Genomic DNA, 139,754 nt, shown 5'->3' with positions numbered 1-139,754 from the left:
AGTTTTCCACATGCTATTAAACCGTTGGGTAAAACCAATGGTGGACATGATGGCATCTCGCCTCAACAAAACACTGGACAGGTATTGCGCCAGGTCAAGAGATCCGCAGGCAATAGCTGTGGACGCGCTGGTAACACCTTGGGTGTACCAGTCGGTATATGTGTTTCCTCCTCTGCCTCTCATACCAAAGGTATTGAGGATTATACGGCAAAGAGGAGTAAGACTAGTGGCTCCGGATTGGCCAAGAAGGACTTGGTACCCGGAACTTCAAGAGATGGTCACGGACGATCCGTGGCCTCTACTTCTGAGAAGGGACCTGTTTCAGCAGGGTCCTTGTCTTTTTCAAGACTTACCGCGGCTGCGTTTGACGGCATGGCGTTGAATGCCAGATCCTAAAAGGAAAAGGCATTCCAGAAGAAGTCATTCCTACCTTGATAAAGGCAAGGAAGGAAGTCACCGCGAAGCATTATCGCCGTATTTGGCGAAAATATGTTGCGTGGTGCGAGCAGCGGAGTGCTCCGATGGAGGAATTTCAACTGGGTCGTTTTCCTACATTTCCTGCAATCAGGATTGTCTATGGGTCTCAAATTGGGATCTATTAAGGTTCAAATTTCGGCCCTATCAATATTCTTCCACAAAGAATTGGCCTCAGTCCCTGAGGTCCAGATTTTTATCAAAGGAGTACTGCATATACAGCCTCCTGTGGTGCCTAAGGTGGCACCGTGGGATCTAAATGTAGTTTTAGATTTCCTCAAATCCAATTGGTTTGAACCACTAAAGAATGTGGATTTGAAATATCTCACATGGAAAGTGACTATGTTACTGGCCCTGGCTTCGGCCGGGAGAGTATCTGAACTGGCGGCTTTGTCTTATAAAAGCCCTTATTTAATTTTCCATTCGACATAGGGCAGAGCTGCGGACGCGTCCGCATTTTCTCCCTAAGGTGGTATCAGCGTTTCACCTGAACCAGCCTATTGTAGTGCCTGCGGCTACAGACGACTTGAAGGACTCCAAGTTGTTGGACGTTGTCAGAGCCTTAAAAATATACATTTAAAGGACGGCTGGAGTCAGAAAATCTGACTCGCTGTTTATACTGTATGCACCCAACAAGTTGGGTGCACCTGCTTCTAAGCAGTCGATTGCTCGTTGGTTTTGTAACAAAATTCAACTTGTACATTCTGTGGCAGGCCTGCCACAGCCTAAATCTGTTAAGGCCCATTCCGCAAGGAAGGTGGGCTCATCTTGGGCGGCTGCCCGAGGGGTCTCGGCATTACAACTCTGCCGAGCAGCTACGTGGTCAGGGGAGAACACGTTTGTAAATTTTTACAAATTTGATACCCTGGCAAAGGAGGACCTGGAGTTCTCTCATTCGGTGCTGCAGAGTCATCCGCACTCTCCCGCCCGTTTGGGAGCTTTGGTATAATCCCCATGGTCCTTTCAGGAACCCCAGCATCCACTTAGGACGATAGAGAAAATAAGAATTTACTTACCGATAATTCTATTTCTCGGAGTCCGTAGTGGATGCTGGGCGCCCATCCCAAGTGCGGATTATCTGCAATACTTGTACATAGTTATTGTTAACTAATTCGGGTTATTGTTTAGGAAGCCATCTTTCAGAGGCTCCTCTGTTATCATACTGTTAACTGGGTTTAGATCACAAGTTGTACGGTGTGATTGGTGTGGCTGGTATGAGTCTTACCCGGGATTCAAAATCCTCCCTTATTGTGTACGCTCGTCCGGGCACAGTACCTAACTGGAGTCTGGAGGAGGGTCATAGGGGGAGGAGCCAGTACACACCACCTGACCTGTAAAAGCTTTACTTTTGTGCCCTGTCTCCTGCGGAGCCGCTATTCCCCATGGTCCTTTCAGGAACCCCAGCATCCACTACGGACTCCGAGAAATAGAATTATCGGTAAGTAAATTCTTATTTTTTATTTGTAAGTGTAGATGTAATTGAATTGCGTACATCTCTGCCTCGCCCGTACTTACTTGCAAGCAGTTTCGGAGCGTGAGCAGTGTGCAAACAAGCATAGCATCAACTCTGCACAGGCCCACAGTGAATAAATACTGCTTTCATTGTGTTTTTGTAGTCTGGCATGTGATGAATACTCAGCCAAAATATTGGCGTTTGCTCAGCAGGTCAGAACCAATCCTTTCCTGTAAAAACTGCAGGAACAAGAATGTTTACCCACGTGAACAGAGAATTCCTGGAAAATACACTTTGCAAATTACAGATATCAGTGTTACAACTCTGTACATATAGAAATGTTTGACAGATGTCATCAGTACCATGATCCAGAAAGTCTGCTGCCGTTGGTATTATTACAGGTGCAGTGGTGATATTTTCTTGACATCCTTCAGCACCAGCTGTCGATTGGGGGTCATTCCGAGTTGATCGCTAGCTGCCGTTGTTCGCTGCGTAGCAATCAGTTAAAAAAATGACAAACCTGTGCATGCACCGCAATGCGCACGCGCGTCGTACGCGTACAAAGAACATTGTGGTTTTGCACAGGTTCTAGCGACGATTCCATTTGCACAGCCGAACGCAAGGAGATTGACAGGAAGTGGGAGTTTATGGGTGTCAACTGACCTTTTTCTTGGAGTGTTTGGAAAAACGCAGGCGTGTCCAGGCATTTGCAGGGCGGGTATCTGACATCAATTCTGGGACCTTCGTCGTAGCAATCCTCGCACAGAATAAGTAACTACAGGGCTGGTCTTTTTCTGCACAAAATGTGTTTGTAGCCGCTCGGCTGCACAGGCGTTCGCACTCTTGCAAAGCAAAAATACACTTCCCCGTGGGTGGCGACTATGCGTTTGCACGGCTGCTAAAAGTAGCTAGCTAGCGATCAACTCGGAATGAGGGCCATTATCTTCTAGTAGGTGCTAGAATGATAAGTAGAATGTGATTGATTGGTTGTCAACATCTGCACTTCTGAAAAAAACAAAAACTTACACTTTAGTAAATTTACCCCTAAATGTTGACATTGTGAAAGTCAACATAATACAACACCATCCTACTGACTGTGAAGAAAGTGTCACACTGATGCCTCAATGTCGCCAACCCAATACAAAGTGGTGCAGAATGCCAAAACAGGAGTCTACATATAGCACAAGACAACATGGACATGAGAGAAAGGGACACATACTGCTGTGTCCGCGGCAGTATGCATGGGCAGCAATGTTGCTATTTAGGGAAGGGATAAGGGACTGAGGTTGGCTATCTGCCATCCTCCAATAAGGGAAGCAGCATCAGTGAGTTAGGGACCCTATTCAGGTTGGATTGCAGAGTCTGCTAAAAAGCAGAATCTGCAATCCTTTCTATGGCATGCTGGGGGCCACCCAGCATGCTAACCGTCCTTCACAGCCTGACCAGCCCCCGTTCGTAGCACCCCGCAACGCCGCCCCACAAATGCCTCCGCCTGTCAATCAGGCAGAGGCGTTCACAGCTAATGTGTGGCCGGGCGCGCACACGCAGGAAGGTAACTGCGCATGCGCATTGGCGGCTAATAGGGCAAACGATAGCGATGCGACCTTAATAAGGCTCTAGAGCCACTCAAATATTTTGCCTGTACTTTGGTTCACTTTTCACACCTGTGTAACTCATACTTGCAGATATTACGGCTGCCCCCTCCTGTAGCACACTGGGGGCATGGCCACGGATGCTGCTGGGTAGGGACGGGGACGTATCCGCAAATTCCCATCATCGTGGAACCCGCCCCCACGATTACAGGCATTGTGCATCAAGAGGGTGTGGCCACGATGACGCAAATCACGTCATCACCCCCACTTGGCTGCGGGAGGATGTGCATTGAGGCGGGGGATTGCGAGCATGTGGCGGCGGGCTGGGAGACTTGCCCACCCTTCTATGGGGCTGGAAGCGCCACACGATTTTCAGGAGCTTCCCGGCCATTCCGGGAGTGTAGGCAAGTATGGCGTAACTCCATTCTATGAAGTAGAATTGTATATCAATGGATACTTTCTCGAATGAATGCCTTTGTGTAATATCAGCTGCAGGTTATTGGGCACAAATATATCAGTACAGTATTCTGATATAAGAAAGGCATATTTTTATTTACACCATATATTTTTGTGTAGGTGAGCTTCTATCATCCTCTATAAAACCATTTGTTGCCATCCACTGAATTAAATGTACATAATACCTAATATGTTAGGCTATGCTGTTTGCCAGTTAAAAAAAAAAAAAAAGCAACAAAGTGCCTAAAGATTGGACTATAACCTTTGAGCCATACATCTCATCTGTATTAGCAGATAAAACCCCAGTAAACATAAGTGTCACACTCCAATGTGAAGGTTCTGAGTTTGTGAATGCTAGAATAATCTATCTTTAGGGTTCAATCCAATTACGCACGAAGGGTGAAACTTGCTCTTGCAGCAGCATGTAAACAGCACCCATAAGTGCAGCATACAGCTGCACTTACTCGCACCCACAAAGACATTGTGGGTAATTGGATTGACCCCATAGTGCACAATAAGATCACAATTCAGTGTTGTAAATGCTCTTTCTTGGTAATCATCACAAAGTCTTCCCTGGTGTCTTCATCCATGTTATACAAAGTCTCACTGACCAGGTCCATGTCTCCAGATAGACAAGGAGCCTGGAAGTGATTATCTTCCGGCTGTATATCAGTGATCCTCAAGCATTGCCTCTCTACTACTCCTGGTGGAATATATGTGGAGCTGGGGGGCTCTCTGAGTCTGTGTAAATTCTCGATACATGCACTCCCCTCTGCTGCCTTACCGGTGATGTTTAGGACTGAGGAACCAGATGTAGATGGTGGACTTTTAGTGCCATCCACTATTTCTCTGCTTTTGTGGTGTGTCCACTTTGACTTCCATTGGCACATATCGCTGCTATTGGAAAAGTCTATAGGATCTGGAGGTAAGGTTTCTTCAACGGGGAAAGCCAATGCCTCTTCGTCCACTTTTCCCATCTTAAGTTTATTCACTAAACGCTCCAACGGTCCTTGTTTGTTTGGCATACTGAATTCCACAGGAGACTCACTAAGTATGAGCGGTCTCTTAAGGTCCAAGTTACTCTGCACATCGGCTAATATCCTTGCATCAACAATTCTACATTTTTGGCCACAAAGTGAGTCTGCAGTAAGTTCTGTTCCTTTAGACACGTCCGATTCGGATTCTTTAGTAAAGGAATCAGGGCTATGTGGTTTTACGAAGTTTGGCTCTTCTCTCAACGCTTTGAGTTTAATATTGATTTGTCTGTTATGTAAAGGGAAGATTGGCTGCTGAGCCAGATTGAGGTCACTGTATTTATTAAGGAACTCATCGCTGTCATAGTATTTGTTATAACTGTAGTTTAAGTGCTTGGCAGACGTTTCGCCTTTGCCATCTTGGCTGTTTTTGGGAGAAGCATGCAAGTCAAATTTCTCAGAAGGCTTTTCAGAGTCTTTATTGCCCTTGATGTTCTCAGATATGTTTTTGTCATCATTTAAATTATTTATGCCCTCAATTTCTAGAATGTTAGCAATTTTACAATCACTTTTAACAGCAAGTCCTATATTTTCTCTTTCATTCCTTGGCTCAGTGCTGCTTCCAGTAATAAAGAGATTGACACTGTCTGTTCGATTTTCAGTTATTAGCAAAATCAGCTCTTCACACTGAATTCTAGACAGATATAATTCAAAAGCAGCCTGCTTTGCCTCTTCAATGTTTATGCATCCTCCAATTATATATTCTGTTTCTGTATCTATGGAGTACCCCACTCTTTGCAGAATCTGCCTTATGGTGTCCTTTGAAATTACAGGTTCAACAAAATAGATAAAAGTTCCCGTGAATTTCTGCAATGAAACAATATATTACATTCTGACAATTTTTTTTTTTTTAAATGACCGCAATCAGGACACTGGGAAAATGCATCAGTTTGATATTACTACTTCATCTACAGCAATGTTATAAAGAAAGGGTTGGCTATGTCCAGGCATTGGCCACATCCAGGGCTGCGGAATGTTAGGCAGTCCTCATTTTCCATGACTGTTTGATTAATCTCATGGGAATTTACAACTAAATATACTTAGGGGCATATTTAATAAGAAGTGATATTATTGATATCACTCGTTACCAATCTTAAATGGTGCTCCAACCAATCATCTCCCATCTGTCGTGTGTTTGAAAAATGACAGTTAGGAGTTGATTGGCTGGAGCAGAATTTATGATTATGGAGTCTATGTACTAAGCCTCAGAGAGAGATAAAGTGGACGGAGATAAAGTGCCAGCCAATCAGCTCTTGACTGTCATGTTACAGGCTGTGTTTGAAAAATGACAGGAGCTGGTTGCTTGGTACTTTATCTCTGTGCACTTTATCCCTCTCCAAGGCTTAGTAAATAAACCCCCAAAGCTCCCATACATCTAAACTCTATTTCCCCGACCCCAGTGATTGGCAGCCATCAATTATCAGGAATCGGAAATTTTTCACTTTCAAAATCACCAACTTGTCAAAAATGGTCAGGATTGGGGAATCGGGACTTTTCAATGTGTTTAATATTCCTGATTCCCCAACCCAGCCGTCGGGGGATTAGGAAATAGCGGCAACCTGTCGCTAATGTTTGGGGCCCATTAGTAACGAGTGATAAAGAGGTACTGTGAGGTTTGGTGGAATACATTCTATTTACATTACTCCTTGTGCACTAGGCGTTAACAGAAAAACACAGAAAAAACAAAGAAAAACAGTTCCTCTATGTTCCATCCACCTGTGAGACCATAATATATTAATATACCAGTGCATGCTGTGTGCAATTTGTGGCTTCAAAGTCAGTTTCATTCTGTTTGGAGCCGCTTCCTCCTAAATTAGAGAACAAAGAACCTGTAGGAGGAAGTGATCTGGCAGTGAGCAGGACTCTCGCCTGGAAACCAGGGTACAGAAATTGTACACAGCATACCTGTACAGTCAGTATGCCCTTTCACATTGTTCTCTTTACAGATCAGAGCATAATAATCAGTCATCTTGTCCTCACAAAGTAATAAAATGTGATCAATAGAACTCTGTCTGACAAATAAGCCTTCATTTGAATTTGTCATTATTTAGTCAACAAAAAACTAAGTCAGCAAGAAGTTGTGTATAAAAAGGTAAGTACATCTATAAGGATTGCACTTTAATAACAAAGAAGGTAGGTTGAGCCAGGTGACGCTAATCAAGTGCACTTTTTCTGAGCATTAGGACGTGTTATCACCTCTATATAAAAAGCAGAACGTTTGACAATTCAGTCTGGGACATAAAGGCCCAGATTTATCAAGCCTTGGAGAGTGATAAATTGCACGGTTAAAGTACCAACCGATCAGCTCCTAACTGCCATATTATAGGCTGTGTTTGAAAAAATAAGAATTTACTTACCGATAATTCTATTTCTCGTAGTCCGTAGTGGATGCTGGGAACTCCGTAAGGACCATGGGGAATAGCGGCTCCGCAGGAGACTGGGCACAAAAGTAAAGCTTTAGGACTACCTGGTGTGCACTGGCTCCTCCCCCTATGACCCTCCTCCAAGCCTCAGTTAGGATACTGTGCCCGGACGAGCGTACACAATAAGGAAGGATTTTGAATCCCGGGTAAGACTCATACCAGCCACACCAATCACACCGTACAACCTGTGATCTGAACCCAGTTAACAGCATAACAGAGGAGCTTCTGAAAAGATGGCTCACAACAATAATAACCCGATTTTTGTAACAATAACTATGTACAAGTATTGCAGACAATCCGCACTTGGGATGGGCGCCCAGCATCCACTACGGACTACGAGAAATAGAATTATCGGTAAGTAAATTCTTATTTTCTCTGACGTCCTAGTGGATGCTGGGAACTCCGTAAGGACCATGGGGATTATACCAAAGCTCCCAAACGGGCGGGAGAGTGCGGATGACTCTGCAGCACCGAATGAGAGAACTCCAGGTCCTCCTCAGCCAGGGTATCAAATTTGTAGAATTTAGCAAACGTGTTTGCCCCTGACCAAGTAGCTGCTCGGCAAAGTTGTAAAGCCGAGACCCCTCGGGCAGCCGCCCAAGATGAGCCCACCTTCCTTGTGGAATGGGCTTTTACAGATTTAGGCTGTGGCAGGCCTGCCACAGAATGTGCAAGCTGAATTGTACTACAAATCCAACGAGCAATAGTCTGCTTAGAAGCAGGAGCACCCAGCTTGTTGGGTGCATACAGGATAAACAGCGAGTCAGATTTTCTGACTCCAGCCGTCCTGGAAACATATTTTCCGGGCCCTGACAACGTCCAGCAACTTGGAGTCCTCCAAGTCCCTAGTAGCCGCAGGCACCACAATAGGCTGGTTCAGGTGAAACGCTGACACCACCTTAGGGAGAAACTGAGGACGAGTCTTCAATTCCGCCCTGTCCGAATGGAAAATCAGATAAGGGCTTTTACAGGATAAAGCCGTCAATTCTGACACGCGCCTGGCCGAAGCCAGGGCCAACAGCATGACCACTTTCCATGTGAGATGTTTTAAATCCACAGATTTAAGTGGTTCAAACCAATGTGATTTGAGGAACCCCAAACTACATTGAGATCCCAAGGTGCCACTGGAGGCACAAAAGGAGGCTGTATATGCAGCACTCCCTTGACAAATGTCTGGACTTCAGTAACTGAAGCCAGATCTTTCTGGAAGAAAATCGACAGGGCCGAAATTTGAACCTTAATGGACCCCAATTTGAGGCCCATAGACACTCCTGTTTGCAGGAAATGCAGGAATCGACCCAGTTGAAATTCCTCCGTTGGGGCCTTCCTGGCCTCGCACCACGCAACATATTTTCGCCAAATGCGGTGATAATGTTTTGCGGTCACATCCCTCCTGGCTTTGATCAGGGTAGGGATGACTTCCTCCGGAATGCCTTTTTTCTTTAGGATCCGGCGTTCAACCGCCATGCCGTCAAACGCAGCCGCGGTAAGTCTTGAAACAGACAGGGTCCTTGCTGGAGCAGGTCCCTTCTTAGAGGCAGAGGCCACGGGTCCTCTGTGAGCATCTCTTGAAGTTCCGGGTACCAAGTCCTTCTTGACCCAACCCGGAGCCACGAGTATAGTTCTTACTCCTCTCCGTCTTATAATTCTCAGTACCTTGGGTATGAGAGGCAGAGGAGGGAACACATACACCGACTGGTACACCCACGGTGTTACCAGAGCGTCCACAGCTATTGCCTGAGGGTCCCCTGACCTGGCGCAATACCTGTCCAGTTTTTTGTTGAGGCGGGACGCCATCATGTCCACCATTGGTTTTTCCCAACGGTTCACAATCATGTGGAAGACTTCTGGATGAAGTCCCCACTCTCCCGGTTGGAGGTCGTGTCCACTCCCGGAATGAACACTGCTGACAGTGCTATTACATGATTTTCCGCCCAGCGAAGAATCCTTGCAGCTTCTGCCATTGCCCTCCTGCTTCTTGTGCCGCCCTGTCTGTTTACGTGGGCGACTGCCGTGATGTTGTCCGACTGGAACAGCACCGGCTGACCTTGAAGCAGAGGTCTTGCTTGGCTTAGAGCATTGTAAATGGCCCTTAACTCCAGAATATTTATGTGAAGTGATGTCTCCAGGCTTGACCTCAAGCCCTGGAATTTTCTTCCCGGTGTGACTGCTCCCCAGCCTCGCAGGCTGGCATCTGTGGTCACCAGGACTCTGCGGCCCTCTAGAAGATGAGCACTCTGCAACCACCACAGGAGAGACACCCTTGTCCTTGGGGACAGGGTTATCCGCTGATGCATCTGAAGATGCGATCCGGACCATTTGTCCCGCAGATCCCACTGGAATGTTCTTGCGTGGAATCTGCCAAATGGGATTGCTTCGTAGGAAGCCACCATTTTTCCCAGGACCCTTGTGCATTGATGCATTGAGACTTGGCCTGGTGTTAGGAGGTTTCTGACTAGCTCGGAAAACTCCCCGGCTTTCTCCTCCGGGAGAAACACCTTTTTCTGGACTGTGTCCAGGATCATCCCTAGGAATAGAAGACGTGTCGTCGGGATCAGCTGCGATTTTGGGATATTGAGAATCCAACCGTGCTGCCGCAGCACTACTTGCGATAGTGCTAACCCGACTACCAACTGTTCCCTGGATCTCGCCCTTATCAGGAGATCGTCCAAGTAAGGGATAATTAAAAACTCCTTTTCTTCGGAGGAGTATCAACATTACATTAGTAAAGACCCGGGGTGCCGTGGACAATCCAAACGGCAGCGTCTGAAACTGATAGTGGCAGTTCTGTACCACAAACCTGAGGTACCCTTGATGAGAAGGCTAAATTGGGACATGGAGGTAAGCATCCTTGATGTCCAGAGACACCATATAATCCCCTTCTTCCAGGTTCGCGCTTGAATTTGAACCTCTGTATGTAAGTGTTCAAAGATTTTGGATTTACAATAGGTCTCACCGAGCCGTCCGGCTTCGGTATCACCAACAGCGTGGAATAATACCCCTTTCCCTGTTGCAGGAGGGGTACCTTGATTATCACCTGCTGAGAATACAGCTTGTGAATGGCTTCCAATACCGCCTCCCTGTCGGAGGGAGACGTCGGTAAAGCAGACTTTAAGAAAACGGCGAGGGGGAGACGTCTCGAATTCCAATTTGTACCCCTGAGATACCACCTGAAGGATCCCGGGGTCACTTGTGAGTGAGCCCACTGCGCTCTGAAATTCTTGAGACGGGCCCCCACCGTGCCTGAGTCCGCTTGTAAAGCCCCAGCGTCATGCTGAGGACTTGGCAGAAGCGGGAGAGGGCTTCTGTTCCTGGGAACTGGCTGTCTGCTGCAGCCTTTTTCCTCTTCCTCTGCCACGGGGCAGAAATGAGGAACCTTTTGCCCGCTTGCCCTTATGGGGTCGAAAGGACTGCGCCTGATAATACGGCGTCTTCTTATGTTGAGAGGCTACCTGGGGTAAAAATGTGGATTTCCCAGCCGTTGCCACCAGGTCTGATAGACCTACCCCAAATAACTCCTCCCCTTTATAAGGCAATACTTCCATATGCCTTTTGGAATCCGCATCACCTGACCACTGCCTCGTCCATAACCCTCTTCTGGCAGAAATGGACAGCGCACTTACTCTTGATGCCAGTCGGCAAATATCCCTCTGTGCATCACGCATATATAAAAATGCATCTTTTAAATGCAATATAGTCAGTAATATACTGTCCCTATCCAGGGTATCAATATTTTCAGTCAGGGAATCCAACCAAGCCACCCCAGCACTGCACATCCAGGCTGAGGTGATTGCTGGTCGCAGTATAACACCAGTATGTGTGTATATACATTTTAGGATATTCTCCTGCTTTCTGTCAGCAGGTTCCTTAAGGGCGGCCGTATCAGGAGACGGTAGTGCCACCTGTTTTGACAAGCGTGTGAGCGCTTTATCCACCCTAGGGGGTGTTTCCCAACGTGCCCTAACCTCTGGCGGGAAAGGGTATGATGCCAATAACATTTCAGGAATTATCAGTTTTTTTATCGGGGGAAACCCACGCTTCATCACACACTTCATTTAATTCATCAGATTCAGGAAAAACTACGGGTAGTTTTTTCTCACCAAACATAATACCCTTTTTAGTGGTACTTGTAATATCAGAAACGTGTAAAACATCTTTCATTGCCTCAATCATGTAACGTGTGGCCCTACTGGAAGTCACATTCGTCTCTTCACCGTCGACACTGGAGTCAGTATCCGTGTCGGCATCTGTATCTGCCATCTGAGGTAACGGGCGCTTTAGAGCCCCTGATGGCCTTTGAGACGCCCCGACAGGCCCAAGCTGAGTAGCCGGCTGTCTCATGTCATCAACTGTCTTTTGTAAAGAGCTGACACTGTCTAATTCCTTCCATAAGCTCATCCACTCAGGTGTCGACCCCCTAGGGGGTGACATCACCATTACAGGCAATTGCTCCGCCTCCACATCAGTTTCCTCCTCATACATGTCGACACAAACGTACCGACACACAGCACACACACACAGGGAATGCTCTGATAGAGGACAGGACCCCACTAGCCCTTTGGGGAGACAGAGGGAGAGTATGCCAGCACACACCAGAGCGCTATATATATATATATATATATATATATATATATATATATATATATATATATATATACATATATATATATATATATACACAGGAATACCACTATAAAATGTGCTTTTCCCTTATAGCTGCTGTTATTATTAGAAACTGCGCCAAATTAGTGCCCCCCTCTCTTTTTTACCCTTTTCGGTAGTGCAGGACTGCAGGGGAGAGTCAGGGAGACGTCCTTCCAGCGGAGCTGTGATGAAAAATGGCGCCTGTGTGCTGAGGAGATAGGCTCCGCCCCCTTCTCGGCGGCCTTTTCTCCCGCTTTTTGGTGAGTTCTGGCAGGGGTTAAAATACATCCATATAGCCCTGGGGGTTATATGTGGTGTATTTTTGCCAGCCAAGGTGTTTACATTGCTGCTCAGGGCGCCCCCCCCTAGCGCCCTGCACCCTCAGTGACCGAAGTGTGCCTGAGTAACAATGGCGCACAGCTGCAGTGCTGTGCGTTACCTTGTTGAAGACTGATGTCTTCTGCCGCCGATTTTTCCGGACCTCTTCTTGCTTCTGGCTCTGTAAGGGGGCCGGCGGTGCGGCTCTGGGACCGAGCTCCGAGGCTGGGCCTGTGTTCGGTCCCTCTGGAGCTAATGGTGTCCAGTAGCCTAAGAAGCCCAAGCTGGCTGCAAGCAGGCAGGTTCGCTTCTTCTCCCCTTAGTCCCTCGATGCAATGAGCCTGTTGCCAGCAGGTCTCACTGAAAATAAAAAACCTAAAACTAAACTTTCACTAAGAAGCTCAGGAGAGCCCCTAGTGTGCACCCTTCTCGGCCGGGCACAAAAATCTAACTGAGGCTTGGAGGAGGGTCATAGGGGGAGGAGCCAGTGCACACCAGGTAGTCCTAAAGCTTTACTTTTGTGCCCAGTCTCCTGCGGAGCCGCTATTCCCCATGGTCCTTACGGAGTTCCCAGCATCCACTAGGACGTCAGAGAAATGACAGTTAGGATGGGTTGGTACTTTATCACCGTGCAATTTATCACTCTCCAAGGCTTGATAAATCTGGACCCTCGTTTTCTGTTAACACCATGCCAAGAAGAAACGGCATCTGAGAATTGTTGCTGCTCCCCTATAAGAACCCAGCATGTTACCTCCAGAGGCGCGAGACATCGGCATCTGAGACTGGAAATACCTGGTAAACTCCTAAAGAAAACTTAGTACTTCAAGTCAAAGCTACTAAACTGGGTTCTACAAGCTATGTAAGCACATGCTGCACTTGGCTTTCTCTTCTTTACTGTATATTGCCTGAACTACTTAAAGCCATTGGGGTATATTCAATTGAAGTCGGATCTATTCCGACATTCATTTGTCGGAATGGATCCGACCAGGGCTATTCTTTGCCATCTCAATTCGACTTTTAAAAAAAGTCAAATTGAGATGCGGGAGCGGAGACAGGGGAGAGCAGCGCTACAGCAGCGGCTATAGAAGCGTAGCCGGAGAATCTGTCACAGCCGCCGCTCACGGCAGCATCCACCCGGCTCCAGCGGTGGACGCTGCAGTGAGCAGCGGCAGTGATACATCCTCCGGCTACGCTTCTATAGCCGCTGCTCTCCCCCGTCTGCCCGCGGCTCTCGCCGTCTCTGCTCCCGCATCCCAGTTCAACTTTTTTTAAAGTCGAATTGAGTTGGTCGAAAAGGGCGGATTGGCAGCTATTCCGCCGATCCACGTGCTTTTCGACAAGTCGAATTCCTCGACTTGTCGAATAATTTAGGGTTAGATTGAATAGGTCGGAAACCCCTTCCGACCTAAAAAAGTTGAAAACTGACGTCTTTGCGATAGACGGCAGCTTTCGGCTTCAATTGAATATACCCCATAGTTTACATTTTTATGAAATGCTCATTTAATAGTCTCAGTAGTTTATTTCCAATATAAAATTATTAAGAGCACATACAGGACATCGGTCTGAGCCAGGAAGCCTCTATATGTATTTCTGCTTTTCTATAGACTAGTATATTAATGAGTTGTTTCCGGCTTATGTTTGCAATGTTTGACATTATTTGTAAATGTATCCGCACTACTATATATGCTGTTTTTATTATATCTGCTATATTTTACTAGGTATCTGGTGGATAGGTTGACCCCATATGGTCGACAGGCATTAGGTTGACCTGGTCAACAGGTTCAAACGGTCGACACGTTTTTGGATTTTTTCATACTTTACCATCCACGTGGACTGTGATTGGGAATAAAGTTATGCGAGGGGGCACGGTACACTAATTGGGGTTTCATATTCTTTGACGGAGAAAACGACAATTCTTTTTCAAAATGTTGTGTCAACCTTTTGCCCTGTTGGCCTTTTGACCCAGTCTACCTTTTCCACGGTGACCATATTGGTCGACCTACGGTTGTGTCTATGTTCCCTTCGTGTTCAGGACCAAGAAGTGACAGCACAATAGGGCAGAAGCGAACTTCCGCCCTTACAGCACCTTAATGTTTTATCCATTTGCTCACTTCGGGTTCGGTGTCTCACTCCGCTCGCCACAGATTACTATTCCAAATAGTTGGTGAAATGGTCCCAGGGGCTTATGGGAAAGGTCCTCTCCACGAAGGGTAACTAGATACTACCTTCGACCTATTGACTGTCAATCTAATGATCCATACCCATTTTACTATATGCAATAGAGAAATGTAAAGTACAGTATGCAGCAGCAGCTACAAGCGCATACAAAGCCCAATTAACTTAGGAGCTAATTTGGTGGCAAGAAAGAAGCGTTTTTGTAAATGATACTTTAGTTGGAGAGGTTCTATACATTTCCTTATATAACGGATGCGTGCAGAAACATGCCAGCAGTTGTGCCCACATTTGCCTGGGTGTAATTATTTCTTTTTCTTCTCCACCTCCTTATCTCATTTTCATCTATCTGCACCCATGAAGACATTTCCACATTGGGGCTCATCATCAGTGGCCATGTGCACTGTATGATAGCACCACCAGAATTATGCATTTTCTTGTCTCCCCAAGAGAAATTCTTTATAAATTTACCAAAGTTTCAACAGCTTATTAAACCTGAAGATATTTGAAAAGTGCCCACATATAATGGTTCAATAGATCTACAATGTCTAGTTAGACAGCCAATAGCTTGACACCAAATGGTCATTAGGTCGGCCTATAAAAGGTCAACACATGAAAAGGACAAAATGGAAAATTGTCGACACAAAAAAAGTCAACAGCATTTTTTTATTGTGCCATTTTCACCGTCAGAGCACAGGGAACCGCAATTAGTGTACCACTTTGCTCGCCATGCTTCTGGCAAAGTGCCTCGCTCTGCTACCACTGTGCTCGCCACAGGTTACTATTCCCAATCGTAGTCCACCGGGATGGTAGTTACTAGTCCCAATCGTAGTCCACCTGGATGGTAAAGTATGAAAAAGTTGAGAAAAGTTAATTAAAAAAAATATAAATAAATAAAAAATACCTAAAACGAAAAACGGTGGTGACCCAGAACCTATTCCGCACATGTGCAGTCCTCCTACCGTTGGAGTTGTTCGCAAACCATCGAGCTTGAGAACAATTCTGAATCATGTCCCATAGTGTACTTTTAATGACAGAATTGAGAAGGCATGTGGTAGGCAGGGAAAGGAATTATGGGCAGGTATAACAGCTAACATAACTAAGAAAATAGTATTTTAATTACCTACCGGTAAATCCTTTTCTCGTAGTCCGTAGAGGATACTGGGGTCCACATTAGTACCATGGGTTATAGACGGGACCACCAGGAGCCACGGGCACTTTAAGAAATTGATAGTGTGGGCTGGTTCCTTCCTCTATGCCCCTCTTACCAGACTCAGTCTAGGAAACTGTGTCCGAGGAGACGGACATACTTTGAGAGGATATAAAAAGGATAGTGGTGAGATTCCGAACCAGCACACACAAACCAGAGGAAAGCCAAGCAAACCAAACTTTAAACCAGGAACAGCAACCGCTGAACCAACAATACTAAACCAAGTAACAGTGGAGGATGAAACAAAGCACTGGGTGGGCGCCCAGTATCCTGTACGGATTACGAAAAAAGGGATTTACCGGTAGGTAATTTAAAATCCTATTTTCTCTTACGTCCTACAGGATACTGGGGTTCACATTAGAACCAGTGGGGATGTACCAAAGCTCCCAAACCAGATGGTAGAATGCTGAGGTTCCTGCAGAACTGATTGAAGGTCCTCAGAGGCCAAAGTATCGAACTTGTAGAACTTGGCAAATGTGTTCGAATCTGATCAAGTAGCTGCTCGGCAGAGCTGTAAAGCCGAGAAAACTCGGGCAGCCGCCCAGGAAGAACGCACCGACCTATTAAGAGTGGGCCTGTACAGATTTTGGACATGGTAAACGTGCCGTGGAATAAGCATGCTGGATATTAAGCCTGATCCAGCGTGCAATTGTCTGCTTTGAAGCAGGACACCCAATTTTATTGGGATCATAGAGAACAAACAGCGAGTCAGATTTTCTGTGACGAGCTGTCCGCTTCACATAGATCTTCAAAGCCCTCACAACATCCAAAGACTTTGAAGTAGCAGAGGTGTCGGTAACTGCCGGTACTACAATAGGTTGATATGAAACGCAGACACCACCTTTGGAAGAAATTGCTGACGAGTTCTGAGTTCAGCCCTATCTTCATGGAAAATTAAATAGGGGCTTTTGTGAGACAACGCCCCCAGCTCCGACACACGACTCGCAGAAGCCAAGGCCAACAGCGTGACAATCTTCCATGTAAGAACCTTGACGTCAACGTCCTGTAAAAGGCTCAAACCATTCCGATTGCAGGAACTGCAACACCACGTTCAGATCCCAAGGCACAAAGGGCGGTTGGATGTGCAGAACAACCTTCAAAAATGTATGAACCTCAGGGAGAGAAGCCAATTGTTTCTGGAAGAAAATGGGTAAGGCCGAAATCTGGACTTTTATGGAGCCCAAATGTAGTCCCACATCCACACCTGACTGCAGAAAAAGGAGAAAACGTCCCAGTTTAAATTCCACCGCAGGAAATTTCCTGTACTCACACCACAAGACGTATTTTTTCAAAATACGGTGGTAATGTTTAGACGTTACCCCCTTTCTGGCTTGGATCAGGGTTGGAATAACCCTATCTGGGATCCCTTTCCGGGCTAGAATTTGACGCTCAACCTCCATGTCGTCAAACGTAGCCGTGATAAGTCGATATACGAACGGCCCCTGTTAGAGAAGGTCCTCGCGAAGAGGTAGAGGCCACGTGTCCTCTAGGAGCATCTCCAGTAGATCCACATACCAGGCCCTTCTTGGCCAGTCTGGAGCAATGAGAATGGATTGAACCTTTTCCCTTTTTATTTTTTTTTAATCTTTGGGATCAATGGGAGTGGTGGAAACACGTACACCATCTGGTAGACCCATGGAGTCACCAGAGCGTCCTCCGACACTGCTTGCGGGTCCCTCGACTTGGAACAATACCGCTTTAGCTTCTTGTTGAGACGAGAGGCCATCATGTCGATTTGTGGCATTCCCCACCGACGTGTCAAGCACCCGAACACCTCCGGGTGAAGTCCCCACTCTCCTGGGTGGAGGTCATGTCTGCTGAGGAAGTCTGCTTCCCAGTTGTCTACTCCCGGAATGAAGATCGCGGACAACGCCACAGCGTGTCTTTCTGCCCAGAGGAGAATCCTTGTTACCTCCGACATTGCTGCCCTGCTCTTCGTTCCGCCTTGTCGGTTTATGTACGTTACTGCAGTCACATTGTCCGACTAAACCTGAATGGCTTGATCTTGAAGAAGATGTGATACCTGTAGAAGGGCGTTGTATATGGCCCTTAGTTCCAGAGTGTTGATTGGAAGAATGGCTTCCTGACTTGAGCATTTTCCTTGGAATGGTTTCCCCTGGGTGACTGCTCCCCAACCTCTGAGGCTTGCGTCTCTGGTTAGCAGAATCCAATTTTGAATCCCGAACCTTCAGCCCTCGGTCAGGTGAGAAGACTGAAGCCACCACAGAAGATAAATCCTGGCTTTTGGCAACAGACTCTGGTGCATGTGAAGATGCGATCCGGACCATTTGTCCTGCAGATCCGGCTGGAAGGGCCGTGTGTGAAACCTTCCGTACTGCAGCGCCTCGTAAGCGTCTACCATCTTCCCCAGAAGGCAAATGCAAAGATGCACCGATGTCCGGGTTTGTCTTAGAACATCCCGCACCATTGACTGGATCACCAATGCTTTTTCCAATGGAAGGAATACCTTCTGCTCCTCTGCATCCAATATCATCCCCAGGAAAAGAAGCCCCCGTGTTGGTTCCAGATGAGATTTTGGTAGGTTCGAAATCCACCCGTGATCCTGGAGTAGTCTGGTTGGGAGGGCAACAACCTCTCCTTGGATGGTGCTTTTATCAGCAGATTGTCCAGGTATGGTATTCTGTTCACTCCCTGTTTGTGGAGGAGAAACATCTCTGCCATTACCTTGGTGAACACCCTCAGTGCCGTAGATAGGCCAAATGGCAGGGCCTGAAACTGGTAGTGACAGTCCTGTAATGCAAACCTTAGATAAGCCTGATGAGGCAGCCATATTGGAATATGAAGGTACGCATCCTTGATATCCAGAGACCCCAAGAATTACCCCTCCTCCAGACCTGAGATCACCGCTCTCAGAGACTCCATCTTGAACACCTGTAAGTACGTGTTCAACGACTTGAGATTTAAAATGGGCCTTACCAAACCGTCCGGTTTCGGAACTACAAACAGGTTTGAATAATAACTCTGATTTTGCAGCTGAAGTGGAACTGGAACAATGACCTGAGTCTGTACAAGTTTCTGAATTGCTTCCTGTAAAGTCATACTTGCTTCTGGAGAAGCTGGTAAGCCTGATTTGAAGAATCTGTAAGGTGGGAGTTCCTGAAAGCCCTGTAGCCCTGGGCTATAAGATCTTTGACCAAGGGATCCTGGCATGATGTTGCCCACGTGACTGAAGAATCTCAAACGGGCTCCAACCTGCCTGTCTTCCAGGCAGTGCGGTCCACCATCATGCCGAAGGCTTAGAGGAAGCAGAACCGGGGTTCTGTTCCTGTGAACTAGCAGTTGCTGGTTTTCTGGGTTTACCTCTATTGCCTTTGAAGGCCGTAGAAGAACCTTTGGTTTTTTTGTTTTTAAACTTTGCTGTCCGAAAGGACTGCAGAGTTGGAGCAGTGTAGGATTTTCTAGCTGGGGGAGCTGCAGAAGGAAGGTATGTAGACTTACCCGCCATAGCATTGGATATCCACGTATCTAGTTCATCTCCAAAGAGGGCTTCACCTGTGAAAGGTAGGCTTTCCACGCCCTCCCTGGAATCCGCAGTCCACTGGTGTAGCGACAAGCCCCTGCGTGCCGACACTGCCATGGCAGTGGTGCGCGCATTGAGTAAACCAATTTACTTTATGGCCTTCACCATAAAGTTAGCAGAATCCTGTATATGCTGTAGGAGTAAAATTATCTCCCCCCCTGGATAAGGAATCTAACCCATCAATTAGGTTACCCGACCATTTAGCAATGGCCCTAGAGATCCATGCACATGCTATAGTGGGTCTTTGGGCCACCCCCGCAGCTGTGTACAGAGATTTGAGAGTGGTCTCAATCTTGCGGTCTGCAGCATCCTTCATGGAAGCTGCCCCAGGAACAGGTAAAACTATCTTATGTGACAGCCTAGAAACCATGCGTCAACTCTCTGTAGATTTTCTCATTTTTTCTTATCATCCTGAGGGAACGGGAAGGATGTGAGTAACAGTTTTGGGACCTGAAACAACTTGTCAGGATTTACCCAAGTTGCTTCAAATAGGGAATTTAATTCCTTTAACATAGTGAATGTGAAAGAAAACACACACACACACACACACACACACACACAGGAAAATAAGAATTTACTTACCGATAATTCTATTTCTCATAGTCCGTAGTGGATGCTGGGACTCCGTCAGGACCATGGGGAATAGCGGGCTCCGCAGGAGACAGGGCACATCTAAATAAAGCTTTTAGGATCACATGGTGCGTACTGGCTCCTCCCCCTATGACCCTCCTCCAAGCCTCAGTTAGGTACTGTGCCCGGACGAGCGTACACAATAAGGAAGGATCTTGAATCCCGGGTAAGACTCATACCAGCCACACCAATCACACCGTACAACTTGTGATCTGAACCCAGTTAACAGTATGATAACAACAAATGAAGTAGCCTCTGAAAAGATGGCTCACAACAATAGTAATAACCCGATTTTTGTAACAATAACTATGTACAAACATTGCAGACAATCCGCACTTGGGATGGGCGCCCAGCATCCACTACGGACTATGAGAAATAGAATTATCGGTAAGTAAATTCTTATTTTCTCTAACGTCCTAGTGGATGCTGGGACTCCGTCAGGACCATGGGGATTATACCAAAGCTCCCAAACGGGCGGGAGAGTGCGGATGACTCTGCAGCACCGAATGAGAGAACTCCAGGTCCTCCTTAGCCAGAGTATCAAATTTGTAAAATTTTACAAACGTGTTCTCCCCTGACCACGTAGCTGCTCGGCAAAGTTGTAATGCCGAGACCCCTCGGGCAGCCGCCCAAGATGAGCCCACTTTCCTTGTGGAGTGGGCCTTTACAGATTTAGGCTGTGGCAGGCCTGCCACAGAATGTGCAAATTGGATTGTGCTACAGATCCAACGTGCAATCGTCTGTTTAGACGCAGGAGCACCCATCTTGTTGGGTGCATACAATATAAACAACGAGTCAGATTTTCTGACTTCAGCTGTCCTTGAAATATATATTTTTAATGCTCTGACAACGTCCAGTAACTTGGAGTCCTCCAAGTCGCTAGTAGCCGCAGGCACCACAATAGGCTGGTTCAAGTGAAAAGCCGAAACCACCTTAGGGAGAAAATGAGGACGTGTCCGCAGTTCTGCCCTGTCCGAATGGAAAATCAGATATGGGCTTTTGTACGATAAAGCCGCCAACTCTGAAACTCTCCTGGCTGAAGCCAGGGCCAATAACATGGTTACCTTCCATGTAAGGTATTTTAAATCTACCGATTTTAGAGGCTCAAACCAATGAGATTTGAGAAAATTCAAAACTACGTTCAAATCCCACGGTGCCACTGGAGGCACCATTGGGGGTTGTATATGTAGTACACCTTTGACAAAAGTTTGTACTTCAGGAACTGACGCCAATTCCTTCTGGAAGAAGATTGATAAGGCCGAAATTTGAACTTTAATGGACCCCAATTTTAGGCCCATAGACAATCCTGCTTGCAGGAAATGTAAGAATCGACCCAATTGAAATTCTTCCGTTGGGGCCTTTTTGGCCTCACACCACGCAACATATTTTCGCCAAATGCGGTGATAATGTTGTACAGTCACTTCCTTCCTAGCCTTCATCAAGGTAGGAATAACTTCCTCTGGAATGCCCTTTTCTTTTAGAATCCGGCGTTCAACCGCCATGCCGTCAAACGCAGACGCGGTAAGTCTTGGAACATACAAGGTCCCTGCTGAAGCAGATCCCTTCTTAGAGGTAGAGGCCACGGATCCTCCGTGAGCATCTCTTGAAGTTCCGGATACCAAGTTTTTCTTGGCCAGTCCGGAGCCACTAGTATTGTTCTTACTCCCCTTTTCCGTATAATTCTCAGTACCTTTGGTATGAGAGGCAGAGGAGGGAACACATACACTGACTGGTACACCCACGGTGTTACCAGAGCGTCCACAGCTATTGCCTGAGGGTCTCTTGACCTGGCGCAATATCTGTCCAATTTTTTGTTGAGGCGAGACGCCATCATGTCCACCTTTTGGTTTTTCCCAACGATTCACAATCATGTGGAAGACTTCTGGATGGAGTCCCCACTCTCCCGGGTGAAGGTCGTGTCTGCTGAGGAAATCTGCTTCCCAGTTGTCCACTCCCGGGATGAACACTGCTGACAGTGCTATGACATGATTTTCCGCCCAGCGCAGAATCCTTGCCGCTTCTGTCATTGCTCTTCTGCTTCTCGTGCCGCCTTGTCGGTTTACGTGGGCGACTGCCGTGATGTTGTCCGACTGGATCAACACCGGCTGACCCTGAAGCAGCGGTTTTGCCAGGCTTAGAGCATTGTAGATCGCTCTTAGCTCCAGTATATTTATGTGAAGGGACGTCTCCAGGTTTGACCACACGCCCTGGAAGTTCCTTCCCTGTGTGACTGCTCCCCAGCCTCGTAGGCTGGCATCCGTAGTCACCAGGACCCAGTCCTGTATGCCGAATCTGCGGCCCTCTAACAGATGGGCACTCTGCAACCACCACAGGAGAGACAACCTTGTTCTTGGTGACAGTGTTATCCGCTGATGCATGTGCAGATGCGATCCGGACCATTTGTCCAGCAGATCCCACTGAAATGTTCGTGCATGGAATCTGCCAAATGGAATTGCTTCGTAAGAAGCCACCATCTTTCCCAGGACTCTTGTGCATTGATGTACTGACACAGTTCCTGGTTTTAGGAGGTTCCTGACAAGTTCGGATAACTCCCTTGCTTTCTCCTCCGGGAGAAACACCTTTTTCTGAACCGTGTCCAGAATCATTCCCAGGAACAGCAGACGTGTTGTCGGGGTCAATTGAGATTTTGGAAGATTCAGAATCCACCCGTGTTGCTGAAGCACTACCTGGGTTAGTGCTACACCGACTTCCAGCTGTTCTCTGGACTTTGCCCTTATCAGGAGATCGTCCAAGTAAGGGATAATTAATACGCCTTTTCTTCGTAGAAGAACCATCATTTCGGTCATTACCTTGGTAAAGACCCGAGGAGCCGTGGACAAACCAAACGGCAGCGTTTGAAACTGATAATGACAGTCTTGTATCACGAACCTGAGATACCCTTGGTGTGAGGGGTAAATTGGGACATGCAGATAAGCATCTTTTATGTCCAGGGACACCATGAAGTCCCCTTCCTCCAGATTCGCTATCACTGCTCTGAGTGACTCCATCTTGAACTTGAATTTCTGTATGTACAGGTTCAAGGATTTCAGGTTTAGAATAGGTCTTACCGAACCGTCTGGCTTCGGTACCACAAATAGTGTGGAATAATACCCCTTTCCCTGCTGTAGGAGGGGTACCTTGACTATCACCTGCTGAGAATACAGCTTGTGAATGGCTTCCAATACCGACGTCCTTTCTGAGGGAGACGTTGGTAAAGCAGACTTTAGGAACCGGCGAGGGGGAGACCTTTCGAACTCCAACATGTAACCCTGAGATATTATCTGCAGGATCCACGGGTCCACTTGTGAGCGAGCCCACTGATTGCTGAAAATCTTGAGTCGACCCCCCACCGCTCCTGAGTCCGCTTGTAAAGCCCCAGCGTCATGCTGATGGCTTTGTAGAACCCGGGGCGGGCTTCTGGTCCTGGGCAGGGGCTGCTTGCTGCCCTCTCTTACCCTTTCCTCTGCTTCGCGGCAGATAAGACTGTCCTTTTGGTCGCTTGTTTTTATAGGAGCGAAAGGACTGCGGCTGAAAAGACGGTGTCTTTTTCTGTTGGGAGGGGGTCTGAGGTAAAAAAGTGGATTTGCCGGCAGTTGCCGTGGCCACCAGGTCCGAAAGACCGACCCCAAATAATTCCTCTCCTTTTTATGGCAATACTTCCATATGCCTTTTGGAATCCGCATCACCTGACCACTGTCGCGTCCATAAACTTCTTCTGGCAGATATGGACATCGCGCTTACCCTTGATGCTAGAGTACAAATATCCCTCTGAGCATCTCGCATATAAAGAAACGCATCCTTTAATTGCTCTAGAGTCAATAAAATACTGTCCCTATCCAGGGTATCAATATTTTCAGTCAGGGAATCCAACCACACTACCCCAGCACTGCACATCCAGGCTGAGGCTATTGCCGGTCGCAGTATAACACCAGTATGTGTGTATATACTCTTCAGTGTAGTTTCCAGCCTCCTATCTGCTGGATCCTTGAGGGCGGCCGTATCAGGAGACGGCAACGCCACTTGCTTTGATAAACGTGTGAGCGCCTTATCCACCCTAGGGGGTGTTTCCCAGCGCGCCCTAACCTCTGGTGGGAAAGGGTATAATGCCAATAACTTCTTGGAAATTAGCAGTTTTCTATCTGGGTTAACCCACGCTTCATCACACACGTCATTCAATTCCTCTGATTCTGGAAAAGCTACAGGTAGTTTTTTCACCCCCCACATAATACCCCTTTTTGAGGTACCAGCAGTATCAGAGATCTGCAAAGCCTCCTTCATTGCCGTGATCATATAACGTGTGGCCCTATTGGAAAATACGTTTGTTTCTTCACCGTCGACACTAGATTCATCTGTGTCGGTACCCGTGTCGACTGACTGAGGTAAGGGACGTTTTACAGCCCCTGACGGTGTCTGAGACGCCTGAGCCGGTACTAACTGGTTTTCCGGCCGTCTCATTTCGTCAACTGACTTTTGTAATGTGCTAACATTATCACGTAATTCCATAACTAAAGCCATCCATTCCGGTGTCGACTCCCTAGGGGGTGACATCACCATTACCGGCAATTGCTCTGCCTCCACACCAACATCGTCCTCATACATGTCGACACACACATACCGACACACAGCAGCCACACAGGGAATGCTCTAATCGAAGACAGGACCCTCTTAGCCCTTTGGGGAGACAGAGGGAGAGTTTGCCAGCACACACCAAAAGCGCTATAAATGTATATAAACAACCCTAGAAGGTGTTGTTTTTGATAGAGGCGCTTTTAATATATCAATATCGCCAAATTATGCCCCCCTTCTCTTTGTTACCCTGTTTCTGTAGTGCAGTGCAGGGGAGAATCCTGGGAGCCTTCCTCACTAGCGGAGCTGAGCAGGAAAATGGCGCTGAGTGCTGAGGAGAATAAGCTCCGCCCCTTTTTCGGCGGGCTTTTCTCCCGGGTTTTAAGAAAACTGGCCTGGGTTAAATACATACATATAGCCTTAATGGCTATATGTGATGTATTTTTCGCCACTAAAGGTATTTAATATTGCTGCCCAGGGCGCCCCCAGCAGCGCCCTGCACCCTCCGTGACTGAATCAGTGAGACGTGTAGCAACAATGGCGCACAGCTGCAGTGCTGTGCGCTACCTTCATGAAGACTGAGGAGTCTTCTGCCGCCTGCTTTCCGGACCTCCGATCTTCAGCGTCTGTAAGGGGGGTCGGCGGCGCGGCTCCGGGACGAACCCCAGGATGACCTGTGTTCCGACTCCCTCTGGAGCTAAGTGTCCAGTAGCCTAAGACTCCAATCCATCCTGCACGCAGGTGAGTTGGAAATCTCTCCCCTAAGTCCCTCGATGCAGTGATCCTGTTGCCAGCAGGATTCACTGAGATTTAAACCTAAAAAAACTTTGTCTAAGCAGCTCTTTAGGAGAGCCACCTAGATTGCACCCTTCTCGGACGGGCACAAAAACCTAACTGAGGCTTGGAGGAGGGTCATAGGGGGAGGAGCCAGTACGCACCATGTGATCCTAAAAGCTTTATTTAGATGTGCCCTGTCTCCTGCGGAGCCCGCTATTCCCCATGGTCCTGACGGAGTCCCAGCATCCACTAGGACGTTAGAGAAATTAGGGTAAAATACAATTAACCCACACAGAGCCCTCTAGGGAGACACAGAGAATATTGGAGCCAGCCACACAGCGCCCCTATAGCTAAAGTACAAATTCAGCTGGGTCGCAAACTAAGTACCCTTAATAGGGTTTAGTACACCAAATATTGCTCCCCCCCTTTGCTATGACCACCTGGTACTGCTGAGGTGCTCTGGAGTCCTTGTGGAGGAGCTGCGCTTCCCTGCCAGTCTGTCTGTGATCAGCTGCAGAGGGAAAATGACGCTGGTGAGCTGCTGGATCTGCTCAAAGTGAAGCTCCGCCCCCTTAATGGCGCATGGTCTTCCTGGTTTTTTTCTACTGGCTGAGGTCATTTCTGTCCTACAGTGGGTTAAAACCCCTGTAGAAGCGCTGCTAGTGTGGGTATATGGATACTGTGGCTTCAGCTGGCCCCTCACACCGGAACACACACTATATATGCCTCTGGAGCCGCAGCCTGCTTATCAGCGCTGCGCTCCTACCCTTGTGCCGCCATTACAGCCGGCGACCCGGGACGCTGGCCACCTACTCACCACTCTTCTGGCTCTGTTAGGGGTGGCAGCGTGCTGCGGGTCTGTACGCTCGGTGTGGTGGGGCTTTGGAATAGGACCCTCAGGTGCTCAGTGTCCTGTCAGCGGGGAACGGGACCATTAACCCTAGGGAGGTAAGGCCGGGCCGTGCCCCCCCCCCCCCCCCTAACTCCCACGAAGCAGGCAGTCTGGTGCCAGCCAGATCTGCCTAAAAAAACATCAAAAAAGAAAATAAATGTAGAAAACTCTTCAGGAACTTCCCGAGCGTGACCTGCTCCTCCGGGCACATTTTCTAAACTGAGTCTGGTAGGAGGGGCATAGAGGGAGGTGCCAGCCCACACTATCAATTTCTTAAAGTGCCCATGGCTCCTAGTGGACCCATCTATACCCCATGGTACTAATGTGGACCCCAGTATCCTAAAGGACGTAAGAGAAAGAGGACTGAACGTATCATTTCCATGGATGAAACGCTGTCATTTCCTGATGGAAGGAATAACTTCCCATGAGGCCAGCACAGATGGATGACCAATATCTAGATCACCTCATATAACACGACAAACTGACACGTGAATGTTAAAGGGGAACAACTTCAACTGCAGGTTCCGATGCTCGCTGCTGCGGACACCTGCAAAGCACATGTTGTATGGAGTTCCCCGTTAACATACACACATTTCAATAGGAAACAAGACAAGTTGCTTCTATGAGAAGATGCTGATGTTTGTCACATGTGTTATGTAGTCACAAACAGGAGTCATTACTGATAGCACCCCCAGCAGCTACAGGGAGTTGCTCTGTGTCAGGAGTTGCAACATAAACTGCTCCATGTGTAACAATGGGGAGTGCTGTGCTGTATGTCCTTACCTTCAGTGTCCTGATCTCTTTCCTCCAGGGATACAGAAACAGATTCACACAGATGAGCTCAAGGATGGCGAGACCCCTCGCCGTGCGCCTCAGCACTGCAGCCCTGTGCTGCTCGCTGCTCCGCAATAAATTCTCTCTCAAGACGCAGGAGGAGTAAGAGGGAGTCGCAGCAGAATCGCACGCCGGCAGCAGCAGCAGCTGAGCGTTTGCGTCCAGCTTGTCGCAAAGCGACATGTTCCCCTCATGGCTCCTAGCTTGATAGTAGGAGACGTATGTCTGGCACAGTTCCCGGCTACCTGCGCTCCCCTTCATGTTACTGAAGCTGCTGGAGGGATCCTACTGCGTGCCCACCCCCGGCTCAGCCTGAGGAAGTGCGGCAGTAGCAGCAGCAGGCCAGTCTGCGGCTCCCCGTGTCGGATTGGTTGGGCGTGCACTCAGCCATTGGCCACACTCTCTGTTCATCAAATAGACTCTTTAAACCCGAGGGCAGGAAGTCTGAACAGAAGCAATAGTGAAAGTGAAGTTGTCTCTGACTCCCTGGGGTAATTATATACGCGAAAGTGCATTTCTTTTATATTGCTTCTATTTGTATTTTGTTCCCAAAAAATAAATAAAGATTAGTACTTTTTGTGTACTTTTGTGTGTTTCTATTCGAAATATCTTATATCATTGTTATACTATAGCTTATCATCAAGGGAGGTAAACAGTTTGATGTCACTTTAATGAGGGTTGATTCTATTTCGGAGTGGGAGAAGGGACCTTCTGACGTATCTAGGGGAGGAGACACGTCACCAGGGGGAGGAGCTACGGGCAAACACGGTACCCGAAAAGTACCCTCGCGGGCTCGGTGGCTCGCTCCGCTTCGCTCGCCACCTGATTACTAAATGTAATAGTTGGTGGCGTGGATAGTAGAGGAACTATCCCGCTGGCCTTGCTCCTCCCCCTTGTGTTGTGACTCCTCCCCCAGATGGAAAAGGTCCCTTAGCCCACTTGATTCTAGCATCTACCCTTTTATGAGTGTATTGGGAATAGTATAAAAATTAGTGATGTGCACCGGAAATTTTTCGGGTTTTGGATTCGGTTCCGAGGCCATGTTTTGGATTCGGACGCGTTTTGGCAAAACCTCCCTGAAAATTTTTGGTCGGATTCGGGTGTGTTTTGGATTCGGGTGTTTTTTACAAAAAACCCTCAAAAACAGCTTAAATCATAGAATTTGGGGGTCATTTTGATCCCATAGTATTATTAACCTCAATAACCATAATTTCCACTAATTTTCAGTCTATTCTGAACACCTCACACCTCAAAATATTATTTTTAGTCCTAAAATTTGCACCGAGGTCGCTGGATGACAAAGCTAAGCGACCCAAGTGGCCGACACAAACACCTGACCCATTTAGGAGTGGCACTGCAGTGTCAGACAGGATGGCATATTTAAAAAATAGTCCCCAAACAGCACATGATGCGAAGAAAAAAAGAGATCCACCAAGGTCGCTGGATGGCTAAGCTAAGCGACACAAGTGGCCGACACAAACACCTGGCCCAGGAGTGGCACTGCAGTGTCAGGCAGGATGGCACTTAAAAAAAATAGTCCCCAAACAGCACATGATGCAAAGAAAAATTAAAGAAAAAAGAGGTGCAAGATGGAATTGTCCTTGGGCCCTCCCACCCACCCTTATGTTGTATAAACAGGACATGCACACTTTAACAAACCCATCATTTCAGCGACAGGGTCTGCCACACGACTGTGACTGAAATGACTATTTGGTTTGGGCCCCCACCAAAAAAGAAGCAATCAATCAATCCTTGCACAAACTGGCTCTACAGAGGCAAGATGTCCACCTCCTCCTCATCGTCCGATTCCTCACCCCTTTCACTGTGTACATCCCCCTCCTCACAGATTATTAATTCGTCCCCACTGGAATCCACCATCTCAGGTCCCTGTGTACTTTCTGGAGGCAATTGCTGCTGGTGAATGTCTCCACGGAGGAATTGATTATAATTCATTTTGATGAACATCATCTTCTCCACATTTTCTGGAAGTAACCTCGTACGCCGATTGCTGACAAGGTGAGCGGCTGCACTAAACACTCTTTCGGAGTACACACTGGAGGGGGGGCAACTTAGGTAAAATAAAGCCAGTTTGTGCAAGGGCCTTCAAATTGCCTCTTTTTCCTGCCAGTATACGTACGGACTGTCTGACGTGCCTACTTGGATGCGGTCACTCATATAATCCTCCACCATTCTTTCAATGGTGACAGAATCATATGCAGTGACAGTAGACGACATGTCAGTAATCGTTGGCAGGTCCTTCAGTCTGGGCCAGATGTCAGCACTCGCTCCAGACTGCCCTGCATCACCGCCAGCGGGTGGGCTCGGAATTCTTAGCCTTTTCTTCGCACCCCCAGTTACGGGAGAATGTGAAGGAGGAGCTGTTGACGGGTCACGTTCCGCTTGACTTGACAATTTTCTCACCAACAGGTCTTTGAACCTCTGCAGACTTGTGTCTGCCGGAAAGAGAGATACAACGTAGGTTTTAAATCTAGGATCGAGCACGGTGGCCAAAATGTAGTGCTCTGATTTCAACAGATTGACCACCCGTGAATCCTGGTTAAGCGAATTAAGGGCTCCATCCACAAGTCCCACATGCCTAGCAGAATCGCTCTGTTTTAGCTCCTCCTTCAATGTCTCCAGCTTCTTCTGCAAAAGCCTGATGAGGGGAATGACCTGACTCAGGCTGGCAGTGTCTGAACTGACTTCACGTGTGGCAAGTTCAAAGGGTTGCAGAACCTTGCACAACGTTGAAATCATACTCCACTGCGCTTGAGTCAGGTGCATTCCCCCTCCTTTGCCTGGGTTCACTATGATATGCCGGCGGTCGGGCTCCCGGCGACCAGCATACCGGCGCCGGGAGCCCGACCGCCGGCTTACCGACAGTGTGGCGAGCGCAAATGAGCCCCTTGCGGGCTCGCTGCACTCGCCACGCTACGGGCACGGTGGCGCGCTACCACACTATTTTATTCTCCCTCCAGGGGGTCGTGGACCCCCACGAGGGAGAATAAGTGTCGGTATGCCGGCTGTCGGGATCCCAGCGCCGGTATACTGTGCGCCGGGATCCCGTCAGTCGGCATACTGAAGACCACCCCTTTGCCTATATCGTAGTCACATGTATAGGCTTGAATGGCCTTTTGCTGCTCCTCCATCCTCTGAAGCATATAGAGGGTTGAATTCCACCTCGTTACAACCTCTTGCTTCAGATGATGGCAGGGCAGGTTCAGGACTGTTTGCTGGTGCTCCAGTCTTCGGCACGCGGTGGCTGAATGCCGAAAGTGGCCCACAATTCTTCGGGCCACCGACAGCATCTCTTGCACGCCCCTGTCGTTTTTTAAATAATTCTGCACCACCAAATTCAATGTATGTGCAAAACATGGGACGTGCTGGAATTTGCCCAGATGTAATGCATGTATTGGTGGCGTTGTCCGCTGTCACAAACCCCCAGGAGAGTCCAATTGGGGTAAGCCATTCTGCGATGATGTTCCTCAGTTTCCGTAAGAGGTTGTCATCTGTGTGCCTCTTATGGAAAGCGGTGGTACAAAGCGTAGCCTGCCTAGGAACGAGTTGGCGTTTGCGAGATGCTTCTACTGGTGCCGCCGCTGCTGTTCTTGCTGCGGGAGGCAATACATCTACCCAGTGGGTTGTAACAGTCATATAGTCCTGAGTCTGCCCTGCTCCACTTGTCCACATGTCCGTGGTTAAGTGGACATTGGGTACAACTGCATTTTTTAGGACACTGGTGACTCTTTTTCTGACGTCTGTGTACATTTTCGGTATCGCCTGCCTAGAGAAATGGAACCTAGATGGTATTTGGTACCGGGGACACAGTACCTCAATCAAGTCTCTAGTTCCCTGTGAATTAACGGTGGATACCGGAAACACGTTTCTCACCATCCAGGCTGCCAAGGCCTGAGTTATCCGCTTTGCAGCAGGATGACTGCTGTGATATTTCATCTTCCTCGCAAAGGACTGTTGGACAGTCAATTGCTTACTGGAAGTAGTATAAGTGGTCTTCCGACTTCCCCTCTGGGATGACGATCGACTCCCAGCAGCAACAACAGCAGCGCCAGCAGCAGTAGGCGTTACACTCAAGGATGCATCGGAGGAATCCCAGGCAGGAGAGGACTCGTCAGACTTGACAGTGACATGGCCTGCAGGACTATTGGCTTTCCTGTGTAAGGAGGAAATTGACACTGAGGGAGTTGGTGGTGTGGTTTGCAGGAGCTTGGTTACAAGAGGAAGGGATTTAGTGATCAGTGGACTGCTTCCGCTGTCATCCAAAGTTTTTGAACTTGTCACTGACTTCTGATGAATGCGATCCAGGTGACGTATAAGGGAGGATGTTCCTAGGTGGTTAACGTCCTTACCCCTGCTTATTACAGCTTGACAAAGGCAACACACGGCTTGACACCAGTTGTCCGCATTTCTGTTGAAATAATTCCACACCGAAGAGGTGATTTTTTTTTGTACTGTGGCCAGGCATGTCAATGGCCATATTCGTCCCACGGACAACAGGTGTCTCCCCGGGTGCCTGACTTAAACAAACCACCTCACCATCAGAATCCTCCTTGTCAATTTCCTCCCCAGCGCCAGCAACACCCATATCCTCATCCTGGTGTACTTCAACAATGACATCTTCAATTTGACTATCAGGAACTGGACTGCGGGTTCTCCTTCCAGCACTTGCAGGGGGCGTGCAAATGGTGGAAGGCGCAACCTCTTCCCGTCCAGTGTTGGGAAGGTCAGGCATCGCAACCGACACAAATGGACTCTCCTTGGGGATTTGTGATTTAGAAGAACGCACAGTTCTTTGCTGTGCTTTTGCCATCTTAACTCTCTTAAGTTTTCTAGCAGGAGGATGAGTGCTTCCATCCTCAGGTGAAGCTGAACCACTAGCCTTGAACATAGGCCAGGGCCTCAGCCGTTCCTTGCCACTCCGTGTCGTAAATGGCACATTGGCAAGTTTACGCTTCTCCTCAGACGATTTTGATTTAGATTTTTGGGTAATTTTACTGAGCTTTATTTTTTTGGATTTTACATGCTCTCTACTATGACATTGGGCATCGGCCTTGGCAGACGACGTTGATGGCATTTCATCGTCTCGGCCATGACTAGTGGCAGCAGCTTCAGCACGAGGTGGAAGTGGATCTTGATCTTTCCCTATTTTACCCTCCACATTTTTGTTCTCCATTTTTTAATGTGTGGAATTATATGCCAGTAATATATCAATAGCAATGGCCTACTACTATATATACTGCGCACAACTGAAATGCACCACAGGTATGGATGGATAGTATACTTGACGACACAGAGGTAGGTAGAGCAGTGGCCTACTGTACCGTACTGCTATATATTATATACTGGTGGTCAGCAAACTGTGCAAAACTGAAATGCACCACAGGTATGGATGGATAGTATACTTGACGACACAGAGGTAGGTAGAGCAGTGGCCTACTGTACCGTACTGCTATATATTATATACTGGTGGTCAGCAAACTGTGCAAAACTGAAATGCACCACAGGTATGGATGGATAGTATACTTGACGACACAGAGGTAGGTAGAGCAGTGGCCTACTGTACCGTACTGCTATATATTATATACTGGTGGACAGCAAACTGTGCAAAACTGAAATGCACCAAAGGTATGGATGGATAGTATACTTGACGACACAGAGGTAGGTAGAGCAGTGGCCTTCTGTACCGTACTGCTATATAGTATATACTGGTGGTCAGCTAACTGTGCAAAACTGAAATGCACAACAGGTATGGATGGATAGTATACTTGACGACACAGAGGTAGGTAGAGCAGTGGACTACTGTACCGTACTGCTATATATATAGTTATACTGGTGGTCAGCAAAATTCTGCACTGTCCTCCTACTATATACTACAATGCAGCACAGATATGGAGCGTTTTTCAGGCAGAGAACGTATAATACTGGTGGTCACTGTTCACTGGTCTGCAAAACTCTGCACTGTCCTCCTACTATATAATACTGCTGGTCCCCAGTCCCCACAATAAAGCAATTAGCACACTGAGCACAGATATTTGCAGCACACTAAGCACAGTCAGATATGGAGCGTTTTTCAGGCAGAGAACGTAGATATTTGCACTTGCAGCACACTGAGCACAGATATTTGCAGCCCACTGAACATAGAAACTGAGAGGACGCCAGCCACGTCCTCTCGCGATCATCTCCAATGCACGAGTGAAAAATGGCGGCGACGCGCGGCTCCTTATATAGAATACGAATCTCGCGAGAATCCAACAGCGGGATGATGACGTTCGGGCGCGCTCGGGTTAACCGAGCAAGGCGGGAGGATCCGAGTTGCTCCGACCCGTGAAAAAAAAGATGAAGTTCGGGCGGGTTCGGATCCCGAGGATCCGAACTCGCTCATCACTAATAAAAATAGGATTTTAATTACCTATCAGTAAATCCTTTTCTCGTAGTCCATAGGACAGGGGTGGCCCGACTTTTGGAGTCAGCGATCTACTTTGAAAGCCGAATAGCTTTCGTGATGTACCTAGGTGGGACAATAGCGCATGACACAGGCGCACACCCCAAAAAAGGTCCGTGTCATAACAAAAAAGGGGTGTGGCCTCCTCGCTGCATAGGGTGTCGGGACTGTCTCACCTGAAATCACATCTTGGCCCCCACAGGTAAAAACCTCAAACACTTTGGCCCCAACAGAGGAGTAAAAACATACTGACCTCCACACAGGAGTAAAAACACTTTAGCCCCCACACAATAGTACAAATACATTGCTCCATACAAGTAAAAAAAAATTGTCCCCCCACAGACAAAAAAACATATTCAATTGTCTCAGCTCCCGCTCCTCCTCCCTCCCCCTTCTCCATATAACACTTCAATAACAAATACTAGCTACTAAGCAGGCAGCCAGGAGGAACAGCAGCTCCCCATGACAGCACACCACGACAGGCAGGCCAGGCAGTCGAAGGAAGAGAAGCAGCGGCGGCGGGCTCCTCACAGCGCGCTGCACTACTGGGAGCTGTTTAGTTAGGTTGGTCGCGATCTACCAGCAGATGCTCTGCGCGCTACCGGTAGATCGCGATCTACGTTTTGGCCACCCCTGCTGTAGGGGATACTGGGAATCCATTTAGTACCATAGGGTATAGACGGGTCCACTAGGAGCCATGGGCACTTTAAGAAATTGATAGTGTGCACTGGCTCCTCCCTCTATGCCCCTCCTACCAGACAGTCTAGGAAACTGTGCCAGAGGAGACGGACATACTTTGAGAGAAGGATAGATAAGGAAAGTGGTGAGATTACGAACCAGCACACACAGAACAAGAGTAAAGCCATGCTAACCAATCTTGAAACAGGAACAGCAACAGCTGAGCAAACCAGAATACTTAACCAAGTAACAGTGCAGGAAGAACGAAGCACCTGGCTGGCGCCCAGTATCCCCTACGGACTACGAGAAAAGGGTTTACCGGTAGGTAATTATAATTCTATTTTCCCTTACGTCCTAGGGGATACTGGGAATCCATTTAGTACCATGGGGAAGTACCAAAGCTCCCAAACCGGGTGGGAGAGTGCTGAGGTTCCTGCAGAACTGATTGACCAAACTGAAGGTCCTCAAAGGCCAAAGTATCGAACTTGTAAAATTTAGCAAACGTGTTTGAACCTGACCAAGTAGCTGCTCAGCAGAGCTGTAAAGCTGAGACACCACAGGCAGCCGCCCAGGAAGAACCCACTGACCTAGCAGAGTGGGCTTGCACAGATTTTGGAACCAGCAAGCCTGCCGTGGAATAAGCATGCTGGATAGTGAGCCTGACCCAGCGTTCAATTGACTGCTTTGAAGCAGGACACCCAATATTATTGGGATATCCTGTGATGAGCTGTTCTCTTTACATACACCTTCAAAGCCTTCACAACATCCAAAGATTTTGAAGTAGCAGAGGTGTCTGTAACAACCAGAACCACAATAGGTTGGTTGATGTGAAACGCAGACATTGCTGACGAGTCCTGAGTTCAGCTCTGTCCTCATGGAAAATTAGGTAGGGGCACTTGTAAGACAACGCCCCCAACTCCGACACACATCTTGCTGAAGCCAAGGCCAACAGTGTGACGGTATTCCACGTAAGGTACTTTACATCAACCTCCTGTAATGGTTCAAACCAGTCCAATTGGAGGAACTGCAGCACCAGATTGAGATCCCAAGGTGCCATGGGTGGCACAAAGGGAGGTTGGATGTGCAGAACACCTTTCAAGAATGTCTGGACCTCAGGGAGAGAAGACAATTGTTTCTGAAAGTAAATAGACAAGGCCGAAATCTGGACTTTAATGGAGCCTAGATGTAGGCACACATCCACTCCTGACTGCAGAAAAAGCAGGAAACGTCCCAGATGAAAATCCACCATAGAATATTGTCTGCTCTCACACCAAGAGACATATTTCTTCCAGATACGATGGTAATGTTTAAACGTTACCCCCTTCCTAGCTTGGATCATAGTCGGTATTACCTTGTCAGGAATCACTCTCCTGGCTAGAATCAGCTGTTCAACTTCCATGCCGTTAAACGTAGTCGCAGTAAGTCTTGATAGACGAATGAACCCTGTTGCAGAAGATCCTCGCGAAGAGTTAGAGGCCACGGATCTTTGAGCAGCATCTCAAGAAGATCCACGTACCATGCCCTTCGAGGCCAGCCTGGAGCAAGGAGTATTGCTTGAACCTTTTCCCTTTTTACTCTTTTTAGAATTCTTGGGATCAGTGGAAGTGGAGGAAACACGTACACCAGCTGGTAGACCCACGGAGTTGTCAGGGCGTCTACCGCCGCTGCTTGTGGGTCTCTCGACCTGGAACAATACCACTTGAGCTTCTTGTTGAGCCGAGAGGCCATTATATTGATCTGTGGATATCCCCACCGACGTGTCAACCACCGGAACACGTCCAGGTGAAAGCCCCACTCCCCGGGTATAGGTCGTGTCTGCTGTGGAAGTCTGCTTCCCAGTTGTCTACACCCGGAATGAAGACCGCAGACAATGCCACGGCGTGTTTTTCCACCCAGAGGAGAATTCTTCACACCTCTGACATTGCTGCTCTGCTATTCATTCCGCCCTGTCAGTTTACGTACGTTACCATCGTCACATTGTCCGACTGGACTTGTATGGCCTGATTCCGAAGTAAATATGAGGCCTGCAGAAAGGCATTGTAGATAGCCCTGAGTTCCAGGATGTTTATTGGAAGGACGACTTCATGACTTGACCGTCTTCCCTGAAACTGCACCCCCTGGGTGACTGCGCCCCAACCTCTGAGTCTTGCATCTGTGGTTAGCAGAATCCAATTCTAAATCCCAAACCTCTGACAATCGACTAGGTGAGAAGTCTGTAGCCACCACAGAAGGGAGATCCTGGCTTTTGGCGACAGACGGATACTCTGGTGCATGTGAAGATGCGATCCGGACCATTTGTCCAATAGATCCAGCTCACATAAAACCTTCCATACTGAAGCACCTTGTAAGAGGCCACCATTTTTCCCAGAAGGTGAATGCACAGATGCACCGAGATTCGAGTTGGCTTCAGGACAGCCCGAACCATTGACTTTATCACCATAGCCTTTTCCACGGGAAGAAACACTCTCTGTGACTCTGTGTCCAGTATCATTCCCAGGAAACGAAGCCTCTGTGTCGTTTCTAGGTGAGATTTTGGTAGGTTCAGAATCCACCCGTTATGCAGGAGTAGTCTGGTTGAGAGGCCAATGCTGTCCGACAACCACTCCCTGGATGGTGCCTTTATTAGAATATCATCCAGGTATGGAATAATGTTCACTCCCTGTTTGCGGAGTAGAAACATCATCTCTGCCATCACTTTGGTGAACACCCTCTGTGCTGTGGAGAGACCAAATGGCAGGGCCTGGAACTGGTAGTGACAGTCCTGCAATGCAAACCGTAGATAAGCCTGATAAGGTGGCCAGATCGGAATGTGAAGGTACGCATCCTTGATATCTAGAGACACTAGGAATTCCCCCTCCTCCAGACCTGAGATCACTGCTCTCAGAGACTCTATCTTGAATTTGAACACTCATAAGTATGGGTTCAACGACTTGAGGTTCAGAATCGGCCTCACTGAACCGTCTGGTTTCGGTACTACAAACAAGTTGGAATAGTACCCCTTGTTTTGCAGAAGAGGTGAAACTGGAACAATGACCTGGGTCTGTACCAGTTTTTAAATGGTGTCCTGTAAAGTTATATTTGCCTCTTGTGAAACTGGTAAGCCTGATTTGAAGAATCTATGAAGTGGGAGCTCCTGGAACTCGAGTCTGTAGCCCTGGAAATAAGATCTATGACCCAGGGATCCTGGTACGAATTTGTCCAGATGTGACTGAAGAATTTTAGCTGGGCTCCCACTTGCCAGTCTTCCAGGCATTGCGGTCCACCGTCATGCTTAAGGTTTGGAGGAAGCAGAGCTTGAGCCCTGTTTCTGTGTATCGGCAGTTGCTGGTTTGCATGGTTTACCTCTAGCGCCTCTGGTGGCGGTAGAAGAACCTCTGGGTTTGCCCCTAAACTTGGCAGTCCAAAAGGACTGTAAATTGGGACCTGAGTAGGCCTTCCTAGCTGGGGGAGCTGTCGAAGGTAGGTATGTGGACTTACCCGCAGTAGCCTTGGAGATCCATTTGTCTAGTTCATCTCCAAATAAGGCCTCATCTGTGAAAGGTAGGCCTACCACACCTTTCCTGGAGTCCGCATCTGCAGACCACTGGCGTAGCCATAGACCCCTGCGTGCAGACACTGCCATAGCTGTAGTGTTTGCATTAAGCAAGCCTATTTCTTTTATGGCTTCCACCATAAAATTCACAGAGTCCTGTATATGCTGCAGGAAACAGATAAACTCCTCCTGAGGTAAGGTGCCTAACCCCTCAATTAAATTACCTGACCATTTAGCAATGGCTCTTGTAATCCACCCACATGCTATAGTGGGTCTCTGGGCCACCCCACCAGCTGTATACAAGGATTTGAGCATAGTCTCAGTTTCACGATCAGCCGCATCTTTTCGGGAGGCTGCACCCGGGATAGGCAATACAATTTTTTGTGAAAGCCTGGATACTGATGCATCCATTATCGGTGGATTTTCCCATTTTTTCCTATCCTCAGGAGTAAAAGGAAAGGATGATAACAATTATTTAGGGCAGGCATGTCCAAACTGCGGCCCTCCAGCTGTTGAGAAACTACACATCCCAGCATGCCCTGACACAGCTTTAGCATTCTCTGCCATCAAAACTGTGTCAGGGCATGCTGGGATATGTAGTTTCACAATAGCTGGAGGGCCACAGTTTGGACATGCCTGGTTTAGGGATTTGAAATTTCCTATCAGGATTAACCAACGGTTCTTCAAACAGGGTATTTAGTTCCTTTTGACACAAGAAAAGTGGCTGAGGTTTTCTTCTTTATATTAAAATAAGATTCCTCACTCTCCTCTGTCACCTAATCAGGGATATTCAGAACTTCTATGATAGCTTCTATGAGAGCCTCTATTCCCTACAACAGAGTACCCTCCCCCACCTCTGAGTCACCTCTCCCTCCTCCATTTCTGACCCCTCATCATCCGAGTCAGACTGCAGGATATGGGCCAAAGTGCGTTTTTGCGGACAAATGGCGGGGAACTGAGATGCTGGTTTGGGTACTGAGTCTCTTTTCATAAACTCAGGCATAGATTGTCTTAAGTATTGTGTCTCTTTCTCATTCCGAGATAACTCAGTAGAGATTGTGGAAATCATTCCCCTAATGGAGTCCAGCCATGCTGGTTCTGCCCCACTAGCCTGTGAAGGAACATTACATTGAGTACACACTAGTGAACCCCCTGGGGAAGAGGAACACTGTTCCTTACATGAAGCACACTCTTTGCCTGACAAACTGTAACAGTGACAGCACACTCACACAGGAAAAGGTTAAATGCACAATTAACCTACAAAGAGCCCTTCCAGGGAGACACAGAGGGAGTATGGAACCAGCGCACGGCGCCCTTAACGCTAATGCCAAGCTTAGCTGGGTCGCAGACTAAGTATCTAGATTAGGGACTTAGTACACTAATAATCGCTCCCCCCCTCCTGCTATGACCCCCTGGTACCGCTGAGGTAATCTGGAGTCTCTCCGGAGGAGCTGCGCGTCCCTGTCAGTCAGCTTCTGTGTCAGCTGCAGAGGGAAAATGGCACTGGTGAGCGTCTGGATCCGCTCATAGTGAAGCCCCGCCCCTTCAGTGGCGCGCGGTCTTCCCGCTCTTTTTTATACTGGCTGTATGTGTCTGTACATAAAATGGAGACAGACTCCCTTTTTGGCTTTATTGCCAGTCTGGGTACTGTGTCCGCTGTTCAGCGTCTGTGTCCGTACACAGCGGGAGAGGCAGTCTGCCCCGTTTAGAAGCCGTGCATCTTCGTACCCTCATGCCGCCATAATGGCCGGCGACCCGCTAAGCGGGATGCCGGCTTAGTACTCACCACTCTTCTTTCTTCTGGCTCTGTTAGAGGTGGTGGCGTGCTGCGGGAATGTATGCTCGACGTGGTGGGGCTTGCGAATAGTTCCCTCAGGAGCTAATGTCCTGGCAGGGTGGAACGGGACCGTTAACCCTGAGAGAGGTTGGGCCGTTTCCCCCATCTAAGTCCCATGAAGCAGGCAGGCTGGTGCCAAACACAGAAAATAAATGCAGAAAACTCTTCGGGAGCTTTAAGAGACGTGATCGGCTCCTCCGGGCACATTTTAATTTTCTACCCCATAGTACTAATTGTATTAAATAAAAAGCGCTCATTGGGGCTGACTATAAAAGGCTTCAATAATTCAATGCCTCTTCATGAATCCTGACTCCATGTACAATGTCTATAATTTATTTGATGTTCATCCCTGACTCCGATCAACCAATGCACTACACTTCTGGAATCTATGGGTACTCGTACAGGGCTACAGTACAGGTAGAATTATGCTGCAGACAACCAGGCAAAACTCTGCAGTATTTATTGCAAACATGATCAATAATTAAGACACCCTTGGTTAAAAACAAAAGTGCAGAACATTCCTCATATTAAAGGAGCAATAAACCTAAAACCAAAGTTCCTTTTTTATTATTATTATTATTATTATTATTATTATTATTATCATTATTATTATAAGCTACAAATACTATATAACAAGTGGAAGTGTGAGTAAAGAACATGCACTTATATTTTCTATGCAGCTCTGCTACTGTTCTCTGCTATATGTCCTCATACCAGGCTGCTACTATGCCATCTACTGGTGTCAAGCTTGCCGGGCATAGGAAGAAAATATTCTACTGCCAATCACAGGCGTCACCGGAGCGCACTCTGTATTATCACAACCCCTTCCGCAGGTGCCCGAAAATGGGGTGTGGCCTAATAAAAATGGGGCGTGGCCTCGCAGATCTTTTTATTTTCTTCGCTCTGGGGGCATGTCCAGCTTCCCCAAAGATGCTGCTGCCCCCAGAGACTGCTCAGCGTGCAATGCTGGCTGTTATCTGTGACAGGAGCCGAGTGCTGCAGGGGTTTATCTCACTGCAGCAATCGGCTCCTGTCACTACAGAAGAACTGGCACTTTGGTGTCACCCCTTCCGAGGGGGACACCCGGGTGCGGGCCGCAACCGCCTTCTGACGTCACTGCTGCCAATCACAACTTTATACCAACCTTAGATAAGTGACACCGGTACATTGTAAAGGAACAACATAATTTAGTTTAGTTGCACCACCTCTATGATTTTATATATATATATATATATATATATATATATATATATTCTATGTTTATTCTGATACCTACCCTGTCACCCCCTTCTCAGCATGCCAGTAAAACCACCATGATAACAGCATAGTACAAAGTTGATGGATCAGCAACTTCCAGCCAAGGAGAATGCCATGGCCACCCCAGGCTGGGCTAGGTGACCCACGTAGCCCCTCAGTATGGGCAGTGTGCAGGGTGGCCTCATTTGCATGCATGCTTTAACCCTTGCATTGCCGGTGCGCTCCATGCAGCCCCCTCCCTGCAACAGCAGCAGGTCTGGCAGGCAAGAGCAGGCCTCGCTGATACTCTACCAGGTGCTGGGAGAGGGATGTGGGGTTAGCTGTGCGCGGTGGCAGGTTGGGATGAAAACCAGCCGGTGAAATTTATGGAAGCAGCCCTAATGGGGGTTGCAGTCTGATGAGTGGGTGGGGTCTGAACAGAGTGGCCGTATCCCTCCTCACAAGGCGTGCTTGTACGCAATTGTATGCTCATTGTGTCTTTCTCTAACGTCCTAGTGGATGCTGGGACTCCGTCAGGACCATGGGGAATAGCGGGCTCCGCAGGAGACAGGGCACATCTAAATAAAGCTTTTAGGATCACATGGTGCGTACTGGCTCCTCCCCCTATGACCCTCCTCCAAGCCTCAGTTAGGTTTTTGTGCCCGTCCGAGAAGGGTGCAATCTAGGTGGCTCTCCTAAAGAGCTGCTTAGACAAAGTTTTTTTAGGTTTAAATCTCAGTGAATCCTGCTGGCAACAGGATCACTGCATCGAGGGACTTAGGGGAGAGATTTCCAACTCACCTGCGTGCAGGATGGATTGGAGTCTTAGGCTACTGGACACTTAGCTCCAGAGGGAGTCGGAACACAGGTCATCCTGGGGTTCGTCCCGGAGCCGCGCCGCCGACCCCCCTTACAGACGCTGAAGATCGGAGGTCCGGAAAGCAGGCGGCAGAAGACTCCTCAGTCTTCATGAAGGTAGCGCACAGCACTGCAGCTGTGCGCCATTGTTGCTACACGTCTCACTGATTCAGTCACGGAGGGTGCAGGGCGCTGCTGGGGGCGCCCTGGGCAGCAATATTAAATATTAAATACCTTTAGTGGCGAAAAATACATCACATATAGCCATTAAGGCTATATGTATGTATTTAACCCAGGCCAGTTTTCTTAAAACCCGGGAGAAAAGCCCGCCGAAAAAGGGGCGGAGCTTATTCTCCTCAGCACTCAGCGCCATTTTCCTGCTCAGCTCCGCTGGTGAGGAAGGCTCCCAGGATTCTCCCCTGCACTGCACTACAGAAACAGGGTAACAAAGAGAAGGGGGGCATAATTTGGCGATATTGATATATTAAAAGCGCCTATATCAAAAACAACACCTTCTAGGGTTGTTTATATACATTTATAGCGCTTTTGGTGTGTGCTGGCAAACTCTCCCTCTGTCTCCCCAAAGGGCTAAGAGGGTCCTGTCTTCGATTAGAGCATTCCCTGTGTGGCTGCTGTGTGTCGGTACGTGTGTGTCGACATGTATGAGGAAGATGTTGGTGTGGAGGCAGAGCAATTGCCGGTAATGGTGATGTCACCCCCTAGGGAGTCGACACCGGAATGGATGGCTTTAATTATGGAATTACGTGATAATGTTAGTACATTACAAAAGTCAGTTGACGAAATGAGACGGCCGGAAAACCAGTTAGTACCTGCTCAGGCGTCTCAGACACCGTCAGGGGCTGTAAAACGTCCCTTACCTCAGTCAGTCGACACAGGTACCGACACAGATGAATCTAGTGTCGACGGTGAAGAAACAAACGTATTTTCCAATAGGGCCACACGTTATATGATCACGGCAATGAAGGAGGCTTTGCAGATCTCTGATACTGCAGGTACCTCAAAAAGGGGTATTATGTGGGGGGTGAAAAAACTACCTGTAGCTTTTCCAGAATCAGAGGAATTGAATGACGTGTGTGATGAAGCGTGGGTTAACCCAGATAGAAAACTGCTAATTTCTAAGAAGTTATTGGCATTATACCCTTTCCCACCAGAGGTTAGGGCGCGCTGGGAAACACCCCCTAGGGTGGATAAAGCGCTCACACGTTTATCAAAACAAGTGGCGTTGCCGTCTCCAGATACGGCCGCCCTCAAGGATCCAGCAGATAGGAGGCTGGAAACTACCCTGAAGAGTATATACACGCATACTGGTGTTATACTCCGACCAGCAATAGCCTCAGCCTGGATGTGCAGTGCTGGGGTAGTGTGGTTGGATTACCTGACTGAAAATATTGATACCCTGGATAGGGACAGTATTTTATTGACTCTAGAGCAATTAAAGGATGCGTTTCTTTATATGCGAGATGCTCAGAGGGATATTTGTACTCTAGCATCAAGGGTAAGCGCGATGTCCATATCTGCCAGAAGAAGTTTATGGACGCGACAGTGGTCAGGTGATGCGGATTCCAAAAGGCATATGGAAGTATTGCCATATAAAGGAGAGGAATTATTTGGGGTCGGTCTTTCGGACCTGGTGGCCACGGCAACTGCCGGCAAATCCACTTTTTTACCTCAGACCCCCTCCCAACAGAAAAAGACACCGTCTTTTCAGCCGCAGTCCTTTCGCTCCTATAAAAACAAGCGACCAAAAGGACAGTCTTATCTGCCGCGAAGCAGAGGAAAGGGTAAGAGAGGGCAGCAAGCAGCCCCTGCCCAGGACCAGAAGCCCGCCCCGGGTTCTACAAAGCCATCAGCATGACGCTGGGGCTTTACAAGCGGACTCAGGAGCGGTGGGGGGTCGACTCAAGATTTTCAGCAATCAGTGGGCTCGCTCACAAGTGGACCCGTGGATCCTGCAGATAATATCTCAGGGTTACATGTTGGAGTTCGAAAGGTCTCCCCCTCGCCGGTTCCTAAAGTCTGCTTTACCAACGTCTCCCTCAGAAAGGACGTCGGTATTGGAAGCCATTCACAAGCTGTATTCTCAGCAGGTGATAGTCAAGGTACCCCTCCTACAACAGGGAAAGGGGTGTTATTCCACACTATTTGTGGTACCGAAGCCAGACGGTTCGGTAAGACCTATTCTAAACCTGAAATCCTTGAACCTGTACATACAGAAATTCAAGTTCAAGATGGAGTCACTCAGAGCAGTGATAGCGAATCTGGAGGAAGGGGACTTCATGGTGTCCCTGGACATAAAAGATGCTTATCTGCATGTCCCAATTTACCCCTCACACCAAGGGTATCTCAGGTTCGTGATACAAGACTGTCATTATCAGTTTCAAACGCTGCCGTTTGGTTTGTCCACGGCTCCTCGGGTCTTTACCAAGGTAATGACCGAAATGATGGTTCTTCTACGAAGAAAAGGCGTATTAATTATCCCTTACTTGGACGATCTCCTGATAAGGGCAAAGTCCAGAGAACAGCTGGAAGTCGGTGTAGCACTAACCCAGGTAGTGCTTCAGCAACACGGGTGGATTCTGAATCTTCCAAAATCTCAATTGACCCCGACAACACGTCTGCTGTTCCTGGGAATGATTCTGGACACGATTCAGAAAAAGGTGTTTCTCCCGGAGGAGAAAGCAAGGGAGTTATCCGAACTTGTCAGGAACCTCCTAAAACCAGGAACTGTGTCAGTACATCAATGCACAAGAGTCCTGGGAAAGATGGTGGCTTCTTACGAAGCAATTCCATTTGGCAGATTCCATGCACGAACATTTCAGTGGGATCTGCTGGACAAATGGTCCGGATCGCATCTGCACATGCATCAGCGGATAACACTGTCACCAAGAACAAGGTTGTCTCTCCTGTGGTGGTTGCAGAGTGCCCATCTGTTAGAGGGCCGCAGATTCGGCATACAGGACTGGGTCCTGGTGACTACGGATGCCAGCCTACGAGGCTGGGGAGCAGTCACACAGGGAAGGAACTTCCAGGGCGTGTGGTCAAACCTGGAGACGTCCCTTCACATAAATATACTGGAGCTAAGAGCGATCTACAATGCTCTAAGCCTGGCAAAACCGCTGCTTCAGGGTCAGCCGGTGTTGATCCAGTCGGACAACATCACGGCAGTCGCCCACGTAAACCGACAAGGCGGCACGAGAAGCAGAAGAGCAATGACAGAAGCGGCAAGGATTCTGCGCTGGGCGGAAAATCATGTCATAGCACTGTCAGCAGTGTTCATCCCGGGAGTGGACAACTGGGAAGCAGATTTCCTCAGCAGACACGACCTTCACCCGGGAGAGTGGGGACTCCATCCAGAAGTCTTCCACATGATTGTGAACCGTTGGGAAAAACCAAAGGTGGACATGATGGCGTCTCGCCTCAACAAAAAATTGGACAGATATTGCGCCAGGTCAAGAGACCCTCAGGCAATAGCTGTGGACGCTCTGGTAACACCGTGGGTGTACCAGTCAGTGTATGTGTTCCCTCCTCTGCCTCTCATACCAAAGGTACTGAGAATTATACGGAAAAGGGGAGTAAGAACAATACTAGTGGCTCCGGACTGGCCAAGAAGAACTTGGTATCCGGAACTTCAAGAGATGCTCACGGAGGATCCGTGGCCTCTACCTCTAAGAAGGGATCTGCTTCAGCAGGGACCTTGTATGTTCCAAGACTTACCGCGTCTGCGTTTGACGGCATGGCGGTTGAACGCCGGATTCTAAAAGAAAAGGGCATTCCAGAGGAAGTTATTCCTACCTTGATGAAGGCTAGGAAGGAAGTGACTGTACAACATTATCACCGCATTTGGCGAAAATATGTTGCGTGGTGTGAGGCCAAAAAGGCCCCAACGGAAGAATTTCAATTGGGTCGATTCTTACATTTCCTGCAAGCAGGATTGTCTATGGGCCTAAAATTGGGGTCCATTAAAGTTCAAATTTCGGCCTTATCAATCTTCTTCCAGAAGGAATTGGCGTCAGTTCCTGAAGTACAAACTTTTGTCAAAGGTGTACTACATATACAACCCCCAATGGTGCCTCCAGTGGCACCGTGGGATTTGAACGTAGTTTTGAATTTTCTCAAATCTCATTGGTTTGAGCCTCTAAAATCGGTAGATTTAAAATACCTTACATGGAAGGTAACCATGTTATTGGCCCTGGCTTCAGCCAGGAGAGTTTCAGAGTTGGCGGCTTTATCGTACAAAAGCCCATATCTGATTTTCCATTCGGACAGGGCAGAACTGCGGACACGTCCTCATTTTCTCCCTAAGGTGGTTTCGGCTTTTCACTTGAACCAGCCTATTGTGGTGCCTGCGGCTACTAGCGACTTGGAGGACTCCAAGTTACTGGACGTTGTCAGAGCATTAAAAATATATATTTCAAGGACAGCTGAAGTCAGAAAATCTGACTCGTTGTTTATATTGTATGCACCCAACAAGATGGGTGCTCCTGCGTCTAAACAGACGATTGCACGTTGGATCTGTAGCACAATCCAATTTGCACATTCTGTGGCAGGCCTGCCACAGCCTAAATCTGTAAAGGCCCACTCCACAAGGAAAGTGGGCTCATCTTGGGCGGCTGCCCGAGGGGTCTCGGCATTGCAACTTTGCCGAGCAGCTACGTGGTCAGGGGAGAACACGTTTGTAAAATTTTACAAATTTGATACTCTGGCTAAGGAGGACCTGGAGTTCTCTCATTCGGTGCTGCAGAGTCATCCGCACTCTCCCGCCCGTTTGGGAGCTTTGGTATAATCCCCATGGTCCTGACGGAGTCCCAGCATCCACTAGGACGTTAGAGAAAATAAGAATTTACTTACCGATAATTCTATTTCTCATAGTCCGTAGTGGATGCTGGGCGCCCATCCCAAGTGCGGATTGTCTGCAATGTTTGTACATAGTTATTGTTACAAAAATCGGGTTATTACTATTGTTGTGAGCCATCTTTTCAGAGGCTACTTCATTTGTTGTTATCATACTGTTAACTGGGTTCAGATCACAAGTTGTACGGTGTGATTGGTGTGGCTGGTATGAGTCTTACCCGGGATTCAAGATCCTTCCTTATTGTGTACGCTCGTCCGGGCACAGTACCTAACTGAGGCTTGGAGGAGGGTCATAGGGGGAGGAGCCAGTACGCACCATGTGATCCTAAAAGCTTTATTTAGATGTGCCCTGTCTCCTGCGGAGCCCGCTATTCCCCATGGTCCTGACGGAGTCCCAGCATCCACTACGGACTATGAGAAATAGAATTATCGGTAAGTAAATTCTTATTTTTGCTTTTGTGTCTGAGACCAGGGAGGGACTGGGAACTAAAATTGGCCCTGTAAAACTTAGTAAAATTGGCTAAACATGGGCAGCACAGGAGGCATAACTCAGTGGTGTAACTATAAATTAGGCTTCTCCTCACCCAAAAAGATTTCACCCCACCCACCGGCTGCCGTTGACTCCACTGCGGGTCTGCGATCCTGTCGCGCCTGCCCAATTAAAAATATCCCTCCCAAAATGGCCACAGCCGCCTCTAGCATCCCTAATAACTGTCTCCTCTGAGGCGGCATCCATTTTGGGAGGGATATTTTCAATGAGGGCAGGCGCAACTGGACCACAGAGAAGTTTCTCTAGGTCTAGGCAGACAATGACAATGCAGTGTACTACAGTAAGTGCGGTTGGTTGCCTGTCATGTCGGGGGTGGGACCACATGACAACACACAAAAAAGGCTCAATAGACACGATGGTCTTGGAATCTTCCCAGTGAGCCCTGCCTGTGGCCAGTCCGCCACTGGCTGTGCGGCAGGAGGACACTGGACATGGGTGGGGGTAGACAGAAGGGTATATTCAATTGCTGTTTGGTCCTTTCCAACAGAAAGTACCCGACAGCTCTCTATTCAATACCGGGCCAAACCCGACAGGTTTGGCCCATTCCCGACAGTGTCAATCCAACTTTTGTCGGAAACTGGGCTAAAACCTGTCGGGTTTGGCCCCGCTTCCGACAATACACGCGGCTCGGCGGCTGAAGCCCCCGATCCGCGTCTATTGTGACAGCATTCCAACAAGTCGGATTTCCCGACTTGTCGGAAAAACTGAGCCCGGATTGAATAGGTCAGAACTTCTTCCGACCTATTCCACTCGGAAACTACCGTCTTTCCGACAAGACGGCAGTTTCCGACTCTAAATGAATATATCCCAGAATCCTCATTATGGTGAGGCTCGTCTGCACAGCATTTCTCCAGCTTGTAGCCCTGGTAGAAATCCATGTGTTGGCATAGGTGTACATATAGGCTGAGTGCCACTGTATCTAAGCACACGGAGACACACAGGTGTCTTAAAGTTGGAAAAAAAAACTTTTTCCATTGTTTTTACCGGAGTGGACGTTTCTTAATTTTCATCATTTACCAACAGCTAAACACCGGAGAACTGAAAGCTTTGTGCTATTTCCAGGTTGATGTCATCATGAGCTCAGCAAATAAGGCAGAACCAACCTGTTTTGCTTAAAACAAATTTCAACTTTAATTATACTGTAATTGGACCATACTTCTTAAGGGCCCTACACATTTAACGATCCGCCGCCGAGCTGCCTGATGGCGCATACGGCCGACGAGCAACACGGCGGCGGGGGGGCAGTGACAGGGGGAGTGAAGTTCCTTCATTCCCCCCGTGACCTGGCTCCATAGAAGTGCAGGCAAATATGGACGGGGCCGCGCATCGTTCATCGCTTTTGCCTTCACACTGAAAGATATGAACGGTATCTCGTTCATTAGTGAACGAGATCGTTGATCGTTCATTTCTTTCAGTCAGATCGACCAGTGTGTAGGGCCTATAACTCTCCAGGGAAGGTGCGGGAGACTCTAACTTTTCCGATAGTCCACCCGAAGAGTGGTTTCTTCCAGAGAGGAGACCTTAGATGAAGGCAACTATGATTTGGACCTTGAAGTGGGTTCTCAGGAGAAAGGGAGAGCATAGAAAAATCTATTTATCTTACAACTAGCTTTTGCCCGCGCCTTCACTCACGTGGATGTCTTCTGGAAAAAAAAATTGTCTTGATAGTTCATAAACAGTCCCTAGGAGTATATTTCTCTAACGTCCTAGAGGATGCTGGGGACTCCGTAAGGACCATGGGGAGAGACGGGCTCCGCAGGAGACATGGGCACTTTAAGAAAGAATTTAGTTCCTGGTGTGCACTGGCTCCTCCCTCTCTGCCCCTCCTCCAGACCTCAGTTTGATTCTGTGCCCAGAGGAGCTGGGTGCTTTTCAGTGAGCTCTCCTGAGTTTGCTGATAGAAAGTTTTTTTGTTAGGTTTTTTATTTTCAGGGAGCTCTGCTGGCAACAGACTCCCTGCATCGTGGGACTGAGGGGAGAGAAGCAGCCCTACTCTCTGAAGCTAGGTCCTGCTTCTTAGGCTACTGGACACCATTAGCTCCAGAGGGATCGGTACACAGGATCTCACCCTCGCCGTCCGTCCCAGAGCCGCGCCGCCGTCCCCCTCGCAGAGCCGGGAAGACTGAAGCCGGGTGAGTATGAGAAGCAAGAAGACTTCACAGGCGGCAGAAGACTTCGTGATCTTCACTGGAGGTAACGCACAGCACTGCAGCTGTGCGCCATTGCTCCACACACCTACACATACTCCGGTCACTGTTAGGGTGCAGGGCGCAGGGGGGGGGGGGCGCCCTGGGCAGCATTTGGGACCTCATTCTGGCAAATGAACACATATATACAGCTGGGCACTGTATATATGTAGGAGCCCCCGCCAAAATAAAATTTAAGCGGGACAGAAGCCCGCCGCCGAGGGGGCGGGGCTTCTCCCTCAGCACTCACCAGCGCCATTTTTTCTCCACAGCACGCTGAGAGGAAGCTCCCCAGGCTCTCCCATGCTGATACACGGTAGAAGAGGGTTGAAAAGAGAGGGGGGCGCACATAATTAGGCACAAAAAAAGTATATAAACAGCAGCTACTGGGTTAACATTAAGTTACTGTGTTATTCCTGGGTTATATAGCGCTGGGGTGTGTGCTGGCATACTCTCTCTCTGTCTCTCCAAAGGGCCTCGTGGGGGAACTGTCTTCAGAAAGGACATTCCCTGTGTGTGTGGTGTGTCGGTACGCTTGTGTCGACATGTCTGATGTGGAAGGCTATGTGGGAGAGGAGCGGGAGCAAATGAATGTGGTGTCTCTGCCGACGGCGCCGACACTAGAGATGTGCACCGGAAATTTTTCGGGTTTTGGTTTTGGATTCGGTTCCGCGGCCGTGTTTTGGATTCGGACGCGTTTTGCCAAAACCTCCCTGAAAATTTTTTGTCGGATTCGGGTGTGTTTTGGATTTGGGTGTTTTTTTACAAAAAACCCTCAAAAACAGCTTAAATCATAGAATTTGGGGGTCATTTTGATCCCATAGTTTTAGTAACCTAAATAACCATAATTTCCACTCATTTTCAGTCTATTCTGAACACCTCACACCTCACAATATTATTTTTAGTCCTAAAATGTGCACCAAGGTCGCTGGATGGCTAAGCTAAGCGACACAAGTGGCCGACACAAACACCTGGCCCATCTAGGAGTGGCACTGCAGTGTCAGGCAGGATGGCACTTCAAAAAAATAGTCCCCAAACAGCACATGATGCAAAGAAAAAAAGAGGCGCACCAAGGTCGCTGTGTGACTAAGCTAAGCGACACAAGTGGCCGACACAAACACCTGGCCCATCTAGGAGTGGCACTGCAGTGTCAGACAGGATGGCACTTAAAAAAATAGTCCCCAAACAGCACATGATGCAAAGAAAAATGAAAGGAAAAAGAGGTGCAAGATGGATTTGTCCTTGGGCCCTCCCACCCACCCTTATGTTGTATAAACAGGACATGCACACTTTAATGAACCCATCATTTCAGCGACAGGGTCTGCCACACGACTGTGACTGAAATCACTGGTTGGTTTGGGCCCCCACCAAAAAAGAAGACAGAGGCAAGATGTCCACCTCATCATCATCCTCCGATTCCTCACCCCTTTCACTGTGTACATCCCCCTCCTCACAGATTATTAATTCGTCCCCACTGGAATCCACCCTCAGATCCCTGTGTACTTTCTGGAGGCAATTGCTGCTAGTGAATGTCTCCACGGAGGAATTGATTATAATTCATTTTGATGAACATCAACTTCTGCACATTTTCTGGAAGTAACCTTGTACGCCGATTGCTGACAAGGTGAGCGGCTGCACTAAACACTCTTTCAGAGTACACACTGGAGGGAGGGCAACTTAGGTAGAATAAAGCCAGTTTGTGCAAGGGCCTCCAAATTGCCTCTTTTTCCTGCCAGTATACGTACGGACTGTCTGACGTGCCTACTTGGATGCGGTCACTCATTTAATCCTCCACCATTCTTTCAATGGTGAGAGAATCATATGCAGTGACAGTAGACGACATGTCAGTAATCGTTGGCAGGTCCTTCAGTCCGGACCAGATGTCAGCACTCGCTCCAGACTGCTCTGCATCACTGCCAGCCGGTGGGCTCGGAATTCTTAGCCTTTTCCTCGCACCCCCAGTTGCGGGAGAATGTGAAGGAGGAGCTGTTGACAGGTCACGTTCCGCTTGACTTGACAATTTTCTCACCAGCAGGTCTTTGAACCTCTGCAGACTTGTGTCTGCCGGAAAGAGAGATCCAACGTAGGTTTTAAATCTAGGATCGAGCACGGTGGCCAAAATGTAGTGCTCTGATTTCAACAGATTGACCACCCGTGAATCCTGGTTAAGCGAATTAAGGGCTCCATCCACAAGTCCCACATGCCTAGCGGAATCGCTCTGTTTTAGCTCCTCCTTCAATGTCTCCAGCTTCTTCTGCAAAAGCCTGATGAGGGGAATGACCTGACTCAGGCTGGCAGTGTCTGAACTGACTTCACATGTGGCAAGTTCAAAGGGTTGCAGAACCTTGCACAACGTTGAAATCATTCTCCACTGCGCTTGAGTCAGGTGCATTCCCTCTCCTTTGCCTATATCGTGGGCAGATGTATAGGCTTGAATGGCCTTTTGCTGCTCCTCCATCCTCTGAAGCATATAGAGGGTTGAATTCCACCTCGTTACCACCTCTTGCTTCAGATGATGGCAGGGCAGGTTCAGGACTGTTTGCTGGTGCTCCAGTCTTCGGCACGCAGTGGCTGAATGCCGAAAGTGGCCCGCAATTCTTCGGGCCACCGACAGCATCTCTTGCACGCCCCTGTCATTTTTTTAATAATTCTGCACCACCAAATTCAATGTATGTGCAAAACATGGGACGTGCTGGAATTTGCCCAGATGTAATGCACGCACAATATTGGTGGCGTTGTCCGATGTCACAAATTCCCAGGAGAGTCCAATTGGGGTAAGCCATTCTGCGATGATGTTCCTCAGTAACCGTAAGAGGTTATCAGCTGTGTGCCTCTTATGGAAAGCGGTGATACAAAGCGTAGCATGCCTAGGAACGAGTTGGCGTTTGCGAGATGCTGCTACTGGTGCCGCCGCTGCTGTTCTTGCTGCGGGAGGCAATACATCTACCCAGTGGGCTGTCACAGTCATATAGTCCTGAGTCTGCCCTGCTCCACTTGTCCACATGTCCGTGGTTAAGTGGACATTGGGTACAACTGCATTTTTTAGGACACTGGTGACTCTTTTTCTGACGTCTGTGTACATTTTCGGTATTGCCTGCCTAGAGAAATAATAATAATAATAATAATAATAATAATTTTATTTATATAGCGCTCTTTCTCCAATAGGACTCAAGGCGCTTAACAGATACACAGCATAATATAGTACAGAAAAATAATGAAGTACATTTTTCATAAAATACAGAAGCATGAAGATACTAAAAGAGACACTATGGAAATGCTTGAGTAAACAGGAAAGTCTTGAGTCTACTTTTGAAGGATTCTATAGTTGGGGCCTCTCGCACTGTGCGGGGAAGTGAGTTCCATAGAGTCGGAGCCGCATGACTAAAAGCTCGACCCCCAGATGAATTACGGTAGATTCTGGGTACTGCTAAAAGTCCTTCATCTACAGATCGCAGTAATCGAGTGGGGCAGTATGGGATCAGAAGCTGTTTCAGGTACCTTGGGCCTTGGTCGTGTAATGCTTTGAAACTCAGTAAGCCAATCTTGAAGAGGATTCGCCATCTTACAGGCAGCCAGTGAAGGGAGTAGAGGATGGGTGTTATGTGGCTGGAACGGGGCTGGTTGGTTAACAGCCTGGCAGCTGTGTTTTGCACCAGCTGTAAGCGTTGCAATTCTTTTGCTGGTAGACCAAGGTAGAGGGCATTACAGTAGTCTAATCGAGATGATACAAATGCATGTATGACTTTTGGCATATCATCTGAGGGAATTAAGTGCTTGATTCTGGCTATGTTCCTCAGGTGAAAGAATGAGGATTTGATTGTGGCTGATATCTGATGTTTAAGTGTCAAGCCATCATCCAGGACAACGCCAAGATTCCGCACATGATCACTGGTCTGTAATTCTGAATCCCCGAGTGTAAGTCCAGTTGGTTGGCTATGCTGCAGTCTTGTCCTTTGATGTTGCGGTCGTATTATAAGGACCTCTGTTTTATCCGGGTTCAGTCGCAGCCAACTGGCGCTCATCCACTCCTGTAGTTCAGCTAGACAGCCATTCAGGGTTGCTACTGGGTTATCAGTGCCCGGAGCAAAGGACAAGTACAGTTGTGTATCATCTGCATAGCAGTGGTAGACCAGGCCATGGCGCCTGATTATTTCGCCCAATGGGAGCATGTATACTGCAAAAAGCATGGGGGATAGTATAGAACCTTGTGGGACACCACATGGCAATGGCACTGGTGGTGATGAGTATAATCCAGATGATACTCTCTGTGACCTGCCTGTGAGAAATGATTTGAACCAGTTTAGGACTGTGCCATCCAGACCACAGAAGTGTATCAGTCGCTCAATCAGAAGCCCGTGGTCCACGGTATCAAATGCTGCCGAGAGATCCAGAAGGATTAATATTGAACAGTCACCTCTGTCTTTTGCCATCAGAAGATCATTTAACACACACACCAGGGCTGTTTCAGTGCTATGTCTTCTCCTGAATCCTGATTGAAATGGATCATAAATATCATGGGTTGTCAGGCGAGTTTCCAGTTGATTTGCAACCACTTTCTCAATAACCTTTCCTAGGAAAGGAAGGTTTGACACCGGTCTGTAGTTGGACATGCAGTCGGGATCTAAATTAGGTTTTTTAAGAAGTGGTCTAACAATTGCTTCCTTTAGGGGTCCAGGAAAAATGCCTGTCTGCAAAGAGCATTGAACAATTTTTGCAAAGACAGGACCGATTATATCCGTACAACCTATTAGAAGCTTGGTTGAGGCTGGGTCCAGACCACAGGTGGTGGGACGCAAAATCCGAGCAATTTCAGCAGTGTCCTTTACATCCACTGGGTCAAAGCTGGTCCATGAAGGCAGGTAGCTTATATTGGCAGGCTTTGTAGTTTGGCTCTCCTTTGATGGCACTGTGGATATTCCAGCCCGGATGGTGGATATTTTATCTGCAAAGAAGTTTGCAAACTCGTTGCATCTTGCTTGGGAAAGGGTCTCATCAGTCTGCAGGCATGCTGGCTTGCAAAGCATCTCCACTGTGCGGAAAAGTTGAGCTGGCCTATTGTTTGCTGCTGTGATCTCATTTGACAGGAACTGTGATTTCTTGCGAGTGATTGTCGATTGATATTCTTCGTTATGCTTTATTAGTTTTATTTTGTCATCCACTAGGTTAGTCTTCCTCCATCGTCTTTCCAGTCTACGCCCCCTTTTCTTGAGCTCACTAACACTGTTGTCGTACCATGGAGCTTGACGATGGAACCTAGATGGTATTTGGTACCGGGGACACAATACCTCAATCAAGTTTCTAGTTGCCTGTGAATTAACGGTGGATACCGGACACACGTTTCTCACCACCCAGGCTGACAAGACCTGAGTTATCCGCATTGCAGCAGGATGACTGCTGTGATATTTCATCTTCCTCGCAAAGGACTGTTGGACAGTCAATTGCTTACTGGAAGTAGTACAAGTGGTCTTCCGACTTCCCCTCTGGGATGACGATCGACTCCCAGCAGCAACAACAGCAGTGCCAGCAGCAGTAGGCGTTACACTCAAGGATGCTTCGGAGGAATCCCAGGCAGGAGAGGACTCGTCATACTTGCCAGTGACATGGCCTGCAGGACTATTGGCTTTCCTGTGTAAGGTGGAAATTGACACTGAGGGAGTTGGTGGTGTGGTTTGCAGGAGCTTGGTTACAAGAGGAAGGGATTTAGTGGTCAGTGGACTGCTTCCGCTGTCATCCAAAGTTTTTGAACTTGTCACTGACTTCTGATGAATGCGGTCCAGGTGACGTATAAGGGAGGATGTTCCTAGGTAGTTAACGTCCTTACCCCTACTTATTACAGCTTGACAAAGGCAACACATGGCTTGACACCTGTTGTCAGCATTTGTGTTGAAATAATTCCACACCGAAGAGGTGATTTTTTTTTTGTACTTTGGCCAGGCATGTCAATGGCCATATTCGTCCCACGGACAACAGGTGTCTCCCCGGGTGCCTGACTTAAACAAACCACCTCACCATCAGAATCCTCCTTGTCAATTTCCTCCCCAGCGCCAGCAACACCCATATCCTCATCCTGGTGTACTTCAACAGTGACATCTTCAATTTGACTATCAGGAACTGGACTGCAGGTGCTCCTTCCAGCACTTACAGGGGGCGTGCAAATGGTGGAAGGCGCAAGCTCTTCCCGTCCAGTGTTGGGAAGGTCAGGCATCGCAACCGACACAATTGGACTCTCCTTGGGGATTTGTGATTTAGAAGAACGCACAGTTCTTGGCTGTGCTTTTGCCAGCTTAAGTCTTTTCATTTTTCTAGCAAGAGGATGAGTGCTTCCATCCTCATGTGAATCTGAACCACTAGCCATGAACATAGGCAGGGCCTCAGCCGTTCCTTGCCACTCCGTGTCGTAAATGGCATATTGGCAAGTTTACGCTTCTCATCAGACGCTTTCAGTTTTGATTTTTGGGTAATTTTACTGAACTTTTGTTTTTTGGATTTTACATGCTCTCTACTATGACATTGGGCATCGGCCTTGGCAGACGACGTTGATGGCATTTCATCGTCTCGGCCATGACTAGTGGCAGCAGCTTCAGCACGAGGTGGAAGTGGATCTTGATCTTTCCCTATTTTAACCTCCACATTTTTGTTCTCCATTTTTTAATGTGTGGAATTGTATGTCAGTATCAATAGCAATGGCCTACTACTATATATACTGCGCACAACTGAAATGCACCACAGGTATGGATGGATAGTATACTTGACGACACAGAGGTAGGTAGAGCAGTGGCCTTCCATACCGTACTGCTATATATACTGGTGGTCACTGTCAGCAAACTGCAAATCTAAAATGCACCACAGGTATAGAATCTAGATGGATAGTATACTTGACGACACAGAGGTAGGTAGAGCAGTGGCCTTCCGTACCGTACTGCTATATATACTGGTGGTCACTGTCAGCAAACTGCAAAACTAAAATGCACCACAGGTATAGAATCTAGATCAGAGGTTCTCAAACTTGGTCCTCGTGGGCCCACACAGTGCATGTTTTGCAGGTCTCCTCACAGAATCGCAAGTGAAATAATTAGCTCCATTTGTGGACCTTTTAAAATGTGTCAGTGAGTAATTAATACACCTGTGCACCTGCTGGGTTACCTGCAAAATATGCACTGTGTGGGCCCACGAGGACCGAGTTTGAGAACCTCTGATCTAGATGGATAGTATACTTGACGACACAGAGGTAGGTAGAGCAGTGGCCTTCCGTACCGTACTGCTATATATACTGGTGGTCACTGTCAGCAAACTGCAAAACTAAAATGCACCACAGGTATAAAATCTAGATGGATAGTATACTTGACGACACAGAGGTAGGTAGAGCAGTGGCCTTCCGTACCGTACTGCTATATATACTGGTGGTCACTGTCAGCAAACTGCAAAACTAAAATGCACCACAGGTATAGAATCTAGATGGATAGTATACTTGACGACACAGAGGTAGGTAGAGCAGTGGCCTTCCGTACCGTACTGCTATATATACTGGTGGTCACTGTCAGCAAACTGCAAAACTAAAATGCACCACAGGTAAAGAATCTAGATGGATAGTATACTTGACGACACAGGGGTAGGTAGAGCAGTGGCCTTCCGTACCGTACTGATATATATACTAGTGGTCACTGTCAGCAAACTGCAAAACTAAAATGCACCACAGGTATAGAATCTAGATGGATAGTATACTTGACGACACAGAGGTAGGTAGAGCAGTGGCCTTCCGTACCGTACTGCTATATATACTGGTGGTCACTGGTCAGCAAACTCTGCACTGTACTCCTCCTATATAATATTCTGGTGGTCCCCAGTACCCACAATAAAGCAGTGTGAGCACAGATATATGCAGCACACTGAGCACAGATATGGAGCGTTTTTCAGGCAGACAACGTATACTGGTGGTCACTGCTCAGCAAAACTCTGCACTGTACTCCTCCTATATAATATACTGGTGGATCCCAGTACCCACAATAAAGCAGTGTGAGCACAGATATATGCAGCACACTGAGCACAGATATGGAGCGTTTTTCAGGCAGACAACGTATACTGGTGGTCACTGGTCAGCAAAACTCTGCACTGTACTCCTCCTATATAATACTGCTGGTCGCCAGTCCCCACAATAAAGCAGTGTGAGCATAGATATATGCAGCACACTGAGCACAGATATGGAGCGTTTTTCAGGCAGAGAACGGATAAAACTGGTGGTCACTGATCAGCAAAACTTTGCACTGTACTCCTCCTATATAATACAGCTGCTCCCCAGTCCCCACAATTAAGCAATAAGCACAAACGGAGAGGACGCCAGCCACGTCCTCTCCCTAACATTTCCAATGCACGAGTGAAAATGGCGGCGACGCGCGGCTCCTTATATAGAATCCGAATCTCGCGAGATTCCGACAGCGGGATGATGACGTTCGGGCGCGCTTGGGTTAACCGAGCCATACGGGAGAATGCGAGTATGCCTCGGACCCGTGTAAAATGGGTGAAGTTCGGGGGGGTTCGGTTTCCGAGGAACCGAACCCGCTCATCACTAGCCGACACCTGATTGGATGGATATGTGGAAGGTTTTAAATGATAATGTAAATTCCTTGCATAAAATATTAGACAAGGGTGATGCACTGGGACAGGCAGGGTCTCAACCCTTGCCTGATCCTATGTCGCAGGGACCGTCGGGGTCTCATAAGCGCCCACTATCCCAAATTGTTGACACAGATACCGACATGGATTCTGACTCCAGTGTCGATTACGATGATGCAAAGTTACAGCCAAAGTTGGCTAAATCACTCCGATATATGATTATAGCAATTAAGGAAGTTTTGCACATCACAGAGGAAACCCCTGTCCCTGACACAAGGGTTTATATGTATAAGGGAAAGAAACCTGAGGTAACTTTTCCCCCCTCACTCGAACTGAATGAGTTATGTGAAAAAGCTTGGGAATCTCCAGATAAAAAACTGCAGATTTCCAAACGGATTCTTATGGCGTATCCTTTCCCGCCAACGGACAGGTTACAATGGGAATCCTCCCCTAGGGTGGACAAAGCTATAACACGCTTATCCAAAAAGGTAGCCCTGCCGTCCAAGGATACGGCTACCCTCAAGGATGCTGCTGATCGCAAACAGGAGGGTACCCTGAAGTCTATTTATACACATTCAGGTACCTTGCTCAGACCGGCAATCGCGTCGGCCTGGGTGTGTAGTGCAGTAGCGGCATGGACTGATACCTTATCAGAGGAGTTTGATACCCTAGATAGGGATACTGTTTTATTGACCCTGGGGCATATTAAAGACGCTGTCCTTTATATGAGAGATGCTCAAAGAGACATTAGTCTGCTGGGTTCTAGAATAAACGCTATGTCGATTTCTGCCAGAAGGGTCCTGTGGACTCGGCAATGGACAGGTGATGCCGACTCTAAACGACATATGGAGGTTTTACCTTACAGGGGTGAGGAATTGTTCGGTGAAGGTCTCTCGGACCTGGTCTCCACAGCTACGGCTGGAAAGTCAAATTTTTTGCCTTATGTTCCCTCACAGCCTAAGAGAGCACCGCATTATCAAATGCAGTCCTTTCGTTCACAAAGAAACAAGAAAGTCTGAGGTGCGTCCTTTCTTGCCAGAGGGAGGGGCAGAGGAAAGAAGCTGCACAATACAGCTAGTTCCCAGGAACAGAAGTCCTCCCCGGCCTCTGCAAAATCCACCGCATGACGCTGGGGAGTCGGGGCCAGTGGGGGCGCGTCTTCGGAATTTCAGCCACATGTGGGTTCACTCCCAGGTGGATCCCTGGGCAATAGAAATTGTGTCTCAGGGTTACAAGCTGGAATTCGAAGAGGTGCCTCCTCGCCGGTTTTTCAAATCGGCCCTACCGTCTTCTCCCCTAGAGAGGGAGATAGTGTTAAATGCAATACAAAAATTGTATCTTCAGCAGGTGGTGGTCGAGGTTCCCCTCCTTCAACAGGGAAGGGGTTATTAGTCGACCATGTTTGTGGTTCCGAAACTGGACGGTTCGGTCAGACCCATATTGAATTTAAAATCTCTGAACCTATACTTGAAGAGGTTGAAGTTCAAGATGGAATCGCTAAGAGCGGTCATCGCCAGCCTGGAAGGGGGGGATTTTATGGTGTCACTGGACATAAAGGATGCGTACCTTCATGTCCCCATTTATCCACCTCATCAGGTGTACCTAAGATTTGCGGTACAGGACTGTCATTACCAATTTCAGACGTTGCCGTTTGGTCTCTCAACGGCTCCGAGGATTTTCACCAAGGTAATGGCGGAAATGATGGTGCTCCTGCGCAAGCAGGGTGTCACAATTATCCCGTACTTGGACGATCTCCTCATAAAAGCGAGATCAAGAGAGCAGTTGCTGAACAGCGTATCTCTTTCACTGAAAGTGTTACAACAACACGGCTGGATTCTCAATATCCCAAAGTCGCAGTTGGTTCCTACGACTAGTCTGCCTTTCTTGGGCATGATTCTGGACACGACCCAGAAAAGGGTTTATCTTCCGATAGAAAAAGCCCAGGAACTTATGACTCTGGTCAGGAACCTTTTAAAATCAAGACAGGTGTCCGTGCATCATTGAACTCGAGTCCTGGGAAAGATGGCGGCCTCACACGAGGCCATTCCCTTTGGCAGGTTCCATGCGAGGACTTTCCAATGGGATCTGTTGGACAAGTGGTCCGGATCACATCTACAGATGCATCGGTTGATCACCCTGTCCCCCAGGGCCAGGGTGTCACTCCTGTGGTGGCTGCAGAGTGCTCACCTTCTCGAGGGCCGCAGATTCGGCATTCAGGATTGGATCCTGGTGACCACGGACGCAAGCCTCCGAGGTTGGGGAGCAGTCACACAGGGAAGAAATTTCCAGGGTCTTTGGTCAAGTCAAGAGACTTGTCTGCACATCAACATCCTGGAACTAAGGGCCATATACAATGCCCTACGTCAAGCGGAGGCCTTACTTTGCGACCAACCAGTTCTAATCCAGTCAGACAACATCACCGCAGTGGCTCATGTAAACCGCCAAGGCGGCACAAGGAGCAGAGCGGTAATGGCGGAAGCTACCAGGATTCTTCGCTGGGCGGAGAATCATGTAAGCGCACTGTCAGCAGTGTTCATTCCGGGAGTGGACAACTGGGAAGCAGACTTCCTCAGCAGACACGACCTACACCCGGGAGAGTGGGGACTTCATCCAGAAGTCTTCGCACAGATTGTGAGTCGGTGGGAACTGCCACAGATAGACATGATGGCGTCCCGCCTCAACAAAAAGCTACAGAGGTATTGCGCCAGGTCCAGAGACCCTCAGGCAGTAGCGGTAGACACCCTCGTGACACCGTGGGTGTTCCGGTCCGTCTATGTAGTTCCTCCTCTTCCTCTCATACTCAAGGTGTTGAGAATAGTAAGAAGAAAAGGAGTGAGAACAATCCTCGTTGTTGCAGATTGGCCACGACGGACCTGGTATCCAGATCTGCAGGAAATGCTAACGGAAGATCCGTGGCCTCTTCCTCTAAGGCAGGACCTGTTGCAACAGGGACCCTGTCTGTTCCAAGACTTACCGCGGCTGCGTTTGACGGCATGGCGGTTGAACGCCGGATCCTAGCGGAAAAAGGTATTCCGGTTGAGGTTATCCCTACGCTGATAAAGGCTAGGAAGGAAGTAACAGCAAAACATTATCACCGTATATGGCAAAGATATGTTTCTTGGTGTGAGGCCAGGGATGCTCCTACGGAAGAATTCCATCTGGGCCGTTTCCTTCACTTCCTACAAACTGGAGTGGATTTGGGCCTTAAATTAGGCTCCATTAAGTTCCAGATTTCGGCCCTATCCATTTCTTTCAAAAAGAATTGGCTTCTCTCCCAGAAGTTCAGACTTTTGTTAAGGGAGTACTGCATATTCAGCCTCTGTTTGTGCCTCCGGTGGCGCCTTGGGACCTTAATGTGGTCTTGGACTTCCTAAAGTCACACTGGTTTGAACCACTGAAAACGGTGGAGTTTAAATATCTCACTTGGAAGGTGGTCATGTTATTAGCCCTAGCTTCGGCTAGGCCAGTGTCGGAATTAGCGGCTTTATCACATAAAAGCCCCTATCTGGTTTTCCATATGGATAGAGCGGAATTGCGGACACGTCCTCAGTTCCTGCCAAAAGTGGTTTCATCCTTTCATATGAACCAACCTATTGTGGTGCCTGTGGCTACACGGGACTTAGAGGATTCCGAGTCCCTTGATGTGGTCAGGGCTTTGAAGATTTATGTAGCCAGGACGGCTAGAGTCCGAAAAACAGAAGCACTGTTTGTTCTGTATGCAGCCAACAAGCTTGGCGGCCCTGCTTCAAAGCAGACTCTGGCTCGCTGGATCTGTAACACGATTCATCAAGCGCATTCTACAGCTGGTTTGCCGTTACCAAAATCGGTCAAGGCCCATTCCACTAGGAAAGTGGGCTCTTCTTGGGCGGCTGCCCGAGGGGTCTCGGCACTACAGCTGTGTCGAGCTGCTACTTGGTCGGGTACAAACACGTTTGCAAAATTCTATAAGTTTGATACCCTGGCTGAGGAGGACCTCATATTTGCTCAATCGGTGCTGCAGAGTCATCCGCACTCTCCCGCCCGTTTGGGAGCTTTGGTATAATCCCCATGGTCCTTACGGAGTCCCCAGCATCCTCTAGGACGTTAGAGAAAATAAGATTTTGCTTACCGGTAAATCTATTTCTCGTAGTCCGTAGAGGATGCTGGGCGCCCGTCCCAAGTGCGGACTTCTTCTGCAATACTTGTATATAGTTATTGCTTCAATAAGGGTTACGTTATTGTTGCATCGGGCGTGAACTGATGCTATGTTATTGTCATACTGTTTACTGGATTGTTATCACAAGTTATACGGTGTGATTGGTGTGGCTGGTATGAATCTTGCCCTTGGATTAACAAAAATCCTTTCCTCGTCCTGTCCATCTCCTCTGGGTACAGTTCTCTAACTAAGGTCTGGAGGAGGGGCAGAGAGGGAGGAGCCAGTGCACACCAGGAACTAAATTCTTTCTTAAAGTGCCCATGTCTCCTGCGGAGCCCGTCTCTCCCCATGGTCCTTACGGAGTCCCCAGCATCCTCTACGGACTACGAGAAATAGATTTACCGGTAAGTAAAATCTTATTTTCTCCCCAAAAATTTATATTTATATACATACAGTATAGTCTGTTTGGATCTGAGGAGCCTACACAGTGCATGCGCCAGGTGTCAGCTGTCTGTTTTTTTCCTTATTGCTCCTCTCCCTAATGTCAAATCAAGATCATACATACCTCAATTTCTAAAAAAAAAGGTCACTAATACCGCTTTCTGATCGCAAACCAGGCCAGCCCCGGCTTTTAAAACAAGGTCCGACCCAGGTCCAAGCAGGCTCAGACCATTTCACATTGCAGTTATGACCTGGGTTATTCCCTGGTTCTTACCGGGTTGGTGCCTTTCACACTGAACCCAGGTCACTCACGTTAAACACTGTGATGTGATTTAAAATGGACTTTGCTCGCTCACATTGATGAGGTTTCAAAGGAAATAAAAGGAGGGTGTGGGGACTGCTCTGAGCAGACACATAAACAGGCAATCAGCACCTTTTTCTGAGACCTGGGTTGAATATCCCGTGCCAGAGGCTTTCACACTGCACAATGACCCGGGTCTGACACGTGTAACCTTTCTTTTAACCCTGGTTGAAATGCCGGGTTGCTCGACCTGGATTATCCTCTTTGGTGCTTTCACACTGCACCTCGATCCGGGTCGACCTGGCAACAACCCGGCAATACCCCGGGTTATTTTGGCGATGTGAAAGGGGTATCAGCTATTCAATAGAGAAAACGGGGTCCAAATTCATCCAGTATTTTTTGCCTGATACCGGAATGAACAAACAAAAATTTCAACTTTATTATACTGTATATAAGGTATAGATACAGATCAAAAACTGGACTATTGGGAATTATGGGGTAAAGCTGAACTTTGGGTGTACTGTGTACCTGGAGCGCATTAATGTCTTAGGGGGAGATTTATCAAAGCTTGAAGAGGGAGATAAAGTACCAACCAATCAGCTTCTAACTGTCATTTTACAGTCTGTGTTTGAAAAATTCCAAGAGCTGATTGGATGGTACTTTATCTCGCTCCACTCTTGGATAATTCTCTCCCTTATTGTGCCTGATGGGGTCTATTCATGAAGCAGTGAAGAGAGTGGAGAAGTGAGCCAGTGGAGAAGTTGCCCATAGTAACCAATCATCATTGAAGTAACATTTATAATTTGCATGCTATGCAATTGTACGGAGCAGCTGATTGGTTGCCATGGGCAACTTTTCCACAGGCTCACTTCTCCACGCTTTTCACTGCTTCATTAATAGAGCCCTATGTCTCCTCAGTGGAGCTGACATGTTGTAGAGATGCATGAATAGCGCCTAGGCTCTCCTGCTGAAAAACACAAAAAAAGTTGCCTATGCAGCTGGCTCTAGGGTCCTCAGTATGCTGTCCGGAACACTGCTATAGTGTGTCTTGAAAACCTGAAAATGAGATCTTCAGTAGCTCCAGCCAATCAGCAGCTCCACTGTTTGCAGCCACAGATCCGATGCGCCCAATAAGGGCTGTCTTTCTGGCCATCGAATCAGCAGAGTAGAGGAGGAGCCTCTGGTTAGTGTGCTCTCCCACTTTCCCTTCTGCTCCTCTGCACAGTATGCAAGGCAGATGCTGTGGACTCCTGCAGTAGTATGGCCTATTAGTGGGGGAGGTGGCGATGGGCATCTATTTTTCAAACTTATTATTCTTGTCAAAAGCTGGCTATGCCACTGGAGCCGCCAACAGACGTGACCCTTCCCACCAGCAACGCTAAAGTCAGTGCTTTTTTCGATATTGTGACAATGCCTCTAGTGCCACTTCTGAGGGGTTGTTTCTGCTCATAGCTCCTTCTGTCAGTGTGTGCTGGGTGACATGAGGGTGTGCCACTATTCTGACTGGACGCACCCTAGGCATTCACCCATGTGGCATATGCCCAGGTCTGGCTCTGCTTTTCACCTATCTTGCTCTAGATTTGCCTAAGTAAAAGTAGTATTTACTTCAAGGTAGGCATAATAAATATACAATTCAGATAATACTGTATAAAGTACTGAAGTGATCAATTTAATAATGAAGATATCAATGTATAACACACAATGCTTTGAAACAGCTGCTGTTTGAATAACATGCCTAAGGAGGACTGATTATTGGGAGCAGTAACGGGATTGTTAAACAGGATTTCCTGGTGATACTTATTGAATAAGTACCCTAGTTTTTGCACAGCAAGAAGAGCCAGTATGTATATTGCTTTAAAAGCAAATATTTTGTAATATAATGTCCATCTAGTTCATAATTACTTTATTGAACATTAATCATTGTTTTGGTATCCAGAAAACACACACGGATAACTTTCGGCTAGGAGGGCAACTAATTTGGTTACCAGTAGCCCTCAGAGATGGCAACAACATTTCCATATAAAAACTACATTATTGCACCTATTTATTGCTAGATATAAACTAATTGCACTTCTTTAACACTTATAACCACCATATCACACAAACATACATTACTGATGAATATGAACATAAAAAAGTGACCTGTTTTCCAAAGTATAGACAAGATAGACTGATACTTAGTGTATTGCTAAGCACAGTGAAATCTCTTAAATGTTTTCTGGTGATGCATGACTGCCCGGTGTTGAGATATCTTTCAATATGTCCACTGGTGTTACAGGAATTTGGTTTGGTGGAACAACATGGAGATTTAGCATAAGCAAAGGTGTAGAAGGCAGGAGATTATCCATGTTGTCTTGTGGACTCCTTTCAGTGCTGAGTGAGAAGTCTTGTCTAAGATGTGGGTCTTCCAAGGAGTATGGTGGAGGATTATCTGCAGGGAGGTCATTTCCCAAGACTCCTGGTCCAACACAATCATTGTAGCTGTAAGAACAAAGGGCATACACATAGATTACTTCTATGCTCTTACTGCAATTGACCTCAACAAAGTTATGCAAGTGTCCTTCCAGAGGCTCAGAAAGAGTCTTACTTGTGTCACTTGTGTTTTAGATAGATTATCCATTCACTCACCCCAGGGTAGATTACATAATTTCTAAGTGGATATGAAGTTATCAGACTTCAAGAGAATTCACAGACCTCAACGATGTGTTTTCATTCTCATATGGAGAAGGAGTAGCCCAGGGGTTAAATAACACTGAGAATAGCGGCAATAATAAAAGGCTTAATGGAGACCATAATTTGATGTCAGCACAGTTTGACCTTGCACATGTCACCTTGCATTTCAGGAACAAAAATCTTCATTGAGCTTGAGTAAAGCTGGGTACACACTAGACGATGTGTGTAACCAAGCGATATCAGCGGCGACGGGACCCAGCGGGTCAAATGTATACACCCTTGCCAATGCTGGTGGAAGGGGGGTGTGGAGAGGGGCCATGCTGCATTCGGGCCGACATATCGGGCATGGGATGCAATCAGGATGCCGGTGGTCGAAATCCTGACGCCAATATCCCGACAAGTGTCTAAAATCCCAATGCCGGAACTCCAACAATGGATAAAATGGTGATGCCGGAATCCCAACCGCCGAGTGTGTGTGTGTGGGGGAGGATTGGAGGAAGGTTAGGGTTAGGCTGCAAGGAAGGGAGCATTAGGGGTAGGCAGCGGGGAGGGGGGTTAGGCACCCCCTGTGGAGGGTTAGGATGCGGGGGAGGGAGGGTTAGGCTGTGGGGAGGGGGGTTAGGTTCTAGCAACACCAAGGAGGGTTGGGGTTAGGCTGCGGGGGGGAAGGGGGGGGGTTAGGGTTAGACTGCAGGAAGGTAGGGTTAGGGTAAAATGGGGAGGCTAAGCATGCTTAACCGTTCCCTATTGGGATGCCACTGTTGGCTTTTTGACCGCCGGTATCCCAAATGCTGGTATCCCCTATCATACCAATCGGGCATATGGTCTAGTGCACAGGTTCTCAAACTCTGTCCTCAGGACCCCACACAGTGCATGTTTTGTAGGTAATCCAGCAAGTACACAGGTGTATTCACTGTGTGGGGTCCTGAGAACCGAGTTTGAGAACCTGTGGTCTAGTGTGTACCCACTATATCGCTGGCGATGCACACTCCCGGGGGTCGTCAGCAACATCCTCAGGTGGCCTGACATTGCTCTGTTGCGGCCCGCGTCAACAAGTGTGTATGCACTTATCAATGCTGGCCTCCCCGCCAGGTCCTGTTGTGCGCAATGTCGCAGGGAACACACATCGCATAGTGGGGGGTCATTCCGAGTTGTTCGCTCGTTGCCGATATTCGCAACGGAGCGATTAAGGCAAATATGCGCATGTGCATGGTATGCAGCACGCATGCGCTAAGTATTTTAGCACAAAACTTAGTAGATTTACTCATGTCCGAACGAAGAATTTTCATTGTTGAAGTGATCGGAGTGTGATTGACAGGAAGTGGGTGTTTCTGGGCGGAACCTGACTGTTTTCTGGGAGTGTGCGGAAAAACGCAGGCGTGCCAGGATAAAACGCGGGAGTGTCTGGAGAAACGGGGGATTGGCTGGCCGAACGCAGGGCGTGTTTGTGACGTCAAACCAGGAACGAAACGGGCTGAGCTGATCGCAGTGTAGGAGTAAGTCTCGAGCTACTCAGAAACTGCTAAGAATTATTTATTCGCAATTCTGCTACTCTTTCGTTCGCTATTCTGCTAAGCTAAGATACACTCCCAGAGGGCGGCGGCCTAGCGTGTGCAATGCTGCTAAAAGCAGCTAGTGAGCGAACAACTCGGAATGAGGGCCAGTGTGTACCCAACTTTAGATCTAATTGTTGATAAAAAGACACTGATACTTTTCTGGGCTTGTTCATGTATTATGTTCTATTTACATGTGGTTTCATATAAGTGGCCACGAGAAACCGGATTTGAAAATGTATGTAGACATAGGGATCATTGTGCCTTTTAACCAATGCAGGGAAATGGCACTGATGATCTAATTTCAATGTATATATCTGATTTCTAAGTACATAACAGCTGCATCACGTGGGTAAGGTGCAGTCGGAGATTGCTGATCTCTAAGGGAGTCAGGGAGATTACTACTATTTCAGAGTCTCCCTGACATTCAGGTAGAGTTGGCATGTATGTACTTTTTTCATTAACCTACCACATTTATTTCTGACAGCAAAGCAATCAATAATAATTTTTAATTACATGCAGAATTTTTTCACTTTCAAAAGGTGAGAGGTGGTGGTGGTTGAGCCATGGAGCTCTGCAGGGATTGGAAGGTGGTGGTGGTGGGGAAACAGAAAGCAGCCTGTAGGGATAAAGAAGTTATGGGGTACAATTACTAAAGTACAGGTTTTAAGAAGTGAAGATGTTGCTCATAGCAACCAATCAGATGTTGGCTATTATCTTCTAAAAGGTGCTAGATAAATGATAAATAGAATCTGGTTGCTATGGGCAACATCTCCACTTCCAAAAACCTGCACCTTAGTAAATATACCCTTATGTTTCTGACTGGGTGTATCTGTGGTTCCACACAGGCTTATTCTAAATGAATGTGAACAACATGCTGCAACTCTGACAACCAGCAAGACTGAGTGTGGACACCTAAAGTGGCGTTCTTAGGTAGAATCATAGACAAGTGTTAATGGAAAGAATGAAACAGAAACGTTTCTTGTTGCATTTAGTTTCTTAGGGTTGTTATGTGCCGTGATCTTCATTAACAACATGGAGCTAGTCATATTACTTCCTTCCTTAGCAATGGAAACATTTTCATCTCTAGTTGTTTGTCCAGCTTTGCAGAAACTTGTGGCACCTTACAATAACTGATGATGATTATGATGCACTAGCAATATGCAGCCTGAATAAGCCAGGACACCTCAGCCCACCCCGCTATACTTACCCTATGTCGTGCCCAGCACCACACATTTCTCCCGTTTCAACTGTTGAAGTGAGATCTATTGGTGTGCACTCCCGTTCCCACTGCTGCCCGATTATTATAAAGATATCTTTGATTTGTGGTCAGTCATTGTTTACGATTGGGAGAGATGAGGAGACTGATGAGAGATGCAAGACCATAGATATCAATAAACTCTGTGACTCAGATCCATGGCACCTGGAGACAGCGCCAGAACTCATCTCCACAATCCCAGCCTATCAGTGACTGCAAGCCAGAGGTGTAGCTAGGTGTCATTGTGCCCGAAGCAAGGGTATGTTTTGGCGCCCCCTCCCCTGTACTGAATTGGGGGCCTATATGTGGTGGCATGTTACATTTGAAAAGACTATAACAATATAGGGACATGGCAGTATGGATGGTGTAGTGGTCAGTAATACTGCCTCACAGCACTTAGGTCCTGTGTTCGATTGCCACCATGGCCCTAACTGTGTGGAGTTTGTATATTCTACCTGTGCTTGCGTAGGTTTCTTCTGGGTACTCCGGTTTCTTCCCACAATAAAAAATAAATAAAAATACTGTTAGGTTAACTGGCTCGCAACAAAAATTTATCCTGTTGTGTGGGCCTAATTCAGACCTGATGGCTGGGCAGCGATTTTTGCAGCCCTGCGATCAGGTAGTCGCCGTCTACTAAGGGAGTGTATTTTCCTCCCTTCCAACGCTTGAACACACCTGCGTTTTTCCAGACTCTCCCTGAAAATGGTCAGTTGCCACCCACAAATGCCCTCTTCCCGTTAGTCACCTTGCGATCACCCGTGCGATCGCTTTTCTCACACCATCCCGTCGCTATGCACCGATCCCCGTTGCTGCAGTCCGTTGCGCCTGCGCATTGCTGTGCATACCCATGCGCAGTTCAGACCTCATCGCAGGCTGTGAGAAAACGCAGCCTAACGATCAGGTCTGAATTACCTTCATAGATTGTAAGCTCCCACGGGGCAGGGACTGTGAATGGTGAAATATTCTCTGTAAAGTGCTGCGGAATATGTGTGCGCTATATAAATAACTGGTAATAATAAGTAAATAATGGCTTCATTGGGAAGTTGCGTGGCCACAGAATAGTACCAATCCACAATACACTGCACAGTAGTGTCCGTTATTCACATTACACCACACAGTAGTACCCCTTATACACCTTACACCACACAGTAGTTACCCCTTATACACGTTATGCCACGTAGTAGAGCCCCTATTTAACTATGTACTTGTTTAAATCAAATAAATTAAAAACAGTATATATGCCCCGACTGACATCACAACCCCCTAATTCCTCAATGAAATTAAAGCCCCAAATGTGACCCCTCCCCCCCCAACAGACCTGAAACCCCCAAACTCTCAAAGAAAAAATATATACCAAAATTGCCCCCATCCCCCAATTGATAATCTTCCAATGCCTCAATGAAAATAATACCCTAGAACTGCCATCCCAAGCCTGATAATCCGACTATGCTTCATGGAAAGTAATGTCCCAGAATTGCCTGAAGAGTAGAGAAAGCTGTACCGCGACAGCCTGAGGGGCAGAGAGAGCTGTGCCACAGCAGCCTGAGGGGCAGAGAAAGCTGTGCCACAGCAGCCTGAGGGGCAGAGAGAGCTGTGCCACAGCAGCCTGAGGGGCAGAGAGAGCTGTACCGCGACAGCCTGAGGGGCAGAGAGAGCTGTGCCACAGCAGCCTGAGGGGCAGAGAGAGCTGTGCCACAGCAGCCTGAGGGGCAGAGAGAGCTGCACCACAGCAGCCTGAGCAGCACCGGCACATGCGCACTTCTGACCTGATCGCTGCGCTGCGATGAACGGCAGCGTGCGATCAGGTCAGAATGACCCCCATAGAGAAGTGCTGCAGCAGCAGCTTGAGGGGCATAGAGAGGTGCTGCAGCAGCGTGAGGGGCAGAGAGAGGTGCTACAGCAGTCGGGATTGAAAGAGGTGCTGCTGCACCAGTTGCTGCAGAGAGAGGTGATGCAGCTTCAATGTGGAGAGAGGTGTTGCAGCAGCAGCAGGGGAAGAGAGTGGTGCTGCACAACAGAAATAACCCTGCTGCACAGCTACAAGCAGACAGTGACACATATAAAAGGACGGGCAGAGCGCTGGCATGTGCCGGCTGTCAGTGTCTCCTGCTGTCTCCTCTGGCCTGCCCTGTTCCCTACCTAGTCTCCGAGTCAGTGTGCGCCCCTCTGCTTTTACTGCTCCGTGGCTGCCTGTACAGTGGCCCGAGGGAAGGGGGAGGTGGCAGACGACAGCACCCCCTCTAACTTTTTTGGCGCCTGGAGCTCGCATTCGCCCGGAGCCACCCTCGCTACACCCCTGCTGGAAGCTGCAGCATTATGATTAGATGATGGTGGCTCCTCCACTATCTGCTTCTACTGTGTCAGTGGTAACAGAAGCAGTAAGGATAGCAGCACAGAGCATGAGGAGAATGGGAATGTTACTATGGTATACCGTAGGTGCTAACACAAAGGGGTACATTTACTAAAATGGGAGTTCTATTTAAGATGGGATGTTGCCCATACCAACCAATCAGAATCTACTTCTCATTTATCTAGCACCTTCTAGAAGATAATACCTGGAATTTGATTGGTTGCTATGGGCAACATCTCATCTTAAATAGAAATCCCATCTTAGTAAATTTACCCCTAAGTGCTTAGATGTCACTTATTCAGGGCCTGATTCTGAGAAGTACACAAACTCAAAGTTTTCTAAGTTGAGTGATGCGTCTTTGCAGGGCCTGATTAAGGGTTCCGCCCTAGGCTAATACAGAAGTGGCTATTCTCCCCCCCCCCTTCCCCACCACCAATTTTTGTCACATTCAGCTAAAAATCTGTAACAGGCTTGAGCCTCGGCTCCATTCATATTGCCACTTACCACCCTAACAGTGCTGGCAACGGCGGCAGTGGCATCAACTACAGCCTTGGAGGCGGAGCCAGCAGTGGGGAAGACAGGGTCTCCTCTTCCCAGCGTTCCTGCCTCGGTGACGCCAGCAATCCCAGCAGGCACCTCTGCTGCCACAGTTCCCGGGAGAGATCTCATGAGACCTTGCTCGGCCCCAACTCCAGCGGCACCAGGAAGTGCTCCTATCCAAGCGCAAGTTATTGTGCTGGCGCTGCGCCCCCCCAGCTGCAGCCTAATCAGCCTATTGGTTAATCAGGCCCTGCGTCTTTGTACACAGCCACTGGGATTAGCAAAGCCGTCTTTGGATGTCTCAGTACAAATCCAGGTGGCTGCATCAGTTTTATATTTACACAGAGTCGCTGCATACACATTCACAGCTGCTAATGAATTTGCATACACCTCTGAATCAGGCCCTCAGGGGAAAATTTACTGAGATAGGAGATCTATTTAAGATGGGATGTTGCCCATAGCAACCAATCAGACTCTACTTCTCATTTATCTAGAATCTTCTAGAAGATAATGCCTGGAGTCTGATTGTTTGCTATGGGCAACATCCCATCTTAAATAGAACTCCCATCTTAGTAAATTTACCCCTTAGTGTTGTCATTTTCCCCATAGTGCTCTCAAGTCCTGCTTCCCTGTAAAGATAGATATGGTAGAGTCTCTCTAACCCAGGCGTCATTATTATGAAAGTGCTCATATGCTGCCCTGCCTCCAATCTTCTTTTTCTGCCCCTCTGTCAGACTATGACACACGGTTGTAGCATCATTGGCCCTCATTCCGAGTCGTTCGCTCGGTATTTTTCATCGCATCGCAGTGAAATTCCGCTTAGTGCGCATGCGCAATATTCGCACTGCGACTGCGCCAAGTATCTTTGCTATGAAGAAAGTATTTTTACTCACGGCTTTCTCATCGCTCCGGCGAACGTAATGTGATTGACAGGAAATGGGTGTTACTGGGCGGAAACACGGCGTTTTATGGGCGTGTGGATGAAAACGCTACCGTTTCCGGAAAAAACGCAGGAGTGGCCGGAGAAACGGGGGAGTGGTTGGGCGAACGCTGGGTGTGTTTGTGACGTCAAACCAGGAACGACAAGCACTGAACTGATCGCACAGGCAGAGTAAGTCTGGAGCTACTCTAAAACTGCTAAGTAGTTTGTGCTCGCAATATTGCGAATACATCGGTCGCAATTTTAAGATGCTAAGATACACTCCCAGTAGGCGGCGGCTTAGCGTGTGTAACTCTGCTAAATTTGCCTTGCGACCGATCAACTCGGAATGAGGGCCATAGTACAGCACCAAATCCCTAGCCCATAACTGGGCTGGGCAGGAGGAGCAGCAGGCGGCAGCTTTACAGGGGTTCCGGTATGAATGGTCGACAATGTTAAGGTCGACATTCAATAGGTCGACCACTATTGGTCGACATTGACATGGTCGACATGGACAAATGGTTGACACGTGAAAATGGCCGACACATGGAAAGGTCAACATGGATTTTTTAACTGTTTTTTATGTAATTTTTTCCGTAACATGATCAGGAACCCCAATTAGTGTACCGCATCCCCTTGAATAGCTCGCTTTGCTCGCCATGCTGCAGGCGAGGTGCCTCACACCACTGCCGCTACGTTCAGCACAGGTTACTATTCCTAACTGTAGTCCATGGGGATGATAAAGTATGAAAAAGTAAAAAATAATTGTTTTAAAAAAAAGAAGCCATGTCGACATTTTCATGTGTCGACCATTTTTTTTCCTGCCGACCATGCCTATGTCGACCAATAGTGGTCGACCTAATGTCGACCTTAACACTGTCGACCATCTGAATGGATACCATCTGTCTGAGGTAGGATTAATTAATTAATTGATTAATTAATTAATTGATTAATCCAGGTGAAATGGAGTCTTGAAGTCAGCCAGTCACAGAATCTGTGTAATTAATATGTGTCCAGAATTAAAGTGATAAGGTGGTAACCCTAGTCTGAGGAGAGGTTCTGCTCTCTATCTTTTTTCTTTGGTTTCTCCTTCCTCTGGTCTCTCTCCCTCCCCAGTCCTTTTCTCTTTCCCCTTTTTACTCCATTTTTTTCTCCATCGATATCTCTTTCCCCTCTTTCTCTTTCCTGTTACTCTTTTTCTATTCCCCTGTGTCTTTCGCTCCCACTACTTCCTCTCTACACTGATCCTCTGCCTACTGTGCAAGTCACTGTATTAGTTTGCATGTGCGCGCTGATTGCCCGCGTGCTGGATTGTGTTTTAAAACTTCCGGATGGCTATTTAGTATTTATTTAGAGGTGGGGGGCAGGAGGATGAGAAGGGAGTGGGGTAGGGGGTGCTTACCAGGAGTCGGTGCTGGGTGGGTCACCAAAGTGTGTGAAAGGGGTTGCTTTTATATAACTTGTGCACACACCAATGTGATAACAATATTTAACAGCACTTGATTTTATTATATACATATAAAGAGAGCAGTGAACTCAGATGAACCTTCCCTGTGGCAGACAGGCATATCCCATCATTGTGTTCCTGCTCAGGGTCTCCATAATAGCAGCGCTCTCTCTCCAGCCACCAGCAGATGGACAGTAAATTCAAAACTGAAACTATCAAGGACAGGAATCTGAAAGTAATTAGATTATTGTGTGTCTGGAATATGCTGCAGGATAATACGGGAGATGATTACTTTGTAGCAGCAGATGCTCATCAGGTCCAGGAAAACAAATCTAGAACCTTGTTTTGTGTAAATAAATATCTGCTGAGCAAAGCCCAGCTCGCACCAAAGTGATGGGAGAGCAGTGGATTGGAGCAGTGGTGTCTGTGGATTTGTTTTGCTGCTTAACTGGCTAATTTGTTTTTATTAAAAGATTGCTCAGAAATTTTATTTCTTTGACGTCCTAGTGGATGCTGGGGACTCCGTCAGGACCATGGGGATTAGCGGCTCCACAGGAGACAGGGCACAAAAATAAAGCTTTAGGATCAGGTGGTGTGCACTGGCTCCTCCCCCTATGACCCTCCTCCAAGCCTCAGTTAGGTTTTTGTGCCCGTCCGAGCAGGGTGCAATCTAGGTGGCTCTCCTAAAGAGCTGCTTAGAAAAAGTTTTTAGGTTTTTTATTTTACAGTGTGTCCTGCTGGCAACAGGCTCACTGCAACGAGGGACTTAGGGGAGAAGAAGTGAACTCACCTGCGTGCAGGATGGATTGGCTTCTTAGGCTACTGGACACCATTAGCTCCAGAGGGATCGAACACAGGCCCAGCCATGGAGTCCGGTCCCGGAGCCGCGCCGCCGACCCCCTTGCAGATGCCGAAAAGTGAAGAGGTCCAGAAACCGGCGGCAGAAGACTTTTCAGTCTTCATGAGGTAGCGCACAGCACTGCAGCTGTGCGCCATTGTTGTCACACACTTCACACCAGCGGTCACGGAGGGTGCAGGGCGCTGCGGGGGGCGCCCTGGGCAGCAATGAGAATACCTTGTTCTGGCTAAAAAATACATCACATATAGCCCCTGGGGCTATATGGATGTATTTAACCCCTGCCAGGTCTCACAAACACCGGAGAAGACCCCGCCGAAATAGAGGGCGGGGCCTATCTCCTCAGCACACAGCGCCATTTTCCTGCTCAGCTCCGCTGCGAGGAAGGCTCCCAGGACTCTCCCCTGCACTGCACTACAGAAACAGGGTAAAACAGAGAGGGGGGGGCACTTTTTTGGCGTTTTTTGATATATTAAGCTGCTATAAGGGAGACAACACTTCTATAGGGTTGTTCCTATATATTTATAGCGCTTGGGTGTGTGCTGGCAAACTCTACCTCTGTCTCCCCAAAGGGCTAGTGGGGTCCTGTCTTCGATAAGAGCATTCCCTGTGTGTCTGCTGTGTGTCGGTACGTGTGTGTCGACATGTATGAGGACGATGTTGGTGTGGAGGCGGAGCAATTGCCGGTAATGGTGATGTCACCCCCTAGGGAGTCGACACCGGAATGGATGGCTTTGTTTATGGAATTACGTGATAATGTCAGCACATTACAAAAATCAGTTGACGACATGAGACGGCCGGCAAACCAGTTAGTACCTGTACAGGCGTCTCAGACACCGTCAGGGGCTGTAAAACGCCCTTTACCTCAGTCGGTCGACACAGACCCAGACACGGACACCGAATCTAGTGTCGACGGTGAAGAAACAAACGTATTTTCCAGTAGGGCCACACGTTATATGATCACGGCAATGAAGGAGGCTTTGCATATCTCTGATACTGCATGTACCACAAAAAGGGGTATTATGTGGGGTCTGAAAAAACTACCTGTAGTTTTTCCTGAATCAGACGAATTGAATGAAGTGTGTGATGAAGCGTGGGTTAACCCCGATAGAAAACTGCTAATTTCAAAGAAGTTATTGGCATTATATCCTTTCCCGCCAGAGGTTAGGGCGCGCTGGGAAACACCCCCTAGGGTGGATAAGGCGCTCACACGCTTATCAAAACAAGTGGCGTTACCGTCTCCTGAAACGGCCGCCCTCAAGGATCCAGCGGATAGGAGGCTGGAAACTACCCTGAAAAGTATATACACTCATACTGGTGTTATACTGCGACCAGCCATCGCCTCTGCATGGATGTGCAGTGCTGGGGTGGTTTGGTTGGATTCCCTGACTGAAAATATTGATACCCTAGATAGGGACAGTATTTTATTGACTTTAGAGCAATTAAAGGATGCTTTTCTTTATATGCGAGATGCTCAGAGGGATATTTGCACTCTGGCATCGAGAGTAAGTGCGATGTCCATATCTGCCAGAAGAAGTTTATGGACGCGACAATGGTCAGGTGATGCGGATTCCAAACGGCATATGGAAGTATTGCCGTATAAGGGGGAGGAATTATTTGGGGTCGGTCTATCGGATTTGGTGGCCACGGCAACAGCCGGGAAATCCACCTTTTTACCTCAGGTCCCCTCCCAACAGAAAAAGACACCGTCTTTTCAGCCGCAGTCCTTTCGTTCCTATAGGAACAAGCGGGCGAAAGGACAGTCATATTTGCCCCAAGGCAAAGGAAAGGGTAAGAGAGTGCACCAAGCAGCTTCTTCCCAGGAGCAGAAGCCCCCCCCGGCTTCTGCAAAGCCCTCAGCATGACGTTGGGGCTTTACAAGCATCAGGGGCGGTGGGGGGTCGACTCAAGAATTTCAGCGCACAGTGGGCTCACTCACAGGTGGACCCCTGGATCCTGCAGATAGTATCTCAAGGTTACAGGTTGGAATTCGAGAATTCTCCCCCTCGCCGGTTCCTAAAGTCTGCTCTGCCAACGTCTCCCTCAGACAGGGCGACGGTATTGGAAGCCATTCACAAGCTGTATTCTCAGCAGGTGATAGTCAAGGTACCCCTCCTACAACAGGGAAAGGGGTATTATTCCACACTATTTGTGGTACCGAAGCCGGACGGCTCGGTAAGACCTATTCTAAATCTGAAATCTTTGAACCTGTACATACAAAAATTCAAGTTCAAGATGGAGTCACTCAGAGCAGTGATAGCGAATCTGGAAGAAGGGGACTTTATGGTGTCCCTGGACATCAAGGATGCTTACCTGCATGTCCCAATTTGCCCTTCACATCAAGGGTACCTTAGGTTCGTGGTGCAAAACTGTCATTATCAGTTTCAGACGCTGCCGTTTGGATTGTCCACGGCACCTCGGGTCTTTACCAAGGTAATGGCCGAAATTATGTTTCTTCTGCGAAGAAAAGGCGTATTAATTATCCCTTACTTGGACGATCTCCTGATAAGGGCAAGGTCCAGGGAACAGCTGGGGGACGTAGTAGCACTAACCCAAGTAGTGCTGCAACAGCACGGGTGGATTCTGAATTTTCCAAAATCTCAATTGACCCCGACGACACGTCTGCTGTTCCTGGGAATGATTCTGGACACGGTTCAGAAAAAGGTGTTTCTTCCGGAGGAGAAAGCCAGGGAGTTATCCGAACTTGTCAGGAACCTCCTAAAAACAGGGAAAGTGTCTGTGCATCAATGCACAAGAGTCCTGGGAAAGATGGTGGCTTCTTACGAAGCGATTCCATTCGGCAGATTCCACGCACGAACTTTTCAGTGGGATCTGCTGGACAAATGGTCCGGATCGCATCTGCAGATGCATCAGCGGATAACCTTATCGCCACGGACAAGGGTGTCTCTTCTGTGGTGGTTGCAGAGTGCTCATCTGTTAGAGGGCCGCAGATTCGGCATACAGGACTGGGTCCTGGTGACCACGGATGCCAGTCTGAGAGGCTGGGGAGCGGTCACACAGGGAAGAAACTTCCAGGGAGTATGGTCAAGCCTGGAGATGTCTCTTCACATAAATATACTGGAGCTAAGAGCGATTTACAATGCTCTAAGCCTGGCAAAACCCCTGCTTCAGGGTCAGCCGGTGTTGATCCAGTCGGACAACATCACGGCAGTCGCCCACGTAAACAGACAGGGCGGCACAAGAAGCAGGAGAGCAATGGCAGAAGCTGCAAGGATTCTTCGCTGGGCGGAAGATCATGTGATAGCACTGTCAGCAGTGTTCATTCCGGGAGTGGACAACTGGGAAGCAGACTTCCTCAGCAGACACGATCTACACCCGGGAGAGTGGGGACTTCATCCAGAAGTCTTCCACATGATTGTGAACCGTTGGGAAAAACCAAAAGGTGGATATGATGGCGTCTCGCCTCAACAAAAAACTGGACAGGTATTGCGCCAGGTCAAGAGACCCTCAGGCAATAGCTGTGGACGCTCTGGTAACACTGTGGGTGTTCCAGTCAGTGTATTTGTTTCCTCCTCTGCCTCTCATACCAAAAGTACTGAGAATTATACGGCAAAGGGGAGTAAGAACGATACTCGTGGCTCCGGATTGGCCAAGAAGAACTTGGTACCCGGAACTTCAGGAGATGCTCACGGAAGATCCGTGGCCTCTACCTCTAAGACGGGACCTGCTTCAGCAGGGACCGTGTCTATTCCAAGACTTACCGCGGCTGCGTTTGACGGCATGGCGGTTGAACGCCGAATTCTAAGGGAAAAAGGCATTCCGGAAGAGGTCATTCCTACACTGGTAAAAGCCAGGAAGGAGGTGACTGCACAACATTATCACCGCATTTGGAGAAAATATGTTGCGTGGTGTGAGGCCAGGAAGGCCCCCACGGAGGAATTTCAATTGGGTCGATTCCTACATTTCCTGCAAACAGGATTGTCTATGGGCCTCAAATTGGGGTCCATTAAGGTTCAAATTTCGGCCCTGTCGATTTTCTTCCAGAAAGAATTGGCTTCAGTTCCTGAAGTCCAGACTTTTGTAAAAGGAGTACTACATATACAGCCCCCGGTTGTGCCCCCAGTGGCTCCGTGGGACCTTAATGTAGTTTTGGATTTTCTCAAATCCCATTGGTTTGAGCCACTCAAATCGGTGGATTTTAAATATCTTACATAGAAAGTAACCATGCTACTGGCCCTGGCTTCAGCCAGGAGAGTGTCAGAATTGGCGGCTTTATCGTATAAAAGCCCATATCTGATTTTCCATTCGGACAGGGCAGAACTGCGGACTCGTCCCCAGTTTCTCCCTAAGGTGGTGTCAGCGTTTCACCTGAACCAACCTATTGTGGTGCCTGCGGCTACTAGGGACTTGGAGGACTCCAAGTTACTAGACGTTGTCAGGGCCCTGAAAATATATATTTCCAGGACGGCTGGAGTCAGGAAAACTGACTCGCTGTTTATCCTGTATGCACCCAACAAGCTGGGTGCTCCTGCTTCTAAGCAGACGATTGCTCGTTGGATTTGTAGCACAATTCAACTTGCACATTCTGTGGCAGGCCTGCCACAGCCTAAATCTGTCAAGGCCCATTCCACAAGGAAGGTGGGCTCATCCTGGGCGGCTGCCCGAGGGGTCTCGGCATTACAACTCTGCCGAGCAGCTACGTGGTCGGGGGAGAACACGTTTGTAAAATTCTACAAATTTGATACCCTGGCTAAAGAGGACCTGGAGTTCTCTCATTCGGTGCTGCAGAGTCATCCGCACTCTCCCGCCCGTTTGGGAGCTTTGGTATAATCCCCATGGTCCTGACGGAGTCCCCAGCATCCACTAGGACGTCAGAGAAAATAAGATTTTACTTACCGATAAATCTATTTCTCGTAGTCCGTAGTGGATGCTGGGCGCCCATCCCAAGTGCGGATTGTCTGCAATACTTGTACATAGTTATTGTTACAAAAAAAATCGGGTTGTTATTGTTGTGAGCCGTCTGTTCAGAGGCTCCTACGTTTGTCATACTGTTAACTGGGTTCAGATCACAAGTTGTACGGTGTGATTGGTGTGGCTGGTATGAGTCTTACCCGGGATTCAAAATCCTTCCTTATTGTGTACGCTCGTCCGGGCACAGTATCCTAACTGAGGCTTGGAGGAGGGTCATAGGGGGAGGAGCCAGTGCACACCACCTGATCCTAAAGCTTTATTTTTGTGCCCTGTCTCCTGCGGAGCCGCTAATCCCCATGGTCCTGACGGAGTCCCCAGCATCCACTACGGACTACGAGAAATAGATTTATCGGTAAGTAAAATCTTATTTTTTCCCCTCAAATGTAATTAACCTAAAAACATACATTTAAAACAATGTGTAAATATTATATAGTTAAAAATAATGCGTAGGGGTTGTCTAGTGCCCTCTCACAGTCTGTATGCTCTCATAATAACATTGCCCCGTAAGTGGCATTTACCACATCCCCCATCACCAATGGTAAACACCCGTCATTATACCAAGAATGGCATCCCGGCCGTCAGTATGCTGGCAGTGGGGCAAGCGCAAAGAGTCCCCTTGCGGACTTGGTGGCTCGCTGCACTCGCCACAGGATCTGTTCTCACTCTATGAGTGTCATGGACACCCACGAGTGGGAATAGCCCCTGCTAGCTGGGATTCCAGCTGTCGCCATTGTCAACGGTTGGGATTCCGGCGTCGGTATCCTGACCGCCGGGATGCAAGGCCGTCTTTTCGTATGGGCTCAATGGGCTCTTGCCCAAGGGCCCCAGGAGTATAAGGGCCATAAGCTGATAGCTGAGGGTCTCCTCTTTCCAGGGGTACCAGGTTTTTGAAAATCGGCTCTGGGGAATTGGAGATATCTGACTTCAAAGCAGTGGTCCCAATCCGAGCCTGTTAATTTATCTTCCCAGCCAGATATCTTGGGTTCTGTCTGAAGTAGAGTTTTTCTGAGGGTATAATCCAAAACCTGGGACTCTCCCCTTTATATCGACACTGGCAGCTTGTCTCTACTATGCCCAGAACCAGAGATATCAGCCTTCCAGCAGCTGGTCTTTGCTCCCGCTCTACACGCCTGGTATGCAGTTTTATATTTTCTTCATCTGAGGATTGCTCTGGTTCCTGATCTCTGATCCCCAAGTCCCCAGCACCTCCTGAAAGGTGGGACTCTCTAGTATTTTACCCCATTAAAAGCTAAGAAACCTATTTCCTGTAACTGGAGATATCTGCAGTCAAGCAAGCTGCCCTCCCACCAGAAAATGATAATATTCAGCCCACTCCACTATCCACCCCTCCCCTACATATTAAACACCCCCCTACCACCCTGGAAGTCATGTACCATGGCCCCTACATTCAGCCCAATGCCCCCTTCTACAGTTTAGTGTTCTCCCTCCTGCCCCATCTGTGCAGTAAAGGAGTAATTAGCAGAAATCACTGCTCCAGGTCCTACATGCTGTGCGGAAGATAGCACCCGCCGCTCCTACCGCTGGAGAATAGGTAGGGGGCCCCAGTGCTTTGCTTTGCCCAGGGGCCTACTCTGCTGTTAAGACAGCCCTGCCGGGATGCCGACCATCGGCAAATTAAATGCACCCCCTCTATTGAACTGCAGTTGGCAAATTCCCTAAAACAAACCTGGTCTAAATGAATTCATTATTGCATGGTAATGTAGTTACCTAGCACTTTTAGGCTATTGGATCAATATCAGCCAGGTATAGATCATGTTCTATTGGTACACTGGGCATGCGTATTATCCGTTCTGTGGGTGTGCAAATGGGTCCTGCGACATAGCACGTAGTCCAGCATCAGACTGTCAGTGATTGATGGTCTGATGCCATTTGGGGACAGGGAGGGGACAGCAACGGCCTCCGTTTCTCCAAACAGAGTCATGTCGCCGCTGTTTAGGAGGAAGGAAGAGGCGAGGGATCTCTGTTGTTGGGAGATTTCATGGCCTCTGATGAGCGGCTCGCAGGAGGGACACATGCGTGGCGCGCGCTCTCCCTAAAAAGGGGTGTGACCTAAGAAAGGGGGCGTGGCTTCACGGGAGGACCGCGATCACGAGCCACGCACCCGTTTTCGTCACTGAGGGGGCATGCCCAGCGCTCTGTGAGCCGCTGGCATGCCCCCTCTCCCTCTGACTCCAGTGAATAGACGCTGTGCGCATGCGCACAGCGTCTATTCACCGCTGCTCTGCTAAGCAGGGCAGCGAGACACAGATACTCTCAATGCCCCCCCCCCCGACCGCGGGACAGAAAACGGGACTGTCCCACGAAAATCGGGACAGTTGGGAGGTATGATAACGGTCCTTGTGGTTTTGTCATTATTTCAACTACAACTACAGTATGCTACAAGAGACGACCTTAAAAAGACTAGGAGGTCGCACTGTCTGCCAATACCTTTGAGGGCATACATTCACTCAGTCATTAGGCTGATGTGGGCATAGTACCCAGCTAAAACAACTCATAGGGCGGGATTCAATTCTGTTCACCCCTTTCCACACCCATTCTGTTTCTGCCCTCAGGGACGTTGTATCATTATTTCAGATTGCTACCCCCGGAGTAGCGAGGCACCCAACCCTTTACACAGCTAAACCTGATTACTATGGGCGCAATATGCGCGATAACGTAGATCATTTTAGAAAGGAAATTGGGCGTGATATATCATTTGAATCTCACCCATATACTACATGGCATGGCCCCTTAATTTAAACTAAATTCACAGTGAAGGGCAGCAAGCAAAAGCCATTCCCAGACTGTTTTACATGAAATAAAGTAGATGAGTGATGTAATGTAGTCCACACTAAGATTTAATTCATCCTCCTAATAAGGGATATTACAGTGCTGTCCATCTATCCTGCCTGCCAACTATGATTTAATTTACTGCTCGCTACCCTGACTCACCAACTAATGTGCTATTTACTCTAAATCTATTTTTTAAAAACACATATTTAAGAATAAAAAAAGAAAAGAAACAGTGACTGACCAACAAATTGAGGATTGGTAAAGTATAAGTACATTATGATTAAAGTCCTACTAATTACCACCAATCATGTCTTATTTTGAGAGTTTATGTTATGCAGGAAACCAGGACTGCCTTGGTTGGAGAACGCCTGAGTGTTCACTAGATTGATGCAAGCAATGCTGTCATGATATTCTACAGTACACACTCCAAAGCAGAACAAGCTGAAGAACTAAGGCAGATGATACATAGAGGATTATTAATAGCAGATCATTAATCACGTGGCAGGTGTGAAGAATTTGACTGATGATGGTATTAAATTAATTTGAGGAACAATTATTTAATAACTAGATTACAGTTCAATTCATACTTACCGACTTTCTGGCCGCTCTCTCTGGGAGAGAGCAGCCAGGTCAGCTCGGCAGAGGGGAAGGAGGTGGAATGGGGGTGGAGGAAGGGAGGGGCCTGGTTGCCATGTCGCATCATTTAAGCCACGCCCCAGCTCTGTAATGCCGATATTACCGGCATTATATTGCAGGGGATGTGGCTATGATGACGCGATTCAACAAGAATCTTGTTATCGACTAAGTGGGTGGCCGGGCAGGGGGGACCACAGAAATCGGGAGACTTGCCTGCTCTTCTGGGGGTCCGGGAGGGACACACGGTTTTCGTGAGCCTCCCGGCCATTCCGGGAGAGTAGGCAAGTATGGTTCAATTGCAATTTAAAGACATAGGGCCTAATTCAGACCTGATCACTGGGCAGCCATTTTTGCAGCCCTGCGATCAGATAGTCGTCGCCTACGGGGGGAGTGTATTTTCGCTGTGCAAGTGTGCGATTGCATGTGTAGCTGAGCTGCACAACCTGATCTTGTGCAGTTTCTGCTCAGCCCATGCGATGATCTGGGCTGGAGCTGACGTCAGAAACCCTCCAAACGCCTGGTCCCTCCTGCGTTTTTCCTGACACTCTCTGAAAACGGTCAGTTGCCACCCATAAACGCCCTCTTCCTGTCAATCTCCTTGCGATCGCCCGTGCGATCGCTTTTTTCGCACCATCCCATCGCTGCCCGGTGATCCCTGTTGCTGCGTTCCGTTGTGCCTGTGCATTGCAGTGCATACGTATGCGCAGTTCAGATCTGATCGCAGGCTGTGAGAAAACGCAGCCTAGCGATCAGGTCTGAATTAGGGCCATTATTGTGTATTTTAAGTAAATACTCCTATGAAAGCAGTTTTCCAAGGACTTCTGATTCAGTTAATGTACCCTATTTGTATGATCCCCAGTAGGTATGATCAAGTATCTAGCTGCTGTGCTTTCTCTGTTTTCTTTCCACATATGTTCCTATTAACTTTTATAGCTGGTTTGTAAAACTTATCTTCTTTTTCAAACTTGCCTGTGGCATATTTATAATGGGTGCATGGGTACAGGAGGGCAACAACTCACTCCCTGCACCAATGTTCTACAATACTTATCACTTTGGAGTCCCACTTCAGCAGTGGCATCTCTGCATAAAACACTGGGAAAATGATGCTGTGGCTATTTTCCCGGCGATTTGAGCATGCACAGTAAAAAAATTGCAGTGAAAATGTCTGCTGCGCCGTTCTCCTACAGACCTGCGAATGCGCAGTAGACTTTGGCACAGTTCCAGAGTCTACTTACTTGCTCTGCCGGGTAGAGAGGAAGGGGCCTGGACGAAGATTGAACACGGGCCCCTTCCTCTCTTAATACGCTTCTGGGCTCTGCTGATTTTATTGTCTTTTTCAGTTCATGCCTATTTTTCACTTAGCAACATCTTCAACTAGAGATGTGCGGCGGGCACTTTTCGTGTTTTGTGTTTGGATCTGGATCCTCGCTCGTGTTTTGGATGTGGATTGGTTTTGCCAAAACCACCCTTTTCGGGTTTTGGTTTTAGATCTGGATGATTTTTGAAAAAAACATAAAAACAACTAAAATCACAGAATTTGGGGATAATTTTGATCCTACGTTATTATTAACCTCAATAACATTCATTTCCACTCATTTCCAGTCTATTCTGAACACCTCACACCTCACAATATTGTTTTTAGGCCAAAAGGTTGCACCAAGGTAGCTGGATGACTTTGCTAAGCGGCACAAGTGTGCGGCACAAACACCTGGCCCATCTAGGAGTGGAACGCAGTGGCTGAATGTCGAAAGTGGGCCGCAATTTTTCGTGCATGCCGCTGTCATTTAAAAAAAAATTCTGCACCAATATTAATTGTATGTGCAAAACATGGGACGTGCTGGAATTTGCCCAGATGTAATGCACGCACAATATTGGTGGACAGCAGTACCCCTGGACTTATATGTCAGTACCCCTGGACTTATACGGCAGTACCCCTGGACTGGACTTATACAGCAGTACCCCAGGACTTATACGGTTGCAGCACTGGACTGGACTTATACAGCAGTACCCCTAGACTTATATGGCAGCACTCCTGGACTGGACTTATACAGCAGCAGCACTGGACATATGGCAGCACAGGACACCACCACTGGACTCATGCAGCACAGCACCACTGCACTGAACTTATACAGCAGCAGCACTCGACTTATGGCAGCACAGGACACCACCACTGGACTTATGGCAGCACAGGACACCACCACTGGACTGATGCAGCACAACACAGCACCACTGCATTGGACTTATACAGCAGCAGCACTCGACTTATGGCAGCACAGGACACCACCACTGGACTGATGCAGCACAACACAGCACCACTGCACTGGACTGGCCTTTTACAGCAGCACTGGACTTACGGCAGCACAGGACACCACCACTGTGACTGGACTGATGCAGTACAAGACAGCACTGGAATGACACATAAGAGCAGGTCGCCACCCCACACGCCCCACCACTTTCCCGCACAGACACTGAGGAGACACGTCCTCTCGCTACACTCTCCAATACCGGAGTGAAAATGGCAGCGACGCACGGCTCCTTATATGGAATCCAAAATCCGCAGGAATCCGACTGCGGGATGATGACATTTTTGCCTCGTTCTGGTTTCCGAGTCTGGCGGGAAGTCCCGAGCCAGACTCGGATCCGGGCTCGGGACGTGATATTCGGTTCTCAGGGAACCGAACCCGCTCATCTCTATCTTAAAACTTTTACATTTTTAGAACCACTTCCAGGCAGAATATCAGATATTTGTAGGAAAAAAATAATAATAATTTCTCCCTCTCTATGGGGTAGATTTATCAAAGCTTATAAAGATAAAGTGGAGAGAGTCATTTTACAGGCTGTGTTTGAATAAATGAAAGGAGCTGATGGTTGGTACTTTATCTGTCTCTCCACTTTATTTCTCTCCTAGCTTTGATACATCTCCCCTTACAACTTTGTCTGCCTCTTATGCCAGAAGAAAGCCTCAAGGTCACAGTGCAACATCAACTAGTATTCTGCACATTGAGGATTATTCAGATGTGGTTGGAGTTGCTTTGTACTGTATGTCACAAAGGGCCTAATTCAGATCTGATCGCAGCAGCAAACTGGTTAGCTAATGGGCAAAACCATGAGGATAATTCAGACCTGATCGCTAGGGTGCATGTTTTTCATCCCTGAGATCAGGTAGTCGCCGCCTACAGGGGGAGGGTATGGAGTGTGTGCAGGTGTGCGATCGCAGGACTTACACGCTGCGATACGTCAGAATACCTCCCTTCAAATGCCTGGTCCCTGCTGCGTTTTTCCGGACACTCCTTGAAAATGGTCAGCTGCCACCCACAAACGCCCTCTTCATGTGAATCTCCTTGCGATCTCCCGTGCATTTGGAAATTTTGCACTATCCCATCGCTGCCCGGCGATCCCCATTGCTGCAGTCCATCACGCCTGCGCATTGCGGTGCATACGCATGCGCAGTTCAAATCTGATCGCAGGCTGTGAGAAAACGCAGCCTAGCGATCAGGTCTGAATTAAGCCCCATGTTCACTGCAGGGGGACAGATATAACATGTGCAGAGACAGTAGATTTGGGTGGGTGTGTTCAAACTGAAATCTAAATTGCAGTGTAAAAATAAAGCAGGCAGTATTTACCCTGCACAGAAACAAAATAACCCACCCAAATCTAACTCTCTCTGCACATGTTATATCTGCCCCCCCTGCAGTGCACATGGGCCCTCATTCCGAGTTGTTCGCTCGCAAGCTGCTTTTAGCAGCTTTACACACGCTAAGCCGCCGCCTTCTGGGAGTGAATCTTAGCTTCTTAAAATTGCGAACGAAAGATTCGCAATATTGCGAAAAGACATCTCTGTGCAGTTTCTGAGTAGCTCGAGACTTACTCTGCCAGTGCGATCAGTTCAGTGCTTGTCGTTCCTGGTTTGACGTCACAAACACACCCAGCGTTTGTCCAGACACTCCTCCGTTTCTCCAGCCACTCCCGCGTTTTTCCCAGAAACTGTAGCGTTTTTCCCACACGCCCATAAAACGGCCTGTTTCCGCCCAGAAACACCCACTTCATGTCAATCACATTACGATCACCAGAACGAAGAAAAAGCCGTGAGTAAAATTCCTAACTGCATAGCAAATTTACTTGGCGCAGTCGCAGTGCGAACATTGCGCATGCGCACTAAGCGGAAAATCGCTGCGATGCGAAGAAATTTACCGAACGAACAACTCGGAATGACCCCCCATGGTTTTGCCCATTAGCTAACAAATTTGCTGCTGCGATCAGATCTGAAATAGACCCAAAGTACCAATTATCGCGTGTGAAGTGAACGGGTCCTGAAATGTATAAAGCAGGATGGCAGCAGACTGTCAGTGACTGTTAGATCACAGACGCAAGACATTCCCATAGACAGATAGACCAGCACATAGTTTAACAAGGTTGAAGAGAGCAAAATCATTTTTAAAATAGTGGCCCCATTGACCAATGACAGTCAAATGTTTTTTGGCCTGGGATTACATGGTAGCACCACAACATATCTGCAATTGTTTCCACATTATTGTGCAAGTATATTGTGCTTTATAGATTGGGCTATACCATTATGTGTTCTTACCATGGGGGGAAATCCATATAGGAAGCACTAAGCTCTAGATAGGAGCCAAACTCTAAGGCGGGAGAAATGTCCCCAGTGCAGACAGATCTCAGGTCTCCAAAGGAAGCTGCATAGGAGATTCCATCTGTGGAGAGACCACATAGAGGAAAGATTAGAGAAACTTTGTATCTGGAGGTTCCTGACCACTAGTGTCAAATCTTAACTGGTGTTACACTAGAATTACACAACATCCTTTTGCCAACTTGTCAAGAAGACCCCACACACCAAGCACGCACCCGTTTAGATATTGCATTCTGCACCTGTAATATTTCAAGGTGTCTTACCCAATAATTACACCAAGTTCCTCCGTTGAACTTATAGGTTTATTACTGTTTCAATTTTCTTGCAAGTAGGCGGGGAAGATACAATTCAGCAATACAAACAAGTCACAAGTCACTACTCAGCCATGCTTCCTCCTATCCTCTGATGCACATATCTTTAAAATAACATAGCTAATCAAAGTATTCTCACTAGTTACTAATTCATTTGACCATTTCTGTACAGATGTTTAACTAGAGACCTTGAACCTTGTCCCAAAATCTCTGATTTCTATACAATCTGTATCAACTAATCTATTAGTTACAAATATAAGTTCTTACAGTGTCTTACTAGCAAGGTTCATAGTTGACTTTACTTCTAAAATAGAAGAGTGTAACCAGGGTTGGACTGGCCCACTGGGGTAAACGGGAACCCCTCCTGTGGGCCCCACTAGGGATCAAGTTCCAGACTAGGTTTTTGAATTATAGATTATACATATGTTATCTAATACTACACAGGAATATGGGTTATTGTCTACAGTGCATTACTGTTATTAATCTGCTACATTATTACGTATGCACTAGCCCATACATTCTCTAATGGTTAGGAAACCCAATGTGGCGGCTGGCCACACCCCTCTGGAGACTGGCCACACCCATAAATTAGGGCCCCTACCACTTTGTCCCCCCAGTGGGCCCTCCATGCCCCAGTCCGACACGGAGTGTAACCCATTTTCATACAATCTTGTAATTAAAGATACATCACTAAATAGATCTAAACCACAAAATGGGTACTCTCATACTAACTAGAGATGAGCGGGTTCGGTTCCCTGATAACTGAACCCTACCGGACTTCACTACCCGAGCCCGGATCCGAGTCAAGCTCGGGTTTTCCAGCCTGACTCGGAAACCAGTATGAGGCAAAACATCGTCATTCCGCTGTCGGATTCTCGCGGGGTTTGAATTCCATATAAGGAGCCACGCATCGCCGCCATTTTTACTCCGGCATTGGAGAGTGTAGCGAGAGGACGTATCTCCGACCTCAGTGTCTTGCATCAGTACAGTGGTAGTGTCTTGTGCTGCATCAGTCTAGTCACAGTGGTGGTGTCCTCTGCTACCATATGTCCAGTGCTGCTGTATAAGTCCAGTCCATTGCAGTGGTGCTGTGTTGTCCTGCATCAGTCCAGTGGTGGTGTCCCTGTGCTGCTGTATATGTCCAGTGATACTGCCGTATATGTCCAGCGATACTGCTGTATATGTCCAGGGATACTGCCGTATATGTCCAGCGATACTGTCGTGTATGTCCAGTGGTACTGCAGCATAAATGCAGTGGTACTGGCGTATAAATCCAGTCCAGGGATACTGCCATATGTGTCCAGTGGTACTGCCATATAAATGCAGTGGTACTGGCATATAAATCCAGTCCAGTGATACTGCCGTGTATGTCCAGTGGTACTGCTGCATAAATCCAGTGGTACTGGCATATAAATCCAGTCCAGTGTTACTGCCGTATATTCCAGTGGTACTGCCGTATAAATCCAGTGATACTGCCGTGTATATGACCACTGGTACTGCCATATAATTCCAGTGATACTGCCGTATATATATATATATATACATACCCTGTTGCAAAGCGGATTACTGAGGCCATAACCGCCAGTATCCGCCATTAGTGCAGTGGGACTGCAGTGCCACTCCTAAATGGGCCAGGTGTTTGTGCCGCACACTTGTGTCGCTTAGCTTAGTCATACAGCTACCTCATTGCACCTCTTTTACTTCTTTGCATGATGTGCTGTTTGGGGACTATTTTTTTTTAAGTGCCATCCTGTCTGCCACTGCAGTGCCACTCCAAGATAGGCCAGGTGTTTGTGCCACACACTTGAGTCGCTTAGTTTGGTCATACAGCTACCTCATTGCACCTCTTTTTCTTCTTTGCATGATGTGCTGTTTGGGGCCTATTTTTTAAATCTGCCATCCTGTCTGCCACTGCAGTGCGACTCCTAGATGGGCCAGGTGTTTGTGCCGCACACTTGTGTCGCTTAGCTTAGTCATCCAGCCACCTCAGTGCAACCTTTTGGCCTAAAAACAATATTGTGAGGTGTGAGGTGTTCAGAATAGATTGGAAATGAGTCGAAATGAATGTTATTGATGTTAATAATACCGTAGGATCAAAATTACCCCCAAATTCTGTGATTTTAGCTGTTTTTATGTTTTTTTCAAAAATCATCCAGATCCAAAACCAAAACACGAAAGGGTGGTTTTGGCAAAACCAATCCAGATCCAAAACAGGAGCATGGAACCAGAACCAAAACATGAAAAGTTCCCGCCGCACATCTCTAATACTAACAGCACCAAAATCCTGCACTGCATACTGTAGATCACTCTTGCAAAGTTTCCCATTTACAGAGACCTTGGCATTGCACAGAGAACTACTCAGGTTATTCCTATGTGCCTAGAGACGGCACTTGGATCTTGTGTTGGTACTGTCAGCCCAAAAGGTACCAGTAACTGCAAAATATTTCCACTGTACTGCACGGTACGGGATGTGGTCACATGACCGGCGGTCGGGATCCCGGCAGTTAGGATGCCGACAGCGGGATCCCTATTGCTGCAAAGGCGGTGGTATGCATGCTGACACACAGGGACTAATCCCACATGTCGGTGTCCACGACACCCATAGAGTGAGAATAGAACCTCTGGCAAGCGCAGTGAGTCCCTAAGCCGCAAGGGCCTCTGTTGCGCTGGCCCCCTGCTGGCATTCTGGGAGCCAGGATCCCGGGGTTGGTATGCTGACCTCCGGGATCCCAACCGCCGGCAAAACAATCCCAACCCTACGGCACCATATGCCATCTTAAATGGAGTGTAAATGGGTAAGACATGCACATACTGCCCCTGTAAGCTGTCCTACTTCATAAACATGTATGCATAATTAAAAATAAACAAAAAATGTCATAGCGGCTTTTTTTTATTATTATTCTATTAAATTGACTTTGATCAAATGTGGCCTTATAACCAATCAATTAAAATAATAAAATAAACCACTGGCTGCAGACTTCCCTGTTATAGTGGGACCAGACCAGCTATCAGTAAGTCAGTTGATGTTGTGGATTCTCATCTTCTTTATATTTGATCGGCCAAGCATTATTTGGGTGAAAGCAACTACTCCAAAATTAAAACACCGATTTTTAAGGGTTCAGGTGTCATTCAATAAGGTGTGTGATGTAGATGTGCAATAAGGTCACAGGAGTTTGATAAGTGATCAGGTTATTGAAGAAGAACACGTCAAAGTCGTGCATAGAAAAAACATTGGGGCAGATGTATTAACCTGGAGAAGGCATAAGGAAGTAATAAACCAGTGATACAGTATGTGCAAGGTGATAAAGGCACCAGCCAATCAGCTCCTATATGTAAATTAACAGTTAGGATCTGATTGGCTGGTGCCTTTATCACCTTGCACATATCACTGGTTTATCACTTCTTTATGCCTTCTCCAGGTTAATACATCTGCCCCATTGATTGGAGAGTCCATGCTTTTTTGTTTGCTCGATTTCGAGCAATGATTAACTAGTTCAGTACTCTCATGTATTTCAGTTGAGAGTATACAATGGGGTATATTTACTAAAGTGTGAGGTTTTTTTTAGCAGTGGAGATGTTGCCCAAAGCAACCAATCTTCTAGTTTTCATCCATGTAGCACCTTCTAGAAGATAATAGCTAGAATCTGTTTGGTTGCTATGGGCAACCTCTCCACTTTAGTAAATTTACCACAATGTCTGCTGCATGCGGTGTAGACAAAAAATAGAACTATTTCCAAAACCATACAACTATGGTTCATGGTCTTTCACTAACAGCAATATGGATTTGGCAGTTGGAATGTGGGTAGATCAGCAGGGTTGGACGAACAAGAGGGCAAATGTAGCTAAGGAACCAGGTTTATTTTTTTACCGTGACACTGTTGATGAGGACAAAGCATTACAAGTTGAACATGACATTAAAATACAGAATTGTACTTTATAAAAGTGTGCCAAGGACATGATTAAAAATATTATTGCTAAACACATAAAGCTGCACTACCACCTACTACACCTAACCTCTAACTGGATCTCCAGGGACTATGTGCAGATGTTTCTGTAACACAGAGCTGGCAAATTATTTGTGTTAATCATCCTGAAGTCGTGGCAGATCAGAGATGTGAGTGTGAAGATAAAACTTTTGATTGCGGCGTGTGATTTGTCCTCCTCCCTGCCTGGTTTTCATCCAGTGCTGTAGGAGAAGCAGTGGAGCCCAGGGAAAGACAGCTGCATTTTTTCCCTGCCTCCCCGCCTGTAGCCAGACAGTGAATGGCTGTCAGCATGCAGATTGGTGGATGGTTGGAGCTATCCACCAATCAGAGTGCTGGAAGCCATTCACTGTTTAAATGGCTTGCTAATACTGTATGGTATTACAGATACTGTTGGTGTCTCTTAATGTATTAATTTAACTTACTATTGAGAATAAGATTAATGTGCAGCCCTTTTACTGGGCCAACTAATGCAGTTTTTGGCCAAGAAATAGATTGCAGTGCTAGATCACCCTCCATACACTATTTAAAAATATGTTATATTTTTGTGTTGTACTGTGAAAATATAAATGTTTAATGTGCATGGTAAAGAAAAACAGTATCACCTACAACTGCATAGGTGTGCACACCCTTCACACTCCTTAGGGAGCCCCAACCTCTACCTACAGCATCTACTCTCCACACCTCAGCTGTTTTGCATGGAAGAGGCAGCCTCTTTTTGAACGGCCGATGTGACAGTGCTGCATGCAAGTAGAGAACTTTCATATCGGCCATCTTTTCATTAAAAACAAAGCTGCCTCTTTCCTGGGAGCCAGTTGGGAAACAGAGGAAAATATCATGATGCATATGCCTTGTACTAACCCCTCATGCACACGCGCGCTGCTCGTGCACCCACTCCCCCGTACGTGCACATACCTGCAAGTTGCGTAGGGGACGTTACAGCGTCTCGTGCGCATGAGATGTGTATTTACGGCGGAGTTTGTGAGCGTCTATCGTGCGACTCGATCGTAGCATATTTAACCCATATAGTGCGTTTTATAGCTAGTATTCCCCTAGACAATGTCAGCGAGTATGTTTAGTTTAAACGGTTCCTGGACAGAGAGATTCCTCTTTGCATGATAGGAAGGGTCAGATAAAGGTTGAAAGGTGGTGTCTAGTATCCAGCTGTAGGATATTTTAAGGGTAACATTTCGGTGTTGGTTAGGAAAGGATCGCTCGCTCCTGCGTATAGTTATGTGCAAAAGTAGTTTATGAACATATATTGTATTTGCTGTAAATTACACATGCGGCGGGAATCCTGAGGATACCTCCCACCAGAGCAGTTGGAGAAAGACACAGCCCACCTGTTCAAATCCACCTATGACCTTTGCTATAATGTGGAGACACATTCCTGTGTCCAATGAACAATGAGATTATAGGGACCATTGTATTGTGAATGTATGTTGTGTATATAAAGACCACCATTGCCTGGCCAGACACTCACTCTCTCTGAAGGCTTTCTCTCTGAATGCTGAGGGCTGGATCCAGGACGTGCTTGCGAATCATCCCCACGTATGTATATTTCTCTGTAGCCATTTTGTTATCCATTCTGTTCGCCATTCGTTTCAATTTGTTCACTCTTGTTTGTTATTGTTCATATTATTCTCTGTTATTGTGTTAGATTTTGATGTTAGTTTGTAGTGTATAACTTGTATTGTGTTTTTGCCCTTTTCTCTAAACCATCCACGGCGGTGTTAGAACCGCTGTGGTTTTTAAATCAAAACCAGGTCTTGTGTTTTCACTCCTTACTAAGGGTTTTCTTAGCATCACAATCGCTCAAACAGCATACACATTGTTAAGGGTTTTCAGCGTTACATCATTGTAGTATTAGATTACTAAGGTTTAGAGTATAAGCATATTCTTACTGTGTGTTATTAATAAGGTTTACTGCATATCATTCTGTGAGCGTCTGCGCCGCTCGTGTCTCACTCTCATGGCGCAGCATCTGCTACGCCAATACTGTAGCAGCACGGTACTCGGTACGCCTATAGCGTGCTTGGTACGAAGCGTGAAACCGTGAGCGTACGCATCGCTCGTGCGTCGCGCCCACGGCTTAGCGTCTGTTACGCTAAGTGCGTACCCCTACGGTAATCAGTACGCAAATAGCGTACTTAGTCCGTAATAGTAAATAGCTTATGTTTAAAGGTAATATTTGACATTATCAATTGAGGGCTCGTCCGGTCCTCCTCATATCCGCAGCCTAGCAGGACAAGGCAGACTTTTATCTATCAGCAAAGGGCCTGAAGGTAGTATCCCCTGTTAGCCGTTTGGTGGTCGGGGATACAGTAGTGCTGATTAGATAAGCGTCTGCTCCGCTTGGTTTGTAGGGATGCTGGTGGGATCTGGATCCGAAAGGTAAGAACGTAAAGCTATTGTTTTCTTAAAATCTGTTAAATTTCTGTTTGGTGCAAATTGCGCACGCAACACACGCACACACCTGTATTTTATATGTGTACTCTGCATATCTATTCGCTTGTTGCCATTAGCATTGATTATTAGATACATTTTGACCCGTGCCGAGAAATTTGTTGCTATTTAGTTAAAAATATAAAGTAACATTTAAGGGAGTACATGTAAAACACACACGCAGCCTGGCCCAGTTATAAAGGCTTATACAGGAGATACTGTGTGGTGTGGGTAAGCGATTATAGTTGAATATCATTTACATTTATAGAAGCGTGTTATTTGTATTACTGCGGACGTATCCGGCCTTTGTACACGTGTCCCGGACAGCGTGCGGGACTGCGTACGCAACGCAAAGGCCTACACACGTGGCGTATATTACGCAACGTGCGTACAGATACGCCCACTAAATACAAATCACACGATAGCATTGTTTCAGTTTAGGCGAGACGGTAGCCACGCGATAATAGCACAAATTGATCAGTATCCAATATTTAGTTTTAAAACACCTTTTTTTCTGTATTACCTCTGGGGAAAGCTATCAGTTAACAAGAAATTATTTTTCTGATCAGAAAACTATAGAATGATAGTCTGGGCTGAAAAAGGTATGAGTGTATTGAATCCCGCTTGGTGGTCTTGGTGAAGCTTGGTGAAACTTGGTGAAGCACGGTCTAGGTGAAAACGTGCGAGCACAGTCCAAGTGTACACGTGCGACGGAGTGTAATAAAAGTTTTCGTGGTATTACGCTCCGGCTGTTGTGGAGCACAGACGGAAGAGACTCCAATGATCCTACCATTTATAGATAACAAGTGTCTATAAGTGGTACGATTGGACCGCACGGTTGTATGTGTAAACAATTGACGCAACATGATATGAGGTTGCATATTCGTGCGTAAATCTTATCCTCATACGCGTTGTAGTGAGCACATGCAATCGTGATTTGTGTAAAATAAAGATAGGGCCTGCAACGGCTACACGAGTCTGCTAAAAGGCGGACCGGGGATACCCGGAGCAGAAGAAGTTCAGTGGAAGAGCTTTAAGGATTTCCACCGTAGACTACTGTGTTTGGTACATTTTAGGAAGTTTTTCTGTGTTAAAAAGGTCCACAATGGAAGCCAAGTGCACAGCACAGGGACGTTTAGCAGTCAGGGTTCAGACTGCAGAGTTCAGACCCCGGGGGTCTGCCCGGTTAGTAATGTGGGGGAAGTATGGTCCCCACACTGAGACCTTTTGTGATGAATGGACACGAATGACTGTGGGGGATAAAGCACCATTTCCTGGGATAGGTAGTTTTGACTCAGAGGTATTACATAATCTAAGGCTTAGGATCTGTCTGTTAAAGTCCCAAAAACAAAAAATCAGACACACAAACTGTTTACATTTATGGCAACGAGAGAGTGATATACAGAAGGAATTAGCTTACACAGCTGGTTCTAACCCTAACAGGAAACTGATGGCAACTGGAGAGACAATGGCTACAGAGAATGGCATACTGGGATATGATGATAATAGTGCACTTAATAAATGTATTAATGACAATAAGAGTAAACGTAATAAATGTGTTAATGACGATAGGAGTAAAACTGATAAATATACAAATTCTAACTCGTCCAAGTTGCACCCCATGTTAAACTTCCCTCAGGATTACAAGCAAGAAAGTGAGCCCAGCACGATGTCGGCACTTTCTCCAGCAGCCACCATAGAAGACACCCAGGTGGGCACGGCCCAATCGGTAAAGGCAGTAGTAAAGCCCCCTAACGGAGGGTCAGGTGAGGTCGTGTCCACAGGTAAGTACGGTATTGTATATTATGCACAGACAATTGCACCTCACATTGTAGAGTCAACACAAGATGGTGTAATTGAACTAAATCCTGTCAGGGTGATCGCAGTCCCCAATGGGAGGACTGACGCTCAGGGAGTCACTCCCGTCAGAGACATTGCCATGCATTGTCCCTGGTCCCGGACAGAATTGAGGACAATTATGTCTGAATTTCCCGATCCCAGGAGAGATCTAGCCGCATGCCAAAGGTTCATTAAAGAACTAGGTAACGCCGCCGAACCCATTAACAAAGATTGGCGGACAGTACAGCGGGCATGTTTGCCCTCTAGTATTGACCCTGCGAAATTCATTACTGATTGTAAGTTAGACGCAGAAGTACCTCTCACTGAAGAGTACAATCAGGAAAATGTTGAACAGATCAACCTGCAATTAGGAGTATATTTCCCAACTGTTGTCAAGTGGAACAAAATTTTCTCCATTAGACAAAAAGAAGGTGAAACTGCTTCTGATTATTTCCATCGAGCATCAGAGGAACTGGCTAGATACACTGGGATCGCGGACATTGAGGAAAGTGTACATCATAGAGAGGTAGCGGTGTCCGTATTAATGGAAGGTTTAAAAGAAGTGTTGAGAACAAGGGTACAGACCACTCAACCTAACTGGAGAGGTATCTCGGTGGCTGCATTAAGAGAGTCCGCTATCGAACATGACCATAATATCCAAAGAACCAGGGAAGCACAGGGAGAGCTGTTGATGGTGATGAGCATCCAAGCACTAGAAGAGGCATCAAATCGACCAAAACCCCCAGCCCCTGGCACATGGAGGAAGCCAAGGGTTTGTTATCTGTGTAAAAGGGAAGGGCATTATGCCAGCAACTGTAACAGCACACATAAAGTCAGACCTCCTAGACAAGAACACGAGCAAAGTTATGACACACGTAATTGTAATCAGGGATCATATAGGAAAAATTTTGGGCCGCACCTATAGTCTGCAGCCAGTGAAGTTGATTGTTAGCCTTGATAGTAAGCCTGAGGTTACAGTCGGTGTAATTGGTAGGTCATTCCTTGTAGACACAAGGGCGGCCAGGTAAACCCTGTGATTTATCTTTAAATGTTTCCTCTTCATCTCTGACGTTCACCAGCAGAACTACAGCTCAAACGTCACATATCTACTTGGTCTTTCAGAGGTCCATCTTACCAGCATCATTGTGCCTGGCCACGCACAGAGGGTGGAAATACTGGTGGGGAAGACAGTGCAGAGATACCGATGGACATGTTGGTGTGACAGCCTGATGGTGAACGGAAATCTGACAATTTTTCTCTGTTTCTATTATTCTCTCTCTTTTTGTTCTTTCATGTTTTACGGATGGTATGTCATACAACAGTTAAACAAATGGTAATGCAAGATTTATGCTCCTTACAGAAAGATCGCTGATTCGGAAAGAATATAGTATCACTGGAGTGTTCGTTTTGGGAAGACTGAGAGGCAGCACTGTTGAGACGGCATCTGAGCAAGAAGAACAACAAGACTAGAGACGAATTATCGTAACAATTTTCTTTCCCTCCTAAGTATTTTCTTTTCCCCCATTACCACTCTTTCTTTCTCCTCCTGCAAGATGGACTTGTCCCAAGAGACTGCATTCCGTGTTTTCCTGTTGACTCTGTTGTTGACCAGAGCAGTCTGTTTTGGTGAGAGTACCAGAGAGGTCGAGAAAGGATCTGGAATGGGTTCTGATGACAAGGATGGATTCGTAGAATTCCAAGAGCAACACAATCACCGAGCAAAGGAGAGTATCAGAAAACGATCTGGTAGTCATGACACTAAGAGACATTGCGAAGGATTATTAGCTGAAGAGAATTGTATCTATAGGAATTGTGAAAACATAGTTGAGGACGAGTGCATCCAGAGATGTCAGTCCAGCCTTAATATCAACATGGACCGTCATCCATTGAGTGACTATCACTCATTAGTGGGTAAGGTTTTAAACCAAACGGAATGCTGGGTGTGCTCACAAGTACCTCAAGGTCATAGAAAGTCAGGACTAGTGCCATACGCTTTAACGATAGATGAGGTACTTGAATTAAGGGGTGGGAGACCGGTGGACAAGAAATTTAATATTTCTAAGCCACCTAGTTTGAAGCTCCACCAATATCATGTGGATAGGTCCTTAGTATGTTTTAACATTTCCAATCCCCGAAAGCCGGGAAATTGGGAAGTGACATGGAACAACCAAACCATGGCATTTTCACACAGAGCCGATAGAATGCCCATAGACTCAGAGCTTATACGCCAAATAGCCAACGGTGGGAGATATTTTCAGTATAGGTACACTCTAGGAAGTAGGACCATGCGAGTTGGAGAAGTATCACCAGGATACTGTGCACATATCATACAGCCTGATACGTGTACTAGACAAATGAGAGAGTTAGGGATAGGATTTTTCACCTGGAAGGTTTGTAATATGGTGATGTCATATTCTGTCCCATATGTCCTCCCCGATGATGCATATTTCATATGTGGGAGGAAGGCGTATAAGTGGCTTGCCCCAAACTCAGAGGGATTGTGTTACATTGGAAGAGTGTTGCCAGAAGTAATGACCATTACCCATGATAAAATGAAAGACGTTCACCGCAATGCTCAAGCTCCTTACACTCACACCCATTACGAACACATTGTTAAGAGACACCTTATAGATAGGACAGAGCATGCAGCCTCTGATTTGATACACGAATCCACCGGGATTCAATTCCTACTCGCGCTAGATATCACCCGTACCGCCAGAGGAGTTATAAATTTTAGGTATATAACTGCGCTAGCGAACCTGATAGACAATATCACCGAGATGTATGATGACACCTTCAGGTATACTGGGAGAGAATTGCAAGCTTACAAAACGGAACTGATCCAGCACAGGATGGTTCTAAATTACATCACAGCGGTGACAGGCGGGTATTGTGTCACCCTAGCAACTCAGTATGGTGTAAAGTGCTGTACGTATATCACAAACAGCACTGATGACCCAACCGAGGTCATAGATCAAAAGATGGACGATATCTTGCAATTGAAGTGGGAGTTCCGAAGGAGACACAACCTTACCCTTACTGCTGTGAGTAATGAACTGACCGGCTGGGTATCATGGTTGAACCCACGCAATTGGCTCTCAGGTTTAGGAGAATGGGCTCAAAATGTTATCGTTAATGTAGGGACATTTCTCTTATGTATCCTAGGAGTTGTCATAATGATTGGTTTGATATTCAGATGTGTTCGGATTTTAATGCATCGCAAGCGAAGTACCAAATTGATGAGTTTGAGGAGCGAGGGCATTGTAACAACAACTGGTTTAATTTATGACCCATCAATTGAGACAATGCTGTGATAAGACGTGATTCCACGGTCCGTTACTTTCACCCGTTTCTCCTTTGTTTTTCTCCAAGGTAAAAAGACATCCACTCGGAAGAAGATTTTGATGACCTTTTATACAGACCATTGATGAACTTTTTCACAGACATTTGATGAACTTTTAGAGACTTTAACTTTCTATGGACACTTGAAAAACTTTGCTTGCCACTTACAGCAAAGATACAGCAACCCGGACAAGACATCAACAAGACATCCAAGGACAATCACATACATTATCATATGAATGCATTTATAACGCATGTTTCTTATCTTCATCTCTACGATCTTCAGGTATTGACACACATAGTCGACAGGTAATATAGGCACATATATTAGCACTCACATATTTTTCCCCATCATGTATCATCAAATAATGTGCACCCCATTTGTTGGAACTAAAAGCCGAAAAGAGCTCGGTAGAGTGTTAGCCCACTTACAGACCCTTAATACGGGATAAGAAGGATTCAATGTATACTTCGCAATACCTCGAGGCTTATTTTAGAACATGTACGGCACGATGATACATGACCCCTCAGACATGAATTTCATACATACATGCTTTTACTATCCCACTAGGTCATACATTTCCCACCTTCTCCTCTCCTCCCTACACCCAATCATATATAGGTATTTCACGGTATTATATATTTTTCTGCTTAGTTGTTTAGATAAGTGGCAGTTATTGTTGACTGCCAAAGGGTGGACTGTCAAAGTCGAAAAATATCATGATGCATATGCCTTGTACTAACCCCTCATGCACACGTGCGCTGCTCGTGCACCCACTCCCCCGTACGTGCACATACCCGCAAGTTGAGTAGGGGACGCTACAGCGTCTCGTGCGCATGAGATGTGTATTTACGGCGGAGTTTGTGAGCGTCTAGCGTGCGACTCGATCGTAGCCTATTTAACCCATATAGTGTGTTTTATAGCTAATATTCCCCTAGACAATGTCAGCGAGTATGTTTAGTTTAAACGGTTCCTGGACAGAGAGATTCCTCTTTGCATGATAGGAAGGGTCAGATAAAGGTTGAAAGGTGGTGTCTAGTATCCAGCTGTAGGATATTTTAAGGGTAACATTTCGGTGTTGGTTAGGAAAGGATCGCTCGCTCCTGCGTGTAGTTATGTGCAAAAGTAGTTTATGAACATATATTGTATTTGTTGTAAATTACACATGCGGCGGGAATCCTGAGGATACCTCCCACCAGAGCAGTTGGAGAAAGACACAGCCCACCTGTTCAAATCCACCTTGACCTTTGCTTTAATGTGGAGACACATTCCTGTGTCCAATGAACAATGAGATTATAGGGACCATTGTATTGTGAATGTATGTTGTGTATATAAAGACCACCATTGCCTGGCCAGACACTTACTCTCTCTGAAGGCTTTCTCTCTGAATGCTGAGGGCTGGATCCAGGACGCTCTTGCGAATCATCCCCACGTATGTATATTTCTCTGTAGCCATTTTGTTATCCATTCTGTTCGCCATTCGTTTCAATTTGTTCACTCTTGTTTGTTATTGTTCATATTATTCTCTGTTACTGTGTTAGATTTTGATGTTAGTTTGTAGTGTATAACTTGTATTGTGTTTTTCCCCTTTTCTCTAAACCATCCACGGCGGTGTTAGAACCGCTGTGGTTTTTAAATCAAAACCAGGTCTTGTGTTTTCACTCCTTACTAAGGGTTTTCTTAGCGTCATAATCGCTCAAACAGCATACACATTGTTAAGGGTTTTCAGCGTTACATCATTGTAGTATTAGATTACTAAGGTTTAGAATATAAGCATATTCTTACTGTGTGTTATTAATAAGGTTTACTGCGTATCATTCTGTGAGCGTCTGCACCACTCGTCTCACTCTCACGGCGCAGCGTCCGCTACGCCAATACCGTAGCAGTACGGTACACGGTACGCCTATAGCGTGCTTGGTACGAAGCGTAAAACCGTGAGTGTACGCATCGCTCGTGCGTCACGCCCACGGCTTAGCGTCTGTTACGCTAAGTGCGTACCCCTATGGTAATCAGTACGTAAATAGCGTACTTAGTCCGTAATAGTAAATAGCTTATGTTTAAAGGTAATATTTGACATTATCATCATGCACCACTTCCTCTCAGCCTGCGCACACCTATGCCCAACTATTTTTTTTTCATATGGCCCCTTTTATGTACTTCCATAAAGCCACAACACAGCTAAAACATCTACATGACCATGTAGTCTCATATGCAGACAGTATATAGCCAGTATGCCCCATACAGATTATACTACTATAGGGGGTTATGTATTAAACCTTCTAAGGAGGATAGGTGGACTTGTCCATAGCAACCAATCAGGTTCTTCATATAATTTTTCAGAAAGTACTTACTAAATTATAGCGATAAGCTGACTGGACGTTATGGACAGATTCTCCTCTTGTCCTACTTAGGGAGTTTGATACTTATGTCCCATAGTCTCACATGCACCAGCTAGCCAATATGCCTATATTGTATGCCTCCATATAGTATCCAGAGACATATGATATAATAGTAAAAATAATTCTATGCCTGGATATAGTATATACAGGAATATAAAAGCTTCATACCATCATTCTATCGCAATTCCCTACATACTGTAGATAGGTCAGATTACAGAGCCATTGTGCAGAACCTCCAGAACTGCCACACCATACAGTCACCCACTTAGGAGTGGAGAAGGCTCTCCACTACTCTTTGGCCCTCATTCTGAGTTGTTCGCTCGCTAGCTGCTTTTAGCAGCATTGCACACGCTAGGCCGCCGCCCTCTGGGAGTGTATCTTAGCTTAGCAGAATAGCGAACGAAAGATTAGCAGAACTGCTAATAAATAATTCTTTGCAGTTTCTGAGTAGCTCCAGACCTACTCACAGATTGCGATCAGCTCAGTCCATTTAGTTCCTGGTTTGACGTCACAAACACGGCCTGCGTTTGGCCAGCCACTCCCCCGTTTCTCCAGACACTCCCGCGTTTTTCCCTGACACGCCTGCATTTTTTAGCCAACGCCGTAAAAACGCTGAGTTGCCGCCCAGAAACGCCCCTTTCCTGTCAATCATTTACCGATCAGCAGTGCGACTGAAAAGCGTTTGACGAACACCAGCAAATCTACTAAGTTTTGTGTTAAATAACTTAGCGCATGCACGCTGCATACCATGCGCATGCGCAGTTAGCAACAAATCGCAGCGTAGCAAAAATTGGCAACGAGCGAACAACTCGGAATGACCAACTTTGTCCTTAAACTTTCTGTTCATATTTAAAGCCAGTGATCAGGTGAACCATGGAAATGAAATATGGAGGAGGGGGCGGAAGTCACTCCCCACCTTCCGCTGCTAGGGATATGGCAGAGATCTAGGAGAGACATGGCAGTTCTATATTCTGGCATGAGAAGATATTTACAGCTTTTCTGTGAACTTTAACTTGAGAGGGTTTTTGTCTTAAACTTAGAGGTATGGGAAGACTGTGCCCCATCAGAAACCGGTCTAGTGCAACACAATAGATTTGAGAAACATATATATTGTCATGTGTTGATGTGTAGGATTATAAAGGAAAGCTTCATACCAAAACTCGGATTCTCAAGGCGCCAGTCTCCTCCCCGATCTTTCCTCAGGCTTCCAATGATGATGGTGACACACGACAGGAAGAGAACAAGCCCAATTACAATACCAGCCACAGCCAGCGGGGACACCAGCAACATGGGATCATGGCTGCTCCGGATGTAACCAAAATATTCAGTAAAAGGGTTACTCTGGTTTAACTGAATTTCTGCAAGTAAAAAAAAATAAGAATTTACTCACCGGTAATTCTATTTCTCGTAGTCCGTAGTGGATGCTGGGAACTCCGTAAGGACCATGGGGAATAGCGGGCTCCGAAGGAGGCTGGGCACTCTAGAAAGATTTCTGACTACCTGGTGTGCACTGGCTCCTCCCACTATGACCCTCCTCCAAGCCTCAGTTAGGACACTGTGCCCGGACGAGCTGACATAATAAGGAAGGATTTAGAATCCCGGGTAAGACTCTTACCAGCCACACCAATCACACCGTACAACTCGTGATACTATATCCAGTTTGACAGTATGAAAAACAACTGAGCCTCTCAACAGATGGCTCAACAATAACCCTTTAGTTAACAATAACTATTTACAAGTGTTGCAGACAATCCGCACTTGGGATGGGCGCCCAGCATCCACTACGGACTACGAGAAATAGAATTACCGGTAAGTAAATTCTTATTTTCTCTGACGTCCTAGTGGATGCTGGGAACTCCGTAAGGACCATGGGGATTATACCAAAGCTCCCAAACGGGCGGGAGAGTGCGGATGACTCTGTAGCACCGAATGAGAGAACTCCAGGTCCTCCTCAGCCAGGGTATCAAATTTGTAGAATTTTGCAAACGTGTTTGCCCCTGACCAAGTAGCTGCTCGGCAAAGTTGTAAAGCCGAGACCCCTTGGGCAGCCGCCCAAGATGAGCCCACCTTCCTTGTGGAATGGGCATTTACAGATTTTGGCTGTGGTATGCCTACCACAGAATGTGCAAGCTGAATTGTACTACAAATCCAGCGAGCAATAGACTGCTTAGAAGCAGGAGCACCCAGCTTGTTGGGTGCATACAGGATAAACAGCGAGTCAGATTTTCTGACTACAGCCGTCCTGGAAACATATATTTTCAGGGCCCTGACAACGTCTAGCAACTTGGAGTCCTCCAATTCACTAGTAGCCGCCGGCACCACAATAGGCTGGTTCAGGTGAAACGCTGACACCACCTTAGGGAGAAATTGGGGACGAGTCCTCAACTCTGCCCTATCCCTATGGAAAATCAGATAAGGGCTTTTACATGATAAAGCCGCCAATTCTGACACTCGCCTGGCTGAAGCCAAGGCTAATAACATGACCACTTTCCACGTGAGATATTTCAGATCCACGGTTTTTAGTGGCTCAAACCAATGTGATTTTAAGAAACTCAACATCACGTTGAGATCCCAAGGTGCCACAGGAGGCACAAATGGGGGCTGAATATACAGCACTCCTTTCACAAATGTCTGAACTTCAGGTACTGAAGCTAGTTCTTTTTTAAAGAAAATCGACAGAGCCGAGATCTGTACTTTAATGGAGCCTAGTTTTAGGCCCATATCCACTCCTGCTTGCAGGAAATGCAGAAATCGACCTAGTTGAAATTCCTCTGTTGGGGCCTTATTGGCCTCGCACCATGCAACATATTTCCGCCATATGCGGTGATAATGCGTTGCCGTAACATCTTTCCTGGCCTTAATAAGCGTAGGAATGACTTTTTCCGGAATACCCTTTTCCTTTAGGATCCGGTGTTCAACCGCCATGCCGTCAAACGCAGCCGCGGTAAGTCTTGGAACAGACAGGGCCCCTGCTGTATCAGGTCCTGTCTGAGCGGTAGAGGCCATGGGTCCTCTGAGAGCATCTCTTGAAGTTCCGGGTACCACGCTTGTCTTGGCCAATCCGGAACCACGAGAATTGTGTTTACTCCTCGCTTTCTTATTATTCTCAATACCTTTGGAATGAGAGGCAGAGGAGGGAACACATAAACCGACTGGTACACCCACGGTGTCACTAGAGCGTCCACAGCTATGGCCTGAGGGTCCCTTGACCTGGCGCAATATCTTTTTAACTTTTTGTTGAGACGGGACGCCATCATGTCCACCTGTGGTTTTTCCCAACGGTTTACCAGCATCTGGAAGACTTCTGGGTGAAGTCCCCACTCTCCCGGGTGGAGGTCGTGTCTGCTGAGGAAGTCTGCTTCCCAGTTGTCCACTCCCGGAATGAACACTGCTGACAGTGCTAGTACATGATTCTCCGCCCATCGGAGAATTCTTGTGGCTTCTGCCATCGCCATCCTGCTTCTTGTGCCGCCCTGTCGATTTACATGGGCGACTGCCGTGATGTTGTCTGACTGGATCAGCACCGGCTGGTGTAGGAGCAGGGATCTTGCTTGACTTAGGGCATTGTAGATGGCCCTTAGTTCCAGAATATTTATGTGAAGGGAAGTCTCCTGACTCGACCATAGTCCTTGGAAGTTTCTTCCCTGTATGACTGCCCCCCAGCCTCGAAGGCTGGCATCCGTGGTCACCAGGACCCAGTCCTGTATGCCGAACCTGCGGCCCTCTAGAAGATGGGCACTCTGCAGCCACCACAGTAGAGACACCCTGGTTCTTGGAGACAGGGTTATTAAGCGATGCATCTGAAGATGTGATCCGGACCACTGGTCCAACAGGTCCCACTGAAAGATTCTGGCATGGAACCTGCCGAAGGGAATTGCTTCGTAAGAAGCCACCATCTTTCCCAGGACCCGTGTGCAGCGATGCACTGATACCTGTTTTGGTTTCAGGAGGTCTCTGACTAGAGATGACAACTCCCTGGCTTTCTCCTCCGGGAGAAACACTTTCTTCTGGACTGTATCCAGAATCATACCCAGGAACAGTAGCCGTGTCGTCGGAAACCAGCTGTGACTTTGGGATATTCAGAATCCAGCCGTGCTGGTGCAGCACCTCCTGAGATAGTGCTACTCCCACCAACAACTGTTCCTTGGACCTCGCTTTTATTAGGAGATCGTCCAAGTACGGGATAATTAAAACTCCCTTTTTTCGAAGGAGTATCAACATTTCCGCCATAACCTTGGTAAATACCCTCGGTGCCGTGGACAGGCCAAACGGCAGCGTCTGGAATTGGTAATGGCAATCCTGTACCACAAATCTGAGGTACTCCTGGTGAGGATGGTAAATGGGGACATGCAGGTAAGCATCCTTGATGTCCAGGGATACCATGTAATCCCCCTCGTCCAGGCTTGCAATAACCGCCCTGAGCGATTCCATCTTGAACTTGAATTTTTTTATGTACGTGTTCAAGGATTTTAAATTTAAAAAGGGTCTCACCGAACCGTCCGGTTTCGGTACCACAAATAGTGTGGTATAATAACCCCGGCCTTGTTGAAGTAGGGGTACCTTGATTATCACCTGCTGGGAATACAGCTTGTGAATTGCCGCTAGCACCGCCTCCCTGTCTGAGGGAGCAATCGGCAAGGCAGATTTTAGGAACCGGTGGGGTGGGGACGCCTCGAATTCCAGTTTGTACCCCTGAGATACTATTTGCAGGATCCAGGGATCCACCTGTGAGCGAGCCCACTGATCGCTGAAATTCTTGAGGCGACCCCCCACCGTACCTGGCTCCGCCTGTGGAGCCCCACCGCCATGCGGCGGACTTAGAAGAAGAAGCGGGGGAGGACTTTTGCTCCTGGGAACCTGCTGTTTGTTGCAGCCTTTTTCCCCTACCTCTGCCTCTGGACAGAAAGGACCCGCCTTTTCCACGCCTGTTTTTCTGGGTCCGAAAGGACTGAACCTGATAAAACGGCGCCTTCTTAGGCTGTGAGGGGACATGGGGTAAAAATGCTGACTTCCCAGACGTTGCTGTGGAAACTAGGTCCGAGAGACCATCCCCAAATAATTCCTCACCCTTATATGGCAACACTTCCATGTGCTTTTTAGAATCTGCATCTCCTGTCCACTGGCGAGTCCATAAGCCTCTCCTAGCAGAAATGGACAATGCACTTACTTTAGATGCCAGTCGGCAGATTTCCCTCTGTGCATCTCTCATATATAAGACTGAGTCTTTTATATGGTCTATGGTTAACAGGATCGTGTCTCTGTCTAATGTGTCAATATTTTCTGACAGTTTATCTGACCACGCAGCGGCAGCACTGCACATCCAAGCTGACGCAATAGCTGGCCTAAGTATAATGCCTGAGTGTGTATATACAGACTTCAGGATCGCCTCCTGCTTTCTATCAGCAGGTTCCTTGAGGGCGGCCGTATCCGGAGACGGTAGTGCCACCTTTTTAGACAAACGTGTGAGCGCTTTATCCACCCTGGGGGGTGTTTCCCAACGTGACCTATCCTCTGGCGGGAAAGGGAACGCCATTAGTACCTTCTTAGGAATTACCAATTTTTTATCAGGGAAAGCCCACGCTTCTTCACACACTTCATTTTATTCATCTGATGGGGGAAAAACTACGGGTAGTTTTTTCTCTCCAAACATAATACCCTTTTTAGTGGTACCTGTAGTTATATCAGAAATGTGTAACACCTCTTTCATTGCCTCAATCATGCAGTGAATGGCCTTAGTGGGCATCAGGTTAGACTCATCGTCGTCGACACTGGTGTCAGTATCAGTGTCGACATCTGGGTCTGCTTGCGGTAGCGGGCGTTTTAGAGCCCCTGACGACCCATGCGACGCCTGGGCAGGCACGAGCTGAGAAGTCGGCTGTCCCACATTTGGCATGTCGTCGATTTTCTTATGTAAGGAGTCTATACGTGCACTCATTACTTTCCATAAGCTCATCCACTCAGGTGTCTGCCCCGCAGGGGGTGACATCCCTTCTAAAGGCATCTGCTCCGCCTCCACATCATTATCCTCATCAAACATGTCGACACAGCCGTACCGACACACCGCACACACACAAGGAATGCTCCGAATGAGGACAGGACCCACAAAAACCCTTTGGGGGGACAGAGTGAGAGTATGCCAGCACACACCAGAGCGCTATATAATGCAGGGACTAACTGAGTTATGTCCCCTATAGCTGCTTTTTCTATATATTATATACTGCGCCTAAATTTAGTGCCCCCCCTCTCTGTTTTTACCCTGTTCTGTAGTGTAGACTGCAGGGGAGAGCCAGGGAGCTTCCTTCCAGCGGATCTGTGAAGGAGAAATGGCGCCAGTGTGCTGTGAGAGATAGCTCCGCCCCTTTTCCGCGGACTATTCTCCTGCTTTTTTCCATATTCTGGCAGGGGTATTTTCCACATATATAGCCTCTGGGACTATATATTGTGGAATTTTTGCCAGCCAAGGTGTTATTATTGCTTCTCAGGGCGCCCCCCCCCAGCGCCCTGCACCCTCAGTGACCGGAGTATGAAGTGTGTATGAGGAGCAATGGCGCACAGCTGCAGTGCTGTGCGCTACCTTGGTGAAGACTGATGTCTTCTGCCGCCGTTTTTCCGGACCTCTTCTTGCTTCTGGCTCTGTAAGGGGGACGGCGGCGCGGCTCCGGGACCGAACACCAAGGACTGGGCCTGCGGTCGATCCCTCTGGAGCTAATGGTGTCCAGTAGCCTAAGAAGCCCAATCCGGCTGCAAGCAGGCGAGATTGCTTCTTCTCCCCTTAGTCCCTCGCTGCAGTGAGCCTGTTGCCAGCAGGTCTCACTGAAAATAAAAAACCTAAATCTATACTTTCTTTCTAAGGGCTCAGGAGAGCCCCTAGGTGTGCATCCAACCTCGGCCGGGCACAAAATCTAACTGAGGCTTGGAGGAGGGTCATAGTGGGAGGAGCCAGTGCACACCAGGTAGTCATAAATCTTTCTAGAGTGCCCAGCCTCTTTCGGAGCCCGCTATTCCCCATGGTCCTTACGGAGTTCCCAGCATCCACTAGGACGTCAGAGAAAGATACATTACTACTTGGAAAAGGAAATGTCACTTCATGTACCGCTGCAGGTCCGTGCTAGAGGCCAGGAGGCTGTCCTCAGTCGAAGATCCCGGCCCTGTCACTGCTGGCCCCATTCCTCCCCCCACAACATGCCTCCATTTTGAGAAACATAGACCGTCAGCGCCCCTTACCCTGCCCCACAACTGCAATCATACTGTCAATCACTGATGGTCTGATGCCATACTGCGTCCGCTGTTGCAGACCTACTGTATATTGCAAATGTGCAGTACAGGTCTGGCGCATGTGCAAAGCACAGTACTTTGCTGCATGTGCCGCAAGTATGTGCATCCAAGTGCTGCCCCTAGCAACGTGCCTCACGTGCCTAATGGCAAATTCATCACTGTTGGGTATGCTGTTTCGTAGTCCAACCTGCACCCCAACTGCATCAGATCCTATGTGTTATTTTTGACAGAAACCAGTATGTGTTCCCTGGAATTTAATCAGGCTCTTGTCCTAGTCACTCACTTCCCTTTGCAGTACCAGTGTTGCTAAAAGCACTTTGTACGGAGACTCTGTTACACTTATATCATAATGTTATTTCCCTCAGTCTACATAGAATTTGATTCTTTTGGCACCACTTAAAACAGGCATTTTCAACCAGTGTGCCGAGGCACACTAGTGTGCCGTGACCAGTTGTAAGGTGTGCCGCGGAGCCGAAGCTGCTACCGTACCTTCAAAACAAACTGTGAGCCCAGGCAGCCGCAGCGCTAAGATCCTCTAGGAGGCTCAGGCTCAATGGTGCATGGGCCGTGATCTATGCCACGGAGACGCGGCGGTGACATCATAGGTCACGCAAACCACATCCCACATGCCAGGCAGCCCGCCCACCCTTCCGCATCCACACCTGTTCTCCCTCCCACCCGCCATCCTCGCGCATCCACACCTGTCCCCCTCCCGCCCGCATGCATCCGCACCTGCCCGCCCGCTGCTCAGTACTTGCAGCCCTGTAAGCAACTCCCGCCACTGAGGGACAGACTGGGCGGAGGACAGATGACGGTAGGGGCTAATATTTGTGGGGAATAATGTATGGGGGGGGGGGGGGGGCGGCAATGAAACTTATGTGGGGAGCAATGTATGTGGGGGGACAATGTAACTTATGTGGGGAGGAATATCTTGTATGTAGGGAGTAATGTAATTTATGTGGGGAGCAAAATGACTTATGTGGGGTGCAATGTGATTATTTTTTTCTATGGGGAATAATGTCATAGTTTTTTCTGTGGAGGCCAGTGTGTGTTTGTTTGTTTTTTTTTCTGTGGGGGCCAATGTGTGTGGGTTTGTTTTCCCCGTAGGGGACTGATGGTGTGCCTTGGCAATTTAAAAATATTGTTCGGTGTGCCGCGACTTAAAAAAGGTTGAAAATCACAGACTTAAAACATTGGGCCAAATTCAGACCTAGTCGCTAGGGTGCGTTTTTTGCATCCCTGCGATCAGGTAGTCGCCACCTACAGGGGGAGGGGGAAATCGCTGTGCAGGGGTGCTATCGCATGTGCAGGAGAGCTGCACAAACAAAAGTTTGTGTAGTCTCTGCACAGCCCAGGACTTACTCTTCTAGTGCGATGATCGGGGCCGGAGCTGACGTAAGAAACCCTCCCTTCAAACACCTGGTCCCTCCTGCGTTTCTCCGGACACTCCTTAAAAACGGTCAGTTGCCACCCACAAATGGCCCCTTCCAGTCAGTCACCTTGCAATCGCCCATGCGATCGCTTTTCTCGCACATCCCGTCGCTGAGGACCTACGTGCCTGCGCATTGCGGGGCATACGCATGTGCAGTTCAGACCTGATCGCAGGCTGTGAGAAAACGAAGCCTAGCGATCAGGTCTGAATTAGGCCCATTGTACATTCTGATTTACAACTAAGTCCATCACAAGGAATCGGATATTATAAGGATCTATGGAGAAGAAACCCCACTCCCCACTATGTGCAATGTAGCACCCCCCCCCCCTCTCATGCACACACACACACACTATGTATTCTTTTTGCTGATGGGGGTCATTCCGAGTTGATCGTAGCTGTGCTAAATTTAGCACAGCTATGATCATGTTCCCAGACATGTGGGGGTACGCTAGCCCGCCCCGCATGTCTGTCCGCCCCTCCACATGTACAAGAGCATCGCACAGTGGCGATGCTTTTGTACTTGTTGAGTAACTCCCAGCCAGGGCAGCTCCTGCTGCTGGCCGGGAGTTGCTCGGCGCTGCCCCTGGTCGCAGCGGCTGTGTGTGACATCATGCAGCCGCTGCGGCCCGCCTCCCTGCACGGTCTAGCAACGCCTGCGTGGGCCATACTGCACCCCCAAAATGGCGGGCAAATGCCGCCGTGCCGTCCCCTCTCACCCAGCGACCGCTTCTGCCTGTCAATCAGGCAGAGGCGATCGCTAGGGAGCGACGGCTTTCGGACACTGTGCAAGAACCTTTGCTACCTTCTGTGTATGTGCTATTTTCCTGATAATGGGGGTCATTCCGACCCGATCGCTCGTTGCAGTTTGTTGCAGCGCAGCGATCTGGTCAGAACTGCGCATGCGCCGGCGCCGCAGTGCGCTGGTGCATGGCAGCTTTCGTTGCCTCGCAATCGCCTCTGAGACAGAGGCGGTCGCTGGGCGGGAGGGGGCTGAACGGCGGCGTTAAGCTGCCGTTTAGGGGGAGCGGTCCGGCCAACGCAGGCGTGGCTGGACCGTTGGGGGGCGGGCCGCGGCGGCTGCATAATATCTCAAGCAGCCGCTGCGGCAGCGACAAATAACTTCCGGCCAGCCGCAGGAGGTGCGCTGGCTGGGAGCTACTCCTCCAATACAAAGGCATCGCCGATGTGCGATGCATTTGTATTTGTGCGGGGGGGGGGGGGGGGCGCGGCACTGACATGCGGGGAGGACTAGCCCTGTGCTGGGCGTCCCCCCACATGTCAGGGAACATGATCGTAGCTGTGCTAAATATAGCAAAGCTACGATCAACTCGGAATGACACCCACTATTACAGGAAAGATAGCACCACCAGAATAGAGTCATCTGCCTCCATTTTACACGCAACTCTCTTATCAGCCCACGGGGTTCATTAGTGATCATTCTGCTTGTGTGGAACAACCTTTAAGAGATTGCAAACCCCAAAATGTAAAGTTTAGTTTTGGTAAATATTATTTAATATCCACTATTGGATGCAATCCTCATAATACTGTTGTTCAGGATGTCACTGAAATATGAGTCTTTTGTACCCTTGTAATTCTGCCCTCTATTCACAGAAAACATTCCCTTAACTATGGATGTGCCTGCATTAATTTTCTTCTAAATCAATTTATTTTTTAATTTTATAAACCTATTTGGGCACTAGGAGTCATAGATAATGCGAATCCTTACACTTGTCATTTTTTCTTGCCAGCTGCTAAGTGGCTCCATTAATTAATTCCATTATAAAATTACACTACTAATTATGTGGAGAAAAAAAAAACAATACTTTTCTTGGGCTTAGTTGGCATCTGCTGATTTTTGCAGTCTTACACCATGGGAATTATCACATTAGGCTCTCAAACAAGTTTTAACAGAAAACTGGTGTTACTGAGGGATGGTAAAAGAGGGGGACATGTTACTAAAAAGGCTTGAAGGGAAAATAAATACATTGTTTTTGTGTTTGTAATGTGATTTTTCACACTTCAATCTATTGACATTAGAAACAAAAGTATTATATCGAAAGAATTAAAGTTATTCATGCAAGTTATGTGGGTTACTTAACATTATAAATTACATTTCATTCATGTTAAGGGTTAGGTATGAAATCCTGTCAGTTGGGTACGTAATCGAAATAGCGTCCATCCCGTCGGATTGCAGTGTTTTAACCCTACCCCTAATCCTAACCCCCCTCCCGTGGCCTAACCCTAACCGTCCCCTCCCGCAGCCATCCCGGAGAGATCCGTACTTAAATTGTAAGCAAACTGACCAGATTGCTTAGAAATTAAGCACGGGTCTCTCTGCGCATTGCTACAGCTGACTCTAGATTTGGCATGCATGCCAAATCTCGTAGATCGCTCAAGTCACTGCTCTGTGAAGTGAACACCCCCCTTGCTCAGCACACATTGCGCTGAGTGCTGAGTGGGGGGAGAGATGTGTGCTGAGCGGTCTGTGCTAGATCACTCAGCACACATCTCTCCCAGTGTGTACGAGCCTTAACATCAGAAACATTCAATGTTAATTAATTTACTTTAATGGGATCTTTAGAAAACGTTCCGGACCCCCTTTTCTACCCTTCTGAATATCACAACATGTACAAAGTAATGCTTACAGTGCTTTCCAGAAAAGATAATGAAACGCCTCTCTGGTTATAGCCTACAAAGTACTTGTATGAGGATGCCCTGCATCAGTGGTAGGCAACTTTTTTCTATGTGGGTGTCAGACACAATGGCATATCTATAATAAGTGCAGGGTGTGTGGTGCAATTGGGCCCACAGCACACACTCTGCACCCATATATTATACTCACCTCTCCAAAGGTACCACATTGGTGATGCACAAATCGCTGGAAAATGGTGCGGCGCCCATTTTCCCAGAGATTTTTACATGCACAGTAGAGAAATCAATGAGACCTGCATATGTGAAGTAAACTCTGGCCCAGTGTCAGAGTCTAATCATCTGCAGCAACAGCAATTAGAAGAGGGGGCCTACACGGAGACTGCACAAAGACCCCCTCCTCTCCTAAGATTCCCGTGGTGAGACATTCACCATTGCAAGCCAAAAAAAGTTTCCGTAGTGGGCCACCTTTACAACACATGCAAACATTTTCAAAATTAGTAAATAAGAACTATAAAAATTAGTGGCTTCCCTGTCCTTCCTTTTTTGAAGTTCACTTGCTCAGGATAATTTATAACGTGGAGACAAAGATGTCTTGCAGAACGTTGCACTGTAACTTGACTTTGAGCAGTACTAACTGTGGTATAGTTCCCCTGCCACAGGCCCAAGCTTCACTGGTTTTGCAGGCTACGCTTGGGTTTTTCGTTTTTTGTTTTTGTTTTTTTTAATGTTTTTCAGAGGGTCAAGCACTACAAAAATGTCATACTTGAGTGCCACCTTGTGCCCTACATTGTGATTCTTCCACAATCAAATTGATTGAATCAATATGCATAGCACTGTGAAAATCTGAAACAGCAATGGGGGTCATTCCGAGTTGTTCGCTCGTTGCAGATTTTCGCTATGCTGCGATTTGTTGCAAAATGCGCATGCGCAAGGCACGCAGGGCGCATGCGCTTAGTTATTCAACTAAAAACTTTGTAGATTTGCTGTGGGTTCTGCGGCGCTTTTCAGTCGCTCTGCTGATCGTGAATGTTTGACAGGAAAGGGGCGTTTCTGGGTGGTAACTGAGCGTTTTCTGGGAGTGTGCTAAAAAACGCAGGCGTGTCATGGAAAAACGCGGGAGTGTCTGGAGAAACAGGGGAGTGGCTGGCCGAACGCAGGGCGTGTTTGGGACGTCAAACCAGGAACTGAACGGACTGAGCTGATCACAATCTGTGAGTAGGTCTGGAGCTACTCAGAAACTGCAAAGAATTATTTAGTAGCAGTTCTGCTAAAAGCAGCTAGCGAGCGAACAACTCGGAATGAGGGCCCTTGGCCCTCATTCCGAGTTGTTTGCTCACTAGCTGCTTTTAGCAGCATTGCACACGCTAGGCCGCCGCCCTCTGGGAGTGTATCTTAGCTTAGCAGAAGTGCGAACGAAAGATTAGCAGAACTGCTACTAAATAATTCTTTGCAGTTTCTGAGTAGCTCCAGACCTACTCACAGATTGCGATCAGCTCAGTCCGTTCAGTTCCTGGTTTGACGTCACAAACACGCCCTGCGTTCGGCCAGCCACTCCCCTGTTTCTCCAGACACTCCCGCGTTTTTCCATGACACGCCTGCGTTTTTTAGCACACTCCCGGAAAACGCTCAGTTACCACCCAGAAACGCCCCTTTTCTGTCAATCATTCACCGATCAGCAGAGCGACTGAAAAGCGACGCAGGATCCACAGCAAATCTGCTAAGCTTTTAGTTAAATAACTAAGCGCATGCGCCCTGCGTGCCTTGCGCATGCGCAATTAGCAACAAATCACAGCATAGCTAAAATCGGCAACAAGCGAACAACTCGGAATGACCCCCAATGTCCATTCTTTGTGTAGCAAATTACCTGTAGTGGGCTTATACTGTATGGAGTTTATAGCCCCTTGACAATATCAATATTTCCTCATAAGTTCCATTCTACATATACTGTAGAAGGTAATATTTAAGGGCTGCATTCTGGGAGCATTTCTTGTTACCCTGTACCCCCATTTGCTTCTGACTGCTAGGAACCACCCAGTTAGTATATGCACTAAGTGAAGTTTAACACATTGGTGGGAAGATGTATCAGACACTATGGCATAAAGGGCCCATGAGGGACTGTAGTGGTAGGGGTCCAAGCTTAAGTGGTCTGGCTAGCACCCATAGGGGGTGTGGCCAGTCACCACAGAAAGACTTGGCCAACCATTGGAGAAGACAAGCAAAGAACAGGGCCCCTTTATAAAGGAGGGGATGGGTGTGGCTGTAGGGCTAATCTTGGTGCAGTTTCCTTATAAACAAACCAAGCACCCAAGTATATGCATGAACCTGCTTCACCAATTACTGACCCTCTAGTAGAGTAACAATCAGCGGCGACTCCTACTTGACGGTGGTAGGGGGGCTGCCATTACTCCGTGCCTGCCTGAAGAGGGGAGAGGAGACAGTCAGTCCGATAGGTCTCGGCACCTGCGCAATGGATCTGGCAGCCAAACTGCAAATGCGCAATCCCCTGGCTTCCATGGACTACATCATCTGCAGCCCATAGAAGCAGGCTAGGACTGACGAAGCAGGGAGTGGCTTCCTACGGGAAGCCAGGTCTCTGCTAATCACAGCTCTATCTGGCAGTCCCAGAGAAAGGAAACACTTCCTAATGGGACTGCCTTTTGTGTCCGTGACTGACAGGTAGGACATCCTTAGGAAGTCACTGCCAGACACAGTGAAGCCAGTGCAGTCACGGACTGCATCTGGTTTCACTGACACTGAGCTGGGTGGCGGATTTTACCTGAGTGGCTGCAGTTCTGCAGTCCATAAGTAAAATCCACCACTGGTAACAATGTATAATTTGAGTGCTTGGTCTGGAGGGGGTGGGCCCTTAGGCAGTTGGGCCCACCGGCGATTTCTACTGTACACCTGAGGACCAGTCTGACCCTGATCACACCTTGGAGAGAGATAAAGTGGAGAAGTTGCCCATACAACCAATTTAACTCAAATGGGGAATTCAATGGTTTGAAAAGTCGGTTGGGTGCCTGTTTTTTCCTGTCTATTAGATAATAAAAAACAGGCACCCAACTGACTTTTCAAACAATTGAATACCTCCCTAACTGTCATTTTACAGGCTGTGCTAGATTAACGAGAGCTACAAGCCGATTGGTTAGCATGGGCAAATCCTGCTCCTTATCTCTCTTGAAGGTTTGATGCATCTCCCACTTCGGCTGATGCAGAGATGGTCATAACATGGGCATGATTTACCCCCCAGAAAGCACATACAAATAGTCTTTCCATCCATACTGAGCAGTGCACATAATTGAGGTGTGTGTAGGTTTGCATAGGTAGAGTTGTGGCACCTTGTAGCAGTAGTACCACTTCTCAAAATTTCTAAAGAGGACACATGAAGAGGTTGCCCATAGTAACCAGCTAACTTTTAACTATCATTTATCTTGTACACTCTATAAAATGATAGCTAGAAGCTGACTGATTTCTACCAGCAACTTCTCGACTTGTCCTCTTTAGAAAGTTTGATACAACTCCCTCTTGTTTCATGCTCTGTCTACTTCCTATCTTCACACCATAACACCTGGCAGCAGCCTATCACACAGTTCATTTTTACGCCGGTTGGGGGAGATACTGTATGTGACATATCTGTTACACGGTTACTCTTCTGCATGTGGGTGGAGTCACAGCACTCCTCAGTAGCTGCTTCTGTGAGTTCTACTCACCGGATAAATGGCCCCTAATATTAATTACCAGTTGTTATTAGAAAAGGAAGCGGGAAGGATTTATCAAACTTTCTAAACAGGGTAAGTGGAGGTGTTGGCTGTAGCAACCAATCAGATTATAGGTATCCTTTTTCTAGTACATTCTAGAAAAATCTAGCTAGAATCTGATTAGTTCCTCTTGCCAACACCTCCTTATAGATTGTGAATAAGCAACACTGACTCAACCTAACTGTACATTAAAATATTTGACTACTGTACAATTACTTCAGGGTTTCTTTTTTACTTCGTTCCAAAATCAAGCATTTTGGAAATCCCCCTTTTGAAATCCTGCATTTGCCCTGGCCTATTCATACTTACTTGTGCATGCCACTTTGATTGACATGTAATCTGTCCAAAAGAACTGAGAGGGAAAGGTCACTCAGTGTCTGTGGCTCAGCTATAGAAGCCCCTTCCTTTCTGTCAGGCTGTTTTTCTCTGTTAGTGGAGAGGGCTGGAAAACAAGTAAAGAACAATATCTAGTTATAGAGCTAGGAATGCCAAAATATGAATTTAATATATACAGTATCAATGGCTGCTGTGTATTGTCGAGACAAATAATATACATAAAATAATACATACAGGACCAAATGTAATAGAGTGAGTTTTAAGAAGTGAGAGATTTGGTAAGGTTTTGCAGTTATTTTTAAAGTGGCAATCATTTACACAGCAAGATCAACCTGGTTTTGCAGTGTAACTGATTGCCACTTTAAAAAAAAAAAAAAAAAAAATGAAAAACCTAACCAAATCTCTCAGTTTCTGAAACTCTCACTCTATTACATTTGGTCCACAGTGTTTATTCTTAACTTATTGTAATATATCCACTATGATCGCTTTCTCTTCTTTGAACAGGTTACCATGTTAAGAAGTAGAACATGCACAGAGTGAATGGCATCTTGACAGTCTTGCTTTTCAAAACTGATTGACAATGATGCCACAGCAGCTGAAATGACTGCTTATTAACCTGTTTGCAGTCCATGAAAATGTATACGGTGGAGGATTGTTTCAGCTCTCTGTAATTAAGCAGGGAGGCTATACTTTATTTTTTTAACAGAACTACAGTGTCCATATATAGTTAGAGAGCAAGCAAAACCACTATCTACCACATATATAAAAAAGAATGCACGTTATTGAGCTGAATAATATACATCATACTATAAGTTAAGTATTAATACATCTAATTTGCTCTCGAACAATGGTCTGTAGAAGGTTCCCATATTAGGAGTGCCTGGTAGTGTGGCAGATACATTTTGCAGAAATACACTGTGGATTGGATATTTTTAAAACAGGTTAAGGCCAGTGATGTCACAGTAGCTCAAATGACTGTTATCTGAACGTTTTACCTGTACCTCTATCAAAATCCATAACAGAAATCCTTATAGCTTGGGTTAAGTCACCCAGTTCCAAATGCCATGGAGCTTTATATTCACGAGGATTATACTTATTAAGAAGGTAATTCATATATTTATACAAACATCTTTTTACTGATTTTCTACAGTAATAAATAAAATGTGTATGCTTCTGTGACATATTACTTTTGCTTGTCCAAATAAATTAAAAATAGTGTGCATGAAACTTAATGTGTTATAGGGTGAGAGATATCAAACTTTGAGAGAGATAGAGTGGACAAGTTGCCATAGTAGCCAGAAGCCTACTCATAAGTGCCTAGGCTGTGCACTGGGAACCTGAACATGTAGAGATAGGGCTGATGTCATTATGGACTGTCATTCACCTTTCCGCCTTGCCTGCCAGGAAGGGGACAAAGCCAGGACACCAAAGGAGGCATAGGGACTGGGGTATATTCTCAGTCCTCCGTAACTACGAGAGGGCAGAGTGCCAGCTCTTCATTGACCAGTTCTGAAGGCCCAAACGCCATCTAGCACCTGATCAAGGGTTCCAAATGCCCTAGGCCAGGCATGTCCAAACTGCGGCCCTCCAGCTGTTGTGAAACTACACATCCCAGCATGCGATTACACAGTTTTGCTGTCAGAGAATGCTAAAGCTGTGTCAGGGCATGCTGGGATGTGTAGTTTCTAAACAGCTGGAGGGCCGCAGTTTGGACATGCCTGCCCTAGGCTAATACACCTGCAGTGCCACCATTCATCTTCAAAGCTTATGTTCATATTCAGCAACTTGATACCTTCATTATCTCTAGTTGAAACATGTTTGCAGCAATCAGAGCAATTTAAGATCTAAAGGATTCTCTGAGAACCTGGGATGGCAATACAATACAGTACGCACCCCAGTGATGCCACACAATACAGAAAACACCCCAGTGATATCACACAATACAGAGAGCATCCCGGTGACATCACACAATATAGATAGCATCTCAGTGAATCTACATAATACAGTTTCCAATCCACCCCTGGAGGCACCGCAGCAAGTCCAGGGACACTTGGCTGCAGCTTGATCAGCATATTGGTTGACCAAGCACTGATCTTATGTAGATAAAATCAATGTACAGTGGAGTTCGCAGATCTTTTATTCTTTTCATTATACGTTTTAATTAATTTAAATCCAACAAAGAAATCACAAATGTATGCAATAAAAGTGGACGTGGCTAAATTACTGTCAAATGTAAACTTTTTTTGTAAATAATTAGTCAAATGATATATTAATAAGAGAAATTAACACATTCAATCAAAGCTGCAAAAACCTACCGTAAAGATTAGAAAAGTGAGATGCTCAATCGCCTCACTCTAATAGAGGCCAGAGTGGCTGAACTGGAGGACAGATCAGACAGGTTAGATCAGTGTTTTTCAACCACTGTGCCATGGCACACTAGTGTGCCCTGAGCAGTCTCCAGGTATGTCGCCATAGTAGCAGAGCCAGGCCTGTCAGTGTTTTGCCATTACTGAGGCCCTGGAATGATCAATACTGGTGGGTTTAGTGGTTACAAAGCCAGTTCTTACTTCGGGCCCAGGCAGTGTTGGGCTCTTCTGGCTTTCTCAGATGTGGCTCAGGCGTTACCTATGGAGAAGCTGCGACATAACATCCTAGGACACACAACTGCACCATGCATCACCATTATATTTGAATGTGCCTTGACAATATTTAAATGTAGTTCAGTCTGCCGCGAGTCGTAAAAGGTTGAAAATCTCTGGGTTAGATGCTATAGCAAGATGAGTCTGGTCTGGGAGAGGGATTGCCAGAGAGTAGGTAGGCTACTGTGCACTATGGAAGTAGGCTGTACAAAAGTATAGTTCCGGGGCACTCCTCCCAGCTCAGGGGGTAATTGGGCTGCGTTTTTTGCTGTCCTGCGATCAGACAGTCGTCGCCTACAGTGGGAGTGTATTTTTGCTGTGCAAGTCTGCAATGCTATATGTACGCCGAGCTGCTAAAATTCTGTGTGTGCAGTCTCTGCGCAGCCCCGGACTTACTCTTCCAGTGCGATAGAATCAGGCTGATCAGGGCTGGAGCTGACGTCAGACACCTTCCATTAAAACGCTTGGGCACGCATGCGTTTTCCCGAACACTCCCAGTGAACGCTCAGTTGCCACCCACAAATGGCCTCTTCCTGTCAGTCACCTTACAAACGCCCATGTGATTGGATTTCTCGCACCATCCCGTCACTGACTGGCGATGTCCGTTGTTGTTGTCCGACATGCGTGCGCATTGCGGTGCAGATGCAGATAGGTTCTGATCACCCGCTGTGCGAAAACGCACAGCAGTGATCAGATCTGAATTACCCCCTCAGTGCACACCTGAAAGGTGCAGATTAAGGGAACATCTACATTACATTTTGGTCAATTATTGCACCCCAACAGGGTTAAGGAGTGGGTGTCTCCTAAGAATCAGCACTCTAGGCTGCAGTCTGATCAGCCTTTTGGTTGCTCAGACATTGCACCCACCCCCCAGGACAACTGTCAAGAAAGGAAACATTAACTAACCAACCTTATGTGGCAGACAGGTCACAGTGAGGGGCGGAGCCATTGTGACCTGTCATCATTGGTTACACATTTATGGCCAATGTGGCATTTTGCAACATAGCATAAACAATAACACCCACCCTCATGGGAGTCCAGGAACAGGCTATGAGTAGGATTACCAATGTTTTCTCCAGCGCAGTTCAACGCAGCGCTCCTCTGGCACCACTGATCATAGATGTGTCCTTTATTTATCCATAGAAAGGTGTTGAGTCACTATTTGGACGCTACTGGGCATGTGTTATACAATGGACACACACTTATGGGCTCATTCAAGGAGGTGCCTATAATGAGGCAAATTGACGCAGCTGTCTCAGGCAACATGTTTTCGGCTGCAACAAAATGCGGGACCAGATTTTGATTTTTTTTGAAAAGCCAATTTGCTCCATGCAAATGGTTAATCTTTGTTTTTGGCAGATCAATATATTGAGAAAAATACCTTTAAAGGGCAGCAAATTGCATGAAACAAATGTCATCATGTTACAGTAAAATGAATCAGTTAACTATGATCTACTGCTAATTTTATTTTTGTTGCTTGTTTGACCCCCAAAAACTGTATACATTATAACAAAAATTCCTGAAAAAAACAAGAAATACACACATACACCATCACAGTACTTTCTAGTCAGAGCTAGAAGCGCATTCTGTTATATAATATCCTAGATGTGTAATATGCTCTATATAGGTACAGTCTGGTTTGCAATTCTTCGATGCCTTTCCTATAGAGCGCCTCACCAAAGGCCATGTAAGAGTTAAACCTCGGCACACAGATACAACACATAATTCCTGGGAGATCACATTAGAGTAATGAAATAATGAATCTATCACAAGCAGCATATTCCTTACCACTTGGGTACTGCAGTCTATTTCTTGTCCCCATGTAGCTTAGGCGTAGATTGTGGATGGAAGGGTCTGCATTTGCCATAGAAATAAGTGACAGCAGCAGGCAGGAGAGAGAGCTTTGAATCCTTTGTGAAAAGCCAGGACAAACATGGAATAAATCTCCCCCCACTGCTGTATCAGTGCAACAAGGGCAGCGCCTTCCCAGGAACCTGCACCGAATCACAGGAAATCTGTCGTTGCTCTATTCTAGGTGGAACAAGAGCACAGTCCAGAAGGCATACAGACCCAGGCTGAGTGTGTGGAGTATGTGCTGGGAATGATAAGAGAGGAAGGGGGATGTGACAACGGATCTCTCTGCTGGTCCCCATAAAACACCTCTCTTTACATATGAAATCAATAGGAAGCTCAGAGATGTAAGAGGCCGCACCATATGTTATCAGTGAGATCTATCATCCCCCACACTGTTCTTTCCTTCAAAGGCAGATGAGAAAACGCCTGATGACTTAATGAAGAGGGAAGCTGTTATCTGAAACGATTACACAGTATTTATCAGCATCTCCTGCTACTATAGATCTGAACGAGATTTGCCAACGTGACTTGCCAACATTTCATAATCATTGCAGGGACACACCGAGTACTGTGTCAGATATGGTACTGTCTCACTGGACCTCGGAGGACTACAGTTCACCAAGTGTAATTCTATTATTTTTTTAATACTCCTTTTTAAGAAATATTAATTTCAAAATCATTTGGACTATCTATACATTGGGGCGCATGTAGAGTTGGACACAATGGCGCCCCAACTGTAATGGTGCCCATACACTTGTGCGATGCCCCGCGACGCGACATAGCGGGGCATCACACTGGCAGTTCAGTTGCAATTAAATCGCAGCTGAAATGCCAAAGGGGGTCATTCCGACCCGATCGCTCACTGCAGTTTCTCGCAGCGCAGCGATCTGGTTGGAACTGCGCATGCGCCAGCGCTGCAGTGCGCCGGTGCATGCCAGCCGTCGTTGCCTAGCGATCGCCTCTGAGGCAGTGGCGGCCGCTGGGCAGGAGGGGGCTGGACGGCGGCATTAAGCTGCCATTTAGGGGGTGCGGTCCGGCCAACGCAGGCGTGTCCGGACCGCTGGGGGGGCGAGCCGCGGCGGCAGCGTGATGTCACACGCAGCCACTGCGCGCCGGGGAGCGACGAGTAGCTCCCTCCAGCACGCTAAAGCTGCGCTGGTCAGGAGCTACTCTTGTGCGATGCCTTTGCACTTCTGCGGGGGAGGCCGGCACTGACATGCGGGGCGGACTAGCCCTGTGCTGGGCGTCCCCCCGCATGTCAGTGTGAATGATCGTACAATCAACTCGGAATGACCCCCGAAGTGATTACCATGCGATCATGCGATAAATTGCATGGTAATCACGTGATCGGCACGTCACCGCCGAGTGGGAGCGGCCTCCGGCCTCTCCCGGCTGGTGCCCATCGCACATCGCAATGCGATATATTCCATGTGTTAAAAAAACACATGCGATAGCATTGCGATGCATAATGTGCAGCACATACTATGATGAGACACGACATTCGAGCGGCGTGCCCGGTCATCGCGTCTCATGGTACCTTAAATGTGCATACAATCCTTCGATTTCTCTCACAGATCCGGTCGAAATCAAAGGATAGCACCTAATATCTCACAAGTGTATGGGCACCATTAGCAGCAAAGGTTGCATGCAGGAAAAAGTGTATTTAATATGCATACAGTATGTTCAACCTAACGTAATTGCCCATTCTCCTAAGATTTCTGGGAGACTCCCATTCTTAGGGAGTGTGGGCACCTCCCACATATCCTGTTGCTTTTCAGGTGAAGTGGATGGGGCAAAGAGCATGGTGATTTGCTTTGAATTGTGGCTAAGACCCCAGCATAGTACTGCTAGAAACTGCCGAAAAATGTAAGAGGTGGTGGGGCTGCGGTGGCGTGATTTGCAGTGCCCTGTCCCCTTATTCGCCCACCAGGCCCGGCATCTCCTCAGGTCTCTCAGGGAGGAACATGCCAAAGTTGGCAAGGATAGCACTACAACACTGGTAAATGCGATAGTTTCACCCAGGAGCGGATTTAGGGGTCATATCACTGCCCACTTCATGTTGGGACCTCCCAACTGCCAAAGAAGCACCAACCTCACCCCCCCCCCCCACCTCCACCACCACCACCACAATTTACTGACCATTGCCCCCCCCCCCCCCCCCCTCAACGGTTAAAACATAAAAAAATAAGTCATAAGTACAATAACAAAAATAGGAATCACCTGGCCTTGCAGTGCTCGCATGCAAGTGAGCATGCTGTGCTACCCCCTCAGCAAGTGCCACCCCTAGGCATGTGCGTCTTGTAACTAATTAGAAATCCACCCCTGGTTTTACCTCAATAGTAACAACAGTGTCACAGGCCACCGGGTGGTGAAGTGGCGGTGTTTCGTACCTTAATTTCCCCTGATGATGTCGGTCCCAGTCTTCTTGGACTTTGCTTTCTTGTCACCTCTGGATACCCAGCAGAAGGATGAGGCCCCCAAACAGACCCCAGACAAACAAGTCACCACACTTTTGGACAGTGACTGGTATTTTATTATCACCAATAAGGTGTCACTGCTATTGTGTTAAACGGTTTAGTAGGGTAGAATTGAAATTAAGCAATGTCACTATATATAGGAACAGATCAATATGCAGATCAGCAGTTCGAGATCATATGGTATCACAGGTAATATAGTCAAGCATTAAACATTTTAGTTACATATAACAAATTCACGGCTTTTAGGAGAACTCACAATTGCAAGTATTTCTTCAATATACTCGTAAATGAATTTCTCACAATTTATTTATCGTATACTATTACGTCACTATTAACCATAACCTTAAATGTCTACCAATTGACTGGCAGCAAGTAACCAGGAACGGTGTCCAAATTAGTGTCCCAAGTGTCCACACGGTGGCTGTAGAATTACTATTAACCGTAGTGTTCCTTACAGTATCTCAAGTGTCCACTAGAGGGTGTAGGAGTACAATCCGGCAGTGACTAGTAACTGAGTTTTGTATATTATCTCAGATATCTTATAGGAAGGCTTTCAGTACAAATCCTGAGGTAAATACGGACTAAAATAACTGGATGCAATTCTGTCAGATAGCCACTCACTTTCTAGGGTAAGGGGGGATCAATACTGTTCGCACGGGCTGGTTCTGTCGGTACTCGTGCTAACTAATATCACCTTCTTTAAGGTAACTCCTAATAGGCAGTAACCTTTTTTTCTCATTCCTTGAACACAACACTGTCGCTGTCCCCGGGTGACCTTGCGTAGATTAAAAGCATCAAATTCTCCCCCTGGGCTCTGCCTGTCGGACACGGCTGTGCTGCTGCGGTACTGGTTGCCTGACAGATGTCATATATCTCAGGGCTCTTCCCCTCTCTGTCTGTAGTAACAAATGGGAATATTGCTGCATGAGGGAAGCGCCTGGCTGAGTTGGCAAGGGTTGGCTGGCTGTCAAGTTGAGCTGCTGCTGAAATGGCCTCACTGACTGACAACACCTCTAACTGTCTGTCTGACCCTGGCAGCCTCAGGTGATGGGTGACAGGGGTCTTAGGCTGTGCTGACAGACTTAAACAGGGCTGACTGGAGAATGACACACAAAGGGGTTCTGACTGTCACTGAGGTATGGCTGGCTGTGCTGAGGCACTGTCACAGACACAATGTGAAGGGGCAAGGTTACTCACTGTTCCCCGCAGCTGCACTCCATCCTCTCACTGTCAGGCAGCCTCTTCAGTGCTTCCCAGCTGTGATGACAGAGACTCCATGCTGCTTCACTTGCAGCTCGCACGCTGATATGATTCCTGTCAGCACTTCTCTCTCAGCAGCTGTGACGCTTCCTTCCCTAACGTCTCACTCAGTTGTCGGGCGCAGACGACTCCACTTGCGACCGCTCTCCTTTCGCCGCTGGTCACCCCTTTTAGTGCTCTCTGGACGACAACTCTCCACACTGCAGCCTCACACACTCTCCTCAGAGCAGTAACCCCGCCTCCTCAGCTTCCCGCTCTGTAAAGGTCATGGGGTCAGCCAATCGCAGGGTACTTTTCTCCCAGCTCTCTGGCTGTGACAGTTGGGCTCCTCTGGTTCTAGACTTGACTCCCCTGGGTCCTAGTGCCCCCCATGTCAGCTCCTGCTGACATCACTAAAAGTTAGGGGATAGTTAACCTATGCAGTGCTGCGTTGCTAGGCATGGGCCTGTACTGTAGTGGGAACACCACAGGATAGTGCCACAACAGCATAGAGCAGAGGTTCTCAAACTCGGTCCTCGGGAGCCCACACAGTGCATGTTTTGCAGGTAACCCAGCAGGTGCACAGGTGTATTAATTACTCACTGACACATTTTAAAAGGTCCACAGGTGGAGCTAATTATTTCACTTGCGATTCTGTGAGGAGACCTGCAAAACATGCACTGTGTGGGCCCCCGAGGACCGAGTTTGAGAACCTCTGGCATAGAGAATGCATAGGGAGATCACAGGGATGTGGCTAGAAAGCTATTGAAGTATTGTATTACCCGATTTGTGCTCAATATAATACTGTAATGAGATGTCATGTACATAACAAAGACTAGGGTCTGCGAGGTGTTGTTCATAAATGTAAAAACTGCATTTGCCATATAAAATACAGACAAAAATACAAATTAAAAGTATAAATTCAATTAAATGATCAAACAGGAATATTCTTCTTGCAAGAGTCCTAAAATCTTAGTATTTTTAAATAATAAATCTGTGTCCTTATCCACCAAAGGCGCATTTTATGAGAACATGCCTTTACTATACTTGGCCATCGAATGACCGCCCTCACCGTCACTGCACCTTCTCAACGGAGCTTTAAGCATAACTCACAACTGTCCCAAATACAGTGTGGCAGTCCCACTAATTGGACACTGTCCCGTTGTCCCACCTGCGGGCGGGGGGACACATTGGGAGAGCCAGTGATCCCTGCTGCTCTGCAAAGCAGCCAGTGATCACTAAATAGATGCCGTGCGCATGCGCACTGTAAGGGTTAAATTAGATGCTTGCAAATCAAATATAAGAAAAATATGTATTTTAAACCTTAAGCAGCTTATAGCAGATATGAGGCAGATAAGTCTCAATGCCCACAAGCTCCAGTAATTAGAGGTGGGATGTTCTAGTCACACAACCTTGAGGAACAACCACAAGATACAAAGAGACTCATGAAAACTTGCTGATATACATAAATTTATGATGTTTGCTAGAATGTTTTGTATTGTTCTGAGGAACTTTGTAATGATTGCCAAAAGTCCTTGGTGACGTTATGTAAAGCTTTTATCTTTTTTACTTTATAAACCTCTAGAAAATAAACGAGCGAAGCTCAGAATCAGCTTTGACATAGATACTGCGTTTGTGTCTTGATTTCTGACTCCCAGCAGCTGGTAAAGAATCATCAGACAACTGAAGGATATTGCTAGATAGAATATCACTAACAGCACGGAATCTATCAGTACATGGAAGGTTAGCCGGGGGCTTCCCAGCTGCTCAGGCAGCACTGGGCATGCCCCCAAAATTATGAAAACGGAGGTCGTAATGCTAGGCCCCATCCCTTCACCCGAAGCCTCCGGCGCGGCAGGTCCCAACTCCACCCAGTCAAAAGTTGGGAGGTATGCTTTAAGTGTAAGATAGAACTGAATCTATAGTACATACATAGGCAGTTTTGGTTTGCATGCGTACAATGGAAATGCTTACTTTACACACAAAAAATAAGATGAACTGCATTGTGAGAATTGCATCTAACATGCAGAAAATGTATTTTTGTGCCATTAATCTAAGAATGCCAAATTGATTTCTCACAAATATTTAAAATGCCCGCTCTAATATATATTGTAAACGCCTGCACCTCTTATTACCATATCCCATGAATGTGCGCTATACATCGCAAAACACTGCATCCCATAAGAGAAAACAATACACCCACACATTATCTGAGTTCCAAAGCTCATTGATGTATATATTTGTTATTAAAAAGGATATGGATTCAATACATATTACAAAGTACAGTATACCTATAGTTACATGGTTACACTCACACAGTAAGCAGTTAAAACATACAGTTACATACAATTACATACAGTTACAGTCACATGCCATTACATACAGTTTCAGTTACAGGCCAGCGATACAATTACCATTCCCTCCAATGCATCTTATGTCTCTCTTTCTTTGTAAATAAATACAGGAACTGATCTGCCAGCAAGTCCATCATCGTCTCAGACCTTGCAGCCACTGAGCTCCAGTGTGATCAACAATGTGTTATCTAGTTTGGGGGAGGGGACTCTCTCTCATTCATGATGAGTCACTAGTTTCTTTGTATATGCTGAACAGGTTCAGCCTTGGGGAAGTCCAAAGGGCTGGCCTGAGTTTCTTGTCCACTATCCTAATAAGAGTGATTTTTAGCTTTCATACATGTAATCATAATTATCCGCTGCAATGTCCCACAACTTCACAACAAGCATCAAATGAATCTACACATCAATCTGGTTGCTTCAATAGTAAACATGACCGGTCTATCTGGTTTCGTTTAAATAATACACATACATGACATTACTTCAATATATACAATTCTAAATTATCATGATGTCTGGCGCTTGATATTATTATAGTTATGTACTGTATGAAATAAGTGTCGAATCCGTCTCTGTGGCATGTCCGTGTAAATGCGTATGTTACCATATATGGCTGTGCTCGCTGCGCGTATTTGCAAGTATAGCGACTCATAGTGTGTGTAGTTTGTATGTTCTCTTTATGTAATATTTTTTTTTTACTTCGACAGTCCACCCTTTGGCAGCAAACAATAACTGCCATCAATTAATAACATATGAAAAAAATATATTTCATACTATAATCGGTGACATAGACACAAGTATGTATGCATTTCACAAATCAGACACTTGACTATATTTGGGGAAGTCAGGGAGGAGGACGAGACATCCTCTATATGCACTCGGCGGTCACGGGACAACTGGTTGGGTGTGGGACAACATTCAACCTATAGAGTATGCTGGGGCAGTGCTTTGGCCTATAACGTCTGATTTGCGACGAACATTTCCCACATACATGTACCTACGTCTTTGTACACTGATGTTTGGATTCGATTGAGGTTCTGCTGGGTAGATGAAGAAGACACAAACAAATCGTGACAGTGACATATAAAATTTTCATGATCTACATATTCCTATCATTTTCTGAACATTGTTTCCATTTCTGGAACGTATGCTAGGTCTATTTAATCATTGAACAAGGGTTATAAGTAGTGTCCTTCCTAAATAACATAAACCTTCGGAGTTCGGGGAGAGCCACTCATAAACCTTTCTTCCACATATATTAATGAGCTCTTTATCTGCAATGTGTGAACAGCCATTGTCTGATTTTTTTCTGATTACCTCTCAACTCCATAACTACTACACCTTTGATTTTTTTTCTCTGATTTTAACAAACTGATCGGCTAATCCTGGGATCGTATAAGGAGATCACTCCTTCCTACAGAACCAGTTCCAGTCCCACACTCGACTCCTCATAAAAAAATCTCGCAAAAATAGAATATCCTGAAAGAAAATGTTTGTCAGCGGGAAAGAGAGAAAAGAGAAATAGAACAAAACAACTCTTGTTCATAACAAATCAATTACAATGACTGGTCTTTCTGTAGTCCTTTAGTACGCTCAGGTAGTGTTCAACAGTGCCGCCTCTCAGTCTTCACGGAACAGAGTCTCTGGTGATACTTTTGCAATCTCTTCGCCTTGCTCTTTGAACACACAGTTCACTTGGAACACACAGTTCACTTTGCTCTCCACCTTACTCTTTGAACACACAGTTCACTTGGAACACACAGTTCACTTCGAACACACAGTTCACAAACTCGATGAATGTGAGCAATAAACTACTTTGTCACGAGTTCTCTCCGGGTCAGCGACCTTCTTGCAGTGGGATGAGTGGACCCAAGTCTCTCTTTCGGCGTCCTTTAGTGCTGTCAACAAATCTTGGTATGGTCCTTCCCACCTGTCTATTAGGCAACCTGAGCGTAAGGACAATCACACAGTCTCTTGGTTCATAATCAAGACAGTTAGCATTTGGCATACCAGCAATCAACAGTTTCAAGTTTTTTTGTCAAGTTCTCAAATCCTGGCTCATCTCAACAAGGTACTGTACTGTCACCTCATTGGTGTATTTCTGATCATTGTGCGGATCAATCATGACATGAGGTTGTCTTCCAAAAACAACCCAAAAAGACACAAATACCAAAACAAAAACAAATTTCGAAGAGGGTGATTCATCGAGTGAAGATCTGGGAGTGGTTCCGAAGCTACATAATACTAGTGGCAGTATCTATGATCACAATAGTACAATTTCAAGCTTTGCTCCTACTTCTAGGGGTACCATTATCTACACACAAATTTCTGCGCAATTTTTCTTTGCGGTAAACACAGCAGCATCCGTGGCGGCAGGAAATGCCTCTACCCAGTTTGAGAAAACATCAGTGCACACCAATACATAACAATAATTCCTAAAGGGTGTTAACTGTACGAAGTCGATTTGTATTTCCTGAAAAGATCCGTCTGCAGGAGGGATATGGGATGGCTCTGTTGGTATTGCTTTACCAATATTCTTTCTCGAGCAAGCAAAGCAGGTCATTGCTCTCTTACCTGCATGAGAATAGAATCCTGGCGCACACCAGTAGGCTCTCATCAGCCTGCACCTACCCTCTTTGCCTAGACGAGTCAGACCGTGTGCCACCTCAGCTAGACTTGGAAGGTATGCTCTGGGGGCTACTGGCTTACCGTGTCCACCTGCCCACAGTCCTGAGGACTCCTGGCCATACCCCTTTGTCCTCCAGACTGCCTCTTCCTGCAGGGAACACAATTTTTTTTGTATCTCAATTTTCTATCGTGTGTTTGCAATGTAGAGTACCATGAGCATAACTGGAAAAAAAAAAAAAAAGAAACATCTCTAGAGGAGAGAAAGAAGAATAAAATGAAAAAGAAAATGTCAGGTTTGCCATTCACCAACAGGCATATCAGTGTCTATACAAAATTTCCCTTCACCAGTATTCCCATTCTCCACCCTTTGTGCTTGACAAGGCACACTGCAGTAATACTGGTGTCATCGTGCTGTTGAGATATACTGGGTTTGGGCAGAACTCTGAAGGACCTAGGCATGTGGAGTTTGAACTGTACTTGGGTCCATGTATTGTACCACCCTGTGTGAACGCAAAAGATGAAGAGGAAACTGTAGAGAAACAGAATAGAGGTTGGTGACAGATGAGTTTGTAGAGGTGAAGAAGATTTTATAAAAATTTGACTACTGAATTGGGCACTACGGGGAAGTGATTCTCTACTTAGTCTACTCCCCTTAAAAAAAAATTCTGTGTGTCTTATCTCTACTGGGACTATCCCAGCCATCAATCCAGTGTCCTGTCCATCCTAAGTTCATAGGGAACCCGGTATCTGTGAGTTAATTTCCTCTACATGTGATGGACATGCATCTAGAACAGCAGAATGCGACATTAGTCTTCAAGTTTTGTCAAAGGGTAATGTTGCATTTATTTTGTTCTTCCCATTAGCCGAATATGTGTTTTCTATTTTGCTTATGATTCCTTACTATATGTCCCTTGATCCCGTCTATGTGTTTAATACTGTGGCTTGTGTTTTCTGTCTAGGGGATCTATATTGACTATGTGTCCTACTACTCCTACAATCTCTGGCAAAATGCCCTTCCTTCCTACAAGTGTAACATATTTTTGACCAGTTGGGATCTGGGGTTTGGACTGATGGGTCTTTCCTGTATGTGCCAGTATATTTACGGTCCTCAACCTCTCCACCTGTTGTTCTCTGTGCCTAACACTATTCTTGTGATGTTCAATAGCACACTATCTAAGATTAGCTACTGTGACCTTTCCAATTTTGCAAAGAAGTCTGCACCCTGACACTCAATGCCTTATTGAGCCCGTCCATTTGCACAGAGACAGCCATCTTCCATTTGCCGAATTAGTGTTTACCAGTGGTCTTATCCAGATGGAGAGTTTTCTATTACTGCAAGAGACAAAAACAAAATTTTTTTTTAACAAGCTACTAGGTCATGCGAAGTATTTCATTCAATCCTTCTCATCCCGTACTAAGGGTCTGTACATGGTTCAACAAACATTTCCAAGCTCATCTTGACTAGGGGCATTACTAGGAATGAATACTTCTTATATGGTAACTGAAAGAAATACCCTGGGGTTACCTTGTCTCTGTCCGCTTTCCTACTGGCAAATACTAATGTGCGGACAGGTTTTTTCTCCATTTCTGACGTTACTTTCTTGATTTTTTATTTTTTTTATTTTTGGGTTTTACTATATATGTACACAAATGATACCATACTTACCTGTTCCACTGGTCTCAGCCACTTCCCCCACAGGCTACTGCTCTTCTTTTACCAGGTGGATACTCCTCTGGGTACATGAGAAACGGCTGAAAACAATCAGGTCACCTTCTCCTCCTAAATAAAACTTCAACATTCATTAGTACATATATAGGTTACAGTCATATTTTTCATATTTTTATTATTTTCTATAGTTTGTATGCTGGCCGTAACTGCTTCCACATCTACATAAGGCGGTGTACTTGCATTCTCTTTTTTTTTCTCTTCCTACTTATTTATTGTTGCTACAAGTTCAAACAGTTCTTATATTTCCATTCTTGTCTTATATGACTTTGGTTAAACATACCACCTGCAATACCTTAGGATCAAACTCACCAACCCCTCTTGCTGTCACAGGTTTAAACAATTTGTATGTCTGACCCTTTGTTTTTGAGATTTTATCAGACATATTCTAATCCTTAAATTCTGCAATACCTCTGGTTCAAAGCTGCCCACCCTAGGGAATGGTACCCTATCTTTGTCAGTCATACGTACCCATTCAGACAAAAAGTCTTCCGTGTGTGATCCATATTTACCACACATAACAAACCTCACTGACCCCTTGGGCCGCGGCACCTCAACCTGAACCCTGGCTACAAAACGTCCACCGCTTGTGCAATTGGATCCCATCACGGACTTTTTCCTTTTTACGCAATCCCCAATGCACAATACGAATAGACGGTGAAAGTTCTTAGAGCGCTTTCACCCACTCCTTCTCCGCCGAGTACCACGACTCACTCCAATAGTGACCACCGCGAACCCAGTGAGGCCCCTATCTGGTTTCTATTCACTGGAAGTGTTTAGGAGTGACTTACCTATTCCAGTGAATATACACCGCTGGAGATTTTCCTGAGAGAGACCAGCGAAAACTCCCTATACACTTATACACAAATCACGCTTGCGTATGCTCTACACAGCGCTAATGATACCGCGATTTTACGCAAAAGTTCGTAAAGGGGTATCAAGTTGCGCTATATATATCGCACCCACAAACGCGCGGTCCAATCGCACAGCATATAGGTACTTGTTACCTATCTGCCGTACGACCACGGGTCAATGTACAAACTGTGACCCTCAGCCCGGAGCGTAATACAAAACCTTTTAACTTCAATCGCAATACTTATGCACTATCACGCTCCTTTGCAAATCACCTCACGATTTGCGTATTAAAACCTTATATTAACGTGAGTCAGCCACTTCACGCCACCAAGCCTCCTCTTACTTGATGTACCTCACGACGGGATCCCGAATTCCCTGGGTTCAAATATCCACTCACTCCTACGTTCGCTCACTCAAATACAGTTTGTTTTTCTGTACAGAAAATTTGGATTCATTCAGGTTGGCAGCTTTACCCCAGAGGCAATTTAACATTTTTTTTTTATACTTATCTGCTTTAGAAACTGGGCAGTTTTGTGCTATTGTAGCATGGCTACTGTCCCACCTTTAAACTAAATGAACTATCGTGTGGTTTTATTATGCGCACACAACCATACGCAAGCTTGCGTAATTACGCAACCGTGCATACCTCTATGCCACGTGTGCGGCCTTGCGCCACGTGCACGTTTTTGTACGCTGTCCTCACGTTCCGTACCACGTGTACCAATGTGTGTACGCAATAAAACAACTCACACAACTTCGATAAATGTGAGCAATAAAAACTACTATTGCTCACTTAACACAACACACAGTTTCTTTCTGTATAAACCTCTACAACCAGGCCAGACTGCGTTTGTGCTTTACACTTACTTCCTTAAACATTTATTTTAGTTTTAACTATATAGCAACAAATGTATCCGGTTTCACACAGATCTATAATGACTCTAGCAATAATCAATAATTTAAATGATATGATTCAGATTGGATAGCTATCTTGCAGAACATACACTGATATAAATATACACATAATTATAATAATACTATATATATGTACCATTCACTGGTCTCCTATGAGACTCATTTAACCATTCAGTGCTTCTAATTTGCATATCAAAGCTATGTGCTTTTGCCTGCCTGTAAAAGTGTTTTTTTTACTGCTAAGAAAAAGCAGTTACACAGGTTAATTTGCATTTCAATAGCTATCTTACAGCAAGCAGATTTAACTAAATCCTGGAGGAAAAAGAAAAAACTTTGTTTATATCTGTGTGTAATTCTTACATTAAGTATTCATCTATTAATTCTCACTAGGCCCAGCTGAAACTTTTTGTAATTGACTATGGCATGGGTTAAATAAATGCATCGGTAACTCATAAATGGTGTTTGATGAGACCAAGGAAAGCTGATTATTCTGAGCAGTGAAAATCAGCCATTAAGAAAATGACCTTCCCAAAATGGCCGCTGCTCCTCCCCCTTCCACATCCATGAGGGTTACACAAAATGGTGGACAGGCCATGTGGTTAGTCCAAAATGGAGGACAGACCATGCGGCTTGCTTTGTCACAAAGAAATCACACATCATACAAGCACCAGAAGTTATTTTAGGCCTGAGTTAAAAATAAAAACTAGATCAAGGCTATGCAACAACTTTTAAATATACTTTTAAACCTTCTTAAACAGATAAACAAACCAATCTGAATCAAACACAATATGACTTATTTGAACCTTGTTTTGCAACAATAAAAATACATTTTAGCATCTTAAATATTATGGGAAACGCATTGTCCCTTGAATTTCATATCAGCGTCTTACTAATAACACAACACTACACACGGATATGATTTTCTCAGCTTTTAGGATGCGTCCATCACAAGCTGATCGACCACAGCGTCGCGTTTATAATGTACAGGTGTCTGGGACTCCAGGTCGACAACAAAAAGGTCGACACACCTTAGGTCGACACACCTTAAGTCGATATGGACAAAAGGTCAACAGGAACAAGGTCGACATGGAAAAAGGTCGACATGAGTTTTTAATGTTTTTTTGGTGTCGTTTTCTTCATAGAGTGACCGGGAACCGCAATTAGTGCACCGCGTCCCCTCGCATGGCTCGCTTCGCTCGCCATTCTTTGGGCATGGTGCCTTCGCTCCGCTGCGCTGCGCTCGGCACAGATTACCGTTCCAATCGTAGTCCACATGGATCGTTAAGTATGAAAAGGTTCCAAAAAAGAAAAAAATTGTGAAAAACTCATGTCGACCTTTTTTCATGTCGACCTTGTTCCTGTCGACCTTTTGTCCATGTCAACCTTTTGTCCATGGCGACCTAAGGTGTGTCGAACAATTGGCGTCAACCTTTTTGTTGTCGACCTGGAGTCCGGATACCAATGTACAGTGCATCATTAAGAACGTGATATCGCGGACCAGCCCCCATCTAAGAATGCCAAATTGATTTCTCACAAATATTTAAAATGCCCGCTCTAATATATATTGTAAACGCCTGCACCTCTTATTACCATATCCCGTGAATGTGCGCTATACATCGCAAAACACTGCATCCCATAAGAGAAAACAATACACCCACATATTATCTGAGTTCCAAAGCTCATTGATGTATATATTTGTTATCAAAAAGGATATGGATTCAATATATATTACAAAGTACAGTATACCTATAGTTACATGGTTACACTCACACAGTAAGCAGTTAAAACATACAGTTACATACAATTACATACAGTTACAGTTACATGCCATTACATACAGTTTCAGTTACAGGCCAGCGATACAATTACCATTCCCTCCAATGCATCTTATGTCTCTCTCTCTTTGTAAATAAATACAGGAACTGATCTGCCAGCAAGTCCATCATCGTCTCAGACCTTACAGCCACTGAGCTCCAGTGTGATCAACAATGTGTTATCTAGTTTGGGGGAGGGGACTCTCTCTCATTCATGATGAGTCACTAGTTTCTTTGTATATGCTGAACAGGTTCAGCCTTGGGGACGTCCAAAGGGCTGGCCTGAGTTTCCTGTCCACTATCCTAATAAGAGTGATTTTTAGCTTTCATATATATAATCATAATTATCCGCTGCAATGTCCCACAACTTCACAACAAGCATCAAATGAATCTACACATCAATCTGGTTGCTTCAATAGTAAACATGACCGGTCTATCTGGTTTCATTCAAATAATACACATACATGACATTACTTCAATATATACAATTCTTAATCATCATGATGTCTGGCGCTTGATATTATTATAGTTATGTACTGTATGAAATAAGTGTCGAATCCGTCTCTGTGGCATGCCCGTGTAAATGCGCGTGTTACCATATATGGCTGTGCTCGCTGCGCGTATTTGCAAGTATAGCGACTCATAGTGTGTGTAGTTTGTATGTTCTCTTTATGTAATATTTTTTTTTTTTACTTCGACAAATCAGTTATAGAAATAGAGACCTCTCCAAGGACATACAGTACATTTCTTGAGATTCATCTTTAAAATTTGACACTGCCTCTGAAACTTATGAACCATTGACAACTAAGTCATTAAGAATATGGAACTACGAAAAGGGTTTTAATAAAAGGAAACTATGCCCTGTTTATATTTAACATTTACATGGGAAACAAAATAACTGTCATAAGAAAGGACTTAAAGCTTTAGGATGGTAGCGGGGTGTGTGCTGATCACTTGTTTTGTAGCCTATGGACTTACATGGGTGTGTTTTTGGTGGAACTTTATTTAATTGGCTTGGGTTATAGCTTCTTTGTTTCCAGTTTTCCCACCTGCCCTCCCATTAATTTTTTTCCCCCTTGGGGCTTTTAGTGTTGGCTATGTTGTGGCAGGAAAGAACAATTGTTTAGTTGGGGTGTGCTGACCCTGTTGAATTGCAGTTGGCTGTATGACTGTACCCCCAAACGGGGGGCAGTATCATCAATCAATCAATCAATCAATCAATCAATCAATCAATCAATCAATCGTGTGGATAGAAAGTTAGTAAGTTGAGCGGATACATTTGTTACTTACAGGAATTTATAGTTCTGTTTGTGCACATTCGGTGGTACCCGTCTGCAGCACATATTGTTGTTTGTGATTCGGCATTGGCTGATTTTTGGACAGCATTTCTTGCCATTATACTCCTCCTTAAACAAATATTTATATTGTTTAATAAATAGCTAATAGGTTTCTGCCAAAATCTACATCTCAGTTTCTTTATTCTTAGAGTATAATTGGTTAAGTGATTTGCATTCATCATTACGCACCTTATCCAGAAGAAGGCTTACGGACTCACAGTGTATGTACTATAGTTTGCAACATGTTCTATTGTTTGCTGTTGTTCAGAACTGACATGATGTGACGATGTAGCGTATTGATGTTTTTCAAGGACGTTATTTACCATACAAGCATAGTAAGCACATTGCTGGCTAGTTCTATCCCTGCCCCCAGGCCTTCTACAGACATTAGTAATGTTATTTATATAGCACTTTTCTCCTAATAGGACTCAAAGTGCTTTACATTTGCCTTTACATCACAAAATACAAAACAAGCTTCACGGTAGATATTAGTGGAATGCTCAGTAAATAGGTAAGGCTTGAATTTATTTTTGAAGGATTCTAGAGTGTGGGCTTCTTGGACTGTGTGGGGTAGAGAGTTCCACAGAGTCTGAGCCCCAAAGCTGAAAGCTCGACCACCAGATGAATTCAGGTAGATTCTAGGTACTGCTGATAGTCCTTCATCTACAGATCACAGTAAGCGAGTGGGGCAGTATGAAATCAGAAGCTGTTTCAAGTACCTTGGGCCCTGGTCATGTAGTGCTTTGAAACTCAGTAAGCCAATCTTGAAAACAATTTACTGACTTACAGGCAGCCAGTGGAGGGAGTAGAGAATGGGTGTTATGTGGCTGCAACGGGGCTGGTTGGTTAATAGTCTGGCAGCTGCATTTTGTACCATCTGTAAGTGGTGCAATTCTTTTTCTGGGAGACCAAGGTAGAGGGCATTGTTGTAGTCTAGGCGTGATGATACAAATGCATGAATGACTTTAGGCAGATCTTCTGAGGGAATTAAGTGCTTGATTCTGGCTATGTTCCTCAGATGAAAGAATGAGGATTTGATTGTGGCTGACGTGTGTCCAAACTCAGATTTAATATGCAGTTTAAAAATAAAGCTGCCCAGCATCTGTGGGCTACATGCATAAGCAGAAAGTATTTACCCTGCATGCACAAATAATAGGCTTACCAGGTTCTGTGGCTAGCTGACTTCAAGTCTGCATTTCACCTGGCTTTAATCAGCCACAGAATCTGTGTAATCCATGAGTGTCCCAGTTTAAAGGGATAGTATGGTAAGCCTACAATAATACCTGTGTTTGCCCTCCTTGCACTGCAGCATGGTTTGTCCAGGTGGGCAGTTACTTGCTCTTTTTTTGCTTAACGGTGACTCAGATTCAGGCTTTCATTTTAGATATGTTCCTTATACCAATGTTATACCTAAATGACGCTCCCAGGATTTGTTCACGGTACCTTCCCGGGTGCGACTCGGTTTGAACTCCTTTCAGACAGCTAGCCTGGGTTGGATTCCCATGTCACTGGACCTGGGTAAACCCTTTTACATTGAGCCGCGACCCGGATTAACCCGACAATAACCCGGGTCAAAAGCTCCATGTAAAAGGGGTATTAGTAATACAAGTGAAATAATTATCACCACCTGGGTATCTTCTAAAGTGTGTCAGTCTGTAATAAATACACTTGTCAGAATCAGGGCAAAGGACTCACTTTCTCTAAAATCAAATATTTGGAGTCTCCCCTCTAAAAATAATGCATAAACGTTCTTATACAGTATTTATTACCGGTTACACAGGCAAACGCAGGACTTAAGTGGGTGTTTTCTGAATAATTCAGGCCTGCTTTTCACCTGGTTTTAATCAACCCAGAAACCTGTATAATTCATGAGTGCCCTGGTTAAAAGGGATAGTATGGTAAGCCTATGTATGTATATACAGTAATAAATATTAATAATAATTTTATTTATATAGCGCTCTTTCTCTAACAGGACTCAAGGCACTTCGTCCTTGAATAAACTCAGTTTGTGTGACAACAACTTGTGTCCCGGTGAAGGATAGGGACTGACATATTGTGGCGGAAAAGAGTTCAATTGCAAGGACATACAGGAGAGGGGAAAGGGGGCAGCCTTGTCTAGTACCGTTTGAGATCTGAAAAGGGGAAGACAGAAAACCATTACTGAATACTGTGGCAGTCAGAGTGCTATACAGAGCAGAAATAGAGCATGTTCGCTCCATGCACCCCAAATTGAAACAAAACAGCGTTAAGAAAACCCCAGTGTAAGCGATCAAAGGCTTTCTCAGCATCCAAGGAAAGGACAATGGCCTCATGACTCTCTCTCGTAAGAATCTCAGCCAAATCAAGAACTCTACGAGTATTGTCCGACTCCTGCCCTTACTGGTGTTGATGGATGGATTGCTTGTTATCAATTAATTTAGAAAAAAAAATCAAATCTGGGTTTAGAAAGGGCAATTGGCTGATAATTCTGACAGAGGGAGGGGTCCTTACCCTGCTTATGTATGGTGATAATGGTATGTGGTCAGCATACCGATGGACGGGATCCCGGCTGTTATAATACCTACGCCTGGATCCCACAGGGGCACCATACTGCCGCCGGAACACCGGTGAGGTAGGTGATTCCCCCTCTGTAGTTGTCAATGACACCCATAGAGGGAGAATAGAACCTATGGTGAGTGAAGCTCGCCACTGAGCCAGCATTCTAATGACCGGGATCCCAACGTCGGTTTAATGACCGCCGGGATCACATACTGATCCCGTGATAATAGCTCCTGTAATATTTCTGAAGGCAGAGAACCCTGATCAGTAGCATTTGTATATAAAGTAGAGATG

At 46.7% G+C, this 139,754-nt stretch overlaps 2 protein-coding genes across 5 annotated transcripts; both read right to left on the bottom strand.

Annotated features, from left to right (window-relative positions):
• Nucleotides 1-4,044: 4,044 nt before the first annotated feature.
• LOC134969449 (uncharacterized) lies at nucleotides 4,045-27,448 on the bottom strand. Of its 2 annotated transcripts, none has more exons than XM_063945405.1 (2): nucleotides 26,966-27,448; nucleotides 4,045-5,816 (listed from the first exon to the last, which is right to left on the bottom strand). In XM_063945405.1, the coding sequence occupies exons 1-2, from the start codon at nucleotides 27,275-27,277 to the stop codon at nucleotides 4,503-4,505; spliced, it is 1,626 nt and encodes a 541-aa protein (XP_063801475.1). In that variant the 5' UTR covers nucleotides 27,278-27,448; the 3' UTR covers nucleotides 4,045-4,502. The 2 variants fall into 2 exon arrangements, 1 of the variants encoding a protein (XP_063801475.1); XR_010189489.1 differs by lacking the exon at nucleotides 4,045-5,816 and adding an exon at nucleotides 15,214-15,403 and having other exon boundaries at nucleotides 26,966-27,053.
• A 36,905-nt stretch (nucleotides 27,449-64,353) lies between these two features.
• BEAN1 (brain expressed associated with NEDD4 1) lies at nucleotides 64,354-125,696 on the bottom strand. Of its 3 annotated transcripts, none has more exons than XM_063945403.1 (5): nucleotides 125,255-125,696; nucleotides 117,061-117,193; nucleotides 102,789-102,992; nucleotides 87,255-87,378; nucleotides 64,354-65,193 (listed from the first exon to the last, which is right to left on the bottom strand). In XM_063945403.1, exons 2-5 carry the CDS (start codon nucleotides 117,083-117,085, stop codon nucleotides 64,920-64,922), a joined length of 627 nt encoding a protein of 208 aa, XP_063801473.1. In that variant the 5' UTR covers nucleotides 117,086-117,193; nucleotides 125,255-125,696; the 3' UTR covers nucleotides 64,354-64,919. The 3 variants fall into 3 exon arrangements, with proteins under 3 accessions (XP_063801473.1, XP_063801472.1, XP_063801474.1); XM_063945402.1 differs by lacking the exon at nucleotides 125,255-125,696 and adding an exon at nucleotides 121,515-122,039; XM_063945404.1 differs by lacking the exon at nucleotides 125,255-125,696 and adding an exon at nucleotides 120,752-120,860.
• Nucleotides 125,697-139,754: the final 14,058 nt, after the last annotated feature.

The sequence above is a fragment of the Pseudophryne corroboree genome, chromosome 11 (genome assembly GCF_028390025.1).
Source record: "Pseudophryne corroboree isolate aPseCor3 chromosome 11, aPseCor3.hap2, whole genome shotgun sequence".
NCBI classification, from domain to species: Eukaryota; Metazoa; Chordata; class Amphibia; order Anura; family Myobatrachidae; genus Pseudophryne; species Pseudophryne corroboree.
Note: the sequence above shows the minus strand (reverse complement) of the source record. Positions and strands in the feature narration are given on the sequence as shown.

Bases quoted from the DNA above. Each gene is read 5' to 3' on its own strand.
- LOC134969449 (XM_063945405.1), bottom strand. From the start codon at position 27,277: ATGAAGGGGAGCGCAGGTAGCCGGGAACTGTGCCAGACATACGTCTCC. The intron at 5,817-26,965 runs GTAAGGACATAC...GTTTCATTGCAG, and splicing joins AAGAGATCAGGACACTGAAG to AAATTCACGGGAACTTTTAT.
- BEAN1 (XM_063945403.1), bottom strand. From the start codon at position 117,085: ATGTCAATCAAAGTGGCATGCACAA. The intron at 102,993-117,060 runs GTAAGTATGAAT...TTTTACTTGCAG, and splicing joins AATCAAAGTGGCATGCACAA to AAATTCAGTTAAACCAGAGT. The intron at 87,379-102,788 runs GTATGAAGCTTT...GTCTCTCCACAG, and splicing joins CCTTGAGAATCCGAGTTTTG to ATGGAATCTCCTATGCAGCT.